Below are 120823 nucleotides of genomic sequence, written 5' to 3' on the forward strand. Positions count from 1 at the left end.
CCATACGAGACCTAGGGACTTTCGTCCAATGGGTATTTCGATATCTCATAAGCCGTGGAACGCGGTAAAAATCGCGTCGTTAGGTCATCGACGTCCCATCAATTCCTCCTCGTTCCCTCCTCGCAAAGTAGATACACCATATTGTGTTGCTGTTCCCGGTTCGCCTGTAATTACTAATTACAGGCCCCGACAGAAGTCACGGCTCCGGAAGCGAGCAGACCGCCGCGCCGCGACTCCCTCTCCCCTACCCGCCGTCTATCCACCGCTCCTTCCTCCACCTCGAACATTTAATATCCTCGGCAGGATTGTCTAATACAGCCGAGTCATTGATTGGCAGAAGACAGGGGAGCCGGTTGCCATGGCCAGCGAGCACCAGAAGCGTCTCAACGCGACGAAGATTAAATTTCCTGTATGATACGGCCATTCACGAATAACCAAGAAAAAATGAAGTACGGTCGCGGGGAGCTGGACAGCCAGCAGGGTAGAAAAAGATTTCCTCGCCGTTGTGCCACGGTTCACGCTGCTTTTCGTTCTGTTGAAGACAAGATTCGCTTTGATTTCCTTATGAAAAACAAGAGCAAAGGGTGGGAAGTCTATATCAGAGAGCGTTGAAATTTATAAAGAGGTGTCAGATGAAGTTGAGAAAATTACTTGGAGTCTAAGAAGGGTGGAGTTACTCAAGGAAATCTTAATTAATCTGACAATTTCAAAGCACTGCGACGAACTTACACAAGGCTTGTCTTTTTATGAAATTGTGGAGACTTCAAAGCTCCCCGACTTCGCTCAGTCACCTTTCCTCTTTTATCAAACTCCGAGTCGATCGAATCACTTTCCTCGAAATAAATCGTGAACAGCTTCTCGGCAACTCCTGGGAATAAAGCGCAGGAAAAAGTTACAATATCCTCGAGGGGATTCTTACAAAAGTCTCGCGATTGCTTTTATCTGATTCATGAGGAAAAAGTGTGCCTCCCATGGAACTATAGGAATAAAATGTTTTACAGGACTTTTTTCCTCCCGTCAGAGACTGCTGCAGCGAGAGTGGCTCGTATCGCATCGACACAGGGACGCGAACACACGTAACGCGAGGAGATCGATCGGTGAATAGCCGAGCAAAATGACTGAATGAATAACGGAGCAACGAGGAGCGTGAAGAAGATAATTGAATGAGAAACGCGAATTTTTCAGCGGAACGCGTTGCAGCGAGGATGGTTCGCGTCGATCAGCCGAGAGATGAAAGCACCAAGCCTCTGTCGACAGCGAGAACGCTCCTCTTTTTCTTACGCTCGATTCGGACCACTCGCGCGCATCAGTCTGTTCAATACGCTTCTAATACGAACCGAGAGGCTTTCCCGATACACCTTCTACGCGATTTATATAATATCGCTGTTCTGCATAGGCGGTTTTACTTTCTGTCTTATCCCCACCTCGTTACGCGATTTGTTATGATCGTTCCAGCTCGAATACTTTCGCCTTCAATGCTCAGAATGCAACAGACACCTCAAGGAATTATAACTAGAATTTACAGCTTTAAGAAACCCGCCTCAGAAAGTTCAAATGTTCTTGAAAGCTTCAAAAATTTGAGCTTCTTTCTATGTTTAAATCCTCTCTTACACTTTTCCATAATTCACTATCTAACTCAAGCTTACCACAAATCAGTGAATTTAACATGGGGGTCAGAAGATACACATGGTCCGATTTACATCTGCGACTAAGGAAATAAAGTAGAACAAATAGATAATAAAAGGGCGGTGCTGAATTACAGAAGTGGTTGGTGAAGTTTCACCAGAATCATACGGTGGAGACATCGATCTGGAACCTGTGCGTGTAGCATCGAGGAGGATCCCTGACAAGATCGGTGCAACATGCAGCCACGGTGTTTATACGATTCCAACCGAGAAAACGTATGTTGGAAACATTATCGACATTTTGCACAGGCGTGCTCACCGTGACCGCTCAAGCTAATGATCTCTGTCATTATTCGAACTACTAATTATCAGCGAGATTGATGGAACGCGCTGACTATTAAGTGGCGGTATGTGATACGTAGGAAGCCGGAGGGCCCCGTTAACGTAGAAATTAGAAACGGATGAAATACGGATCGTTAAAGTTCCAGACGTTTATTTCGGTTTGAATTGCAGTATGGTTCGATGGATGGTTCATCTTTCGTGTCTATGGTTTCTTACGCGATAGACTCAACCTCTTTTGGATCTAATCAATTATAACATTAGCACGACAAAACTGTTACAGAATACGAGAAGCTAGAATTTATTCCAAATTTATATCACACTTTCATCGCAGACAAAATTTAATTGCCCAGAATATTCTACGAGTACCTTGTTACGTTCGATTAGCATACGCGCCCCAAAGCAATGTTTGCTTCGGCACTTCTGAAGTTTGGAAACAACGAATTCGTATTTATAGATATTGCGACACTACTCTTAGGTAATATTTACAAACTACCTAAGAGTAGACTCTTGGAAGATTCTCAAGGGCTTCGCGACTGGTATATCAAAAGAACCTCATGAATTTCTTTCGAAGAAATAAGGAGAAAATTGTTAAATTACGGCGGTACTTCGTTCCGTTATGAACCAGTTCGTGGCTGGAAAGGGGCAAGAAATGATCACAATGGAGTGCGCTCTTTAGAACACGTTCGATCTCGAGCACCGAGTCCTGACGTAGATTGAGGAAGGCAAGCGAGAAAAAGGGACCGAAGTATTCACTTTTTTATCACGCACGTTTGCAACTCGATTGACTAATTTCAGGGTTCGATAGGTTGCCGATAGAAGCAGACGATGGCTCAGAGGCCGACTGGAAGCCAGGATAGATTGATTATCGGTCCAATTGAATGGCAATCGACGAGTTAACAAGCAACTATCGGGAACGTACTAATATACGCAACGTCTGTTACGTTCGTCTCAGAAGCGTGGAAGTCCGTCGGGTTCTTCCTCCCGATAATAATACATTCTCCGGTTTCTAGATGCGGCTCGACCTAGCCACGGCTCAAGGATAATCAATTTGTTACTTGCGTTACTGCGAACACCGCGTAAATATAGTCGATCCGTTACATCCTCTTCTCAATTAAACTTCTTCTTCAAACATACCAGCGATGTATGTCCGCGATTATATAAAAGTTCGCCATGCAAATTTCTAGCAATTTCAATGCCCTGCGATTTGCACATCATTCAATGGATCTTGGAAACAGAAAATTAAAAAATTTTTAATTTAATTCACGAAGACGAATATTAGACGCCACAGAAATTCATTTCAAGACTAACACGAGCAATTAACGCTAATTCTAATTGTTACCCCTTTCTCATAGTCTCTCCCCCTAATGAAGACACGATTGCTAAACGATCCGTAATCGTTTTACGAGATGAACGATAGTAAAATATACACTGTAGAGCGAGGTGACGTTCAGGATGAAAAATAATCGCGTGAGAACAGCGAGCATTATACGGTGGCGGTAGCAACAAGTTATCGACGTTGCAAGAAATCTAATTATGATTAGCTCGTCGCGGATAAAATATAATAATAACGGTTGACAGATACAGTAAACACAATTTTACGTTGGCACGGGGGAGAAAATAATTTGGTGCTTAATGAAAGATGAAATTTCAATTGCGGTTAATTACACAGGTCGAGGCAGGGAACGGGACGCTCCCTTCCTGCTCGGCTGAATAGAAAAGTGATGGCGATGACGGATTCGAGTTATGGTACAGTGGATCGCTAATTACTGCCTGGTGGATTACTTATCGCTGCCCCGTGAATCACCGTTATCGATGATATATGACGGCAAAAAAATGAACGAGCAGAGGCTAGACGCTGAGGAGAGCTACGAGAAAAGACTGATAATAGGCGCTCTGGTTGATAGACGGGTGATGACTGCGACTCGCGTTTGGTCATGCGGAGAACAGGAGAATGCACTTCTGCTTGCGTTCATTGCGAAGAGAAAGCTACAGTACGGAGAAGTCATGTGAAAAATAATCTACGACTAAACGTTACTATAATGCACGAGTAACTGTTATTAGTTGTTAAATTGAAGAGAATGAATTTGTAACCGTAGATCACAGGTAGCGAACAGATGCTAGGGGAAATAGAACTTAACGACGAAAGCCCTCTGGCAATGAATGGAGAAACTATCGTAGTAGTTATGTAAACTTGATGATTTTTTCAATTTATTAGCAGATCACTTTGTAAAATGATACTATTAGAGCCAGTACCATTAACTACGCCAGAATTTACGAATGTAAAAAAAAGACACTGAAATATCAAATCGAAGGAAGAAACATTAAATGTTCAAGATATTACTGAAGTGAAACAATTGAATAAATCATTTCTTACATTTATCGAAGCAACTTGAGGATTACGTTAAACCAAATTCAATATCTGTAAAATGGGACAATGAGACTGAAATGGCAATGGAAAATTTGTTCCATTGCGGTTTGCCGTTCACTCTTGTTCGGTGGAAGTGACTAACAGTAAGGTGTAGCCGATGAACGAAAGCGTGACAATATGCAGGGAGCTTAAGGAAAGACATTGCATTCTCAATCGATTCCCACAATGGCAACGACGTGTAACACGATAATGGAAATGGCTAGTTGGCAATTTTCAGCCGCGACCCTTTTTTCCTTGATCGCGTAGTTAATAAAGTAGTGAATTCGTTCGTGCATATCTACACAAGTTTATTCGTTCTACTGTGCTCTCAGTAGATATACTCAATAGATATCTATTATAAGAGTATACGTATATACGTATACTGTTTTTCAGTTGTCACGAATATCGCATGTGCGTCTAGTTTTTGCGACAGAGAGGCTACGGAATTGGCGGAATAGAGGGAAACTCTGATTACCTATTATTTGTTCAAGGTTACTGTGCCTGATAGTTTCATCCATATTTCCTGCCTAATAGGATCGTAAATGTTTTCAGTAATGTGATACTGTACTTAATATAAAGATCTCAATAATAAGTTGCAACATGACCTTCGAGGAATCTTCGTTGCAGAAGACCACTTTAAATCGACTGCAACTTATCTACCATGGGGAAAATAAATATGACGAGCGGTCGATTGTAATAACCATTTACATGCAAGATTATAAACTTGTAGCCATTTGCTTACACCTAACCGACATCTATGTCTATCTCTTTATGCATCTTCTTCAAGACCTTTTTCTTTCGTTGCACCTGCTATCTCTTCATGATCTAAAACGATCTTCTTATTCGACCAAATAGTATACACGTATACTTTTTGGCCATCTTCTAGTCATTTGTATGATTTACTATCAACACGTCATCTAACCACTTTTTGTCCCTCCCCACAGAACAGATGATTCCTCTAATGGCTCTTCTATCGTCTATCCCTGTGCTACGAGTTTAATAAGATTAGTAACTAGGACAAACAATAAAATCTAATAATATGAGAAGTAAACAACGCATTCAAACTCACCATCGACTTTTTTATCGGCGATGCCTTAGAAAAATACACCAGAATTGCGATCGAATGGTCGTGGCATTTGCAAAATGTGATCTTCGATTACACGAACCCACACCGAAGCACAAGATTCGACGAGTTTCCAGCGAGAAAATACGTCGAATGTAGTTACGCGGAATTTTAACGCGAACCGATTACATCTGAGGAAGATCCTCGTTAGGAACAGTTACCGACCACTGTATGTATACAGGAACATACTTTACAACCAAATATCGTAAGGCTTTATAGATCCTGCAAGTAATGGGATCACCGTAGAAAATATCTGGCGCATCTTTGACTCGTTCTCGCAGTTAGTACGATAATAATTACCCGGTAATTGGCTCCAAGAATCTCGTATCACTTAATGGCTAAAGAAACGAACGAAGAAAGCGACGCGCCTGTTCGTGGCTGGGCAAGCGCGTATTCATTAAGCGGAATCGTTAATAAAATCACGATAGTCTTTCACGATTTCGAAACGTTTTAATTTCGAAGGACTGCGCGAAGTTCGCTTAGGTTCTTTTTTAAACGGTGTGCTGCTGCCATCTCGCGAGGTGAAAGTTAGACCACAGGCGAGTATACAGGATAGACTGATCATTTAATGGGCTTTCATGTCTCATGTTCTGAAATACCGACTTCTCAGAAAATCCCTGGTTTTCGAGCGCTCTCTGCAATTTTTTTCGTGTGGATGTAGCAAACGCAGTCTTTTCATTACTGACGCTAGTAATGCTCGCAAACGAGAAAATATTCCTACCATATTACCCAATACACAAGAAGTTCTACTAAACAATCCTCCTTATTCATCCCTATAATTTCAAGTTATAATCGAAAATGCTAATTACAGAAAGTATATTGTTGCGTAAAACTTATAGAATATAAGTTTTACTTATAAGAATATAAATCGTAATACGATTTACGATGCAAATAATACAAAAATTGTAAAAAAATACATGCATCTGATCTATAATAAGGGAATATGACTTACGGTTTTCTAAGATATTTAAACGTTTCTGTGTCCGTAATATCAGAATATAATCTCTCTCCATAACCATCTTGCGAAACCCAGATTGAGATGTTCATTAACGTTCATACAAATCCAATTATCCCTGATCCATATACAACTATAAAAAATAGAACGAATTAATTAAAAAAATAATGTATAAACTACTTATATCATACAAGGAATAATAATATTTTTACCATATCTTTAGAGTGTCCAAAAACGCGACCGTATGACAAACAGCTTCGTAACTACCGCTCTTAAACACCGCTGAGTGGCGCTGCGTCTGGTATGCTCTTTTGGTTGGTAATACTGATGCTTTAATTCAGGCCGTGACGTTGGTCAAACTTCCGGTTGTGATCGCTCTTTCAATACGGCAAGATGGCTGATCAGGTACGTTTTCGGTGCTATCAGTATAAATATGTACAATTTGTTACGTTTAACTGCGTTATATAGTTAACCTGAGCATCGTCTATAATTATAATGTGACGCTTAATAATTGAGAAAATAATCAATTACTTTATAACATTATGGACAGGTTATATTCCATAGTGTTGACTCAGCACGTGGTTAAACCCGAGTAACAACTAATACTTATATTTACTAAGTACGATACGTTTCTGAAAATAATGTCTCGCACGGAAATGTTTGGTTTTGTTTACAGACTGAGCGTGCGTTTCAAAAACAACCCACGATCTTTCTTAACCGCAAGAAAGGTCTGGGCCCCAAACGAAGGAAGCCTATGAGATACAGCCGCAATGTCGGTCTTGGATTCAAAACACCTCGTGAAGTTCGCACTTTCTTACTTATGTGCAAATAATTTGAAAAAATATATGATTTGTAATTCAACTCTTCTAATTTTTAGGCTTTGGAAGGAACGTACATTGACAAAAAATGTCCATTCACTGGCAACATTTCTATCAGAGGACGCATTCTTACTGGTGTTGTGCAGAAGATGAAAATGCAACGAACAATTGTTATACGAAGGGATTATTTGCATTATATTAGAAAATATAATCGGTTTGAAAAACGGCATCGAAATATGAGTGTCCATCTAAGTCCTTGCTTTAGGTTAGTATTTAAAATTGTTTTACATAGTTTATAATTATTGATGATAATTATTGATGATATTGACGACGGTCTTCTGAAAAACTAATTGAAGTCATTTATTCGTCTTCTGAATGAAAATTTGAACATAATATTAATTCTGCAATGAGAAAACTGGTTAACTACTCTTAATTTTTTTACCATTGTTCGTTACAGGGATGTTGAGATTGGTGATGTGGTAACTATTGGAGAATGTAGACCACTCAGTAAAACAGTAAGATTCAATGTTTTAAAGGTGTCAAAGGGAACTGGATCAAAAAAGAGCTTCAAGAAGTTTTAACAAGCAACAAGCTATGGGTCAGTATCATGGAAAAAATAGCACAAAATCACAAAAATGTTTATATATTGCAAATGATGAAACTTAACGACGGTCTTCTGAAATATTTAGAGTGAACGATATTATCGTATTCTGAACGCGATCGATGTTTCTTCTAAATGTATTCATTAAATTAAAACTCGGAATTTCATTTATTTTCTAATTTATTGCAGGTAAATTTGGTATTCAATTAAAAAGTATGAAATACTGAATTGACATAAGTTACAAACAACATGAATTACCATCTTCATTTGTAACATACAACATGTAAAAATAAATAAAATGACAAAAAACGTTTCTATATATAGTTTCGTGTTTGATATTGCAATATCCTTGTCCTATCATTTTGTATAAATAATAAGTAAATATTAAAAGGTTTATTAAGTTAAGCATAACTTAGTGTTAAAAAATATATTTTTATAGATTTCAACAAGGAAAATAATTACTTTATCAAAAGCATATTTTATATAATTTTAAAGACTTCAATAAAACACTTATTGTCTCAGTTAAACTATAAAATACAACCATAAAGGAATATCCTTTTAGATTCGATGTTTCGTCGCATGCTTAAAGCAGTAACAGTATTATGATAATATAAAATATAAATTCATCACAAGCATTATAATATCGATGTACCTATCATTAGTATTATATATTATTATATATAAGAGAGCGATTAGGAATCGCTTGATATCACGTACGATTATAAAATTCTATTCTTAGGACTAGGAAACGAATATGTATATCTCTTAATGTGTCTGTACAAAATCCTTACAAGTAACTCAACTGCCAATGGGCACATCTTTGGCAATCTCCGCTTTACGTGCATAATAATTATGTAACTTTCAGTACAATTAAACTGAAGTTCAGTAGTATAATTTTACATATGCATTTGCAAGTTCTGTATATAACACTAGTTCGTTTATCAAAGAAATAATCACAAAGGCACTTTAATTTATGTATTGTACATTTAACATTAATTAATCTTTGCACTTTTGTAGTATTTAGTAAAAAATTGAAATATAAGAAAATATTTTTATATGTTTCATTAATAATCTTTTTAATACCAATACCAATAATGTAATGGCAAGTAGACAGAGATTCTTTACTCCTTTTTGTTTTTTTAAATAATTCTAATGATTAGTACTTGAATGATTTTTAAATGAAAATTCTGCTATATAAAGTATGTATATAATTGGACCTGCAAAACCTAACAAAAGGGAAAATCCAAGGAGTTGTGTCCAAGATAATCCACAGTCATCACCCGAACATTTAAATGTATCTGTTAAATGAGCACTGTTTGAGTTACTCTCCGTTGATGTAAGCAACAGATCACCTTCTGAATTAGGCAATTCTAAGAAATTACTACTGTTATATGAAGACAGAGGTTCACATACTGAATTTAATATGATCGCATTAATCTCTGCCTTTGGCAATTCTGTTACAATTGGATTTTTCATTATGTCTAACAATGGATCTTTTTGTATACTGGATGCCTCTTCATTAGTAGCTGGTATACTTACTTCACTTTGACTTTGTCCACTTTGTATCTGTTCTAAAGTTTCAGTTAGCAAAGAGAATGGTTGAACAGGTACTTTTATAAAACGTCTGGCATGTATTTCATTTTCTTTGTGAATTTTATTGATTCTCTTTAACTCTGATATCTAAAAACAGGAAGCATTGTTCATATCCATTGCAATTTATTCTTAATCTTATCTTCTTTTTTATTATTACCGTGCATCTGTACCGCAGTGCCAAGGCTTGCAAGGTATCCTCCGATTTGAGTGGAACATTTATCACCTCCACCTTACGTGGCAGTGATGCAGTCTTTGTACGTGGTTGTAGAGGGATGTTATCCTCACCTCCACTGTTCTCATCATCAGAGTATAACAAAACATAGTGTGGGGAACCTTCCCTCTGATTTCCACGTTGATAAACCATTTGTCTAGAACAAATTACCATAAATGTATTCATATATCATACACTTTAACTCATCTTTCAAAAGTATAACAGCACAATAATGTAATAAACTATGATCATATTCCACTGAAGACTAATCGCACTACTTGAAATAAAAAATTAACACGAATTATCAATTTCTTCAAATAATTCCACGTATGACATTGATTACGTGATCTGTCAAACGTCATTATAAGAATAATGAAAACTATCAATTACCTCGTACTTCGTCGTTCGTAAATCTTCTTTATTAATTTTTATCCCTTGTCATGCGTAATCACTTGAGAATAAATGACATCTCAGGATAAAATTAATTAAATATTGCGTATATTGTATATGAGACACAAGCTTTTTTCACTAACCATATGTATTGTGTCTATGTATTGTCGTGACAACGCGAGGTTAAGTTCACACTGCGAGTAGTAGGAGAAACTAGACTACGTTCTGAAAAATTTGTGTGAAAAAGTTTCCGATTGAATTGTCTGTCAAAATGATGCGCTATTCAGAAGAAGGTGAAACATTGAAAGACAAATCTAAATGCGCTAGTCTTCGAGCGAACTTAAAAATGTGCCTGCTACAAAGCAACTGTTGTAAAATTGTAAGTGATTATACCACACTCTTGCCACGTTATATCGCGATGTTTATAAATTCTCCCTAAACGTGATATACCATCTTTTATCGTTGTTTATATATATTGATATATCTTTGAATGGGCCCCTTTGATACGATGAATTCCATCGGTGATAACATGGTTATTTTGTTTCAGCAAAAGCTGACACCCAGAGAGTGCCTTAAGAAACGAGATGGAACTGTACCCGATGAGTGTTATGCATTACGTCAATCGTTTTATGAATGCAAGCATTCAATTGTAAGTATCATTTAATATAAATACATGAGCTTAATTATTCATCTATGCAACAACTACTGTTCCAGATTGATGCAAGACGAAGATTCAGAGGTCCCAAGGGCTACTAATGTTGTTTCAATCATCTAATTTTGTGTAAAATATTTCATTTAAGTCCTCTCTTATACACTGTATAGTGATCTCGGTTTCATCTGCCTTGTAAATAGAATTGCTCTTTAAAAATTAAATATGGAAAGTCATTGTTTCGTTACCCCATTAGAACGTGTGTAAGTGAAGGGTCTTCAGATTTTCTTAAAAAAGAAAGCACAATTCGGGTGACGTGATATTAGAAGTGATTTATTATTACTTAATCATATTCGTTGTACATATTATAATAAATCTATCATAATTGCGAAGTATCAATGTATCATACAATCGTGTCTTATCAGATGATACAACAGGATCCGTGATTGGATCTGGCGAGTAATTAATAACCCGATCGCAAAGTTACCCTGAAGAGGCGTACTCCTACGTGGAGCAAAAAAGTATTTTTCGTAAACAAACTTGTGCAGGCAAAGAATCGTTTAAGTTTGGCGCTTCTCCATGGACAGACCAATCACACTCATGTAATCTGAGTCACGCAGTTACGCGCAATTTCCGATGCGCTGAACCGCACACAGATGCGTGCGTCGCGTTCGCTTCGACACACGTGTGGGATCACAGTAAAATCGCGAGTTTTATTATTTCCTCCCGTCTTATACTTAAGAGCGTCTTGTTCCACGTTTTGTTTCAGCGAGTTACGAACTGACGTATCTGTAAGTATACGTCTTTTTATGGTTCCTTAAAAATCTATCATTACTGATCGCGCCTGCGCAATCATCCTAGCTATTGTCTGTATGCAACAAGCGTATATTGACTATACGTTTTAAACAGTTTTCGTGATTTTCATCTTTTTTTTCTTTGTACTACAATGCCAATTCACGCTACTCGTTCTTTTTCTCTAAGATTTCTACGGGCTTTCTAGAAGAAAAATTTGATTAAGCCTGCCCTGCATATTCCGACGGATCTATATGCTCCCAGGAAAAAGGCGGGAGACTTATTCGCTCCCTCTCGGCTCAACAATGTACAAGGTATGAATTCAAGAATTAAATAGCGATCGAGTCGATTCCCTTCTCTTTAATTATTGTGCGCCTTTCGAATTCTCAACGAATGAAGTCTAACACCACCTCTCATTACAATTCAATTAACCTCTCCTATCCTAAACGTGTCGCTATTTAAATTTCGAAGTCACAATTCGTTCGTTACAATTAGCATAATCGCTGTAGCTCTCAATCAAATCCCGCGAGTATCGATAATCCAAGTTAAGAGGATATGTAATATCAAATGTGTGAATGTAATTGATAAAAGATTACAGCGCTTCCGCGAGGCTCCTCAGTAGCCTCTGGAACCGTTCGCTTCCGGTTCCGCCTAAATGGATCTCGGAGAATAGCATTCCCAAGTGGTGTTCCATCGCTTCCTTCGTTGTGTGATATATACGGTAGTCGTTCGAATATCACAGTTTATCGAGTATATGATATGTAGTTAGTGATTTAATCGATAGTCGTCCGACAGTAGTAATAAAAGTCGTTTCGCGTGTCTATGTACATGCAGGGATACGAGTCGTCTCTCGGTTAGCGAGGACGCGTTTACGTTATCGCTTAAACTTCGGGTGTAATATGTAAAGTCGAAAAATACAAACTGGCCAGAGGCGCGCGGTAGCTAGTCGCGGGTGTGCAGCCCGAAGCGTACAGATTTTTCCGCGAGATTTCCCTAAAGCGTATACGAAAAAGATGATTTCATTACTCGTGTCCGTAACAGGAATCACAGTGGCTCCTTCGACTTCCGGTGGGCATCGAAGCCCTGCAGGGCCCGTTTCGCGAAATAGCACGGACACGTAGCGACTTCGGCAGCACGGGGGCTCGATAAAGTCGTGAACAGCGTGTTATGACACGTGAACTCGTAACACCGCGACATTGCGCGACATTACACGGCGGGTGTAAGAAAATACGTGACTTTATAAAACCAGAAATGATAAGACCTCGTGTCCGTGCAGACCGCCGTTCGCCTGGCAATATCGCTGGCTATCTTTACGACTGAGCGAAACGAGCCCTGAAAAAGGTTCTTTTCTTCCGCGTAATGTCTTTTTCTTGCGTATTCCAGTGGTGAACGCGGCCTTTCTAGGATATTACGATACTGTTAGATTCTTATTGACTAGAATATTGCGTATTAGTCGACGACTATGTAGTCGCTGTGTACATGGTCGTGGTTGTTTTTTCGACGTGAGCAAATGACCATTCTCCTCAGACGAAATTCATTCCTCGGTAAAAACTTCAAAGGGTGGCCCTGTCTTGTCGCTGTCGGGCCTCGCTAACGCGTCGTCAGCGTTTCTTGAGAAATCAGAAACACACCGAGGGTCGGTAGAGACCAGTGTATCCGCATAATCGAGCACGCAATGCTGGCAATAGTATGGCCGCCGCGGATAGATTGTCTTGCAGCTGCGAGCACTCGCAGATCAGTAGGTACATCTTGTCGCCCTGGGACATGGATTTGTGCAGCGTGATGCGTCTCAGGCCAACCGATTTCGGCAGATATCGGTATATCATGCGAGCACCTGCAAAACAAATCGATTCAATCTCTTATCGAGTGTCCTTACAGCTATTGAGAATTGAATATTGCTCTTTGATAGCTGGCTTTGCCGAGTTTATGCATTCGGGTTGACCTCTTTTCTTTACGAGTGGATTTACGTCAAAGCAATTTATATTCGAGGCGGATTAACAACTGAACGTTAAAAGGGGTTTAAGATAGTAAGATATCAAGCAGAAAGATGCATCAGGGAGGCTTTAAAGACAGTACAAGATTAATTTTTTTCAAATTAGTCACTCTACTACATTCCCAAATTAATAAGCAAATTACTGATCTCTCCTCTTTAACCTTCTCAGAAAAAAGGTGTGTCCAGTGACCTGGAAGCACCTTGGTTGCCTTCGCTCATCAATCTTTCTCCTTAATACCTCATTGTTCCCCTAGCATTAGCCCGAAAAGAAGTTGAATAGAGTACCGGTCCAATAAAGCCAGTTCTGTTCGAACTTGAGGCCATCATCACCCTCGAACACCTTGAAGATGGAAACGATATAGCCGGTGGACGGAATCGGTGGTCTGACACCAGGTGGTTCCAGAGGTGGCCTGGCTATAGTTGCTACCTCGTTGAACAGGTCGAGAGTGTGGCTGGCCGCGTATCGAAGGTCACGGGGGTCGAACTTCCTCAGGGCTGCGCATTGAACTTCGTTGTAAAAGTCCACGGGGTCCGTGTTCTGCTTGTTTATAAGGTAGTAGGCGATGAATGGGAAGTCCGCTGAAATTTGATGGTAAAAGGTGCACGATTAATCATTCCGTGCAATTCACAGCTACTGCTTTTCATAACTATTAGACTCTCGTCTTCTTAGCGAAACATCGACCCTAATTTATTACAAGCTTTATGAGCTTTAAAGCTGGCTCTGTCATCCCAAGTCTTCTTGAATCCTATTATTACTAATTTATTACGAGAAGACGAATTACCATTCTTTTCCATATTCGTGAGCAGAATGCTCTGAGAGGCGGATGGAGCTATTTCGGCTACCAATTCGGCCGCCGTGTCTCGTTGCAAAACCAGCGGACGGGAAACGGGTGATTCGACCAGAGGATCCAGCGCCTCGAGAGGCGTCATGAAATGGGCGAGGACACATTGTTTCGGATCCTCGACTTCTAGCACAGACAGAGGACTTCCTGGCCGCTTTTTGTCTGCAATGGGCGCGTGCTGGAATGAGTCGAAATAAAGCTGTTGGTTAAAAAGAAAAGAGACGATTAATTGATTGCTAACTCGACCCTCTGCTTTCGTTTGCTTTATTATTCATCAAGGATAGGCCTGGGAACCGCTGTCAATATTGGGAGTTCACCGTTAATTAAAGTTTGGACCGTTACTCGATACGCAGGCTGATTCGTTTAACTTCGTCGATTGAAGGCAAAATAAATACAGAAAATGCAGCTTTCAGGGAAAGAAAATTTATCAAGCTTCCCTTAAAGTTATTGCGCAGAGAAACTATGTTCGTCATTCACGTTATGCTAGTACGTCATTCATCGGTATCGTTTGTTGTGCTTCGCTACGGTGGCTACGCTTTTGTCTATTTTTAAGCATTTGAGGCCGGGCCAGCAAGGTCGACGTTGGTCGCGGTTACCGGGTCTCTAAGGCCAATAACTCGAGTATTCTGGTTTTAGCAGGTGCACTCCCGATTAACGTAGCTTCGTCTCCCTCGCTCTCAAAATTCATCCAATGAAAACATAGGTGATCGTCGGAGTAACGATGAGATTATTCCACGCAATACATCATTACCGCAAACATCGTTTCCCGATATGGCGTACTATTCCACTCTTGATCGCGATGAAAAACGACTGAAATTCGTCCAACAATTGATGGGAAAGTTTCTAAAGTTATAGGGACGTGGATCGTAAAACCCACATGTATTCCAGGATGCGAAAGGCATGTTTGCGAAGCTGGCTATTAAATGGCCGTAAGGAGCAAGCGAAATCACTATTTATTTCTCTCGAACCAATGATGTAGCGATGCTTTCTTTAGTCTACACTGAGAGATGGAACCTGCACGCGACACTATTACTGACGTCTCTCTCTCTAAACTGGGAATGAGTAATGAAACGCTGCGGTATTGAGAAATCGTCTAGAAAAATAGATTTTGTAGCAGAATTTGTCAGATGAACTGAATCTGTAGAAAATTCGTGACACTTACCGGAACTCCCGCAGGTAAGAAGCGTTCGAGAGACGCAAGAGGAATGATGAAACAATCTCGGTCCAAAGTGGCCAAAGAGATTGGTTCACCACGTGGAGGACTGTTTCCGGAAACCACGAGGGGCGTGTATGCACCGGATGCTCGATTGCCGCTGAAGGAGACCTATAAACACCATACAGTTTCTATAAATTAACACTGATAGACTAACAGACTCGATTTTCTCTCTGTTCTTAAAACAGAATATTTTACAATATTCTTCATGTAAAAATCCTCTAGCTCCTACACATTTCTCGAACATTTCAAATCAAGACGTGAAGCAATTCCTTCCACTTATACTCCGAAGAACACCTGATCAATGAGAAATGATCTGCTTGGTCAGCCAAACCCAGTAATCCTCCAGTAACTGAAACTATTGCCTGTGACCATTGATCCATTTGACGAACCGAAGCACCGCAGGCTGAAACACGTCTGTCGAGCCACTGTACTTGCCTACTGCTGATCGTAAACAGGGACGTTGCAGCACGGTCCCGTTTCCTCTTCTGTTTACCGTCGTTTCCTCCGTCGAACCTTGGCCGTGTCTGTTGCATTTTTAACAGCCGTGTATCCGCCGAATGGCACCCCCGAGTAACAAGTGAATTTTAAAGTCGACGCTGTCGTCCCGTGATCTAGGTTAACGCGGTTCCTTTCATTGTTGCAGCTTCAAGGGTGTTCCGAGGGTAGCGTGTCGTGATTTATGGCGACATGCGAATGCCTGTAACCGTTCTCTTGACATTTTGGTCCGGGCTGCACGATACAGCGTGACATTCTAGACGCCGCGCCGCGTCGTTCATGTGGCAAGCTTTTGGCTGTTACGGCTAGAGGTAAATGTGGAAAAAAACTAGGGGCAAAAAGACGTCGTGTCCTATTTGACGGCAATCTCAACTTAGAGTTGACTTTTTGAAAGGCGCGTCTATTTTTGAAAAGTACTGTTGTGTGTGACGGGTTGCATACTGCGTTCTTTTTCGCTCCTCGTTTCGAGCACTTTTGCATTCGTTTGTAAAGTAATTGTATGGTGAAACGCATCTTCCATACAAATTTTAAAAGGTTTAACAAATAATCCTTTTCCGGTGCATCCTGTGTTGATGCAAATTGCACTGCAACCGCTGGCCATAGTTTGCCCTTGGCGCTCGTAATGTGTGCGGACGCAGCTGTCGCATTAGCAGTAGGAATTGTCTGATTATAAAACTTTTAATTGCATGCAGATATCGAATGAATAAATATGAACCTCTGAATTATCGTACAGAAAATTTCCAAATATCGATAGGAAGCACGATTTCCAAAACATGAGGTGTTCCGCCTCGACGTCCAAAATAATTTCCATTCTAATGTCGTCTCCCCTTCTCATACTTTTCAGGATATCCTTTCGTTCCCCGTTCGCTATGCGAGCACGTTTCGTACGAGGGAAAAGAGACGTCGTCGTTCCTCACATATTTACATTCAGAGGGGAACCGGAAAGAGACGAAATGCAACACAGCCTCTATTCCTGCATGTCCTAACCTCCGTACTCGATCCTGCCGAAGCTGCTGTAAAAGTCGAGCTGACAGATGGTGAGTCGCTTTACGTTCTACGGTTAGGAGAACCTTTATCCGACAATTTCTAAATTCGCCCGAGTACGGCCGTAAAAGTTTAACACTGTTGCTCCGCGGGAATGTGCTGTGCATCGATGCTTCTCGCCCAATGCAGTTTGCTGTAATATGCGCTCTGGTGGAATAGGGTTTTTATTTCCGCCATAAATATCGGGGAAGACTTTATCACCATGTGATTACATTAGGTGGTAAATTGACCTGAAATAACATTCAGTTTTTGATTCTTTTATATGTAGCAGGTACCCCAAGCCATAAGGACTATTCTCCGTTAATTTCTTTATACTAAAAGAGAGTCTCCCAGGGTAATGTAACCATTACCAAATTTTGGCAAAGACAAGTTTTCCGATTAAAGTAAGAAGTGACTCGGTCCAAGTCAATGACCAAGGTAGCTGGTCGCCAGGTTGTTTCGGATGATCTACTCGGTCGTAGACAGTGCAGCGATCTAGCAAGGAATTTAGGATCAATTGGGGGGTCGGGAATGGGCACAATGAGCAGCGAATATCGAGCATAGTCGGCCGGCTCCCAGGAAATTTATGGCACGTCGCGAGATCCGCCTCGGCGCGCAATAAGATAGCAAGTTTGCGTGCCGGTCAGACTAGCTAGCGTAGGTGTAACTTTATGCGGTCCGTTCCGTGCACGACCACTCGTTTCCTCCATAATTCCGCCCTCCCGCCCGCCAAACTATCCCATGTTCGAAGATACTCGTCCTCCTGGCTACGTGTCCGCCTGTACGTGCATCCTGCCCTTAGGCGTCTACTACTCGCTGAAATATCGTCACGAGTGTCCGGCTGGCCGTGTTTCAGGTAGCCAGCCACTCGTCGATAGCGAGTTGCCTGCTCCCAGGGATGGGTTACAGCGTATAATTTGCCCAACAACTCTGGCTTACTCGCTCGACCTTTGAAAAAAACGAACCTCGTTTCTCCGTGGCCTCCAGCGAGCCACGCTTCCACCACGACAACCGTGCATCGTGTGTCCCTGATTCACCGCCGATATCTTTCCATCGATACGGCGGAAATGAGATTTGTCACGATTCGTGTGCGTTCGTTTTGTAAGGATTCGAGAGTCTCTGCTGAATATTTCACTGTTGAAGAATTGTTTCGATTTGATGAAACGTATCAGCCTTGCGTCGTTGATAGAGAACCTAGGTAACATGGGAGACATCGATCTTCGGACTTCTGACGCTGGGAGTCTAGTAGATGGAGCAGCTGCTGATTAAATTCAGTCCATATTCCTTAACTGACGACACCTGAGTCGAAATATCTGGTTTGAGGGTATGGTCGCATCAGGGTCGTCCGTCTTCTACATTGACCACATGCAGGGAGGAGATTAATTTCGCTCCTTGTCTTAGTAGACGTCTTGTAGACACTACAGGAGTCTAGATATGTATTTAAACAGATGTTTGCTGACGTTGCTGGGATTGTCTCGATGTATCAATTTCCTTAAATTCTAGAATAACTACAGAGGCTGCTACCTCTATCTCTCTCCGCGAAGTCTAATCTCTATCAAACTCAATCCAAGAAATGCATGTACGTACCTGTCGAGAGGCAGTAGGCGTCGGTGGTTCCGAGGGTTCCTTCTGTTGCTGTGCCTGTTTCCTCCTCGCCAAGCTGCCAGTCCCCGAGCCTTGCCCTGGCCCAGTGCCTCCTCCGCCGCCCCACTTGATCACATGAGGCCCAGAGTTCCTCCTGGGTGGCGGACCCAGTCGCTCGGTGGGTTCTTCTGGCGGCGAACCCAAGGCCCCGCCTGACGGTGGCGTGAGGAACAAATGAGTCCTGTACCCATAGCTCTGGTGCTCGTGATCGGCCATCGACGGGAAGTAGCCGAACTCTCTGCTGCGTCTGATCGGTCCACGCGTCGCGACGGCCGACTGGCCGGCGCTGCGCGTCACGCCGAACCGCGTCCCCGTGTACCCCAAAGCACCTGTCCCGTACGTACCGCCGAGGGCCGACCGACCCTCCAAACCACCTCCTCCTCCTCCACCACCACCGACTCCCTTCTCGCCGCTGAAGTTCTTGCGGAACATAAGATTCATGACTATGACTGTGCTGTCCGCGTCTCACCGTCACGAGTGTTATATTGTACGGTTGTTTCTTTGTTTTCGAGGTTTGCCTTTTTTTGGGCGATGTACAGAGCGGGTGGGACAAGCAACGACCAACGGTGGTGGTGGTGGTGCACGACGATCACGAAAGCGTCCCTATGCGTGTCTCTTTCCCTTAGTCCGCGATCTCCTATGTTTCTTTTCGCTAATGCACTAGTGGTTTCACGAGAGCCTAATTCGGGTCTGGTCAACGGTCCTGTGCGATGGTGCTGAGTCTTTGGACGGGCCAACGAACCCCACCGCTCGAGCCTCATTCGCGAACGAATGGTAACTGTTGCACTTGCGATCAATACCCTTTTGTCACATACTTTGCGGGGGAACGGGGGCGAACTTCTTCGAGAACGTGCGTGCTAGAGCGTCAATCAAAGGCAAGATACCACGGTGGTGTTAATGAGTGCTCTTAACGTAGGATCTCCTGGCACACTCGCGTGAGTCATTCGATTATTGTTAGGGTGTTCGTTTATTAACGTGCGCGGCAAGGGTCAAGGTTTCGTTAGAGAATTTAGAGTAGTTTCGTCGTTTATTGTCGCGACGTGTTACAACTGTCACCCTATCCCAGCGGAAACTTTCGAAAGGGGAATTTTGACGAGCGTTTCCCTATTTCTGTATCCTGCATCCCGTAAACTTTTGTCTCAAAGAAATTACTCCAGTAATGGCAACGTCTCCCTGCGATTCCTTACGTTTCCTTCAACGCACAAGTTTTGTGCCTGGAAGAAACGCAATTACGCCGTCTATGTTTACGCGCGTCTCGACTCTTGTTTAATTCAAACCGAAGAACCCTGGCCTGTTTCCTGTAAGTAGTTTCTCATCCCCTTTTGCCCTCGGCACAGGAAAATACGACTCTGGAAAGGACGCCCTTTAATTTTATATCTCTTCGTCGCGTATCGGAAAAAACTTGGACAATTTCCTCGTGCACATTCATCGCGAGTACGCTTCAAGTTTTATCGTAGCAGACTCTAGCGTGGAGGCGATATAGCCACGCTCAATTTAGCTCGCCAGAGGCTTCAAGGTCCAGAATTATAATTGCAACCAGACCAGGCGAACGAGAAATGATGGATCGCGTGGCACGCGGGAATCACGGATCACTATCTCTGTCTGTCGTTGCTGTCATTGTCGATACTGTGACCGAGTGATAGGGCTAATACGCGTCAGCGTTGAGCTCAAGGACAAGTGTACCTTGTTTTTCGAGGCAGCTAATTTTGTATTCTTCCCTTTTCAAGCGGCTTTTTGTCTGAGAAAGTATTCATGGTAGAAGTCCCAAACTTTTATGCATTATTTACAGTGAATGTGAAAATTATGCAAGGTTCATTTTTCTGGAAGCCAGGATCAGTTTCCAGCAAACCAAAAGAGTCGATACTAGCGAAGTTAGCTGCAATATTGCAGTATCGAACTTTTATCGAGCATATATTTTTCGCAAAACCCATCGAGAAACATGTTCAAACCATCTACAAGTTTAAGTTACTCTTTTTTAATGCTGGTACTTGTTTCGCGATACTTTGGCTTGGCGAGATCTTTTAGTTTATTCTAGTTAAATCCTTTATGTAATATCGAGACGATATCACGCTTTTACCGCGAATCGAGGATTAAACGAGCGTGACGAACCATGGATTGGTTCAGAAGGAACGCGATACCTAGCTTCCTCGTCAGAGAAGACTGTTCGGTCGACCCAGCGACGCTAACTTTAATAGTCGAGACTCTCGATTGATCTGCCGCAGCCACAAGGACTGTCTTGTCACGATAGCGTTCGGTGTTCGCGGCGCAGCTAGAGAAACGCAAACAGACCTCCCGCATTCAGCCATTATCGTTTGCGCTAGGTCCACAATTGAACCCGAATCTAAAGAAAACCAAGTTTTTCTTGTTCTTTCAACGTTTTCCATAGCCACGATTAGTAGTCCATTTACTTGAAAATCCTAAGAAATTGCAAATAAAGCTAGAAAATATTCTACAAGAAAAACATGAGAGAAGAACTTGAATGAAGAACAAACACTCTATACCTCTAAGACGATTGATTTGCTACCTACAGCGTTTTTGCAAACATAGTCGCGAGTTCTCTTTACCTTGAATTTCCCGAGAAAAGAAGAATAATCAATTTCCGATCGCCCTCGTATTTCTTTTCTACAAAAAATCCATCTTCTTACTCCTCCCAAGGGAGACATCTTCCTATAGCCTACACAACAGAAGGAAGATCGCTGAGGAGCATCGTAATGCAAGTGCAATAAACAATGTCGAAGGAAAGTAGATTCACGTGGGCAAAGTGAAACACTGCTTCAAAGAAGTCGAGAAAAGATAGAAAAAAAGAAATCGTAATTGTGAGAAATTCGTCGCATCTCTAACTTCCCTATCACAGTACCTTACAACTATATCTTTTAAATACTCTTCAAAGACTCTATCATAATACAGGATATGCTAACGAGCAAAAATCAGAGACAGTGTCCTTTTTCCTCGAAGTTCGATAAGTTTCCAGCTGGTTTGCGGTGAACTGGCTACCGCCTAGCATTTCGTGTTCTGACACTTAACTGGGGGCGCGTGCACGGCAGTAGTCGTGCTTCGTCCTGATTTGCGAGGCAAAACCTCGTCGCAAGGAGTCGTTAGGCGACTTCCAAGCTGGAAGCTCAACTGCAAGAAACGCGATGTTCTCCATCAGTCGAATCGCCGCGGGACGCTGCTTTCGTTCGTCAATCGCCAGGAAGCACCGGGTCTTACGCATACACGCTGGACTGTCACAAGGGTAGCAAGCAGAAAGCAACGAGCAGGTGAACATTGAATTAATTAGTTAATCCTCTCGTCTAGTCCGCCTTTGAAATACAGCGAAGCTGAAAAAAGTCGCAATCGTAGCGAGGTTCGCCAATCGATACCGTGAACTCGGCTGTTATCGACAACACAACAGTCTGTCAGTGGAACAGGGATCGTCAGCCGGCTAGAGGACAGCGTGGGTCGACGGGTGTTCAGGATCCGCGGAGGGACGTCGAACGAAATTGTACACATAGAGGTCCTCGAGCGAAGCACCGTTCTATACCACAAGTCACACCACAATTCACAAAACGGACAAGGAACATTGATGGAGCAAGACACAGTCGCGAATGGAGTGATCGCGCTTGACAGTGAATGAACTGGAGGGTTGTGCGTGTCCTGGTACCTGCTGAGAGTCTTCTGTCTGGGGCGCACAGTGGGAACGGAAAAGAGCGTGCAGCTCGCGTCGCGTCGGCCGAAGGAGACACACGGATCGCGAGAGGCTCACACGTGTTCCGCTATGCGCTAGATCGATACACGCTGTCTGAAATATTCACTGGCCTGATGTGTGTCGCTATCGTCAAGGCCGCGGCCAGCCTCGTTATCTTCGACCCTGCGACCACACCGTGATTCTCTTCCTCGCGAGCTTCGCGGCCGGAAGCTCGATCGGATGCGATCGATCGATCCCGCCCAGGCTACACGTGTCCTCGACGGCTGACTAAGCGAAAGTGAGGGTTGCGAGCCACGCGACCGCTTTGCACTGAGTCTACACGAGGCGTCGCGACGCTGACCAGGCCCCCGCTCACCGCGGCCTCGGCCCGCCCCCGATCGCCTCACCTGCCCACCACCTCACGGCCTCTGCTACGAATTCGTGCATTTCGAGAACGAGACGTCGCGACGCAACGCGACGCAACGCGACGCGACGCGCTGTACTGCTTGGAACGCGGAGTGCGAATAGACAAGTGGTTGCAAAGCTTTAAGGTCGAGGGATGACTCGATTGGCTCGCGGGGGATCGCTGATCGAACCGCGGCGCTCCTTTCGAGCGACTGACAGTGACCCGCGTGCACGAGGCGTCGCGACGCATGCCAGGTCCGTGAATGCCTGGGGTGCCTGGCGGCGCGAAAAAGTGTCGCGGGCCTGTTGCGTGAGGGTTTTGGTACTTCCTCTTTTGATTGGGAAACTCGAGGGAACTGGAGGGATAAAAGAACGTGGCGAAAACGTAAGAAATTTAAGATGGAATTTTCGTTCTTCTCTTGATCTTATTTGGAATTGGAGTATACGAGGAACAGGACACCTTCGTCCTGGTGCATTAATCTACCTTTCTGACAGTGAATGTGATAATTCACTTAAGGCAGACATTGATTAATGCAGCTGCGACGTGAGACAAACATTGCGGTTGTTATTCATTCAGATGGCCACTTGCCATCGGGTGTAAAAATTCCCATCGTTTCAAAACTACACATCCAGCGACAGGAGAATAACTTAAAAGAGACGATGGTTTTTTAAACTCCTAAGAATAATTCTCTAGAACGCTTCTACACTGCCAGCTCGAGTAACTCTCCTCCGTGAATATTATTGGAGCCTGTTTCTCATCGTTGAGAAAACAGAAAAATTCCACAAAGGAGTACTTTTCCATTATCCCAGTTCTGAAGATAGTGATAACGAATCTATAAATTTCAAGGTAAGACGACGGAGTTTCCTAAATGGAGGAACTTTCATGAGAATGCAAATTTCTTTTCGGATGGAAGAGGAAGCCCAGAGCTATGGTTTCGTTAAGTTGGTTCTCACTACAGTACACTCCGAAATTCGATGCTTTGTATTTTAACGCCCTTAAGCTTTACACGTTCGAGTGGCACGATTATCGGTCGTGAAAAATTGCAGTTGTTAACGTGGAACTTCGTTCCGAACGGCGACCGTATTTCACTGGAAGCTGAGGGCGTGAAAAATAGCTGCCACTCTAAGATTTACGTAACTTATTACTCTTATTGGTTCCTTATAATCTTGGACAAGTGGAGAAAGAAGGATAGCAAAATATTTGTCTTAGGAGATCGTTCTATAATCCTGTCGCGCGCAGTTGGGGGTGTTCTTTAAAATAAAATTTCCGTGTATTACACTGTTATGAAAAGAATCCATTAAGCTGTCTTATAAAATTTACCAGAAAAAAATAAAAATAATCATGGAATATATTTTTCAAGCATCCCACAATACAATAGAAAGTAATCTAAAGATTCTTTTCGCAAAAAGTTTTTCAGTAGTCATTATTAACCATATTTATCACAGCAAGGTTCAGCTAGAGAAATGTCCGTCGAAATTTACAACGACGGACCGTCACCATAATTCAGGTCGTTGCGTCGAACAGAGAACCAACCGCGAATGGAAATAAAAAGCTCGTTGTCGATGCTCTCGCCGACGATCTCACGCCAAAATTCACGCCCACGAACATTTTTGGCAGCGACGAATTCTTTCGCATCTTTGTTCACGGGTCACCAAGCATCGATAGGAGAGACGGAGCAAGGGAAACGAAACGTCGAAAGAAATTGGTCGTCGTTTCTTCTGTCGCGAAGACCTCGTGAACCCGTCGCCAACTTGGCACGACTTTTTCCTTTGATAAAACGTGACGAATGGAGTCTAGATGGCTTTTAATTTATATACCTTCGAGTTCGGTGATATATGGGTTCGAGAGAGAGGCTGGTATCTATTGTGAATTGAATGGTCTTGAGTTGTGTGGCAATAATTGCTCCAGAAAGTTGTTCCGTAAAATATTCTTCTGTTTTATGTCCCAACTTTTCGCAATCAGCCACATCTCGAAGGAAAATAAATTTGGCCTGTATAAGTAAAGACGAAAGAGGAAAATCTCAGTCGCCGTTTGATTAGTTCCATTCACCGTCTAGCAGTAGCACCCTCCCGTCCGAGAAGTTTCTGTCCGCGCTACTTGGCTGACTAGCGGGCATATTCTACTGCGAGGCTCTAACGAGCGACGTCCTTATTCGTAAGCAATAAAACAGCCTTGAACACGTCTAGGCTGTTTCGCGAGCCCGTCGGTTTTTACGTCTTCGCTGCGATCGTTCGTTTGACTTCCAACAAAACTTTCCAATTAGCTTGTTTGCAGAAGTCGCCGACAGACACGGCCCTTTTTTCCGAAAGTAAAAAGGACGCTCGAGATGGAGATAGAATAACGAGCAGACGGTTTTCTCGTAGTAAAAGAAAACCGACCAGCTTATCCACGACGTATTATTTACAACGACGATACAACGGGCGGATTTATTCTTGGCATTCGTCTCGAGACTAAAGTTATCGTACGTATTTAATGACGATCTGGCGGTACGACAAAACTATGAATACTTCAAGGTGGCCACGGCGTGAACGAGCAAGCCATGGCGTAAGTTTAACGCAAAAATTACTGGGAAGCATCGATCTTGCAATGTCACGGTGATCAATGGACCTTCATTTGCAATGGGGGTGAGTTATGGTTGAAATCTCTCTGTTAATCCCCTTAATGCCTCGTATTTTCCATTTGAAAACGCTTCCCATTGTCCTAGATGGTTCTTTCTGTAGATTATACATGGCCCCATGTATTTAAAATTAATTCTCAAAGGGAGCAGAACTTTGTCGTACCTCTAGTATATGTATTTCAAACGTTTGATGTTTCAATATCTTCCTCTCTCAAAGTGGAATTCCTCTTCGGTTCTAAATATTTCCTCTAAAATAATGAAATTTCGCCCGTACAGTGCACTTTGCCTGCAGCAGAAGCTTGAACGTGTCGCGGGCAAATTCGCGGTGCAGGAAATTTCACGGTAAGCTCCTCTCAAGTGACTCGAAAATACCGACTAGGGAGCGTTTTAAAGGAAAACGTAACGACTTCCTGGTAATCGCAGCGAGCATCCGAGTTTCAGCTAAGGCGACCGCGCAAAAGTAGAACGGGAGCGTTAAACTTGAACTCGGGAGTTCAAGTACGCGGTTGAAACGTGTTTATCGCTCGTTGATTTCGTCACGAGAGACCAGTGACCGCCTTAAAGAGGTCACTGAACCTTCCGCTTCCTGTTTCCCTCGGTTTTCCCACATTGAAATTTCTATTATTCCTGGAGGCCATTTTCCGGGTCATTCATCTGCGTGTATAAATTAATATAAAGATGAAACCTGCATACGAGTCTTCTTTAAAGAAAGAATCACCATCAATTTCTGAGTTCCACGCAGAGCAATTTTGTGCTAGAAGCAAGCTTATTTTTATTGAATTGTATCGTGCGGAAATGCAAACGTGGGAAGCTAACCTTAGCACATGTAAATCACAATTTACGCTACGTGCAGACCAATACGGTGCCCTGTTGCGCAATTTCCACGAAGTTCAAGTATTCATTGATTTCCCAATGCACGGAGACCTCGAGTTCGCACACGCCACCGCATATGTAATAGGGAAATACAGCCACGCACGATGCAGGTGGACAAACTAAACTAGAGAACCAAGAACATTAAACACAAAAGCTTAAATTTCTGTAAGGGAATTTCAATGAGTATACGCCAGAACAGTCATCTTCGCTGTGTAAAGAACACCTTTCACAAGCATTTACTGTACGATGCACCACGATAAGATAGGAAAATCCTGCAGCCAATATTAGTGGCGTGATTTCACGCGAAGAATCGCTTCATATTCTTCCTACGCGAAGGGAAATGAGTGTAGGAGATTGCGTCTTACCAGCACTAGTATATTCTACTTCTGAGTGAAAGCGTAACATTCTGACATTGGTGGCCAAACTTTGGCGTGATAGAAGTCATGTTTCGCCTATCAGAAATATCACTATTTATGGACTGAAAAATTGTCGATCTTTTAGCTGCTGTAACACTACGAAAAAAAATCGCACAGTAATGAGCTTGAGCTCATTTTAAAGGTCAAAGTCTCTACTTAAAATGTGCTGAAAAGCACCTTATGAAAGAGTTAGATAAAACATCCAAAAGATCTAAAAACTTCAACTACATAAGCTCTAAACAGCCGTGTCACAGTTTATCAAAAATTCCAAATCCTACTTAACGCCTCGTTAACCAATTTCCTGGAGTACCGAAGTACATTACAAGTCCACCTACAAAGTCAAGTACGCGTAAAATCGTTTGACACGCTTAACACTCCAGTCATGCAAGCTTCTTTGGCGATCTTTGCGATGTAGTCCCGATCAAGTGGGTGGCACAGCGTAAAGGAACGAGCAGCCGACACGGAAAATTCGAATTGTTTTTAGCCAGAAGTAGAGGCGCAGACCGAATCGATATCAACGGTGGGTGCTCGAGGAAATAACGCCAATGAATTGTGCGTCACTGCGTGCCACCGGATCACCAGACCACGCGGAAACGCTTAAAGGGGAAAAATTATAATGCAAATATATCTGCGGCCTATCTGCATTCCGTGGCTGGCGGTACGCGAGTGGCCTTCGAGCGAACTTACCACCGACACGCGTCGCCTCGCAATTACATTCTATTTTCAGTCGCAACCGAGCCTGGCCCAGCCCCTTCGAACTATACACGGGTCTACAAATGACTTTTCGATTTTTCTTTACGACGTTGTTATCGACAGACGGACAGAGCACTAGGGAGCAATTGAATTTGGACATGTCTTCGTTACTATCCTCTTAAGAACCGTCTATAGTTCTTGCTTCGAGGTTAAGCAATAATTTCCAGCAGCTGGTTGATTCACAAGCAAAGATACGGCCAAGTTTCCCGCCCAGGGAACGTAAACTTCGCGAAAAGAACGAAAGCGAAGATCCACCGCCGTTTTAGTGGCAGTTACGGTTCAACAAGTAGTACTAAAACTGCTGAATGCTTGACGCGGAGTGGCGAGGGAATTTATAGTATGGAATTTTCGTAGTTAAATATTGCATTCCCAACGAGTTACAGTTGTGACTTACGCTTTAGCCAATTATTTCGATAGCATTATTCCTCGTTTGTAGCACTTTCCACCCTGTGAATAAGAGAGATGACGTATGATGAAACATATCGAAGTGCTGGAGGCATTGGAGCGCTGCTTTCGAGCTCTGCGGTTTGCAAATTTTCTTACATTTCTAGTAAAAATATTCTACGATCTTTTGGGGCGAATTTTTTGAAGGATTGCTCTCTGGAAAATGCTTTTCTAGCTTCAGAAGCTTCATTAGACTAAGTAGCATTTGCTGCTCGGTTCCTTTTATTTCTGAGACATTAAAATATTCACAAAGTAGTGGCTGCCTAAGCTCCCCAATTCTTCAAAGGTTCCGACAGCCTCGACTCTCTATTGAAGCGGGTTTCTAGCGCTCCCGGTCAAGAGTATAGTATTTTTGGCAAGAAAATGTGAGCAACGCTATACATTGTATGTAAACACGATAACAGATCTATAGCCAGAGCTGTTAACCCCGATATTAGTCAAACACATTGGCTGGCTTTGGCCCTCCAACTTGTGTATCGCGTCAAAAATACCTGTTCCACAATCCTACAACGAAAACAAAAACAGCTACATTTTCTCGAGAAATTATGCATACCCTAAGACGATTTATCGTCACGCTCCACTCACGTAGATTCAGTAAATTCTGACGTTACGTATGGATGGGACATGACAAGTGGTTCGACTCAACCAGGGGTTGAAGTCACGTGTAAAAATAAATCGAGTGTATGGAGTAAAATCGTATTATGCAAATCTCCTTCCCTGTGAGAATAAAAATCGAATGCAATGGAATCCCTTGTTTCACGCAGTCGTATCTTTTCCCTTTCTATCTGTGGCCATTCATCCACTCATTGGATACCTGTGCTGGAAAGGATTAATTATAATAGTCGAGCGGCTCGCTACGATGGCTGTAGTCAAGACCGTGACGATTTCTTTTTCCACTGGACATCGATTACTTATTCTGCTCGATGAAATCGAGGGCCGTCGATGTTGCGTGATATCGAGTGCCGTTTTCTGCCTTTCACTGGCCGCTCGCGACAATTATGGGATCTCAAATCTAGGAGAATTGCAGCGGGAGAAGAAAAGGTGATTCTAAAAAGGGGAGAGAAACCCGATTCTTCTGCAATGAGGTCAGTATCTACAACAAAAACCTATCTGATCACGTGCTACGTGGATCTTCTTTATTGCGCAACATGCAAACGTCTGTGAAGCAAACACACGACGCGACAATTCGTTTAATCTATCCGAACATAATCCACTTACGCGCACATTTATCGATATACTTCAATATCTTCGTTACTTCTCTTTTCCCAGGAGTATAATTATCAGAATTCGTTGATGTATTAACCAACCATCGGGTAAACAATTTCGATGGAGCGTGAAAAGCGGGTTTGCTTACTCTTCTTAATAATTATTCGATTTCACGTCATGTGGAGATCAAATACATTTATTCTGCTGGAAAATGTATCATCGGTTCTTTAAAAAGTCATTGAAAAACCGTATTCCCATGGAATGCTGCGAATCACAATTCCACTGTTCCTGTTTCACGGATCTTGGAGCGTTAGATACAGTTTATTTCCGCAGTTTGTCGAAGACGAATCATTGGAAACGAGGAACAATTCCGTTGTCGAACGCCTCGACTGAAGTTGAATAGTTTTATCTGTGCTCGATAGCTCAGTGAAGCTTGAACGACAAATAGTTCGCTCACTTCGCGAACGTAATATTGGAAAAGCTTCCCCCGTCGAAGAGACAGGGTCCTTAATTAAATAGTTCGCACGTAACACCGACTACCACAGGATTTTAATGCTGTTTCCGTCGTTTGTTCGCCGCAGAAACACGGCGCAAACCTTATCGCGGGGTAAACGAGGCGGCAATTTTACTGCGTCGGTTATGATAAAAAGAACAACAGGCAATTAGCCTCGGACGATTAAAAAGAGCTTTCCTGTTCAATTTTACAGCTTCTCATTAACTTTCTTCCTTTGTGTGCTCTCCCGTGTTCTTATTACAATTTCGTGCCTTTGAGAAGGAGAATGTTTTTGAAGGATCTCCTCGTAAATTTTTAATCAGTGATTCTGGAACGAAAAATTTATGATAGTTCACCGAATATTTCTGCCGCGAAAGCTTTATCACTGGTGCTTCCTATTTTAGCCCATTCCCCCTGAAAAATTCCTCGAAATGTTGTTCAAATCTCGAGCAATCTTTTATTTGCTCGACGCGTCCATCGATCGTGGGATTCAGCGATAAAGCGGATCGACGTGACCGTCCTTGTCGCGTTAAGTAACCAGCCGAAAAAGCCGATATTTGCAGAAGTTGGTTCCGAGCCGCTTTTCATTCGTCATGCTTTTGGTTACGTCTCTGTCGCGAGCCGTCGGAAATTGCAATTAATCCGGGAACACATGGAACCACTGCACTAGCAACCGCCTCTCTGCATAATAAAATAGACGTTGAATGATACATGAAGCGATGTGGTACCGTCCCAGCGAATCATTACAAATCGCTCTAGCTGAGTATGTTTAATCTCCGCAGCAAATTTGCTGACCTGGCAATTTCAAAATATGTCCTTTCTTCCATTCTTATCATTATTAATGGACCTTGGAACCCCTGTTTCAGTTTTCAAAAATGCAATTTTTCATATTTTTAAGAATTCAAATTTTCAAATTTTTAAATTTTTAAATTTTCAAATTTTCAAATTTTTAAATTTTCAAATTTTCAAATTTTCAAATTTTTAAATTTTCAAACTTTCAAATTTTCAAATTTTCACACCTTTCAGGTGCAAAGTATAGGTATATCGATTTGCATCATCAAAATGAACCATTTCCCTGAAACTAGTTCATCAGAACCGACTATTTGTTTGAAAGCAGAATGGTTCAGGAAACTGAGAACGAGTGTATAGCTCCTGTTTACGCGGCTCACCACGCTGTGGTTGAACGCGCCTCCCCAATTATTAGCCGAATTGAGAGATCGAGGATTGCAAACGGTTCTTGGTTATGCAAATCCTCGCTGCAACATTATCTAACACTCGTCTAGAATAACAACAGGAAACGGTGATGCGTGGGGATGCCAAGCTCATCATGCAAATAGTTTAATTCTCCCAGGGGACGTAAAGCTCAGGGGGTTACTAACGCAGTTCTCTCCAGATTATAAAAGCCTGCGAGCTTAACAAGATAAATATCCCATGTATCAACTGATTCATGAGTTAATCAGATATAGAATAGGATTTTAAACAAAATGTATTTCTTATATTGTTTCTCACTGTGTACTTAAATGAATGATTCTATCTAAATATCTATTCTCTAGAAATCACCTCAGACGTTTCAATTAACCTTTATCGCGCGTCATTTCTGTCCTATGTTCCCCAAACTCGAGAGAGGAAAGGCATAAACGGGATATTGAACCGCGATAAAAGCTTCCATGAACGCTGAGACTCACCCCCGTCCCTTCTCTTCCCAGCACCATCGTAGACACCATAAATTCTGATTCGACACAAAGCTCATTCATCATACTAGTTTACTATACGTATTTTGGCGTGCACGTCGTCACTAGGCTCAGTACTAACGGTCAAGTCGCTTCGGGAACTGCGTTCAAAGTTTGCAGAAATTTGCGCGGCCGATGCTTCGACTCCCGCAGGAATTACGGCGATGGATCACGAGCAGCAGAGGGTTATTGTTTTGTCGCTATAATTAATCTCCAAGCGTAATTAAACGCTTGCAGCGGCGTTAGTATTTGTCACCCTCAGCGGTGACGGGCTGTCATGGGTAAACGTACATGCGAACGCAATTTCCATATTTCTGGGGGTTTCAAGATTATTGGACTAATTAACTCGAGAGGTGAGATTAGAATAAAGAGAAAGTTTGTGTTCAGAGAATATTCTAATTATTTTGCAGCATAAAATACTGTACTGTTTGTAGTTGGCAATCCTTCCAGCTGTGGAACGACCATCTCACCCCTCTAGTTAAGGGGTTGAAGAAAAATTATACAGTGGAAGATGTATGCTAGCACTGGCGAGTGGGCAAACTTCTCTCGCCGGTTTAATTAGGAAACTTCACTTATTCAGATGAGTCGTGCGTAAGGTAGAAGCTGTTGCATAAGTATGCCTTAAAAGGGAACAACAATTTAATAAATATTGATGGCGGAAATAATCCCTAGTATAATCACATAATTTATGTCTGTCATAAATATCGCCCGTGATGCACTTTAGTGGCAAATAAAATATTATTCTGGAATGGGCCGATTTACGAAGACATTATACAGCTGAGCTCTTGTATGATACCGCGAGCATTATGATTGCAATTCTAAAAATGGTGCAAAGATCGACTTAGTTTCTTTAAAATTTTCTGTATTATATTCTACTATTAGTTCTATTTTATGCTTCTGCTCCCTCTTTCATCCCCTTTTCTCCGCTTAATTTACCGAATGGAAGATAGCAAGAAAGTCTATCCAATAAACGAATCTATCCAATTAGAAATCGTAGCGACTCTCGCAGCCGGGAAAAAGGCACCGTTTCCTCCAATGGTTCGAAGAGAAACTTATTTATCGCCCTGCTTTTATTAACTCGGACGATATTTAGATGCAAAGTAACGCGAGAATTCTACGACAAAAGTCTCCCGCTCCGATTCGACTGGGTGAAACTTTCGGCCCCGCTATAGAAACCCAATTTCCTTTAGTACGAAGTACGTCCCTCAACTTTTAGGGATCGACGAGAAATCTTATAGAATACGCGCTCACCCTCCCTCTGTTTGCATTCCGATGGCAAATAACGAATAAGTGGAACAGCAATCATAAGATACCTATAGAGTGACTTCCAAAGTCACCCTCAGCCTTCCTCGCATTTTGTACCTCAGTGTATAATGCTTCTACAATTTTATTTACTTGGCAACTTTTAATAGAACTTCCTTCTTCTATTTCTTTAATCGCCAGTATACTACACACGTACTACATTCTATACTTCAAATTGTAAAGTTTCCTAATTAATCTCCTGCAGACAGGGTATAACCAAAAAGAGTTGCTTCAAAATTCTATTCAAATATTTCGGTTCTGAACTTTAGAACAACTTCTGCGTGCAAATATGCTTTATAAAATAAAAGCTGGAAATAATACCTACAGTACCCACCAAAAGTTTGGCATCGCTTCTCGAATGAAGGGAATTAATACCAAAGTTTTGATCTACAGGTAAAACATAAGGCCCTTTGAAACACTAAAAAACAATCTAACTACAGACAGCCTCAAACATCTTACCATACAACTTTCACTGAAAGCACACGATAAAAATCGAGAAAATGTAAACTCACCAGTGTCGTAGAGCGGGCAGGGCATGTAGGCATATCTCTGTTCAGGATGCACGACGGACCTGTTCCTCTGTCCGCTGGTCATGGTCGCGAATTTGGTCACGTATTGCAGGAACTTGTCATAGAAGAGAAGAAAGGTCGTTCGGATTATCGTCGAGGTGGTATCGTAGACGGAGAGGCTCTCAGACTGCGTCAGGTCGTCGAACGTCACTGAGGCAGGACGATTATCCAGAGTTGACCAGTTGCGACTGCATCCTTCGATAGTGAACCACGTCGAGACGCATTGGTTGCCGAGCCTCCTCGCAAATTAACCAATTAAGGATGGCCCGTGCTGTTTCCGTGCCAATTAGGCACCGCTCTCCTCGAGAACCGGCTCGCGCGCGCGCGCGCACCTCTCTGTGGACGTCGTCGCTTAATTAGCACCGAAATAACTGTCTTCCTCCCCTTCGCGAACCTTGGTGGCTTTCCTTCGGCCCGGCGCGAGATCACTTTTTGTAAGACACACGGGGACGCATAAGCAAGGGCACTTCACCTTCTCTGGCAACTATTTCTGGGGACACCTGAGGGAATCTCGCGCGTCGACTGTTGCCTCGATTTTTGTTTCAAGCAAATTTGCATTTATCCGCGACGAAAAATTATGGAGAGCGTCTTGAGGTAAATGTTTCAATAGATGACCATATTCCAGTATCTAAATACTAATGTCAATTTTATTTAGTTTTAAGCTTAAATTCTAATGTATCCAATCAAAAATAAAAAACAGTATATTCAGCTACTGGGATGCAAGTCAAGTGTTAAGACGCTTAAGTGTACTGGGACATATACCCTAGTTATTTATGGTTCCATTTTATGTGATAGCAAATGGTTGCAACGCCCCCTACAAATTATCGGAAAGCAGTGGCACAGACATGATATCCCGATTAAGGTGCTGAAATACGTGATCTGGATAGAGAACATGAGCTCGAGTCAAAGCGCATCTGCCACTGAACCGGAAGAGTTTAAATCCTCCTCGTGCAAGACCCTACGGTATCCCTTGATTTGATTCCATTGCGGAAGTTCGCGAGAACACAGAGATTACCAACAGTCCTCTACAATGAAGTTGGTTAATAGATCGCAAACCTATTAGCAACTCTGATCCTTCTCCATGCCAGTCTCTCTGTCTCCAACTTCTAATCCTCGAACGAAAAGTAATCAATGATAAATGCTCATTTTGAACATCTGACGATTCAGCAGACAGAGAAATGACGAAAATCGAAAAAAGGGGAATACACGTAGATCGCTACTCATTAAACAAAATTGCAAAATTCCAACAACTGACTCTACAGTATGCCCAAGCGTCGCGTGCAACAGTCGATGAGTTTTTCCTCAGATCTTCCCGCAGCGATACGCGAGACCCCCAATTACCACCTGGCTCCACGTGCACTCGATCCATGCATGTAGCGGGAAATAATCGACAAAAAAGGAAGTCGTGAGTCTAGATGTCGCGGTCGTAAAAGTCGCCAGGTCATCGAGGAAATCAGCGTGTCGACACGGCTTATCGGAAACGGAAGCAATAAGCAACCGTGGTAAATTGCTGGTGTCGATTTTACGGCCTACACCGCCAACAGCCAGCCCTCTCACACATCCGTGTGGTGCTCGATTCGAGTGGCTCCTCTCAGAAGCAGTGCTCTCGAGGCGATTCCGCGGCTTTATCGACGTCGATCTCTGTCAACCGCGGCCGTCGCGCCGAGATTGCCGGTGATCTCGACGTTCCACCCCCGCCCCTGCGCGGCCGCAGCTGCACGCAGCGACAATGCCGGCTAATGACGTCGGTAAAATGGAAAAGTGTGTTAATTACGCTGTTGCCCCTGCGAGCCCCAATAGATTCGAGGGGGAAGAGTTAACCCATTAACCCTGCACTCGTGGGACACGCTCGGCTGAACATTAATGGCGCATTCTACTCCGCCAGACGCGAATGCCACACAATGGACTCGTCGTTCATCCGAGGTGTGAATATCGAGCGATGATACTCCGCGAACCCTTTGTCTCGGTACCCTTTCAGGCTCCTTTCCCTCGAGAAAAACCAAGATGAAGAACCGAGAGCACAGGGCTAGCCAGAATCCGCCACGCTGTCGAGCAGCTGTTGTTCTTTGAACGCCTGCCGATTACGTTCTAAGTCAGTGGCGTTTATCGCGGCGTAAATAAGGCAGGAAGTCGTGCACGCGTTCCCCGAGCGTGACAATTTTACGAGCGACGTAAATTACGGAGCTAGTGGAAAAACGTCAGTGTTACCGACAACCGTTCTGATTCAATTCTGTATCGACGATTTACGTTTTTTTGTCTTTTTTCTTTTTCATGGAAAACATGGGCGGCATGAACCGCGAGACGATAGATATCAGCTTTCGATTTAAAAAGAATGGGACATGTAGGCCATGCATTTTTTCGAGGAGATTTCGTTCTTGACAAGATCGGGTTTGAAGACACGTGCTGAGCTTGGAACGCAAGCCTCGCACGTACTTTCAAAGTCAATTTACTTGGGTGCGCGATAGAAATTTGGTCTACGTTGTCAAAACTTCTTTCTATGTAGAACATCGTGTTATCTTAAATTACCGAGATACTCTTCCTGTACTTGTGGAGAAGGAGAAATGTAGTGGAACAAAAACATCTGGTTAAGAAGAATGCAGAGTGGATTAAGGTGGATTATAAGGAAACATTTTAATCAGCTTAATACCCAAGAAAAAGACCTAAAATGTGGAGCTAGAGATACTTGGTTATTGTCCTCGAAGGACGCTGAAAAGCCCATAATGGAACCCTTTGTGGAGGGTAATAGACCTCAGCCGATTTGATTCCATTCGAATCCACCTGGTTCGTTGCACTTTCATTTCACCCTACGATACCCATTTATTTCGATATTTATAACATCAAAAGATATAATAGACTCTTCGACGATTTTTCGTGAAACATGAGTAAACGGCTGGTATATCAGTCATCAGACACAGACAGGGATTTTTCAAGCCTTGTTCCCCTCCGTTGAGTCTTGTTCGGAAGTTCCTCGGCGGAAATGGAGTTCACGCGTCTGAATCCTCGCGAATATCACCATGGAGACCTCGTAAAAGTTGCATCACAGGCTACCACCCCCTTAAGTCTGCCTAAGCTACTTATGGTTTTGTAGCCTTCGATCTATGACTGGGAAATTTCTTGAAAAATCATTCTGCATCATCGTGCAGGAAGTCTGAAGTTAGAATCCTTGTCACGTGGATGGGGGAGGTAGTGATTTTTTAGTTTTTCTTTTTCTCTATTTTTTTATTTGAATGGGAACACGTAAATAAATGAATACGAGAGTATTCGAAACGTTGAGAGTTAGGAGGATAGGGGATGATCCGTGAGATATTTTCAAGAAAATCCTCTTTGCTGTGAGTTGTATCATGTAGGACCTACTTTTCAGGAATAGTTATGAAAGAACTTCAAAAATGATTTAGAGATGTGTTGGTAGGATGAAGCAAACTGGTCAGGAATTTGTCCTTTGGTGTGATTAAGTGTATCTCTTTTGTCTCGGTTTCTATTTAGGAGAATTTTAATATAAAGTTTAAACAGATTATGCAGTGGAATAGGAATGTGCTTGACTTCTGTGAAACGAGTGAGTCGTCCTTTTGTTCAAGATAATTGTAGGATCAACTACTCAAGAGAAACTAGCAGTACCTCGTGTACTTCCATATACTGCTGGTGACATGTATGAAAGCTGTGGGATCAAGAGCAAAAGTAAAATTCCAGTGTATCTCTGAATTCTCAAATAATCGTATAAAAAGTAAAGTTCCCTCACAGAGCACATAAAAAAAGAAACCTTCCTCCTTCACGCATTAAGAAACCCCCAGCCACAAATTCCAAGGAAAAAGTGGTAAACACAATCTCCCCATCAACAGTCGTCCACCTCAGAACAAACATTCTCGTCTCTCTCTTTCGTACATCCATAGGCACTCGAGTGAATGGCTGGTGCACGCGGTGGACCGTTCCTCGCCTATCGTTAAACGCGTCCAATAAGAGTGCGCCCTACGAGCCCTTTCCACCCTCCCCTCGGACGGTGCATCCTTTCTACCTTTGCCACGACGACGTCCGTCACTCGCCACGTGGATCCCCGTGACGGGCTCTCGCTCGCCGACAGCCCTCTCTCTCTCCCTCTCTTGCCCTCGTCGCTCCTGACGCGGGCTCCTTGCCGTGTGTCCTGCGACAGGGTCGTGGTGGACGAGCACCGCCACCAGACGAGCAGGTTCACGCGCGTGTCGTGCGAACGCGAGCCACGAGGCGAACTGTACGGTACACGAGCCGACACTCGACTGGACCGCGTCGCGGTGAAATGGAGAAAGCCAGAAACGGAGCGAGAGAAACGGAAGGAAGGGCCGAGCGTAGGGGCGGAAGGGGAGGCGAGACGACGGCGTGGAAAAGGGAGACGGTGGCAGAAAAGGACGGGGTGGAAGAGGGATCAGACTGGAAAGGGGTAAGAAGAACGACGGGAGCGGGGGTGGGAACGGGAGGGAGAAAGAGAAAGCGTGGGCCAGGGGGAGAGAGAGGGAGGATGCTGCGGATACGGAGCAGAGAGTCGCTCGGTCTTCGTCTGGCTTCGCCGCAGCGCGTCGCGGCGCATTTCATCCCCCTTTCGAGCCCCGAGCGACCCACCACCCTCCTCGCCAGTCCCTTCGCCCCTCTCGCGCCACCACGAAACCCCCTACACTAACCCCCGGTTCCATGTCGCAATGTATCTGCAGTCGGAAGCAGAGACCCCGGTGCCTTCGAGACACCGCCGCGAAAGCCGGTTCTCTCTTCCACCTTTCTTCATCCCTTCCACCCTTTGTCTTCCCGCCTGGCCCTTCTTCGCCCTTTCGTCTGCGCCGCCTTGTTGGGCATGCCTTTACCCCTTTAAGACAGAAGAGTCTGTCTTCGGTCAAAGTGCAACCTGCCTGCAGGAAAAAAGGGAGCCGCTTACATGAAGAGTTTCAAGGACATTGAGGGAGGGGAGGAGGAGACAATTTGGATTAGGTAATTGTCTTATAGGTTTTCGAAAGGGGCAATTGTCTTCGGAGCTGATAATGAACGTGGATGATGCTGGATTGAGGCTTGGGGTAATAATTGGTTATCTTCTTGGAAAGGGTATCCCTCGAGAGGTAATTGGGTGATTTAGACAGTACTTTAGATGATTGGGTTCTCTGTGATTTGGAATATGAAGCTTTTAAGCAAATAACAGTGGAGATCTCCAAGTGTCAAATGTAGTACCTACTTTATTTGACTAGTTTCATCGATGGCTTCAAAGCTAATCTACCCCAGAATCACTAATTCCTCTACTGTCACGATGACAAAGTCCCTCGAGGAGCAAATTCAAATGAAAGAAAACAGTGTACCCTTTTTAAGAGCTGTTGCGAGCCAAATCAGAAGCTGTATCTGCAGTAAAAAAATGATTCTTAGCCGCCACGAAGGAGCACTCGAAAAAGAGGGTCAGGCAGAGTGGCGGCGGAGTTTAAGCAACTGAGAGTATTCCAGAAAAAATTTCGCGTTGCCGGACCATTGCTTTCCATCGGTCTTGAAAGACTTTACATAAAAAACAGTATCTCCTATCGATCCCATCACCCAAGGCAACCAGATATCTGAAAAACGTGTAAAGAACTCGTTCACGGGATGCAATTAGTTTTTCCTCCGCGGATGCAAGAAGAGAAATCTTCCTTCTCGTTTAAAGGAAAAAGCAGGCAACGCGAAAGAAGCATCCATAGAGCAAAATTACTTCAATCTCCGCCAGATTCTGTAGAATTCTATGGTTTAACCGTGCGAAAGGCATTTTTTTCAATTATCTTCTTGAGTCTGGAAGCAATAGCACTGGCAGCGGAAGGGTGAGGGAAGGAGATGTGGGAGCAATTTAGACAAGGGGCTGAGGCAAGTAACAGCCGTAAAAGGGAATTGCAGGCGTTCGGTATTTATGACTTTGCTCATTGCACGGCCCTCCTTCGAAGTCGCCATCTTCTCGCGTCTTTTCCCTCGCGCTACCCTTGCCCGGGCATAAATTATTGCCATTCGTTAAACACGCTCCATTTTTCGTTGACCTTCTTCTTTGAACTCCAACTCTTTTTTGACCACGGATACTGCGACACTGTGGCTTTGAAGTACATCATACGTGCGCCCCGAGTGCCACCTTGGGCGATCGAGTTTGGAGGGGTGATAGACAGAGTTCCTCAAGCGTCTGATGAATTGACTAGTTAAGTTTTGGGAATACCAAATTTTTTAAAGGATTCTGTGTCAATTTTTTATCGTTGTCAGCTGTCTCATTGTTTTTTCTAAAGTATTTTTCTGTAAAAAATCATTTTTGTTAGAGATCTCAATGCTTAACCACAATGTCTGCGAAACATTGAAAGACTTCTGCAAACGAATGCAGTTTATTCTCCTAATGCTGGTAACAGCTTTGCTGTAAAAAATCTGGGTCCATTCTTTCTTCTTTCTCTCTTGAAGACTCTACGACCTAAGCTACTGAAGATACAGTGGCTGAAAGAGATATAGTAGAACGAAGGTGGTGACACAATAGAGTGTCGAGAGTCAGGAGAACGAGAACGCATGCTACACGACTTTTTCTGAATCCTAACACTAGTGCACCACGTTTCTTTTTATCCACCACACATGGAATTTAAATATTCGGAAGTTAACTATTAGCGAAACATTGAAAAGCTTCAAAGAATATGCCTCGTGCTTTCTGAATCTTCAGCAATTCTTAGAAGAACCCAGGTCACGAAAGGTTCAAGCATCTCATTCTTTTCGCTCCTCTTCTTGCTAGAGTCCAAAAAACTTAAGGCAGAACTTCTAAATATGTAAGACCTCTAAATGCATATCCTTCGGAAAATCGATTCTAGCAGGTCCAGAACGAGCCACGTATCTTCAACACCTCCGTTTACCAACGAGACATCGAAACACCTCTCGAAAAAAATTTAGTTTACACCCCTGAAGCTTGCAGCAGCTATAACTGCGAGAAGCTAGGGTGATGAGAGCTTCAAGCATCTCGTTCTTCCTTCCTCCACTTCTCTCGACGTCTCCAAAATGCTCGAAACTGTCGAGAACACTGCAGCGATTCTAGAAACACAATTCCCTGCGGTGTACATTTAACAAAATGCAACACGGGACCGTAAATAGAGCTGCGTCGGGAAAGTAATACATTCTGAAGTAACCAGCCGGTTGTTATTGGCAATGAAATATAAGAAGGCGTAGCCAATTAAATAACCAAGCGTTTCAATGATCACATAGTACACGGGCGGCGGCAATTGGCTCGCCGATAAATAATTTATAACTAATTTATGAACTGTCGCGTTCCGTCGAGGATAGGAGTGGCAGGATCGAAAAGAAAGACGCAGTAAACTCGCGCGAGAAAATCCGTTTCTGATCTTAATATTTCCAACCGTGCTGCCTCCATTTACATATCTGACGGCGTAGTCGCTAATCGTTTGTCTCTCTATTATCCATGGGCACAAAATGTTGAACATCCAAGGATCCTCTTCCCCTTGGAGATCAAATATTTCAGGTGCTCAGCCTTTCAACGCCTTAAGATTAACGCAACTACAGCTACTGTTATCCTAAGCTTATCCTTTCTGGCACATCTCGTTTAATATCCTTCGTTTAAGCTTTGTTCTGACCGCGTACAAAAGTGTTACATAAAATGGATGTGGGGACTAACGATTGGCACGTTTTTTTACAGACTGCACCACGTTTTCGATGCGGTCCATTACGCCTGTCGTAAACTGCATCGTCACTGCGTCGACTTTTCGTTCGCGGTTGATGCAATCAAAATGCGTGAAACGCATTGCTGCGAAGAATGAGCTAAGTGCGCGATGCTTGCTCGCATGAAGTATCAGATTCTACTTTTATCGTTCTGTTTTAGTATCCTTGGTAGTGGCTGCATTCTAGATGCGGATGTGTTTTATGGTAAACGCGATATTTTTTATGAGAGTAAATTCGAGCTAATGCTGTAAAATATTTCTCTTGTATAAGACTTTGCCCCGTTGAGAAAGTTGAGTCCAAAGATTCAATCTTCAGCTCAATTTTCCTTAACAAGACAATGTTTCACATAGAAGCAGAATCATCCCCAAGTATTCTACTCTGCAAGAATTCGCGAACGAAAGGTGCACGCGTGAAGAAACGTGAAGCAGACCGAGGATTCAAAATGGACCACGTCGAACGTCCATCTTGCTTCAAGGACGATCACTTCTAAAAAATACTAGAATAGATAATTAATTAGGAACAGTAGGAACGGATTTCATTTTTGAGCAAGTCCTTACGTCTAAGGGGAACCTGCATTCAATGGCACAAGGCCGAACAACAGGATAATAGTTAATTAGCGCTATAAATAGCTCTGCACCGATACGGGTGCACGGTCTATTGAGATTACGTGTACTCATTTATGCAAGTACATACGCCTTTAACGCTCGGTCCTGGGCTTATCTATAGTAGAAACACATTGCACAAAGTGTCCCGGAAGGTAACACCATTCGGACTCGCTTCTAGGACACCTTGCGCCATTGACGATGACTATTAATCACGCGTCAAACTGTATAAAAGGAGAATAGTATAAATAATGGAGTGTTGGTAGAGAACTAGAGTATACGATTGACTGTATGGCAGTTCGCCGGCACGCAATTATAGCAAAAATATATCGATGGTAATATTCTGGCTCTTGGTCCTTAACTATAACTCGCGTGTACAAGAGATAATATAGTCTGCTCTAAGTAATTTCCTAACAACTGACTCCTTATCAATCTGTCAGCTGGGCTTCCCATTTGACAAACTCTGAATTAAAAATCTCAATATATTGCTCGTAAAACATTCGCATAAAATTTCCATCGTTCCACGATCAAACACTCCGCGTCGACTAACTCGTCGAGGGAGTCATAAGGCACTTCGTCGGTTCATAAAAAAAATTCCCGTTAAACAAAGCACATGCGATTGAAAAGTGGTCCAGAGCATAGCGTCACGTGAACAAGGACCCGGGATCCTGAATCCCTGTTCCAGCGAAACGTCGAAGACTCGACTGTTCTCCAAGGCTTTGGTCGATACGTGTCCTTCAGCCGTGGACGATGTCCTTTGGATAATCGCTGTTAGCTTCGAAGCAGGGCTTATTGCACTCGGATAATCGGTGGACACCTCTAGAATCGAGACGATCGCGTCTCTTCTGTTCGTCGATCACACGTAGATCCCGTCGCCGCGGAGCGGACTGATTATCGATTCGAGCGCTCGCTATAAATTATTATGCATCGGTATGTACAAACACACTTCGCCTCGCGGCAAACGGAATAGACTTCAGTCTACGATGCGTACGCCTCGACGACCACTGATCAGGACTTGGAGGGATCCTCGCTCGAGTTATCGCTGCTTTTCCTCGTCTCCCACACGCTGATCCTCTTCAAAGGGTAGCAGATCACAGCCGAGAGGAAGATCAAGCTACCGGAGAGGTAGAACGAGGCGTCGTAGCTCCCGGTGGCGTCCATGAAGATACCTAAACGAGGATTAGATACTTGTCAAGGACTATAAAACGAAACGCGGGCTACTTATAAATAGATGAAGACTCTCTCCACTGTTTTTCACGAAACGTCGGCGAAATTTCTCCTCTCGTTTAGATTAGATAACCCCCAAGCGTCTCTTTTTATCTGCTGTTTTGACAGCCGTCTAGGCAATATTTCATGCAGATCCTATCTCCCGCGATAAATCAAACAGCTTGGGCAATCATAATGTTATGCATCCGGGTAATACTCACCTCCTCTCTTGCGCAGATATACTTCAAATCTAATTGTCGATCGATACCGAACTTATCTCGATTTATCAAGGTCTGCACAATCGTATCTCTCGCACGGTACGCCGAAACAATTTCGCGCCTGTACTTGCTGATTTAACAAATGGTTCGTGCTCTTCTTTTCATTTAATTTGCATCTACTTCCAGTTTCAAGAGATTCACAGTATCAAAAATTGAAGCAAGAACGCGTGTTCTGTGACTTCAGAAGGTTTATCATAGCAAAATACGATTGTGCGACACCCTACTCTGCGAAGTGATCGATATTGTCTAATCACCTGCGACAGGTGCGCCTATGGTAGCCGCCACGCCTTGAAACAGAAGGAGTAGACCAAACGCGTTGGTCAATTTCTCCAGTCCCAATAGGTCTACCACCAGGATCGATCTCAATGAGGCGAAGACAGCTGCAGAGAAATCTCAGAGTTAGCAAAGGTCGCTCTTCAATCTTCGCGGATAAAAGGTGAATCGTTGTTTACTCACATATACTGAGACCGAAGCTGGCAGCGTAGAAGAACTGGTAGCCCTGCGCGAGCGACAGGCCAGAGAATATATTCAATAGTCCAGCAGCGCTGATGAAGATGTTGTTAACAACCAAAGCATTAACACCCGGCAAGCTGGTCGCCAAGCCGCAGACGACACGACCCACTGTGTTTCCGATGCCGATCACCGAGACGAGGAACATGGCTGTGGAGGGCTCGATCCCTGCTAACTTTGCTCGATCTGTGACAATAAAGTAACAGCTGGTGGTTTAAGTGATTCCTTTTCTGCTTCGAGGCTTCTAGTTATAGTTGGTAGAAGTCACGTTGAGTTACAGTATCTAAGATTTCTTTCCTTGAACTGAGATATCGTTGAAATTAGATTCGTTGACTATTGCAGGTTGCTAGGGACTAGTACAGAGTGGTTCAAAAGTTGAAAATTCGAACTCTGTTTTTGAAACGCCCTGTAGGCTACACAAAATTATTTCTACTCCCCTCAGAGTTACCAAAAACGAGTAAAAAGCATGTATCATAACTTCTATCCATTTACTTCTCAAGGTATGGTATTTTGGTGCAGTCTATAGATCCGAAGAAGTGAATCGTCATCGCTTTAGCTTTTATAAAGTCTGATACGGTACCTGGGACATACATGAAGGGTGTATAGAAGCCCATCATAGTGAGGCCACCAGAGATGGCCAGTATCAGGAAAGAAGGGCTTTTCAAGAGGCTCAGATCAAGCATGGTCGTGAGGATACGCCGCACGCTTTCCGGGCAAATGTAACAGCTTCCGCTCTCCTCCTCGGCGACGTCGGTAGCCGTCGGCAAACGCGTGACCGACATATGATAGCCCACGGACGATTGCTACGGGAATCACGTCCAATAACTCGATCGTTTTCAATTTCACAAAGTACAGGGACGTGATTATTAGGTTTATTGGAAAGTTCGCTACTTCTGTCATTACAGCCCACTGAAGAGTATCGAAGATCAAAGTCCACTAATTCTATTTCCATCGTCCTAATTCGAAGTTCTAAGAAACTTCAGTGGAAGATTACAAAAAGGCTCGAAGATTTAGACCATTTACTAATTTTCAAAAGAAAAAAAAGGAAGAATGACAGAACTTCCCAACAGACCTAATACTCCGACTAAGCTTCCAATAACGAAACTTCTCTCGTGGCTGAATAATGTCCTCAAGGGGAACATATTTTGCGGACTAATTTGTAAGTGTCTTTCAGCTTGAAAGAAAGATTGTTCGTCACATTTCTTACCTGCGATCTGTAATGGGGCAGCCTGTTCAGCGAGCCTCCATAGAAGATGTCGTCTCTGTAAAACGGTCTTTGAGGATCCTTGCTGAACGGATTCCGCCTGTTGCCCCCTTTCAACGACTTCTGGCTGGATTCCGAGTCCGCGCGAAGTCGCCTCCCACTAATCGTGTGCCGGCGAATCTGCCAACCATTTCCCCTACTTACTTAACTAGGATAAACTGTTATTACCGTTAAATGAATCCTGCTGGCACGGGACGATCGTAAACGCAACATATCGTGTCCGCAAAATATCTGCTTTTCATCGTTATGCGACTTTGCCGATTAGTGGGACCATTAACTTCTCTAACTATAGTCAGTGTTTAATGATCCCTCCAATGAGTTCAACTCGATTGAGGGATGGTACCATTTTTATGTGGTAGCTCAGCCTTCTAGAGAAGGTTCTCCAGATTATTAGACTATACTAGATGCAAAGAATAATTGAGGAAATTTTCTAGACCTCGCGTTTCACATTATTTAGGGCAGGATTTCTCAACCTTTTTTTAAGGGACCACCTCTATGGCCCCTTCCCCCTGTTTTCCTATCCTAATTTTTTTCTGTCCCTATTTTCTCCTCTTACCTTTTCTTCACATGGTAAACAGAGTTAGGTATTGAGACCTCTAGGGTACCATATCGCTCTCAGTTGAGAAACCCTAATTTAGAGATTCTATTATATCTAAATAAAAGACTCTATCACTGAATATGTAAATAGAAGAGCCAGGTGCCTATGTCAATTTAGTACTCACCGTGGGCACTTTGCCGTTCAGTCTTTCCACATCCCCACCCAAAAGATTATTTTCCTCCTCGGCACTTTTTTCGTCCATTGTTACTTCCAAGTCAGGGTAGATCGGGACAGAGAGTCTTTTCTCAGAGCTGCTTAGCTTTCTCTCCAAGGTTCGCAGCTCCACGGGGTCCTTGTGAAGCGAGTGCAGAGACTTGGAGGCGCTGGAAACAACAAGTTTCTAAGATCAGTCCTTCCGTCTCATGGACCGACTTAGGACTCGTCCTCTCGTTCGAACTTTCGTTTGAACTCCTCCCCTTACGTGTACGACGCAGGACGACTTATCTTCTCCCAAAGAACGCATGATCGCGACTCGGAATTTCTTGCTTAATGTCGCGAAAAGCGGGAACATGAAATCGTACTCCCGATAAGTACAGAGTTGAAAGTTAGATGGATAACGTGGGTATAAGTTTCTGAATTTTCGATATTATACTCGATCCCTTGGAAATGACCAAATTAAAAATTCGGTAATACTTGTGTTATTTGTCGATGAGGATTTGCTAAGCAGAAATTGGACTGTCTAATAGAGTTTAGAGACTCTGAAGACTTTAGGTCGAAGGGATAGTTATTAACAATTCCTGTAGTGTGAAACAGGTTATTACTTGACTATGTTGGGGTTGCTGCCTAAGAGCTCAGCTGCCGTGGGGTATTCCGTGTTGTTGTTTGTGCCGAAGAAACCACTTCTGCCAGGCTGTACACAGTGAAGAGACGCTGTGGACACTCCCTTTGCCATCAAGCTGCTCTTCACCTCTAAGCCCGCATTTTCTGGGGTGGACTTCACCTTAATCCTCGTTGGCTTCAGCGGTCGGAACATCGCGCCAAAAATGACACAATTCAGCAACATTCCTACAAAAAGGAGAAACTCCCTGAACTCAAGCACTCGGTCATTCTTTCTTACCTAAAATAATCCAACCGAGAAAACTAATAAAAACCTGAAGTCTAGTATTTTCGCAAGCATTAAATTCATTAGACCACAATCGATTACCTGCTTGAAACAGCAGAGCACCCCTCCATCCGAATTGCTTGACAAGAACATCGGAAATTGGCGCGAGCAAGAAAGCGCCAATCCCAGAGCCGCACACGGCGATTCCCGTGGCCAAGGCTCTCCATCTTTCGAAGTAAAATCCTGTAGTTATCACAGCTGGTACGTAAATCAAGCCTGCCCCGATACCTCCTGGCAATCCAACACACAAAAACTATGTGAAACGAGGAGAAACTATAAGGGAAGAGGAGTGTAATTTTTTGCCGATCAAAGCGATAAAGTAAGTTTACGAATGTGGCGTCCAATTGACCAGCTTGCGATCGTTTGGGCGCTAAAATTGCCTCGAAACGAGTTCAGTGGTTCCTCGAACGGAATTCTGATCAATCGTGGAATGGGGATAGTTTCGCGAGTGTCACGTATTGTAGGAGGAAAACATCGTTGGGCGAAATGGAACAACTTGATGGAATGAAAAGAAACTTTCCCACCGAGGCAGTTGTAGCTCCTGGTAAGAATATAATATGTTCGAGGGAGGGCGAAAACTTACCCAATACGCCGAAAGAGATGTAAAGGAACTCGATGGAAGTGCTGAAGTACGAGAGAACGAAAGCGCCGCAACTTATGACGCTTCCCAAGATCGCTACCAGCCGGAAGCCGTACCTGTTGGCCAACGCTGACACGAATGGACCTGTGTTTAAGATAGAGGTGTGAAACAATGAAAGAGACATTGCTTGAAGACAAGATAGTAAAGTCAAGAAATTTGAGAATGAGTACATTACTTCAACATTACTTCGGTGACTTATAAATGGATGATAGATTTAAGAAATAATGAAAAATGTTATGCTGAAAACGGTCAGAACTTTACATGATGGAAGTTATGATTAAATTTATACAATTACGTCTGGGATAAGACTTGGGTTCGATATTTTTTCAAGATATCTAAAACTGAGCTACGTCTAAGCACTGTCTAGATTGGTTTCAGTTTAGACTATTAATTATGTTAGTTATATAACAACACTAACGTCGTTGAAGTCACTTCATCCTTAACATTTGACTTCTTTCCTCGAATTCTGTTCTGACTGCTTTAATCAGGACATAGCATTCTGCAAGATCGTCCTCAGCCTGCTTCGAAGCTGTTTACTGCCCCTCTAATGGAATACCCGCCTGAAAACTGTCCAAGTATCACAAAAAGATTTACGTTTTCTTGTCACTGACCGGCCATAAGGTAAAATCCCGACTGCAGCGAGCCAACCAGCGCGACCCTGGCCTTGGACACTCCGAACGCTTCAGAGATGTCGTTCAGGAACACTCCGAAACTGAAGATGATGCCATCCACGAAGAGGTTGCACATGAAGGAAGCAGCGACGATCACCCAACCCCATCCTCCGTCTGGCGGCACCACCATCTCGACTTCGATGCTCTGTCAACAAGTTTCCCCAACATTCTCACGAGAAAACTCGAAACGAATTCGCAGACCGATCTCAGATTTGGCTCATGTTTTCGTTCAATTAGGCAGTATAATTAGAAATTGAACGTCAATTATTCAGTGAGGCAGCTGAAAAGCTTTGAAAGTGGATGGAAAATTCGTTTTCGGGTGATGGAGAAATTCAGTCGGCGAATTACATGGTCAGTGACGTTTCAACATCGACGCCCGTGGAAATTCACAAGATACTTAAGATCAAGGCTACACAGAAAGTCGGCAACTAGCGTTACTTTCGCGTTTCGGTGGGCGCGTGACCCAAAACTCCGACGAGTTATCAAACAGTCGGGACAAGCGACGCTGATACCGTTCTCTCGACAAAAAGTCCGCGCATAAATTACAACGACTGTGTATTTTTAGTCTCTTGCAATAATATCGTTGGGCAATGTCGGTAATCTGTTCACGACGCGACAAAAGTTCGACGTGCCTGTATTTCGCAAGTTTTCGCCCTGTTCGATCGCCAATAAAAAGCCTTTGATCTCCCGTCGCTGGAAAACAGGCCTGCCGCTGTGAAAACAGTTGCAGCTTGACAATAGCTCGATTGTACCTTTTCCAAATTCAAAGCAATGCCGAAGGTTCTATAGCAAGCCTATAGTTCAATGGTAGATGAAACCATAAAACTTTTTTTAAATTTCCCACACCCCAGAATCTTTCTAACAAAGCATCAATTTCTGAATAACAATTCTACTCTATTTCAAGTCTCAATATCTATACAATAATTACTTCATCCACCCACGCGATTTCTCCAGCACAGTTTCCATCCAGAAGACCTCTCAGCTGTATCAGAGATCCATAGCAATGAATCATACGTTTCCAGGCTGACTAACAAAAGCTGCGAAATACGGGCTGGTACGACAATTACGCATCAAGCTATTATGTAGCAAATAGAGCAATCTGTCGCGATATCGAGCCGTGTAGCGAACAGAGAGCTCGTCAGTAGCTGGAACATGTACCGATAGCATTGCCACTGGTCTGCATGATCGATCAACCCTAGAGGGCACACGTTCCCGACTCCTACCTCATTATTGTTATCCTGAACGTCTTCAAGCGGCAGCTCCTCGTTCTTACAAGCGCCTCCGTTCTGCTGCACCGGCTTGACGACTTGCTCGTCAGCTTTGTTCCCCAGCGTCGCCATCGTCGTCCACGGTTGACTGAAACGAGTCGAATCGGTGCAGTTCCAGTTAAAAAGGTTTACCATAAAAGTAGCAGGGGGAGAGATCGATGACGATGCAAAACAAGTGGAACAGGAGAAGAACTTCGAAAATCAGTCGGTTCGCGCGGTAAACCGTATCGTGCTCTCTATCTCTGCCTGCAGTTTAATTATGTTTGTTTGCAACGTGTTCGATATGTTCGACACGTCATGTGAGGCGTGCAGCGTAAACACGTGGATTACTACACTTATAAATCACACACGTGCACGCGCCTTTGAGCGGGAAAGGAACGCCTTCTTTACCGTTCAGCCTGGCCTCGAATTTTCACCCTTCTCGCGTTGGACAGGAAGACAGATGTTAGTGGTTTTCTTAATTCTTCAAAAATTACAGTAATTAATTATGGATTGTGTAATAAAACAGCGATATGATAGAAGGGGAAAGCTGTAAGGTGTAACCAAGTTGGACCATAATTTCTTCTCAGACTGCTTCCCTCTTCTCCGAGTGAAACGAACCATGTAATAGCATCGATGCAATTTTACCGCGACAAATAAGGATATCTACGACGATCGAATCGTTTCGTCGCGCCTCGTTTTGCGAACGTCGGTGAACGTTACCTGATCACTGAACAGATCGCTTCTCTCAATGGGGAGATACTCAATGGAAATCGGCTTACGTCTGTTTGATTGTAGAACCAGCTCCACCGCTTCGATTTCCAAAGTAAACACAAAAGTCTTTTCAGCGTTTCCCAGGATCGGCCACCGATGTAACGCAGATCGATTCCGAGCGCGACGAACCTCTGCTCGAAACTGTGCCGTGTCTACACGAATCACAGATATTATAGCGAGTTTCGCGGGGTCCCTCGGAGACGTTGGACCAGTAAACGGGCTGCGATATCGGGGAGAAAATGACGCTGTGATAAAAGTTGACGGCTAGTCAGAATCTCGGACAAATGGTATCAAAGAAAATAACGTTTGAATCACGTCTCTGGAGTCCAAACAACCTATCGCACTTCAAACAGAGCTGCCAGGATCGAATCACTGTCGAAGACTCTTGCGCAGATAACAGACTCTCCTCGCTTTTTATTCTTGCGTTTCGATTATCAGCCGAGGCTCCGAGAGAAACCGTGGGCTCAATGCGTAAAGTTGCAAGTTAGCCGCTTTGATCAATCAATTGCGACACTTTGTTGGAACGACGCGGATCATCTTAATGCAGGGCGCAGCAAGGTTCGACGCGCGTCGAAGAGGCCCCACTAACAGAAGGATTTACGCAGTTGAAGAGGGGACGAAAATTGGTCCTGGGAGAATTTCTCCCAGCTGATTAAGACCAGCAGAAGCAAAGGAGCAGCAATCAGCCGGTTAAACCGGCACACGAACCAACCATCGACCTGATACTTCTCGTCACGTGCCGATTGTTCGCCAAGCTCGGCCGACCTTGACCTTTCTCAGTGCCATTGGCCAGTCGTACGTGAATTAACTGTACACGATCTTTATATGAGACTTGGGATATGCAACTAACGTGTATGAAACTTTAGTATAGATAATAATTATAATTACTCGATGTTGTTACCATAAGCTACTAGCTCTAAAATTCTTCAAATCATCACACACGAAGATTACAACTTCTATCCTAGTAAGAAATGTCCAATAGGAAGTGTCCAATAGTTGTTACATACCGTTTCCTGTACCCGAGCAATGCAAGCCCGACAGAAGTATGCAGCGATTCCGTACAGCAAAGCGATCGGCCGAAAACTGGTCTGGCAGGGGCCTCCTTGTCAATGAAATACCGAACGGCTATCCGGAGGTGCGATTACAGACAATGCAAAGAGCGAAGACTGTGTTGTCCTAACAGCGAGCTACTTTGTATCTGACGTTCTGTAAATCGTCGATAAGATACGACCTATGTTAACAAAGCAATTTCGTGCCATTTACATATCAAGACCTGGCGAAAAACACAGAGAATGTGCATTTTGTTTACCCCACAGCCACATCCGCATTCCCGTGACATCTGCGAATCATCAGCTGGTTGATATCGCCTTCGAAGCAAACTCAGGAGACCAAATTTGGGCTTCCACAGTGAACAATATTTTCTCTGGGGATTATCACGACCAACAGCGCTTCCTAAATTCACCGACAATGCTTTTTATCTCGTCGAAGGGGAATTATCAACGGACTCGAGAGTCAGCCCGCCAGCCGAGGTGCTTCTCGAACTCGAGGTCACTTAATCCTCGAACCGACGGACACGTCGACCAGAGGAGGCTCGCTCTAATCAAATTGGAGCCTCGCGTGATCTACTCGATGTCATCCACCAATTTTCTAGTCTCTCGATACTAATCCTAGTTCGCTGTCGTAGCGAAACGTACTTCTACCTTGGTGAGGCCCAGAGTAATCTTCTGATAGGACCGACGCCCCTTTTCAAGATCGTTCAGAGCAAGGTCGTTTTGACTATAAATACGCGCTTGAATTGTCACGCGGGTAATTGGACACGATCTACCCGAAGATGTCGATATGACGAGATAATGTCCCAGGTCACCGCCACGTGTAGCCGTGCAGCTGTTCGACGCGAAAAAACACTGTATTGCTGGTTCCAGGGAAGCGATACTGTGCAAACAGGACTGTGTAAACTTCACTGATTACCGATAACTGATGCTCTCTTATTTTCAGTCAGCCATTTCTCTTCGTGCCATCGTTTCCACAGAGCATTTAAATCATCCGAACGCCGAGTTATCAAACATCAGATGGGACCGACTAGCTCGGCTCACAGAGAGAATTCGTTTACTGAACCCTCGTCGATCGGAGCTGTGTGACTTGGAACGATCAGAACACCTGGTTTTGTACAAGTAAACCTCTCCAAAGCGATAATTTGCGCACTAATTGATAACCGTCTGAGTGCTATGTGACATGGGGGGGAAGTCGCAACGCCTGCCATCGTGAGAAAGGCGTGAAATATCAGTAAAAAATCTTTGCGATTACATATGTAGTGATTTCTAAAAAGCTGAAAGAAATAATTGGTAAAAATAGTTATCTGGGTGAAGAGAACGTTAAAGGCGTATTCCTTCCGGAATGAGTTCGGTCATCTAGCATAGATAGCTCTAATTTAAACAGCAGGCTTTTGACGAGGATAGAGCTACGGCTGAGAAAAGTTTCATCATCCTATGGTATTATTTTCAGAATCTCGAATTAGACTTCAGGTGCAAGCACCAGGCGAGGTGAATGAAAGCTTCACGTCAGTAAAATATGTTAGTAAAAAAAAAGAGAAATCTACCTAATGCTCTATCTAAATGACTAGTAAACTATTATATCATCTGGCTCTAGTCAGAGTATACAACTTGTACATTGACCCCGAGTTAAGCCAAGCTAAGGTAATGTCAATGTTATGGCGGAAATAGTGTAGCGAGGTCACTGTGGCTTCACAGAATGAATAGTAAATTTTACGAGTATATTGTGGACTTCTGACTTTGCCCCATCAATCAGAGATTAAAAGCTGAATGAAAGAAACTCGAAAAGATTCGACTGAAATCCACGTGAATCAAGAGAACCATTTAGTAAACATAGAATATTTTTGACTGATGCAAGGGAGCCCTCTGAAATACCGGAGTAAGTAACAGTATGTCGAGGAGAAACCGGCAAAGACATCCTCTCGAAATAATTCCCCTGGGTCCCATGACGCGTCCGAGAATAGATGGTCACCTAATAATAGCGATATAAAAAGGAGTCCATGAGTGAAATTCGTAAGTCGAAATATCGGCGCGGACTCTAGTTAATCGGTGCTCTAAAAACCAGGAACACCAATTATTGGTCGGAAAAACGACGAGACAGCTATTATCTTGTTGCAGCTGGAAACAATACAGTGGCCCGTTTGCTCGAGAATTCATTTCTGGCTCGATACCAAACGTGTAAGTCCTCTCCTTCTTCTGGCTCGATAACGAGAGACGATAATGAAATGGGGAGAACTCGACCAGCGCGAAACCGTCGCCTGTCGAACATCGTTCTGTCGCTGTTCCATAAGAAATTATTGTGACTATAACAATAAGGGAGCGTCTGTTTGAGAACACCCCCTACTTCTACTTTTTATTTGCATGCAGCTTGTAGTAGCTTCTAATTACGTCTGTTCTTATCATCCGATGCGCTATTGTTTATCTTCCTTGGAATAATGCTTCCAGGAAAATGTCTAGAACTTTTCCAATGGCTGGACATGCAGGATTTATTGCTCGTTCCCCAGTTTGTCTTGTTGTTTAACCTAGATAAAAGACGCCGCTGGAAACAGTAGCCATCAGTCTGTTATCGAGGCATTACTTTACAGATAGTAGCAATTACATGTCCGCGAAAATATCTCAACAATAGTTTTAACTATTTCCTTTGTTCAAACTGTAGTAGCTAAAATGGCGGCCTTAAGAGAACAAAGCATTTTTAGTAATTTAGGGGAAAAATCTGTAGAAATATTTGATTTAGGAAAAAATGATATTTCTTATTGTTATCGTTTATGATTAAGAGACACTAGAATCTCTCGAAGAGCGGTTCTGCAATGCTCATGATGGCATTCATCGCGTCTTCCTGGAAACGCCGCGGAAACAAATTACTTGTTCTGATGGCGGGAAAGAAGCCCTCGTTAAGGATCACTCGTTGAATTCGATTTAGCCAGCGTATTGAGTTTAATTGGAAAATTGTCAGGTTTTCAATTGAATTTTCATGCAACGTTCGCTTAATTGATGGCGACGCCGCCGCGACAGAGCAACCGGAAGGCTCGATGGCTCTTCCTCCCAAAGGCGCGCTAATCAACTTGCTGACATCTGTAGGAACAAACCGGGTATCCATTCTGAAGAGATCCCCTGTCGACGAGCACTACTGTTACGCATTATCAACGACGAAATTATTACTTGAAATATCGCTCGACTCCTTTCGCTTTTTATCTCGCTCTTTCGACACTTGAGACAACAAATCCAGTGGAAAGTTATATCTCGAGGAATAAATATTGAAATGAACTAGATTTCTTGGCTTTGATACCATGTTGGACAGGATGATGTTCAACCGATAAATAATGACAAATGCCAATATTTGCGTGTCTCCACGTAACGTTCGATAATACATGAATATTACTGAAGACAAGCCAACGATTTTATCTGTCTGCAGGAATTTCGTAAATACTTAACGAACGAATCATTCAATCGTCACTAGTGGTCGCTTAATTATCTTTATCGTAGCTAAGTACCTAGAGAGGCAAACATTCGAGTGGTAATTATCGAACCTTGTACAAAGGAAACTTTTCGACCTTACACTTTTAAAATTGATCGTCTCGCGATAAGCAGATTCTCCACGACTCTTTATAACGCAATCAATGATACGACTCCCCCTTATATTACTTGTTTGTCGAATCCATTTCGAAAATTCCAGGTGCTTATCGTGTTGTTTCGAACTAGACAAATGGTCGTGTAATTAGGGGATCAATATATGTTTTTCCAAAAGGTAAGTTGATCTAGCCAATATTGAAAATACCGAAGACTTTACCAAATCAGTGATTTCGTAGACTCGATAACACCGATAATAGGGTAGATATTCTGATAATGTACAGCTCACGTACACGGAAACTCTTCGAATTTGTCGAGTCCATTGATTCACACGAACGATCGTAAATTACATCAAAATGTTAAATAATTGGCATCGATAGCGATATCAGTAACAGTGCGTATTTCGAAATTTGATAAATTGCAATACCTGATAAACGTGAATTTGCAGATATGATAGCCAATGCCTCAGAATATTTGAGAACATATTCGATACTACGGGAAACTGATAAAAACTTAAGTACGTAAAATGAAACCTCGGCAAGGCCTATTCAAAGCTCGTGCACCTAATTTCACATGCATCGATCTCCCTTCTAATTCATGGACATTCCATCATGCAAGTTATCTACGAGATCTGCATGAATCGAAAGCTTATTTTCATAATCTCCTCGCAATTGTGAGTTTCGAAGCTACGTGTAATCACGTGAAACGTATAACACTTGTTTTCCTGAGTGGCACTCGACTTTAACGAAACGAACCTTGACTATCAGATCGATCGATAATTCAGTACACGTTGAACTCGTAATTTAGATCGCAATCTATCGGTTGACAAGTACGCCACGTCTACTCAGCCCAGTAAGTACGACAAATCTACGAGGCTGATCGATCTACCAAAATCATCGAACTGATACAAATAACGTCGAGATTCCAGCTGATACTCCAGACCCTACGATTCTCGATCCATCGATTTCTCTACCAAACTAGGTCAAGACGGATCGATCAGATCGCAAAGTCGCGAACAGAGGAGCGGCACGAGGCGCGAGCAACGTGGCCCTTATTGAAATCCCCTTGTCGTTCTCGAAGAACTTATTAGGGCGAATTCGCGGCCCACGGTTCCCATTCACTCGCTGAATCGTGGACGTGAATGACGGCGCAATTAAGACGTACAATCGTCCGTACCTAGGGATCGTCGCTGACGAGGCGATATTCGAGGAAAGCCAGACCACGAGCCCAGGGGCCAAAGTTCGAGGGAACTTATCTGTAGATTCTCTCCGCATTTATTTACCAACATTCGCACGATCGCTTACCAGAATCGAGAGTGTTTTTCAATAACAGTTGTAATCAGGCGAGGCCACTCGCCCGCCACCCTTTCTACCCTCTCAGTCCCTTTATTCAAAACAGTTCATCCAGGTCAGGAGAGAGTGAAAGGTCCGTAAGCCTGTTTACCATATTCAGCCGCGATTCCCTCATATTTTGAATTTCAATTTCGGCACCAGACAGGGACAGAAATATTGGAAAACAAGTTCGGCCTCTGTCAAGGATCAAAGCCAGTTCTCGAATGTTTGCAATGACACTATCATCGAACGTCTGTCATAGACAAAGAGCTTAAGATGAAATCTTGTTTCTGCGTCGAGTTTGCCATCGCCTCGATCGTTACGAGGCGAGGACGCAGACAGCAATTATTGTACAGTTTTCCAGCGTGCTTGTGGGAAGAAAAAGCCTACGGCGGATAGCGGCTCGATTGACTTTCAAATTTTCACGGAAATCGAACGGTCTCCAGCCACGTCGCGTTCCGATCGAATGGAGCAGATTCGTGAGGAAGAGCGGGGACGCGGCGTGTGCCACGACTGGCCTACCAGATGGCAAGGTCGATTTCATCGAAAAGCTGTATTATAGGCTCGACATGAATATTCTCAACGAACAGTGAAACGTGGCGAACCTCTCCTTATGGACATCTCAGAAAGCTCAGAGGTAGAAAACAGCGTCCTTACCACTTGCAACAATAGAAACATACAAAAAGCGTCATTAACTAACCAGACCCAAAGTTCCTCCTCCTCAGTTGATTGTAAGAAGCGCAACTCGATTTCACGCGAAATCGATGTGAAGTGCATCCTCGTGGCAGCAGGAACGCATAAAAATCGCGCACGTGTGAACGACCACGTGCAAAGGGAAGCGGCGCGGCACGCATGCGCAGGCTCCGAGGCGGGAAGTGTGCAAGAAACGTTCGTGCGATGTGAAAGACTCCAGGGCACGTATCCGTGTTTCACGCTGAGCCCGTGTTTCGTGTGAACCCGTGCACGCACGCGTGAAAGCAAACACGCATGATAAGACGCGCGGAGGAAAGTACGCGCACGCAGAGAAGACGGGAGCTCGTGACAGGAAACGCGGTGAGTTAGACTCGATACGTTAAAGTCGGCTGATTACCTTTCTTCGTGAAGCCACTCTCACCGACTGCCGAAATTCCAGGGAAGCGGGCACGAGGGAGACAGGCCGTGGCGGAACGCGCGCGTGTCCGTGGCCGCGTGGCGCGCGTATACATACATACTAAGCGGACCGCGCGATCTGCCCGAGCGGGAGCCGCGCGATCAGCGTGTCCCGTCGTCGTCGGCTTCCATCGGTCACCGATAACGACCGAATGCCAGATTGGTCCGCCTCGAGACGAGGAACATCGTCCCTCAGCACGCCTTTCTGCTCGCGGTTTTACTACCGCCTCTACTCGCGGATCGGTCAGAGGGACTCTGGGAGCGGGGAAAGCTGCGAAAGTGCGAGGTATAGAATGTTTCATAAAACAGAGGGTGATCCTCTGGCTTAGGGATTCGAAGAGAGCGGTATCACAAATATCGCCAATCTGTCGATAGGTCCCATTTTCAGTTAAGAAACACAGAGGTGCGTTATGGACCTCTTAAGTCACAATAAACTTCCTCCTGCGATGCTTTCACGGCAGCACTGTCCCTGAGTCCCCTAGCAAAGGGATTAGCCTCTATAAGACAATGAACATTGCGATCTGTTGACATCGACCATTATTTCGGAGAAGGTCCAATTTTTCTCGGATATCACTGACTCACACCTATTCGAACTTGGATCGTTTGCGCATGGAAAGGACTTTCCTTCTGCGAATCGGACCGAGTCGTCGTGAGAAACATTAAGAAAGTGCACACGGCTTACACGGTCGTGCCGCGCGAAGCGAGTTCCGTCGATGGTCGATAAGAAGTCCAGAGGCGACTGTCCGATAACCCGTTTCAGCGGGAGATTGTGGTGGGCGCCGAGCGGGCCACTCGAGCAACCCGTTTTCGACGTCCCGACAACCGAGGCGTGGTGATAGTGGGCTCTCGCAATGACGTAACACAGTGGAGAGAAAAGATTTATCATGGAAGTGGTAGCTAGACAGGTGGGAACTGATAACTGCTCGTTACCGCAACCAGTGGTTACAAGCGTCCTTGCCCCTTCCTTGGTTTCAATAGCGAATCGGGAACATGCTTGTTACAGCACGTTGATCGATCGAGAAAGCATTGATCGAATATGTGACCGATCTTCAACGCATCAAGGCTTCTATATTCGAATCGAGAATTCAGCACTCTGCTCTGATGAGCGCTCGAGTTTCATCTGTTTTCGAAGTGGATGGGAATTTGCCGATTAGAGGTCATGCGATAAAACTAGTTGGAGTAAATCACTGAAGCGAATCCCGGTCCATTACTCCCGCGTTAAAGGGCGGCGTGTCGTGCCACGCTCGACTACACGTGCACGGAACGCGACGTCGCGTCGCGTGGCGCGAACTCGTGTTGCGCAGAAACGCATGCCAGCTCTCTTTTGAGTTCATTCACTTCAACTTCGCCTAACAATACTTTTCCCTCGTTTCAGCGATGGTGGAACACGTTTCCCTCGATGTTCTCCCGGTCTAGGTGTCTGCTGGCACGATAACTTCGCGGTGAATACTAATCGCCCGTTAACAATAGCCTGTAGATAAGCGTCGCGTACAGGAATTTGTCTGCCCTTCTAAATAATCCTTTCTTTACCGATCATTGGTCATTTCACGAGATCTAAAATGCACAATCACCGCAGGCTACCACAATGAAAACTCTGTCACAGAAAGAACGATATAAATATACACATTCACGTGTTGGGCCTTCCCCATGAATGGTGGACCAAATCCCGAACTGCACTCACGTGTGTGTCATGATCGTCGGTCAGCGAACCACGAACTGCAGGGTTTTTCACTCTGGGCAGCTTGACGTTGTCCTCTTCGCCCGAGGAAAAAGTGAGCCGGACGAGGAGAGAGCCATAAAGTCGAACGAAAGCTTGAATCGCGAGACGAAGAAAAAATACGGAAGACGAGCGAAAGAGGTGTAAAGGATGCTGAAGGATGGGCGACGATGCCCACGGTAGACTGTTGGAAAAGCGCGAGGAGCTGCTGTGGTAAAACGACAGTAAACGTCCGACGAGCCACTTGCAATTCTCGCGCAATAGAATGGAGGTGGTGTTATTCCGAACCTCCGTTCGGTTTCTTGCCCCTCCTGTTGCACTTGATGGCGCTTGAACGAAAGTGTGAGTTTACTTAAGGTAGGTCGCGCCAAGAATATACGCCTATCGCGCGACGGACTTCTGCTTGTTCCGAGACCGAGGGAGATAGAAAAGGGAACGAACCCTCAAGGGAAAGACGCGAAACGGTACTGCGAGTTCACGAGACCTGGGAAAACATTGTCCGAGAAGTGGGAAGAGACGTGGAAAGATTTTTCGCAGAGTGGTCCAGTGTCTCGTGACACAAGCCTTCGGATTTTTGGGTGTGCTCCGCCTTTCACTCCTATAGCAGTGACTATCCTTGATACTTTTACCACATTTGCGTTATACAGGGTGATTATTCTCAAGGTGAAACCGACGACGATGCAGTTTCGACGAAAGTGTCTTTTTTTTTTTTTACTAAAATCTGCATTTTGGATTTCTACAATTGAGAGCTCCAATCGAAAACAAAGATCCACAGTGTTATCAATTTAGGAGGTAAGAAGTTGAAGAAGACATTATCTTTACGGGGAAAAGGATATTATAAATTAGAGTACTGCCTATAGCAAAGAGAAAAATAATCACTTAGTTTCAAAAATGAATTAATGATACCTCTTTTTCGCTAAACTCTTTAATTAAGTGGAAATTCAGGCTTTAAGAATGCTTGCATAGACCACGTTATATGAATCATCCTGTAGATCTGAATTTGAGCACTTTGTTCTCAAGTTGAACATGTGGCGAGTGTACACGGATATAAATTAATACTCTACTTTTGTTTTTCCATTTTCTTTTTGTTATTCGTGTGAATTTGAAGGCCAGAATAAGAATACTTTTGATCTTGAGCTACGTCAAGTAAGATCGTAATAAACGCGATCATTGCAAACACGTTATTCGACCTCTGGCATATGAGGATGTAGATCAAACGTGTAAATGCGTATCAAAGTTCATAAAAGTATCACAATTGGTATGCAACGATATAGATAAAGAATAAAAACGGTAAATAAAGAGAGTTCAAAGTATAATCGTAAAAAGTAATAATAGTCGGTCAGTAACCGATATTTAGCAATAATGCAAACTGGTTGGGGTATCATAATGTTTTATTGCTAATAATTTCTTGCGTACTCGTAACTTACATGTAGCGAGACAGTTGTCAACATATAAGAACGGTTGCAAAGAGATCGAAGAGAACGATCGAAAAAATGAAGATGACGCACGTGACGGATAACTTTGTCGATCGAAAAATACTCGTGCCTCGTATCGTAGGAACGTGGGGAGTGTTGTCAGTCGTAGATAAATAAACAAGCCAACGCAAAGTTTTAGTAATAAAAATTCATAATTCCTCTTCAATTTCAATAAACGTCACCTAATACATTTCTCCATCTTTGTACCATATAGCATAATATATATATACCTCACTTTTCTTCTCATTTTCTTTTGTTTAACATATGCACAAGATCATGTCGTGCGCACGTGTGCATGTATGAGTGTGTGTGTGTATATAAGTATTTCAAAACGTTCATACGCATGTATGCCTTGTATTATGCACACATGATAACAGACAGCAAACACGGGCCTCATGTATATATTTCTTCTAATCCATGTCCCGCCTGTTTTCCAATCATACATACATATGAAAAAACATGCGCATGCGAAATGCCACATGAACACGCGCGTCGATATTATTTATATATTCTATATATAATGTGTGTAGGTGTGTATAACTGCAGGACTCGTCGCGGCACGCGTGCACACGTACACACTTCCGGTTGAGTAGTAGCATGTATACATTATCATATTTGATTCAAACCACAAGAAACACAGTCTCCTGCACAACGATCATTTACGAATAAAAATAAGTGTTGTAATAGTTGTACTAATTTAATATACTGTAATAGTAATAATAGTGGTAATAGTGATAGCGGGTAGCAGCTATAATAATAGCACTGTTGGTATTATCCTTATCGATTGCAACAGTTCTTTCTTGTTTCATCCTTCTCTCTGTTTGTGCCACATCCGAATCGTAGTTGCATACCGATAATTGATCAGTGTAGCCATTACCGATAATTATTATATACAATGTACATACAAGTGTAACACTTGTATCGTATGCCGTTTAACAAGATTTACAATCAACTCCGACTCGTTTCTCTTCGTTATCTATGTAATGTATATATAGGTATATAAGTATATAAATGTTTGTATAGAGAAATACATACATTTATATATTTATATGAATCATAGGCATGTATGCATTTGTAAACAAAAGTACTGTATAATTGAAATAATGTTCATTCTCTATTCGCGACACAGTCAGTAATTAATTAAGTTACTTACATGATACGAGTGACATGAGAAAATCGTTATGTTCTCGCCGGGCGTTCTAGCGGTGAACACCTTTAACTAATCGAAAATTAGTTTGTGTTAATTAATGTGCTTTCGAGCTTTTCTTTCTTGTACACATATATATTTATATATATCTTCGCGACAGTCACTTCTGTGAACTAAATGATTAATTTACACAAACTAGCTGTGTCAGACGTTTTCTTTTCTTTTCTTTTCTTTTATACATTCAACAAAATAATCGTTCTAGCTGAATTATTAATATATTAATAAGTCTCTATCTAACAGCTCTTTAATGGTTTCATTGATAAATATATTAATACAGAGAGGACCTGCTTGATAACGAGATCCCGAAAACAGAAATCATTCTATTTCGCCTAATTTCGAAATTCATTATACGCTACTTTACAATTGTCTATATATTATTTACAATTTTTTCCGCAACAGCGAATTACCTATCTCTGTACGTAATTCTCATAATCCACATACCGTTTTTTTACTCTTTCATCTTCCGACTATATAATATATATATATATATATATATACATTTGTTGTGTATGCAAGAAAAATATCTCTCTGAATGTTAATCGATTGGAATTGTAGTCTTTGGATTGCGACCAAAAATAGATTTAAATAACAAGTGTTATAGGTGGGGTAGTGTCGGTTAAGGATGGTCGATCGTGAAAGACATTGGCCGCGCTTACTCGTAAAACTCTACAGAGTCAAATGCGATGCTAACATAAATAATACCCGAAATACAAAATACAGAATAGGTAAATGTCCTTTCGTTGTTTCCAATACGTAAAAATTGCACCTCACAAATATAAGCAATTAAGTTACCCTTAATAGTACTTACGACAGAGGGGAGAAAACAGAGAGCCAGTCATCGCAATGAAGATTGACCATCCTTACTCTAAATCATAATATTCGTATCACCTATGATGAAGATTAATCTATCCTTTTTCAAGATATTCGATATGCAAGTGCAAAAGCATTTTTTTCCACTTTTCAACATTTTTTTTTCAATATACTGATTAATCTATACTGATTAAGTTAATAAATTCTTCTATCTATTATCTACTATTGACATAGGCAAATGAAGTCTTACACCTGATGGCATTTTTCACTTTGTATATATACATACATGTGTATATATAAATATTAGTCTCATAAAAAAAATTAGATACAATTGCAAAATTCTAAGTACGTTAAAAATACCATCAGGTTATACTCATTAATTTGTGCTTTATCCGTTAAAACTGTATAACGAAGAAGTACCTTTTCTCAGACCTTCTCAAAAGCAGCAGCCCTATCACAGTGTGGCTCGGAGGTGAAGGCGATATTTCTCTCTCTCGCTCTCGCTCTCGCTCTCACTCTCACACTCTCTCGTTCGCTCGCTCTCTCTTTCTCTCTCTCTCTCTCTCTCTCTTCTTAAGCGAAGCAGACTTTATAAAACAGATTCTATTTGTTTAATTTCTTTCTCCGGTGGTTCTTGTGGTGATGGCGCTGTTTCTACAATTTCTGGAATATCTTCCTCGTTCTCTTCCTCGATATCTTCATCGATTGGAGTCAATGTATCTAATATCACAGGCTGAGTCTGTAACAGGTTTTAATTTTATTGTTACAAATATTAGTTGCATAACAGAGATATCAAACATCTTCGGATGCTTACCTGCGGTTTTGTGCACCGTTTCATTGCTGGAGCCATGAAACTGGTGACGGTGCTCATAAAGAAGAAAAATCCTGCCATAAAGAATGGGATGCTATAGCTTTGTGTTGCGTCATAAACGGCACCAGCCAAAGGCGAGCCAACAATGGCAGCGGCTCCTCTGAATAAAATTAAAAGGCCGAATGCATTCGTTAATTTGTCTAAACCCAGGAGGTCTACTAGAATGATTGATGTCAAAGAAATGTATCCAGCTGAAATGTTAAAAAATAAAAAATATTAAAACTTGGAAGTCTTTAATAAAACTGTTCTGTTAAACTGGATACTCACAAATAGCTATACCAAAGAAAATACTCATAACAATATAAGCAGCGTAAGAATGGCAAAACGGAGTTGCAGCTACAGCAACTGTTGATATAATTAAACAGATATTATTCAGTAGTAAGGAGTCCACTTGAGGAAAGTCTGCAACGTATCCACAAGCTACACGACCCACAGTATTAGTGATACCAATTATGGACAGCAAGAATGAAGCAGAATTGCTTTCGATTCCCTAGAGATTGTTTAGAAATATATTATATGAAACACTATTTGATAAACAAAAGACACATTTTAATATTTAACTTACATCTAAAACCGCAGCATCTACTAAATATACGAAAGGAACATATAATCCAGCCATTCCAAAAACGTTACTGATTCCAATTAGGAGAAATACTGGGTCTTTTAATAGAGATACATCCATCATGGTTGCTAAAGCTTCTTTGAATGATTCGGGTAACACGCAACAAGGGAATAGTGGTTCTAAAATATTTATAGTTTTTTAGTTAGAAATTTGTGAATCGTTTCATATTTTCGTATGGAGTACTACTTACGTTCAGATGCCCTCTCAACGTCGGTATCTTTAACATCCCCTCGAACAGATTTTGGTAGAGAGACAACACTTTGACGATAATTCGCAATTGACTTTTGACTCTGAAACTCTGGCAAATTAACTACACTTCCGGTGTAAAAAATGTCTTTTCTCGACAAAGGCCGAATAATCTGTGGTTTATCCTTTGGAATACTAGATTTGCTAGTTGTAAACGTAATACTTTCGCCATCCTATAAACATATATATCAGGTATTATAGACACTTAACAGTTATATGTTCGCAGTTATAAATCACAATAAAAGTTCTTACATCCATATCCGCATTATTAGTCCGCGAGCCCATAACGCTGCTCGTAGAAAGTCGTAAGTGCAAACTTTTTCTAATATCGCCATTCGAATTTAACGTTGTTCTAGAATTCTTAATCGCGCTAAGACTTGGCTTGTACCTCTCACCAGTACTAGTTTTTCGAATTCTATCGAAGAAAGGTACAGATCCATTCTTAGGTAAACCTTGAACATGAGTTGTGAAAGCAGGTTGTGAAGCATTTCTAGGCATTACTGGCTTGAATTCGCTTTCAGACTTTTCCGCTGTATCTTTCGAATCTTTGGTATCGTCAATATTTTTTCTACTTTTTGACTTGGTGGGAATATTTTTCAAATCCATACTGCCGCTATTACTAGTCGCCCCGCTCGAAGAGTGTTCTTGCACTTTCACTTCTGATATAGTGGGGAGGGTCGGTACCGTCGGAACTGGTGTTAAAGGAGTTCCTTTAATATTATGAGTATTGAATAAAGTATATTTGAGAATATTTTACTTCAATTTCTTTTCAATGTTTCTTTAACTGAAAATTAAGATATTCTTACCAGGCACTAGTTGGTCTAAATTGAAACTGGAGTGTACACCAGGATCAATATTAATAGGCATCTTCATTCTCTTTTCCATGGATCCATCAGGCAATTGAACCATGAAGTAAGAACCTCCAATACTCCCACGCTCCATTTGAAACCGTTTTTCTTCTGCCATTCTTTGTAACAACGGTTTAACAGAAGATGGCTTTGGATACTCTAATGGCCTCATCAATGCACCAAACACCTGAAATTCGCCTAACATTACTATCAAACTTACAATGATTTCACGATTAATTACTTACAGCACAGTTTAAAATAAGGCCAGCAAGAATTAAATTTGCTCCTTTCCAACTATACGCTTCTAATAACATTGTTGCTAATGGTGCAAAGGTAAATGTGCCAAATCCTGAACCACATACAGCAATACCAGTAGCTAGAGATCTTTTGGTTTCAAAATAATAACCTACGCAAACTACTGCTGGTAAATATATTAGACCAAATCCAATTCCTGGAAAAAATCGTACAATTAAGTATGGAATGTTAACAATAATTGAAAATATTGTATACTGTAATGTGAAATATTTGTCGTACCTCCCATGACACCATAAGTCAGCATAAGCATATTTACACTGGTTGAAAATGTTGAAAGTACAAATGCTGCTGCACCTAAAAAACTTCCTGCCATACATACTGCCCTACATCCATATTTATTAGTTAAAGCACTGACAACAGGTCCTAAAAGTAAATATTATTATTTACATTGAAATTGTAATATAGTAGACCTTATTTCACAAAAACTTACCAGCACTAAGGTACATGCCAGATAACAATGAACCAACCCATGCAGTTTTGCCTTTTCCTTCTTCAAAATATGTAACAAATTCTCCCAGAAAAACACCAAACGTATAGGCAATACCGTCCACTATCATGTTACACATGAATGAAGCAAATACCACCACCCAACCATAGCCACCATCAGGTGGTGGTGGTATGTCATGGTATTCGCACAATGATCCCCCTTCATCCTCTGGAGATGCTTCATCACCCCCTACATCTGTACTGGTTAGTCTTGCATGTTCTTCCACAGAATATTCACTTTCCGTCTGTAATGAAGCAAAAATATTTCTCTTTGAAATTAGTTATTCACATCAGAGATATAAAGTAAAAGAATCCTCTAAAGCATCATAATCATAGTTAGCATGTAATGAATGCAACCTAAGTTGTTTTTAGTAAAACAGTTGAACGAATGTTTTTTAAGGTCTATTGCATTGTAACTTTGATATTTGTGTTTGCCTTGAATAAAGAAGTGGCAGTTCACCTTGAGTGTTGCAAGAAGGAGCATCCATTTACGCATACACCAATACATAAAGACAGACCTACATCATGGGTATCTATACCTTTCATGGGATTGATTGATTAGGAACTATTGGAGACTCAAAGGAATTTGAGAAGTAAAAAAAGAGCATTTCAAAGCAGTAAAAGTTGTATAAAACTGTAGGACGATAAATATTATATTACGACGCACGCAGTTCCGGAAGATGTCTTCCTAAGCGAAATGCGAGAACGAACGGTCGTACGATAAGATGATCTCATAACGCAAACGTGAGCATAGATAGTGTATATGGCTACCGTGACTTAACCGGTCCCTAAGGCTACGTTTATTCAAGGTAAAGCAGTGTTTCCACTGAATCTAATAAAGAGGAAACGATATCGACCATGCGATACACTCGTGCTTAACAAAGCGCTCCACCTTTCCTATCTAGATTTTTGAAATTACAAAACACCAATAATAAAACTCGATCGTTTTGCTTGTTCTGTGATTCGAACAAGCCCAACATACCTCGAAAAGGGAAAATTCTGGGGAATTATTTCGCAGACATTTCGGGCGAATAGAGGAGTCCCGATCAATGACCTCGAGGAGGCGACACATTAACGAATCGAAACGGTAGCAGTGGGCAACGCGTGTATACAAGTGTACCGGATGGATCTGGTAGTGACTTAGCCGAATGCAAGGAAGGTCAGCCCGATCAGCTGATCCACTGTCATTAGGAATCGGCAAGGCATGCGCCACCTAACGTCAAGGCGAAGGAACCTCGGGTAGAAAAAGAGAGAGCATTGTTTTCGACCTTGTTTCCGTGACGGTCGGTGTCGCGAATTGCGAATTCGCGACGGATGTGAATGCATGGATGCATAGCCGCGAATGCGCACGTATGCGCACTCGCCGCGGCTCGGTGCACGTTTCGTGCGTCGTCACTCCCACAAAAGCGTAAATTACGTTCGGACTGTCAAGGCTAAGTCACGTGTCGTCCCCAAACGAGCGAAGGGCCGAGGCGAATGAGATCACTCGAGAACGAAAGTCGAGGGGGCGCGTACACGGCATACGCAGGCGAATGCAGGCGAATGCAGGCGAATGCAGGCGAACCCAGGCAGACGCACGCGGTTTAGCAAAAGAACAGAGACAGAGAATCCACAGGAACGTACCGTGCTGATCTTGCGCACGCGACGCGAGCCGTACTGGCTGTACTGCGACTTGTTGAGCGACACACGCGACATTCTACGATCGCCTTAATGTCACACACCGCTCCTTTCCGTCGTGTCCGGCCACCACGCACACGTCGTGCAAGAGTTCTATTTTCGTGTGAAGTAGTGCGCGCAGCTGCGCGCCGTCTACGCGTTCCTTCCTCCTGGTCGCTTGCGATAGCTTTGCTACCGCCACTTCTGCGCGCTTTAAACTCCCCCTGGCTGCCAGGAGCAGAGCAGTATCACTCGTCGAAATCTGCTGCCATGTCCTCGCGTTTCGCACTCGACCGCCGTGCGTCAGCCTCTGTCGCCCCTCTGTCGACGATGCGACGGAGCAACGAGGAGAACGGGAGAACAGCACACCGAACGGTTACAGGCTGCAGCGAACGAACGCAGCGAGCGTCGCGACACGGGCCACGATGCACATAGAGCGTCTCGGCTCAGGTCTTCGACGAGGTCCAGCGGCCAGACACTCGATGCACGCGAACGAAGCGACACTGCACACCTCCTCGCGAAACAATACGACACGCGCGAATTGTCATGACAACTCTGCCGGAGGGAGAAGGCTTGCCCGTTCGCGAATACGCGTGTTTATAGCTGCCGCGCGTACCACTGCTCGCTAAGGAGATTCTATTTATACGCGAATACGCGTCGACTGCGCTTTCTTCTCTCGCGAGCTTCCTCGAACCGAGCTACTCTCTTCACTGTACTTCGCGGCCGAGGCTCTTTTTCCTCTGTCACTGTGTCCCGACGATTTTTCATCGACGGAAGCGACCAGGTGATATTGATAGGAGGCGAATCATTGATATGGTTATGGAGCACGGATGGTCTTTTTATTTCACGATTTATTCTTGGATGCACTCGAAACACGCGAACGGCTCAGGCTGAATAGTACAATCCTTAGCGAGTTTTCAGTTTGGAAGAACAAAAGAATTCCACGGCACGAAAGAGCTCGAGGCCCTCGGTGAAGCGGCACTGATCGCCTGTGCGCGAAAAGTTAACCTATAAATGCGAAGCGTCGCACACGCGTCCCCACCCTGTCACAATTACGTGGCGCGATACTAGACTACTACGATATACATGTACGAACCATCCATCATCGGCTATGACTCCAAAAGAGGATTTCGACTTTTCAAAGTTTTTTCTTCTGTGAAATGTGGGCGTTAAAGCACTCGTTTAATGCTTAACTATTTATACTGAAAAGATATAAATATTTTTGTTTTTCCCATTTAGGCAAATGAGCTGCTCATATGTCGAATCGAATACAACGATTACGTAGGAATTCGAGAACGACGTTATTGACTTATTGGTTAACGGTCGAATTTTGAGAGTTGCATGTTACCAAACGCGGTAAGTTTTGATACAAAGTGATTCGCTTAAAATGATTTGCGTCCTTACGAAAGTTGGTTACATAAACGAAAGCTATAAGGTATTAAGTAGCTGGGACAATGATGTAAACAGTCGTGTATACCTTCCCGCCGACATCGCGTTTCCTTTCGTTAAATAAAACGACTGGTAAAACCTATACATTCTGAAACCTGAAATTCACCGAAAGCCAATAAAAATAAGACGTGATTATCATCGTTCACACACTTCGTAACCATAAAACGGTCTCGAAACTAGAATCTAATCCCCAACGAATTAAAACAGCAAATACTAAACCCGCGATCGTTGAATTATCTCGTACCGTGCAAAAAACATTGGCGCGTCTTTAATGGCTCAGGCGATAGTCTTAGCAGAAAAATTCGCAATAATCGTCCATATGAGGAGATAAACAGCAACGTGTAATATCGCCGATAAATCGAAAATTAAATAATGAGGTAAGTGGGAACAAGAACCGGTGGTTCGGCTCGAGTCGAAAATTCGGAGTGGGCGAAGAAAGGAGAACGAAAATAAGCGGGCTCCCGTGACATTGTGCAGTACCGCGCAATGCCAAAAACCTCATAACATTCGCGTCGATTCGACGACGGATCGATCGCATTACTTCAAGGGTTACTTCTCCCTTTACAGGAGTACATAATGCGTGCGACGTGACTCAATGCTGCTCGGCTCTGCGTCCATCGAGGATGATTCACGTCGACCGGCGTAGTAGGACGAGATCCGCGAGTTATTTACTAACGAAACAACACAAACAGCTCGATTCGAACTTACGTTCAACGTGTCGATGCGTTGTTCCGCGTAAGCCATTCGTTCTACCGGTCAATCTTGCGCAGAAACGCCTCGAAAACGAACACAGCAGGGAGCCTACCTCTTCACCACCGAATGCAGTTTATGCAATTTTTAGAATATAGTCGGTCGGTTTTGTGCCGTTACCTCACTATTCAAATATTTGGCTGGCAACGCTCGTACTTCACGAAGAAAGTGACAGTTGCCGCCGTTATGACGAGCCGTCGTTAATGACTGTCTTCGAGATATCACGTCCAAGATCGAACGGCCGAATAGTCGAACGAGAAATATCGTGCATCTTTAGACTCGTTATGATTCTATCGTAGCGTGACACCGATTCACTAATAATCGTAAGCTCGTGCTTGCACTACTGGGAAATTGATGTTACACGCGAACCTAGGTTATCAAAATATTGTGATATCGAGAGGACCGACGGTACACGAAATTCTAGTTAATCGATAGCTATCTGGCACTCGTGTGTTTATCGAAAATTACTAAACAATCGAGTTACTAAGGGGTAGCGAGGCGAGGTAGAGGGAGGAGCAAGTAATTATCCTGAACACGATCTCGAGTTGTTGAACAGAAGTAGAGATATACGAAGGTTTAGAAAATACGTGGTAAAGAAACTAGTGCTCCAGAAGATTAGACGAAATTTAATGCGTGACCCACATAGACAAATGCGAGACTTCGTGAAGTAGCAATCCAAGAACAAAGGATAGAAAATGACTGAATGTATTCGCGACACAAAAGTACCTAGATTGAAAAGACTGTAACGGTGCAAACACTTGAAAAGAATTAGTACACGATAAAAGGGATAGGTAGCGACAGAAGAGAATAGTAGGACTGTTCGATCACGTGGGAACTCAGTGTGCGCTGCAACGCGTTCCATGATGCTCGTGTGTCGGACGTCGCTTATGAATTAATTAGATAACAACCAGCGGCAATTAAAGTCGAAGGCACGAACGCCGCACCATCTGCTTCTCATCGCCGCGGAAAAATTAGCGACGAAGCCACGCAAACGGTACCACTAGACCCGAGCCAATTCGCAATAATTAACAAAACGCTGTTTACTTCTCGTCCAGAGATCTCGAAACTCGAGTAACAGAGCTTCTCCAAGATAACTCCAGAGAATGAATAGATTCGAGACGAGTTGATAAAGCAACGTTCTACTCTGTATTTTAACAGGGAAAAGTTGTACGAGACTTGCAGTAACCGGCGAACATCTGGTTCCTCGTATTCTCGGAAAAGTTAACAGTGACGTCTTGAAATGAGTCAGAAAATACCGCCTCGCGATGTTTTCCTGAATCGCTATTGTTTACGTCGGCGTCGTTAGCCTCTTCTGTGCTCTTGTTGCCCCAGTTTGCTTAGGACCGCGAGATACTAGGGAGCTGCGATAAACGATGCAGTCAGAAAGGAAGAGCAACGTTCCCGCAGTTTCGATGAATCACAGTCCCACAATGTTTGCATATTCGTTCTAATTAGCATAGTCTTACTGAACCCTCGTATCGACAATATTTTCGTGAATACGAATTCGTAACTTCTTCGTACATTTTTACGAAAATTGAAAATAATCGAACTGTTGTAATTGGGCGATTACCAGAAGCTTGAGAAATCGATAAATCGTTGATACTGCAACCTAATCAATTTGGAGGAATTATGGGCATCAACGATTCCTAATCGCGACGATTAAGTCCGTATTCTGTAGCTAATCCTCTATATCATTAAAAATCGAAAGTCGATTCCATTTATTACATGTTTTCATTTCGTCCAGAAAAGTTTCCTGCTCGAGACTTGTATGTTTCGTACAGAAAATCGAAGCACGTTATTGAATTGATACGAACTGAGTGGTCCTTCGGAAAAGTAATTGAAATCGTATCGACGGACACGTATTCGTGTTTACGTGCTTCAACGTTGGCTGACCAAATACCTCGGGGATAAGGGGAATACTTGACATCGATATAGAACGATAACAAATTCAACAAACACTTAAAAGATAAGGCGTTCGCGAGCAATAAAGTACATTCTTAAACCGTTATTCGGTACGAATTCATTACGAATTGCGAAGCGACACGTGATGCCGTCTACAATGAAAATGGGTACTGAAGGGGGACGACTCCACCTAGTATTTATGCAACAGGATATTTGTGCGCGAAATCTGCCCTCTACGTTGCTATTGGTAACTATAAGGACGACCAAGCGTAATAACCTTCCCATAAATTTTCTCATCGTCAGTGATCGAATCACGTAGAAGCTACTCTCCCTCAAGTAGATTACGTATAAGCCCCAGACTTCGCCGGTTAAATTTGAGGTACCTTGTTAAGGGTGACAACTGCGTTGAGAATATATTGCGTACGATTCCTCAAAACGAAAAATTCCGTAACACGCGCTTTTAATGTGAAAACACGCCCACCCAATGGTCGTCGCCGTTTTGCTACCGATACGAGTCGAATTCGTGCTAACTCGTGAAATTGTGTCAGACCACGTGGTGGATCGTGCTGTATCGGCTTTTCTCTAAATCGAAAACGGTCGAGTTTACGAGGGTTATAAAGTGATCGAGTTGCTAAGAAGTTGCTCGTAACACAGTGTATCGTGCGAGAGATCGAATTGTATCGATTACATCGACTTGAATCGTAAGAGAGTGACATTGGTGTAACGGATAGAAAACATGAAGAACGAAACGATAGAGACTCTGTTGCCACGGCAGAAGTGAAGTATTGTTTTACGTACCTTGTTCTTAGGCGACATCGCGCGATAGCAACGTTTGACGGGAACGTTCTATCTGAATGAAGATGGAATACACCCTCTTGTGATGAGTGAGTGAGCGAATGAGAGGGAAAGAAAGAGAGATGGCGGGACTTGCGCCACCTGAGTGGACACCGTCCAGCCACGGTACCAGAGACAAGCGATACGAAAATGCGCGCTGCTCAACCACCGGCTGACTTATCGCATCGCGAACGCGTAGTCCATCCGATTCCCCACTCTATGGAATCTCCATCTCGCTCCGAGTCCCCTCTGGTGTCCTATCGAGTCTCGCTTTATGCCCTCCCTCTGCTTCCCTACCGATTTCCCTCTCTGCACCAGCCTCTCTTTTCCTCTCTTTTCCTCTCTTTTCGTTATGCACCAGGCCCATGTTAACCGTCCCCATTCCGTCGCTACAGATTTCCACGCAACGACATTAGTCATGATGCCGCACGGTCACACAAACGAACAAAGCGATCTATCGATAGGTACAAAGTTCTAGCCGCGTGCCTCCCGATATCCCGAGTATGCGCAAGATATCGCGGTCGGATGAAGATCTTGCCGGCCACTGAGGCCGATGATTCTCAAAGTGCCGCGATACGGGGGAACAATACTGCGATAGAATAGAAGAAGAAAATCGCGTGACACGAATACCGATCTGCGCGAACAAATTCATACAGATTTTTCTTCGAGACTCGATAGAAGAAACGGAGGTCTCTTAATGAGACGAGGTTTATCCGATATCCAGGATCACGTGGGAATGTTTCGATATCGTAACTGCAAAGATCAGGCTCTGAGCTATGCAAAGAGTTAAACTGTTTTTTACATGTATATTGTTATTTTTATTTCAGGATTTACTTCTTGAGACTCGTTTCTTAGACTCTGCACATTCCAATCATAAACGCGCTTTATAAGCCACACATTCGAGGGCATTTCGTCACGGAAGGGGCTTTAGTGCAGATGCGCGAATCGTCTATGTTTTATGACGAAAATAGAGTGCCAAATCATTGCGTTCGGTTCTCCCACTTTGCGCGTGGGAAACGCAAACTTACTTCAGCCGATAATTCTACGCTTATACAGTAGCGGCATTGTGTGCATTCAAAGCGAGCTCATTCTCTAATAGTCGGCAAATCGGTGTAGATAGTTAAAAAAAAAAAACAAAACCAGGAAGCAAAGAAGTAACTAATGCTTGCGTGTAAGACAAGGCTAAAGCTACCCTGGAGGGACTTACGATGTTATTGGCCGTTGGTTTCGGATTGATTTGCAGGCCATCGTCATCAACGATCTGCCCCCCGATTTGTTCGTGGCTGCTGGCGGGGCCCATCTCGGCGCCACGGCGCCCACTCGAAACTCGGTTGTCACTGGGTTGAACCGATCGAGACACCTACAGTTACGCGACCCCGGTGTCCGCGTCCACCGACGGACGAGGAACGACGCGAGATCTTAGCGAAGCACCAGCCGGATGGCACCTCGTTCGGGCGGTCCGGTGCGCGCCCTCTCGACTCCTTTATAAGCCCTCCATCGGCGCTGGATGGAATCCTGGAAGTAGCAGCTGCTTGGCGACAGCTCCTTCCGGGCGTTTCCGCGTCCCCTCAGTCCATCGGCGTCCCGCAGCGCGCAAGGGCCTTCCGAAACCGATCTTCCTCGCGGCCCAAGGACTCGTTCGTCGCCGCGCTCGTCAGACGTCGATCATACGTCACCGGTCGTCTCTCCTCAGGGTCGTGCCTCACGACCAGCTCGTCGAAGCTGCGACACGACCGCCACCACTGCCACCAGATTCGAATCGTTCGGAACTTCGGCCACGACCGCGACGAGGAGGACGTCGGTCGTGTCCTGCACAGCCGAGTTCGCGGGGATTCGATCCGCTGAGCAGCAACGAACCGCGATGGCCTGTTCGATTAGGAGAAAACCGTCGCGATCGCGGGTGCAGATCGCGCGTTTAGCGCGTTTCGCGAGACTCGGTTACGAAAGTAGACGTGAAAATCCCGTTGGAATGAATTTTCTCGCAGACGATCCCGCCGCGGGTGGGTAGCGCCGCGGCGCCCCGGGATCAATAAAACGACCGCCCGGCCGTCGCCTTTCCTAGGTCCTGCCTGCCTGCCTGCCGTGATCTCCCGTTTGCGCGACGCCGGACGTCGCGACGCGTACTCCCCGCCCTCCCTCTCCCCCCTCCCCCAGACGTCCGACGCCAACTACGTCACGGAGCAGGCGCGATTCCGCGTCGCGCACGCCCCCACGCGGACTTTCCCCACGAGTGTGCGCAGCTCGATTATCGACGCGATAGTGAGTCGGTATTATCATGCGTCTATATACGTATTGCTCCTCTCTACCTGCTATACTATCTCTTTTTCTCTCTCTCTCCCTCTCTCCCTATCCTTCGTTCACGCCTTTCTCTGTTCCCCTTTATGCGGGAGAATGAAACGAGATAACTTGTGTAGATTATTCACTCCTGTTCTTGTCAATGGCTTGCTTTTTTTTTGTGATCGATGGAAGTATGGTGATGCGTATTGATAATGAAAGGTTTTTGTAATGTGGGTGATGTTTGGTTTAATGGGAAGAGGTGAGGGAAAGATAAGACAAAGGAATTATTAGTTATACTTCTATGCTGCCTACTTGGTACGGTTGAGGTACTAAATTTGAAAATGTGAGACTAAGTTAGAGTGAGGTTTTTATTTTAATATGTAATCGGTTTTTAAACGTTGTCATGGAGATTGTTAGAGGACCGAGTTTTTCGAGATTGTTGATTATTTGATCGATTGTGCGAGTCACTGTACCTTTCACCTTCGATTTCCGTTATTCCATTATAGCCATTGAATCGACTTGGAACCTGTGACCTTTTATCGTAATTAATATTTTGCACCAAAGAAAGATGCTATTTTTATAGGGATTGAGTTTCTTTTAGTATACATAGCCTCTGACTTTGAAATATTAAAATACAGTGATAGAAATATGTATCTATTGATTTATATCGATGGAACTTGCGAAATTGTATATTGTAATATTCTCTTGTTTTCAAGTTCTAATATTTAGGTCTCAATAAATTCCGGCTTATCGAAAGGTGTAAACTTATTACTGCAGAGTAGTTGCATAGCATGTGCAAATGTTTTCGCTAGGGTTGCGACTCTGAGGCGAAATACCGCAGTGTTCGTTGTTATGGCGGATACCGCAACCTTCAAACACGAAGGCCACCGATCCTCGACGAATACAACTAGTCTAGCATGTTGGTAATCGTGTCTATTGCATTATATGGACACACTTTGCGTATCAATTACAAGACGAAAAGAATCAAATAATTTCTATCAGACTTCTTTCAACTTTTGCACAATTTATATATAGAACTCTGTATGGATATTCAAGAGAATTGACGATCGTTCAAAGAAATTTCATATAGCCTTTCTGATTCATTTCTTCCTGTAGAATCCCAAGTTAAAAAAAGCTTCGCGTTAGTTTATTGTTACGAATCTACGTCACTAGAGGAGATACACACATTTCAGTTTAATTGGTTAGAAAATATTTGTGCGTCAAATTATGTACGTTTCGCTACATATAACTGTATGCATAATCGATTTCGTGTTATTCCGTACGCTATTCCACACAATTGCTCTTATTTTATAGCTGCATAAGGCAGATCGATATTCGACAGTTTTCGGACTAGTCACGAACATGTTCCCAAGGATATCTTAATGTTTGACATCGACGCAACTCGTTACCGTTTAAGTAAAAACATCGGATTAAACCGTTTGGAATATTAATTTTATTATCGCCATTTCGCCGAGAACGTAAATTAAACAATCACGTCAATGAATTTTTTTTATTGACAATGTTAGGTTACGCGACACGTTTAACTCACAATCAGCGCAAATAGCTGAAGTGTAATCGTTTAATTTTGGCTTATATATTTCCGCGACTCTCTCAAGTGTTTAACAATTTGTTTCGCGAGAGTACTCATCTCGTTTTTATTCGAGGCAGCGATGTCCTCTATCTTGGCCATCGGCAGAGTCGTGATCAAGTCCTGAATGTATCTGGGATTGGTTAAATCATACGTGATCGAGTGCAGCACGCGTAGGCAAAGTAATTGTATTTTGTCTGGCAATGAATTGTTCTCTAGATAATAATTCAGAACGTCTCCTACTCGTGACTCGAACAGGTGCTGCAAACCGGTTTTATTCACACTGACATTATAAAATATCATGAGCATCAGTCTACAAAGGACAGAATAAAATTAGAAACAAAGAGAACTCGATCATCTCTGTAGTCGAAGTAAAATTGCTTAGCTTCTCAAGGCCAATTTTTCGGCTAAACAAATTGCTGCGTTTCAAAGCGGACAAGGGGAGGAGAAAACAAATACAGTAGTGAGGTGGTCGAATTGCACGTAACTCGAATAACCTTGAGCAGCCAACTATTTCCTGTTTTGATAGATCATTACACCATTTCAGTATTTAAAGAATTTATACGTAGTCTGCTTAAAAGTGAAATTACTTTTTCAAGGAAAGATAACCCTGTGATAAGGGCATTGTGGGTACCAGCTTTACCATTTTTTCTACAAAACTCCTACCATTTGGATTAGTAATTAAAAATTCGCGCCCTTCTGCACTCGCCGAGATGTTTGTTACGATTCCTAGTAGACCAATTAAAAACTGGTATTCGACGTTACTGGTAGGAGGAAATGCATTCCGATAAGTATTTATAAAAGCGACGAAAGTTCCAGCCGTCAGTGACAAAAGCTCACCGATTTTGTCCTGAAACTATAAGGACAGAGTTATTATGAAATTTAAAAAAAAAGTGTATACTCACTCCAGATAGCCAGACGTCGACGATTTCAGGAAATCTGGACGCACGCCAAGTTAGATTCCCCAAAACTGCTCCCAAAGTTGAGCAGTAGGTACTCTGATTTAAAGTCTAAACAAAAAATTGTACAATGCAATAGCATAATAAATTTGAATAAAAAATTGAATATTTATATCCTAAAAATTACTTGTTCTTTTAAATATTGTATCTCTTCTTGCGCCTTTTTATATGCCTCTATTTGTTGTTGCAACTGGATACGCAGTTGTTTACATTCGAGTTCTAGAATTGCAATTTGTTTCTTCTCTCCTACGATACAAAGAAAATACAAAAAATTGAAAAGAAAGTGACGTAATAAACTAAAACATGTATACACTGACCTTCATTATTCACTTGATCAGTAAAAGACTTTGGTAACGAATTCATAAGTTCTTGTATTTTATTGCTTTCTTCTAGCTTCAATTTTTCTAAATTAAAATCTAATCCCGATTCGGCAAGAGCCTGTGAAATGTCTTTTATAAAATTATAGAGCTTAGCCTTGACAATATTTAATGTATTCTCTATAGAAATCTAAAAAAAAAATATTTGATACGATCGCATTACGCGGAAATGAATTTCCTTCGGCGTCATATCCGGTCGATGTTCATATCGAACAAACCACAGATCGGAGAATCAGTAATGTTGACTTTAAACATTGAAGCACAGTGAAAATACTCATTAACAGTATGTAAATTTTACACAATTACCAAAAATTGTTCTTCGTCCCCCAGATTTGTTTCATTCGCTTGCGCAATTGCATCCATGTCTATTCAATTGAATTTTGCGCGAGTACCGGCAATCGTAATGCAGGCAAATGCTTCCGGTGCAACAGCACTCTTTCGGAAACTTCAGACTGTATTTGTGACCACACGCTACTTGGAAATGCAAGTATTTTCATTTATGAAAAAATTAAGTTCATCCTGTAATCATTTTTTTTTTCAATATTTAATGGGAAAGTAAATGAAGTAAAAACAAATTATTGTCATTTTATTAAATATTTAAACAAACGTAATCATAGCCTATACGCACCCAATCGAGAACGAAATTGGCGGGAAGCATATCAATGTAATATCTTTATATATAAAATTTTTTTTATTCATTATATATTTATTTAATAATCTTTTAGTATGCTTGGAATGTTATATTTAGGGAACGCTTAGATGCGACATTTTTTTTTTTTGCGAATGCATCATAACGTTTGCAGAATATGCAATTATCTAGCGTGGTCAGTATTTTGTACATCTTGGAACGCACGTAGCGGGTACGCGTCTTCTTCGTGTTATGATGCAAAAAAAAGCGTTAATTATAACCTCACGATTAGAAGCCCTCTTATTTTTAAACCAGACGGAGTCTTGTTACAAGATATTACTGTTGCTGAAGTAAAAATACGCGTAAGTTGCATAAACGAATTAATTGATACTTACTTACGTTACAATTTAATTCATAATACTCTTCTTTGAGGGACGCTATTCGAGTAGAACTTTGTATAACATTTAATTTAGTTTTAAATACGAATTGTACGAAGGTACTACGTAACAATATTTTTTCTACAAATGAATTACATAAATGAATACATGAATTAGAACTTTTTTTAATAAAATAAACGCGTTTCAGTATGGTTGGTGCATTAACTGTTATGTAACGTTTTTTATTTCTTAAAGGTCAGTAACGGTGTTTTAACATAACGATGAAATTTTCTGAAGGAGATAATATACTTGCCAAACATCCAGACTTTAATGAATATTATAAGGGTAAAATATTAAGTATGAGAGGTGAACGATATAAAGTGCAATTCGAAACAGGCAACGAATTTATGATTCATTCTGCTGATGTTAAGGTATACTGTAATATTTAAACTATTCTAATTCATCATTATGATCATTGTTTTTCTAAACCTTAAAATTTAAAATCATAGGCATGTAGACCATCCCGAAGTACAACAAGACTAGGCACTAGAGGCAGAAAAAGTCCCCGAAGTTCACCTAGTAGGAGGTCTCCACGTATACGATCTCCTGCGAGATCTCCATCTACTGGCAAAAAGAGCTCAATGCGGGGTAGATACGCAAAGGTTTCTTTGCCTCGAATAGAAATAGCTAGTGGTAAGTATAACTCCTTATAAATTATGTTGAAACATATTTAAACAAATTATGTTGATAATTTATGTTGAAACATACTTCTGTGTACAACATATAGATACACTTAGTGAAAAACATATTATTAACACTGAAAGTACAAATGATGACTTCATTGATGCTGTATCTCTTCAATCTCGATTAAAAGAGGGTGGAACAGTCACACGTAGGACAACAAGATTATTGTCTGGTGCACTAAAACCTGAATTAGAACACAAGATGGTCATAACCAGAAATATTAATAGAGCTGTATCACTTCCGCTAGAAAGGAAAAGTCAGTTGCATGATCTTGGTATCGATACAAAAGAAAGGGGGCAGTCTGTACAAAAAGATCATGTAATGTTTTTTACTCATTGATTATCTAGTACTCTACTATCTCTACATTAACTAACATTTCCTTTCAGAATCTGTTAAAAACCACGAATTACGAAGAAGAGATAAAAACAGATTCACAAGTAACAGAAAAACGAATGAAAGAAATAAACATAATTAATCAGCCACAGGAATGGGGAGGATGGTTTGGTACTTTACTTCTTATATTTCTGACACCTTTAATTGCGATAGTACCGCAATTAATGTGTACGCAAGATCAGTGTAAATTTGAGTACCCTCAGATACCTACAGATTTACATTCGTTGATAAGTCTAAAGATATTTTCTATATATTTGGGATTTTTCTTATTTGTGGCTATTGTTTCAATGATACCAATTGGAAAGAAAGTCGATGGACCGCAAAGTAGAATTGGGAGATTGCAATATCGTTTAAATGGTAACTTTTATTAATGTTTTTAGTTATTGATTATTTTGGATAGCATTATTATACATTTTATTCCTTTTCTTTTAGGATTTTTATGTGCTCTTTTATCGCTGATTATATTTGTTACGTGTGTATATAAAGAATTCGAAATCACTGATATCATTGTAGAAAATTATGTACAGTTTTCAATCAGCGGTTGGATTCTTGGTGTAATCTTGTCATTAATGTTATTTATAAAGGCGGGCAAAGCCCCAGTAGCAAATCTGAACATACATGGATCCACTAATAGTCGAATCTACAATTTTTGGCAAGGACGGGAAATAAATCCACGAATTGGCCCTTTGGATATTAAAATGAATCTATTTCGTACAGCCATGATAGCTATTGTAATCATTTTTTAAAAAGCATTGTTTTTTTTTTTATAACAAAGTGAATGACATGAAACTCATGCAGTTTTATCTCAATTTTAGATTCTGATAAATTTGTCTATTGTGGTTAAAGCAGTCGAAGAAGCAGAAAGTTACAGTCTAGAACACCTGAATATTGATGTGGTATTAGCTGCTATATTACAAATAATTTATTCAATGGATTCACTTTTCTTTGAATCAGCGATTTTGACGACTTTCGAAATAATGTACGAAGGAACTGGATACATGTTATGTACTGGTTACATGTTATTTCCGTTTCTACCAACTCTAACAACTAAATACATCTTGTACAACAAGTAAGTGATAAAACCTAGTAGGAATAGCCTTGCTTGTAGAGCAAATATAAATGAAACTACTTTTTTCAGGACACAGTTCAACTATTTGCTTGCTATTCCTGTATTCTTCTTTATAATTGGATATTTATTGTTCAGGATTAGCAACTCACAAAAAAATGAATTCAGAAAGAATCCTTTGTCCCCATCGCTATCTCGTAAGTATAAAATTACGTTAATTTGTGTTCTATAATTAATAGAGAAGTTTAAGATCAATTTATGATGTTGATTTATAGATTTACAAACTATTCCCACGGATCGCGGAAAGAAGCTTATAGTATCTGGATTATGGGGATTCGTGAGACACCCAAATTACTTGGGTGATATAATCATGTGGTGGTCAATATCGTCTATAAGTTTGGCGTGTGATATTCTACCCTATTATTATACTATTATGTGTACAGGTTTGTTAATACATAGGGCAATGAGAGATAATGAACGCTGCAAAATGCGTTACGGTTTCGCGTGGGAACAGTATACATCGCGTGTAAAATATATGCTTTTATATCGTATATTTTAGATCAGTGTATTATGTATACAATATTAATAAGTTATTTTTAAGTACTAAAGATGATTATAAAGTTTTACTTTTAAAGCTCTACATTGCTCATTGTTTTATAGAATGACATTTTAATCATAAAAATATTTTAAATATATATTTAGACATATATTTACATATACGTATATGTAAGTTCAAAGATTTAAACGTAGGGTCCAAGTTAAGGAAACATAAAACCAAAAAGTATGAACATGACATTTAATGATAAACTTGCACGTACAATTGATCTTTCAAAATTATTGTCCCAGTAAAAGTATTATTTTAAAATAAAGTAAGAATTATTTGTACTCAGAGTGTCTTAGAATTTTTCAATTATACTTATGCAATTTCATCGAAAAATTCTGGGATGCTCAACATGTCTGATTTGATAAGATAATTATAAATTAAGACAATTGTTAATATAAAATATTTCTAGTGTATAAAAAAATATATAAATATCCATGGTAAAGATATTAGTAAACATTTTTATACTTTTGTATAGATATGTATAATTGATAACTGACAAATAAATAATTTTTTTAGTAGTTCTGTGGTTTTAATTTTAAAAAAATATATTTTTGAAAAACGACAATTTTAGTGCATTTTTCAATAATCAAACGAATGTGTGGGATGTTTAGTAATGTTCTGTCATTCGTCATTCCATTCCGGTATTGGCCGGTAATGGAGTAGCATGACAGAGCAGTAAGAGGAGTGTGTTGTGATCGTTCTATGATAATTTTGATTGATTTTATTAACAAACAATGGTGAGCTTTTTTGGTGAAGTGGTATTCCCAGTTTCACGAGCATTCTGGGATGAGGACGATGAAAATGCATTAAATAGACAGCCAACTGATCAAATGTAAGTTCTGTTTTCCGTCAATATAACCTTTCGCAGTAACATGTTAAAAAATGTCCTATAAAATGCTTCTAAAAATAATTTTTTAACGTTGTTCTTTCCAGTGAATATTCTTTTCGATGGCTTAAAGAAAAACCAGATCAAATTAGCATGTTAATTGTAGTTGAGGGTGAAATGTTAATTGGTAATACGCATGTACATGCTCACATGTACTTTCGCCGGTTCTAATGTTGCATTCCTTAATTGTTAATATTAGGTTGATGTTATAGGTTTCTCCAAAGAATGTCTATGCCAGAATTCGGAAGAAGTGTGTGTCGTAGAAGATGAAAAGCAAACAAAAATATGCATAATGTATCAAGTTAATGATGAAGCATACCTGTGTCTTATATCTCCACGTTTTGATGTGAAATTTTCGGGTAAACTCATCGATAAGGTATTTTCAATGTACTTATATATCTGTAAGATAATTAATAATCGTCTGCTCAAAATATATTTTACATTCTTTTTACTAGATGTCTCATGTTTTATCAATTGCAAAAAGAACAGTTTGCTTAACATGTCAACATGTATCACAATTTAAAAGTAAAGACACTCCAACAGTACCATCTTTCTTAAGAATGTTGTTCACAAAAAATGGAGAAAATGCTTGTTGTTTAAAGGAACCTTTATTAGAACAACCAAATATTATCTATGGTGTCACAGCAGGAGGTCAGTGCTCGAATAACATAACAAATTTTTGAAGATATAAAGTTTAATAGCATATTTGTCTTTTCCTTACAGTTTTATCATATGCAGAGTTTATGGAGTCATCTTCTGTTTTATACATTTTATATACAGACAACTTTGTAGTGGATTCATTATCCACAGAACCTCTTACAAAATTATTTACATCAATGAATTTTACAATGCACGATGTTACATTTACTGGAAAAAATTTGTATAATAAAGGCAACCTTTATATGTAAAATTATGATTAATATGCATTCAAATCATATTTGAAATGGAAACATGCAGACATTAATGATACAAAAGCATTATAATTAAACATTAATTGCAAACCTTACATATTTACAATATTTACAATAATTCAGTATTAGATTCCTGATACTATCTTTAATTATAATGATGTAACATACATCGGCTAATATTACATTTTTGGTCTCGTAAGTTTCCATGTGTTAAGGTTGCGGAGGATAATATGTGCGTGGAGCAGGTGCCGGAGGTACTGGATTAGTTGGAGGAAAGTATGAGGCATTAGTAGGATAAGGATATGGTTGAAATGGTGGCTGAGTTGTTGTGGGAGCGGGCGGTGTAGGTCTGATAGCGGCGGATGAACCAATGTGATGCATAGGCGGAACGATATGATTCATTGTGTTTACAGGAGGAGGCGGTACCGAAACATTTGCTGGCGGAAATGCTGGTGGATAATTGGTATTATTAGGGGCGAATCCAGGAGCTGGATACGTTGGAAAGTGCGGTGGCACCTCCATTGGTTTTATTGCATCTGTGGTATCCGTAGTCGGGCATCCATTTGCAGAAACTGCAGTTACTTCTACTTTGGTGGATTTACCGGGTGTGACTGCAACGTAACGTTAATATATGATTAGTTAATGATTTTTGCCAGAACAGTATAGTTAAAGAGTTGATTCTAACTAAAAAAAAAGAACTATTGAAACAAAACATCCTAAAAGTTAATTATCCCCAATTCCACACTATAACCCACGACTGAGGAAACATCGTATTTCAGTTTGCAGTTGGATACCGTTTGGTGTGGTCGATGCCGATTCGGTAGGAGGTGCTGTTATAGTTCTGTCCCTGCATGGTTCGTTGGATGGTGTCATTGGTGGTGAGTCTGGTGGTTTTGTATTGTTAGCTTGTGAATACAAATCTAATACTTGGTGACATATATCTATAAAAGAATGAAGGATAAGTAAACGTCAGACATACGTATTTATGTGTGGTCTATATCCACAGAGCAGTATAAAGTGTGAAACCTTCTAAAAGATCCATGGTAACGTCTTCCACAAACATATCCCACCAACGTAGGTGCTTTGGTTGTCTTCCATTCCAGTCTACTACCTCAAATTTACTAAGTTTTCCTGCCAGGTACATAAGAGCAACAGCTATAATCTCTGGTTCCCATTGTAAAGATAACGTTGTGCACAAACTGTAAAAGAATATTTGAATTTAAACAGCAATTGAAACCATTTGCAAATCATATTATATAATATATACCTATCATTAACGAATGTCCAAGCCATTTGAACCATTTTCTGTAATTTATTTTTATCACCTGGAACATATAAGATATTTTCATCACATTCTTTTAAGTACAATATCAATTAAGATAATAGAATTTGAAGTTAATTACCTTTGAGGCATTTTGCATACTTTAATAAATAACTATATGGATGTTCAACTTGTAAATCAAACTTTATAGTTTGTAACAAGATTCTTTCTAATGTCATGACTTCTTCCTGCAAGTCAAAGAAATTTATACATATAATATTAACATTTTAATAATATGAGACATATTTTTAACAATTTACCTTAGGATCTTCACCAAATGTCATAAACTTCTGTTCATTCAACAAAGTTTTTGCAGTCTTAATGATATCTTTACATTTTTTTGGAGTTTCTTCTACTTTGCCTGCTAAGAATAAACAACAGCAAGCAGTCACCTAAACAATAATAAAAACTTTAGTCTTATTCACTATATTAGAAATGTATAAAGACAAAAACACACTTACATATCTTGGAAAGTTCTTGAATGAATGGAACATGTAAAATCTGTGGAAGTAGACAACACCAGTTGCCATTGTATTGTATCCTAAATCCATTTTTGTCCCAGTATCAATTATAAAACGTGCTCCTTCTTTTCTGTATCTGCATTCTGTTTCGTAGTCTATTCCATCTTGAATCGATGGTGTATTCCTCAGCTCTTTCTTTTCGTAATACCAACATGGCATTTTTCTGTTTCTGAAAAGCAATTTATATAGCACAGGAGTTTATGTGTATACAAATGTGTACCAAAAAAATTATGTCAAACAAAATTTCAGTAAAGCACAAAGTAGAAAAATATTAAAAAACTAAACATATTTGCAACCTAGTACAAAAGTAAAATTAGTTAATATTAAGATTGTGCATATGAAGCAGGTTAAAATAATAACAGTTCTTTTCTGACACGTACTTAAATAATTCTTTATAAAATATATCACAGAGTTTATTTCAGTTAGAAAATATAATGTAACACTTCACGGTTCCAATAGTTAAAAATATGTATGTATTTGTTGAGAACAACAAAACACTTCCCACTATAAAGCGTTAATCAAAACTGATCGAAACGTATACTGCATGAACTTAGCTGCCATTGTGCCATTGTAGATTATTAATTCTATGAGACATCGTTAGATGGCATCAAGAGTTTTATACTATTAATTCCTACAAGTAGCGCTGTAATCTTATTCTAAACTGATTTAATACGCGTTAACTCCCGCGTCAGGAGTCGTTACAATCTATTTCTATTATTAGTTCTATGGAGGCACGACGATACAAGTCTACTGTTACATATTTCGTGATCAACTTATCACTTGTTGGATCATTGGATGTTAAGTTCATGGAGTTCATGCAAACGCGTCTTATTATAAGTAGTATTGTAGTATAGAATTTTAACAAGTAAAGTGTTTCTCCGTGTAGCAGTATTTCTTTCTGTCTTCTACTGCGTTTAATTATGAGCATAATCAGGCACTATTCGTTCGGCTAGTTATAAAAATACTTTCCTAAAGTAAACGACGCGTTTTAAGTTTCTTTTAAACAGAGAACATAGTAAGAAACAAAATTGAAAATTTTCTTGTATTATACTTTATTTTCATCGTTCCAAATTCATTAATTTTTTCTAAAGTATTTCTACTCTCGTTAAATTTCATTGACTGGATTTGTGGTTCATTTTTTCTTTTTTACTTGTTGATAATTCGATCGATAAGTTACACGCAAAGGTGACTTATTGTATACTTGATTGTTGTAAAAGAACGAAAGTTTGATACAACGCGATACTTGCTCACAATTTCCGACTAACACTTTGCGCGTCATAACACCACGTCTTACGTATACATAGGTCTAATAAATTAATAAGAACATGTATATATTCTCAGTTTTGTTTATTTTTCATTAAATTTATTGTAAAGCAGCCATTTCGCTTGGCTTTGTTTAAGGTCACAAAGCAGGTGCTTCCGGTCCGTATCAGAAATCTGGTTTAAACAACTCTGGTTAAAGGCTTCCTCTGTAGTTTCGGTATCGATAAGTTAAACACAGTTAAATGTTAATTTATGACGACCGCGTACGCGGGAATATTTTACGAAAACGTTTACACCTTCGCAAACGATAACGCGATACCGAGTATAATGCCGTTGGCGAATCTGACGGTCCCTTGGTCCGATCAACATGTAAACGAGAAGGTAATTTCTTTCTGCAGTTGTTAAAACAGTCATTTAATTATGAAAGGACTCGTCTGTAATACGTGAAAGTGGGATTTGTTACTGAAAGTTCGTCTGTTACAATGAACCTGATTCTTCAGCAAGCTATAGATATCCTTCCAGCAGAGTGTCAGGAGGAAACAATGAGCCAAGGAAATGTGGTTGAACCACGTTCCAATGAGTGCTCAGAGTCTCATGAAATTGAAGTTCTCGAAGTAGTAAGGGATGGTCATGAAAAAGCAGACCCATCTCAATTCGAGCTCCTTAAAGTTCTTGGCCAAGGTTCTTTTGGAAAGGTATTGAAGTCTCCTATCATTTGAAAAAATGTGAAGTATACAACAGTACTTTGCAAAGAACTTTTATATTGCGTAGGTACTCTTAGTGAGAAAGGTTGTTGGCAAAGATAGTGGAACATTGTATGCCATGAAAGTTTTGAAGAAAGCTACATTGAAAGGTATTTATTTAATCAAGTGGATGAGGGTAGCTCTGAAAGGTTTGATAATAATATATAATATTGATTTGCAATATAAAATGTAGAAGCAGTATCCGTTAGAATTTTCAGAGCAATTCTCAGAATAAAAATCATTTTCTTTTTTTTAAAGTGGTCTAATTTTGTAATGTTTTATCTTAGTTCGGGACAGAGTTAGAACAAAAATGGAAAGAAATATATTAGTGGATGTTGAGCATCCATTTATAGTTAGACTTCATTATGCATTCCAAACAGAAGGCAAGCTCTATTTAATCTTAGACTTTCTAAGAGGTGGTGATCTATTTTCAAGATTAGCTAAAGAGGTAATATTTATTTGTAATTAATAATAACATTCTCATAAACAGTGTGATTCACATTTATGATTATTGTTATAGGTAATGTTTACAGAAGATGATGTAAAGTTTTATTTAGCTGAACTTGCTCTTGCACTTGGTCACATACATAAACTTGGAATCATTTATAGAGATCTTAAACCAGAAAAGTTCGTATTGTATCACTTGTACATAATTTAAGTATGATCAAACTATATAAATTTATGAGGTTCTTTTCATTTAGTATTTTGCTTGATACTGAAGGCCACATAGCTTTAACTGACTTTGGTCTAAGTAAACAGCCTGTAGATGATCATAAGACATATTCATTTTGTGGTACTGTAGAATATATGGCACCTGAAATTGTGAATAGAAAAGGCCATTCATTTGCTGCTGATTGGTGGAGTTTTGGTGTTCTCTTGGTTAGTTTCATCAATGAAGGGTACTATCTTTGCTTTCTACAAATGCTGAAACTTAAATCTTCAATTTTCAGTTTGAAATGCTGACTGGAGTTCTTCCATTCCAAGGTGCAAATAGTAAAGAAACAATGACACAAATATTAAAAGCAAAACTCTGTATGCCACATAAGATTTCACCAGAAGCACAGGCCCTTCTGAGAGTACTCTTTAAGAGAAACCCTGCAAATAGACTCGGATCTGGTAATAACTTATGCCGTTTTTTAAATTAAAAGATTGTATTACACTCTAGCTAATTTATAATCATTTTATTGCCATCTTAGGCGGAGTAGAAGAAATCAAAAGCCACGTATTCTTTGCGACAATCGATTGGGATGCTCTTTATAGAAAAGAGGTGAAACCTCCCTTTAAGCCAGCTGTTAGTGAAGACGATGATGCATTTTATTTTGATAGTGAATTTACGTGTAAAACGCCTAAAGGTAATCATTTTCATAATGAATAGCGTAAATGAATAAATGTAAGAAGTATAAAATATTTTTAGATTCTCCCGGGGTACCACCAAGTGCCAATGCTCATGAATTGTTTCGTGGCTTTAGCTTTGTCGCACCGTGCCTTCTTGAGGATCATGGTAAACTTCCAGAATACAAAAACTGTGATAGCCTAACCGCAGCTTTTCCAACATATGTGAGTCCAGTATCCGTGTCTGATGAGTATGAGTTCAAACAAGAAATTGGTAAAGGAAGTTACAGTGTAGTCTATTTAGCTGTTCATAAGGCGACTAAAACGGAGTATGCTATAAAGGTAATTATAATTCGTTTGATTGAAGTCTATTTAGTATCGATCGATAGTCATTTACTTTATTACAGGTAATTGATAAGTCGAGAAGAGATCCAACAGAAGAAATAGAAATTCTACTACGGTATGGAAGACACCCTCATATTGTAACTTTAAGAGCTGTCCACGAGGACGATAAACGAGCTTATTTGATATTAGAATTATTACGAGGTGGAGAACTACTCGACCGTCTATTGCAAAGGCGTAATCTCACAGAGAGAGAAGCTGCTGAAGTAATGTACACTATCGTAAATGTTGTTCATTATCTACACGAAAATGGGGTAATTATTAATCGCGAATTGAACACTATTATTTCATATACAATCGATTAATCAAAATTTGTTTTCCGTGTATGTTAGGTTGTTCATAGAGACTTGAAACCATCAAATATATTATATTCGAAACCAGGGGCTGATCCATCAACGCTTTGTTTATGTGACCTTGGTTTTGCGAAACAATTGAGAGCTGAAAATGGTTTATTAATGACACCTTGCTATACCGCTAACTTTGTTGCCCCTGAAGTACTAAAACGTCAAGGATATGATGCTGCATGCGACATTTGGTCACTTGGTGTTTTATTATACATCATGTTAGCTGGGTAATTAAAGAACCATTATTATTTGAAGCTTAAAGATTAATTGATACTAATGAATATCCTTTTTTGACATTTTAGGTACACACCATTTCGCAATAGTCCTGGCGATAGTGCGACCGATATATTAGATCGCATTGGACCTGGATACGTTGACACTGAAAGTGGTATCTGGTGTCAAATTTCAAACGAAGCTAAGGAGTTAGTGAAGAGAATGTTACACGTTGATCCTAATCGAAGGCCTACTGCAGTTGCCATTTTAAAATATCCATGGATTGCTAATCGGCATCGTCTTCCACAGAAAGTATTACCGCATGGTTCTAGGGATCCTCATAGCCTCAAAGTATGTTATATTCTACATGTATTTGCAATCTATAAAACATATGGAGTGTATTGACGATGCCAATATTGTGTGAAAAATATTTCTAGAGGGCAGTAGCAGAAGCGTATAGAGCAATGTCTAGTAGTCCGAGATCGCCTCACATTGGCCCTGTTGTTATGTCAGAACTTGCTCGTCGACGAACACAAGCTAAACCATCTGGACCTACTGAAGTTTAAGCTAAAGTTTCTATTCTCTTATAGTTATTCTAAAATTTGTCAAGTGTGAGTGAGTATCTTATGTTGGTGAACATAATGTGATATTTATTTGTATATGTTAAATACTTTTTTTATGTTAAATACTTATGCATATGTTTATACATGTATGCGTTTGCCATATTGAGATTTACAATACTCTAATCTTAGCAACCAAAACATAGTAATTTAAAATCAAATATATATGTATATTATATATACTGTAAATTTTTAATTATTCTTTAGTTATATTTTTACTTTACGGGCTGCGTATACATATGTATATGTAAGAAAGACTATATTTTGTCAATATAAATCTACTATTTCTTGTGCAATGTTCAAATGTAGCTAGTACGTTCTAATTTTTCAAGAATGCCGTTTGCTGATATAACGGAACACAAAATCGAATCACAAAATCGAATCACAAAATCGAATCACAAAATCATCTCTATTCTGGTTAAAACTCATGTATGTGCATAGAATAGAAAAAAATACGTATTTAAATTCATATTTTCGACAAATCTAATAAATTAAATCTATAATCTGTATTGTACGTGATCATTATTCAACTATTACAAGTGATACAAATTACATGTGAAAAATATACTGAAATATACCAAATAAAGCGCGAAAATAATATAAATACACTCTACTTTTCGATCAGTACTTTGTTAAATAAATTAATAATTCTAATGAAATAGTTTTATTCGACGAATTGTATCATATTTGATTAAGAGCAAATAAGAAATCAGCTATCGAATTTCAAGACATGAGTAATGTTTGTACATAAACCTGTTTATGTAATTGTTTACGTAAGATATGATATTAATCTTTCCTCGAAGTTTGTAGTGCTTGTTCCTCACTAATACAAAAGTCGATTGTGTTTGTTATTATGTTACGCGGATATACTATCTTCTTTGGAGAAAAACTTCAGGCAACGATATTTGGTAATTTAATAAACACACCTTTACAAACCTTTCAAATTCCTTTTGCTACGTAACTAAGATTAATCTAGTTCCGGTTCAATAAAAAACACAATTTTTTAACCAAGTCCAACTCTACATCAATAGTGTAATACAAAATAAATTGAATTAGATTTGAATTATTATTTAATAATAATAAACATTGAAAATATTGAAACATTGTATTTTTAGTTCCCAGTGCTTTTTTATAATTGGAGATAATTCATGTTCGTAACATCGGATATACAAAATATTCTTAATTCATAATTTGGCGGTAAAAAGCGCATGCGCGCTTTATTAAACGAAAACGTGGTAGCTGTAGCTGCATGTTCTTTCTTTTGCTCGCGATCTCCGATTTTCTGTATAGAAATTTTCATCGTAAGTCACAGTAATTTTCGTTACCCTTCGATTTTAATTTCCTGCAAAGGTGAGATATTTTCCAATATTTTAAAAACTTTTGTTTCGTTTAAAGAAACGAAGAGAAATGTGACAGGGTGGTTGTGGCATCACTATACCTAAGCAAACTCAGTTTTACGAATGACGATATGTTTTCCGTGATTGTGTTCAGCATATATTGTGCAAGCATAAGGTGTTCTTTTATTGGAATTGTAAGAGATGAATCATTGAAACGATTTCTTAGTGAATCAGTCCAATATGGGTAATATTTTCCTCTCACTATCTACCATTCGCTTGAAAGAATCTGTAGAATTGTTGGTATGTTTTGCTCTGAGAAATCAATATTTTGAAGACCCTGCACTTTAAGTTTGTTTCGTGGCCTATAAGAATCATTTACATCTTAGGAAAACATCTTAGCGGAAATGTAGCGAGAATGGTGGCGTCTGTAGAATCTTCGTTTGATATTACGCGCCTATTTTTGTGCTAATTTTTGTGCAATTCTGATATTTCCGGCGTTTTCGATCAGCTGTTCTTCAGCCCTTCATTGTCACCCTTATTTTCTTAACGTTTAGTAGTACGGTTATGGAGTTAGCTAAAGTATCGGATCGCAGCACATTTTTTCGAAATTTGAACAATACATTATCCTGTACTTGCACATTTTCTTCTGATTTAGAAAATTAATCATATTATAACGCATCGTTTGTGAATATTTTCGTTTCTTCTAATACCTAAGAGGTTTTAAATAACGTGATATTATTCCCACAAACATGGTATCATTTTTGTGCTTTAGAACAATAACAATGGGTATGAATCAATTCAATTATGCTACATCACAATTTATGTCTTCTTTTATTTCTGTGATGATATATTTAAGAATAACTGTATGGCTTCTGACCGTGTCAATTGTTTGTAGGTGCCTTTAATATGCTTCAGAAAGGTCCACGACCTTTAGTTTTATGTGGTCCATCTGGAAGTGGAAAAAGTACCTTTATAAAGAAGCTTTTTGAGGAATTCCCAGATAAATTTGGGTTTTCTGTTTCTCATACAACAAGAAACCCTAGACCAGGCGAGGAAGATGGGAAACATTATTATTTCACTACTAAAGAGAAAATGCAGAAACAAATAGAACAGGGTGAATTCCTAGAAACTGCTACTTTTACTGGAAATTTGTATGGGACTAGGTAATGCAGCAACCTTATTGGAGTATAACAAATCATTAATCATAGTAATGATTCATCATAAGCTGCCCTTGTATATTTTCAGTAAACAAGCTGTAGAAGACGTTCAAAAGGCAGGAAGAGTTTGTGTGCTTGACATTGACATACAAGGCATGAAACAAATAAAGCAGAGTTCTCTGGAACCTTTGTACGTGTTCGTGAAGCCACCATCCATGGATGAATTAGAAGCAAGATTACGGAAGAGGAATACAGAAACAGAAGATTCTTTGAAACAGAGATTGTCTATTGCTAAAACAGAAATAGAATACGGTATGTATTCATGTTTAATAATATTGAGTAATATACAATTTTTTAACACTTAATGAGCAACTAATATCTGTTTTAGGGGAGAAGCCTGGTAATTTTGACTTGGTAATTGAAAATGATAATTTCTCAAAGGCGTATGAAAAATTACGGGATTTCATACTCTCTAACTGGGAAAAAGATTCTAAAACAGGTTTGTTAAAAAACTTAAAAATATTCATGCATGTTATACATTTATTACTGAATAAAATTAACATCTGTATTGTGTATTGCAGAAACCTAAATGGATAATTTGGATTTCTGAAGATGTACATTTATTTCGTGTTATATTATGATTATTTTTATATATCATCGTTTTATAGTAGTGGAAATTATTGCATAATGAGGTGTATGAAAAGCCCGTGTCCAGAAGTTGAATTGCTAGGATCAAGAATTATTTAGGCAGATAATTTTATACAACAGTAAGTTGATTTTAATATTAAAGACTAAACATATGCAGGATGTATTAAAGTTTTCACGCACGTAGTAATGTTATCAAAATTTGATTGACAATGCTTAAAATTTTAACATACACGAAATGGAGATAACACATATACATACAATTTTGAGTAAAACTGAATAGGAAGATAAGAGAGTTTAGAATCTGAATGTAGTTAATTTTAGGTCAGTACTTAATAATGATAGGCATATGCCTACATAATGTAGTTGATTAAGTTATATTTCCAATTTAATTTACAGTTACATATTGTATGAATCTTCATGATTAGGAGACATAATACAATTTTTTTTATATAATTACGAGCAGTCAATTTGTAAGAATTTAATGTAAATTTTCTGTTAGTTTAGGAGATGAATTTTTTAATGTTTAGTTGGAATATATATTTTTTTAAATAGCAGAGCATTTTTCCATTTCTTTCAAAATTTTCATACAATACGCTTGTTGAATATTTCGGAGAGAAAGATTTATTTTTACATTTGCAAAATGACTGAGAAAAGGTCAAATAGTAAATTATACATACCTTCAAAGAAGGTCCCAATTTATTAAATAATCTTGAAAGGGTTAAGTGTGATATATAATGAACACAGAGTTGAACATGTAAAGATGTATATGACAGGTTGCAAATGTAAGAATCTAGAACTGTTACTACCTGTTTGCACGATAAAAAGGATGTTTCAAACTGTGTGAACACGTAACTATTTTAAAAATCTCAGTGTTCTACATTAATTTTTCTACTATTTAAACAACTGTGAAAGAGGGAAGGTTTTACAATTTACATGTATAGTTGAAGATTTTTATATCGTTTAATTTACAGTAAATAGGCTTTTTTGCATGCTGTATAAGTACATGGTAGCTTTTGAGTCATTTGATTCTTGGTAGTATACCTATTGCAAGAGCGTGAAATGATTTTATATCGGTGATATCTTACTGAATGTGTGCGGAGGACACTCAATTAGTGTCAAAGACAGAACTTAAGAACAGATTGGATATCTAAAAAAAAGATAATTGGAGAACTAAATGTAATATCCTAGATATAGCTAACTGAGACTATTCACCAAACAAAGTTGTGTTCCAATAGAGTAGGTTACTTATAAAATACTTGTCGTTTTGTCCTTGAACTTGCCTTCATATCAGAAGTCATACATTTATTTACAATATTCAGAATCAATTCATCATATTTAGGTTTCATTGATGAGAAAGAAAGTCATTGCATAGACATTCCTGTGAGAACATTCGCTTTCAGTTAGAGGCATTACATGTTATTTATTTATTACAAACATTTAGAGAAAATCATGTCCAAACCATTAAAAAATATTCTCATATTTTCGTACAAATAATCAACATTTCAATGTTCTTCGTCTCACTATCATTTCGCGTTTCCATATATCGTCGCGTGTCCACGTTGTTCACATCATCTAACATTCTCATCGTTTCATCACATGAAACTCACCACGTTGTTGCTTCCACGATCGCGAAAGACTAAGGATATTTTCTTATGCATAGTTAATTGTTAATACGTGTATAGTATAGTCGTATGTGATAATACAATGCGATATTTAAATACAAGAATCGTAGTAATATATGTACACGTTGTTATAGAAAATTATATTATTGTTGTAGTGTACTATATTGAATAAATATTTGAAATGGTATACACCACTGTTATCCTCAAGAAAAACTAATGAAACTCCTGTGTTCCTCGTCATTAACTCAACTCAAATTCACTTACCAGCTATCTTCCACGGAAATCGAAAATTTTATTCATCTACAACTAATGGTGTTTAGAATAGTCGCGTTTCGGCCATTCCCCATGGTGATGACGAGTTTTATGCTTGGGCACCTCGCTCACTTCAATGGACGTCACCTTCACGTCCTTGCTCTCCTCCTTCTTCATTTCCTCTCGAATCAGATTATCCCCATAGTTTCTAGGCTCTTTTTCTTTCACTTCAGACACGCTCTGAGCCTTGTTCTGCACAGTCGTGCTCGGTTTCCTCGAAAAGATATAATTAATCACTTGAGGACGTGGTGCAAAAATATCCTCTGGAAGATAAGGCTCCACGACTGATCCTATGTTCGATTGATCTGTCCCTTTCAGCAAAGGCACGTTTGGCACACTTGCTTCTCTGACTCTAACTACTTCCTGATCATTTGTCAGATGGTCTTGATATGGAATTGATCCTAAAGCTCTCAAAGAATCCCTGTTGGCAAGATCACGTGCAGTCAATCTCCTTATCGCATCGGGTGGCCTTTGATCGGTCAAATCTGAAGGTTCCACGAGAACCTGCTCGTACATTTGACGGCTTAAATCACGTCCTTCTTTAGATGGATCAGGTAAACTGGGTCCAAATCCTCGAATCGACTGTCCTACTCTGTATCCTGGTTCAGGGACCACCATTTGTCTTTGATACAAGGAATCTTGATAATTAGTACGGTCCAAGTAATTCTCGAGGGCATTCCAGTTCTCCAGATCTTTGGAGATCGCTCTTCTGGCTAAGTTCGAGATCTCTTTTATGTCTAATGGCTGCGTGTTGGCTTGTGGAGGTAGACGATCGTTTTGCACATTCTGCAACAGATTTTCCGCTCGATTTTGGTAACTGTTGCGGCGAATAGCATCCTCTGAGAATGTCAGACGCTGGGAAGGCACTTGATAGGTCTTTTCCAGGACAGCCCCTCGGTCGAAGAAACGTTTCTCTTGGTAATTACTTCGTGCCTCCTCGTTAGTGTCTGGATAATAGGCTTCGTAGAATACAGGTCCTCTGTCGAGATCGTAGCTTTCGTAACTGGGGAAAGAAGCAAGATTAAGCCCTAATTTGAGTTATGGTTGACTTTAATTGAATTTGCTCAATGCTGTTGGACCTTGTCTGATTTTTTATTGAATTGTAACATATGAGATATTTTCTTAGAAGTTTTGCTGTCCTGTTACCTATTCTTCTCCACCCTTGACAATGTAAGTACGATTACAAGAATGAAATTTCGTCACGTTCACCCTAGTGTCATTTATCTTTCACTGACTGCTACTTCCCCAGCCCTTGAAACAATTTCCTACCAGGGTCTAGCTCTCCTAATAAGAGGCTTTAGGGAACGTCTCCCTGGAATTCAAAGAACCCTAGAATTTTTTACAAGAGGAGCTCCAAGCTTCATAAATAATTGAAGAAAATTTCTTCACTAATATAATCAATATTTTGATTACAAAAAACACTTTATATGTTACAACTCGATATTGGCTCTCTTGGGTAAACACTCATGTTTTTTCTATCGTTTAAAAACAGGAAAAAAACAACAAACATATAGGTACGTACCGATGAATATCGTGATTCCACGCGAATACGGATGATACTCCTGCCAAAGAAAGTGTTATTAATCAAGTAGCTTTTATCGATGATGCAAAACTTTGCAAAAATGAGAGCAATTAAGGTGAATGCATATGGAAATGATACTCGAACGAATTACGGTTTTATTGGATTAAAATATATAAGCAGTTTCATTTATGATTTATCTCGTTTATAGGAGGAAAACAGTAAATATTATTATCAGTTTATTGTAGACGTGGTACACATAATATTTTTTATGAAATAATCAATTTCTCCATTCTAATAATTATGATGAATCCATCTACTATTTATTTCAACACTAATCTTAAAATTCCCTTCATTCTTCACTCTTCGAAGAGCAAGTAAATTGTAAGAAAGAATAAGAGGTGCGTACGTACCTATTAAAATTGTTGTCGCTATCAAGAGCAGATGCTCTTTAACTTTAAGAGCCATGATCCTATCTCGGAGCAACGACAAGCGACTGAGCTTCGTGTCGAGGGACGTGTGCGCGTATTTTCAGATACCCCTAAAATAAACCACCATTTCCTTCGAGCTTCGCTGACTAACGATCCCGTAGAAAGCTCCGCTGGAAAATTCGCGGTATTCACCGTGAATCCATCTCGATCGTGCAGAATACATTAATTAACACAATCGAGAACCTTTTATGCAAATACTCGCACTACTTTTTTTTTTCGTACTCACATTCGCTAATTTTATATTCTTTTACCTCGATGTTTTGTACCTCATATTTTATATTTTTTATTCGAATTGAGAAACAAGGATGAAATTAATTTCGTCTCATTTAAGATGATTAAAGTCTAAAAATACGCTATTCAGCTCACTTGAGAATAATAGAGGTTTAACATTATTATATTTATTTTATGCTTATTCATTTCGTGATTTTATTATGCTCCACCCATTTCTTTCTTTCCAGCGAATTAATCTGCACAATACAAATCAAATTTATCTAGCCTGTGAGCGTGAAACAGTTTCACGAGTGGATGCGCGCTGAACACGTGGAAAATTGTTTAAACAAACGACCTCTGTACAACGTGAAATCACGGCATTAGAGGATGAACAATTGATTGACACCTATTTCGACACGAGGTATGTTCAACTTCCGATATTTGTACATAAACTAGTAGTAGTAGTAGTAGACAAAATTTAAGTGAAATAGATTCCACAAAATAAAAATAAGTAAAAGTTGAGGATAATTCTGAATATAAAGTTTGTCTTCTAAAATGAAGAAAACTGAAAAAAGCGAACTTGATCATTTTTGATTCTGAAAGATTCATAGGATAATGGAAAGGCATTATAAACTTGGCTTAAGCTTTGAAAAGAGGTTTATAAAAAAAGTTTGACACAGATTCCAATTTCCCAGTGAGCCATTTAATAGTTAATGAAAGCCAGTTCAAAGGACATGTGTCCGAAACTGAAAACCTGTGAGTGTGCCCTCCGAAATGCAAATACTAAGAGCGCTTTAGGAAAATAGGCAATCGCACCCTGTTTACTCGCTCCTTATTTATTCGGGATTCACGAAACAATTCGGCTCTATCGCGTTCGATCAAAACTTACTGCCGGTTCATCTCCCAAGCTTTTATTCACTCTGCCCTTCTTTGTTATTTTTCTTCTTTTTTTGAGGATTTGAGCGAACCAGTTGCATAGTTAGCCCTAAATTGCCGAGGGTCTGATACATAGGAGACGATAAAATTTGTTTACTTGTCCAGCGGTGTTAATAACTCTTTTCTATGAAAATGAGATGAAACCACTTAATGATGACATGGTGGTTATCGTGGTCACCACATTTCCTGCTGTATAGATATGTAGCGAAATTGAAACTCTATTTTGGGATAGTGGGGAATTGATGCATTAGGAGGATAATAATACACTTTTGATTAGAACATTAATTACAATTTATTGACATTATAAATATTAGTCTTGTTCTACTGGTTAAATGGAGTACACAAGTTTTAAAATGTGATGTGATTCAAAAATTATGTTCTGAAATTATTTCTGCACTACTAAAGGATTTGAGCCTTAACGCAACTGTTGAATACATGTTAGACGTCCAGAGTCGCATCGAAGGTAACTAATTACTCTTCTAGAAGTAGCCCATGGCTTGTAATTAGAATCGAAATTCTTAAGAGCGTCGCAGACGGACGCATGTGGAAATTATTAATTAACCCGAGGATGGAAGCAGAAATGAGAGTTTTCCATGAGAGCGCTTCAACTTCAAACGCTGGTTAATTTAATCAGAAACTGCCATGGCCTGTCTAAAGTAGAACATACATGTGAAATCAGTACTGTAAAATGAATTAAGGTTACAAGGGTCGCTTTGAAAGTGAAAACTAATGACCGTGTGGCTTGCCACAGAAACTCTTTGCAAATTCAGAATCAGAGTTCGAAGGTTGAAGACGCAAAGGCAACGCAAAAGCAATAAAGTGGCGAGAGTCAGAAGCCATGAAAACAAAAATAGGAGGTCGCAGAGGGAAAACATTGTTAGAATTGAAAAGGTGATTTATTAGGTAGCAAAGGACAGTTCAGCTGCACGCACTTGAAGGTCAAGTACAGAAAGTCTTAATATATTAAGGGTCGAGGCAGAAAAGGTACAAGAAGGATGTCTACGTAATTGGTGGAAACATCTAAAACAGTCTTCTATTTATATAATAACTTGTCAGGAGCTTGACGCTAAAGGCCTGTGATTGTGACGGGAACGTTTGCTCGGGGTAAATACAAGAAAAACGATCGTAATTCTTCCCCCTCCTTTGGGGGTTGTTCAAGTGAAAGTTAAGCAGTCATGGCTACGCATCAGTCAGACGTGAGTCGACCTTGCCACGGAAATCATTATTGTCCTCCTAAAAACAAAGTGTCGCAATGAGTGATACATCTTCAATACTCAGCTGACTGGAATCAGTAGTAATCTTCTAGTTGCAAAAGTTCAACAAATTCTCCAGTGTGTGGGCGTCGATAGTGTAAAAATTGTGCCTAGTATCTTAAATAATTTAACTAATATAGTAAATGTAAAGAAGTTCGTCAGACACATTTGCAATTTAAAATAACTGAAAAGCCTATTATTTGTTCAACACTTTCTAAAATTGTATTTTTTAGAATTTTTTAATTGTAAGTGCAGTTTATATTTTTTTCTCCTTATTTCTTTACTCTTGTCGTCCCCAAAGATCGTCAGCAGTTTGCATGTATTTGTTTTTCGTAACAGGACCGTTCTATTTTCGCGACGTTTGTTCTTCTCTGCGAGTTTCGGCAAGGTAAATTGTTATTTCTGCGCCACGAGCAGTTTCATTCCCGCCCACGACGCTTAATAACCGCGTTGACCGGTGTTATCGTTATCGACCGGTTAATTTCGTTCAGCGGCGCATTGATTCAGGGACGAATCTGTTATCGTGCCTAGGGTCGGCGAATTCTCTTTTGTCTTACTCTTCGCTATAGAAAATAATATTGGTGAAAAATATAGAAAATTTTTTGACGAAGCGAAAAGCTAATATTATACTGGAGTAGCGACTGTACTACGCGTTTTAACTCCTTATTTTTTTACTTTATAAAATAACATCGAATGAATAAATTACAGTAAAAAAGAATATCGTATAATATTGTTAGTCAGGAATTTTAGAGTAATTAAAACATTTTTCATGTATGAACGAAAAGAAGAATTTATGAACAAGTCGACTTGATTTTCAGCCAGCTTTGTTATATATTTCACGGTTATTAAAAAAACATTTTGGTGGCACACGAAAATACTTCGTACAAAATTTCTAATGAGGAGGAGTTAAAAAATATCTACAGAGATGACACACTTGACAATCTGCTTAGTGTTCTATATCACAATACTGTCAAAGCCTTCCACGCCTCTAAGGAACATCTCAGCCTACAGTGCATTAAAGTGGACCATTGAAGCTACGCGCCCCACACCTTTGACTAATCATCAGGGCCAGACTTTAAAGCTAATGCTGACTTTTATTAACGAATCTCCTGAATTTCGTCCACTGACACTCTCCATAGTACTACCAGAGTTTCAATCAGGCCTGGTCGACTTTTTGCTGAGGTACATCACTGAAAACTCAATCGAGACTTATATAAGTTCCAAGGATCTGTCCCTGAAGGATATTTGGAAGGATCGGATACTCACTTGGACCTTCGTTATTGACGATGTTCATACTCTGAACATTTTCATCTATTGGCAACAAAAACTATGGAAGACTTGCAATCAATATCTGATCGTCTTCACGAAGAAGGGGGTAACTGTACCTTGGAGGAATATTTTTCAGCAATTATGGACAAAGTACAGAGTCTACAGAGTCGTGGTCCTCTCGGTCCAGGACAATTTTCGCTGCCTGATAAGGTATATGCCGTTCGATGGAAGTCAGAATGACTTTGGAAGCGTCCACAAACTGTGTTTCAAGACTAATGGAATTAGAAAGTCCAGGTCTCTACAAGATTTCTATGGAACTGATAATTTTAAGCGATTCGAGGATGTTGATAAGGTTCTTCTTCTGGAAAAAGGTGTAGACCTCTTTGAAAATTTTCAGAACCTCAATAATTATCCTGTGAATATAAATGTCTTCGAGTCTCTCTTTATGAACGTTTCTTACGACAGCCAGAAAACACTGAAGCTAGCCAAAGTGGACGCAAACGTGGTGTATGCTTTGGAGAAGGCCATGAAAGCGAAGTTTCACATAAAAGCTATGCGAAAGCCTGATTTCAGGCGCTACGATCCGTTCGACCTATCTCTGAGGGATATCGAAAGTGGGAACGCCGAGATGGTTGTCACTGGTTTCTTTGTGAAGACTTACGACAAGCACCATGAGTTCCAGTTCACGTGCGCCGTTTATGAAGACAGACTGTGCTTCCTCTCGCCTGATTCTGGCTTGGTTCCCAAGGCCTACATGCCTTTTCTTCCATTCGAGAAAAATTTGTGGGTTCTTCTTATAGTATACAACATTTTGATCACATCGTTGTGGTGTTTCTTGAAGTATAGTAGTCAATTATTGCGATACCAACCAAAAAAGTTATCAAGGGATTCTGAGAGCAAAAGTCAAGGAAATATGCAGAAATATAGCCTTTTAAATCAACTGGAAATTAGTCACCAAGTGTGTAGAAGAAATACTAGCCTCTCTTCAACAATGTTAACTCGTAAACCAGGACCACCAGAAATCCCACAGTACCTCCAAAGACTTTTCTACTTCCTCGAGGTGTTTTGCTACCCCTTCGAAACTGGAGACAGCCCATCAGAAAAAGCTCTGCTCATTGGCACTCTTTTCTTCGGTCTGATAGTGAATGGCCTGTACCAGAGTTGCTTGGTATCCAGCCTGAGCAAACCCTTTCACTATCCCCAGCTGCACACAGTAGAAGATGTGTTAGACTCTGGCAAACAGTTGATTACCAAATACGCGAACCTGAAGAGCGTCTTTTTAGATGAATCTCCGCTGGACAGGAAATTGAGCCAGAAGATCCAGTTGATAAACTCGAGTAAACGCACCAAGGATATGGTAGCTTTCGAGGATAAGATCGCTATATCGAGATATTTTTCCATGGTTCTGGGAGCTACCTCGTATTACGACAAAGAGGGTAATTCTTTATTGTGGGTGGTCGACGAGTGTCCCATGATGTATCGTGTCTCATACGTATTGCAATCCCAATCACCTTATAGAGAAAGGGTGAATTTTATTCTACTGAGATTGAGAGAGGCTGGGCTCTTCACCTTTTGGTTCCAGAATATGACCTACACCCTGAAGATCGTCGATATGAGACGAAAATTAAAAGCAGAGAAGAGAACGATCAAGCTCACTCTGGACCATTATTCCCTCACCTTTTTGTTGCTCTTCGGTGGCTTGTTTGGATCTACACTGGTTTTCTTTGGCGAGCTGTACGTTATGAGAAAAGCGAGGAGTAAAAGCAGCGCAGGGCAGAGGAGAAGAAGCACATTTCCCGGCAGAGGATTCGAATCGACGCAGCCAGCGCTTGGTATCCAGCTGTAAAGGATACTATGTTTGCCCCAAAATAAGATATTCGATCGTCGTCATAAAAAATTGTACGCAATTTTGTTCTTGCATCGTTGTTCCTCGATCTCAGAGATACAGAGGTAAGTGGAAACGCTGTTCTTTTCCTAAAAGTAGTTCTGCCTGTGAAAGTTCGTAGCTATTTCGTTACTTTGTTCTTTTTCGATTGGCTTCGCTATGGTCACCCTCGTTTCCTGAGTTTGTGAAGGCAGCAGCTGTTTATCGGGTTCATCGATGTCGATCTTTTATTCTGTTATCAAGAGGAAGGGTCAGCCTTCTTTTTATCGCTGGAAGACACACGATTAGCTTCATTATTAATATCAGTGCCTTTTATCGTTGGGAAGAACAGTTTCCTGGTTCGATCAGTAGTGAATGATTAAGAAAGAAATCCCCTGGGATAGGGCAAGTTGCGGTTTCAGCGAATCAAGAAAAGCTTTTATCGGGATGGGATTCGATAATGGAATCGTTAATTGACAATCTCATTGTACAGAGGTTTTTTAAGCGATGTGTGTATCTTTATCGGCTCATGTACTGAAGATTAAACAAATTTTTTGTTTAAGGTCTGGGTTAAGTCATAATTTTCACATTTTCGTAGTATATTTTTTTTAGTAAATTTTATTATTCTAACAAAAGTCAGTTGACTCGTTTAATTAATAGAAAGTACGAAACTTGTTTAACGATCGAGGACACAGAGCTTTTATGTCGCTGAAAATCGTGGGATGTAGCGAAAGCTGAGTGATAGGCTTGTATAAAATTGCTCGACGATTCGAGGCACGTACTTCATTTCTTCGCAGCTGATGCTCCAGCTAAATACGATTAAGTTGTACCTGTCGGTGGTACGAAAATGTTCTTCTATCACTCTTTCTCTTGCTGCTGTTCGAAACAGTCGAATCGCAGACCGTTAGAATAAATCAATGCGCTCGATAAGACCCCTGAAATCCTCTTTTCCCGCGGAAGTTTGTTTGAACACTTTGTGGTCGAATTTATTGGAAATATCAACAGAAATAGCTATCGATATTTTTTTCACAGTTCTATTGGACTAGTGTAAGTGAAATTGCCATCATGAAAAAGCTTGAAGCAGTGATTGAAAGCAGAGAAATTGGAAACTATGCTTTAACTACTAAAAATGGAACGTTTATTGTCCCAAGCATGTACACACGATTTTTCATTTTTGTAGGGTAACATGTTATAACATTCTACGTGTAGCTTAAAATTAAGTTTTCGCTACTTCGTCATTTTCTTATTCTTATTTTCGCTATCGTCGCTTCCTTTACGAAGAATCAAAGGATAACGCGCAATCGTATACCTATATGTATCTAAGAGGCAATAGATATCTCTGACGACATAGAAATATCCTTCCCTGTTTCAGAGCTCTCCTCGATATTCAGATCATGTTTTCGCCTAAAGGCATTCCTGTCTTGTCTTTTTCGTCTAAATTGCGCGGAAATACTCGACGAGGAAATATTCGGCTTTTATTGTCCTTTTGACTACTCAACGGTCCGTTATTTCTCGTTCGGGAAATATTCTGTGTAACAACATACATAATACATCGAGATACTGACGTCTCTAGAAGCTCAAATTTCCATGAAAGTCAATGTTTGACTCACTAAATTATTTATTTAATTAGGAACTGTGTTGATGTTTCGATACGATGCTTTCATATCTGAATAATATTACGAATTTTTTGTTGCAGCAAGGTAATTTAATATTCCGCGAGCTTTTTTATTTGCTTAAAAATACTGTGTGTGAACAAACAATGGAGTCTAGAAATTCCACTAATATTTTACGTTGCGTATGTTTTATACCAGAGAAATTACAGTGCATTCAAAGGCAAATAACTCATGCTTGTTAAAGGTAATACTCAATGAAGTAGAATGAGACGTGTACTAGTCGGACGCATAATTTTGATCCTCTTCGTGATTTCTGCGGTAATACCATGAACTGTGATGGAAAACAATTTTCATAGCGTAATAAAGCCAGGGTTACAATGCTGCTCTAAAATGTTACTAGCGTCCTGGACGAAATTACATGGCCATAAAGCAACAGTGGTTTCGATCATCTACACCGAATGATGAAACATGATCGAGGGTGCTTGACCCAGTTTCCCTTGTGGTCATCGCTTCCTCTAGTTACTGCCACTTCTCTGACATAAAAATTAATCGAACTCTATTGGAACCTTAGTATCAATTTCATTTCAGTTCTGAAATTTGGATCCCTTTCAAGAGAAACGTCTCGTTTCACTTAATAAGGACTATCAAACATTACTTTGCCTGCACTCATAAATAAACACAATTGCACTCGCTGCTAAACCAGCATGAAGAATCGCAAAAGGGATAACTAGGTGTCTCATCGTGATCCTCCTGTGCGTTGTTGACTCTTTGTCATGATAGATTCGCTTCTTTGACCGATACATGCCTTGGTACCATTTATCGTAGAAGCCACCATTGTTTAACTTGCCAAGGATGTTGTTTATTCGACCATGGAACGGCGATCCTGCAACAGTGTTTGCATTCCCACATTGGGTACTATACTTAGAGAGAGGTGAACTGAATCAGGCGAGGTTTATCGTCGCTGCTGGCCTCTTGATACTGACCCTTCGTTATTACGTTAGCGAGGATATAATCCTTTGGACACTCCTTAACGATGTGTAACTTCTGAATTTGGTGGTCGTCGTACTTCAAGGGTAATGTCGAGAGTCGATGAAGGAACCCAGCGTCTTTCGTCACGAACAATCTTCTGTGAATTTCTGAGTCGTTGGCGTACTGCATTCTCATGTGCAGACGTTTGATTAAAGGGGAAGTTGAATCTGTCAGCGCGTCGTCTATGATGTCCCGTGAATTAGTTAATATCGTCAGTCCTTTGAACAAAGGCAGAACTAATTCAATCAACGTGGAAGTGAAACATAAGAAGTGAAGGTACTGTTAGTTTTAGGCGACAGACAAAGTGTTAAAGTGCGAAGCTCTTACCACTCTCTTCGAGCTGCTCCAAAGTGTCGATGTCGTCGTAGTACATTCTCTTGCTGAAGGTAGACGCCAGCTGGGACGTGAAGACCCCATTCAGTATGAGACTCAAACACAAACTGCACATCAAAAACAACCTCTCTGGAAACCAGGGCTGACTTCGCTCAAAGGGTTGCACCAATTGCAGAACCACTCTCGTCAGGTATTTGCCCAGCGACATCAAGCAGAACAAAAAGATTCGCTTGAATCGCTTTGAATACCGCTCCCTCTCTCCACTGTTTCCTCTGAAAGTCAATGGGTGAACCTAACCTCAGTTTTGTTCCTCTAACGCGTACAGTAAATGAGATGAAAGGGAAATTTGGAAAGTACAATTTGTAAATGGAATATCTCCATTACTTAGGAGGTACTATTCCATTCACTAATTGCTGCTTTGACCAGAGTACATACTGAAATAGATACCCATCTGTGCGGCCGCATTGTTTCTTTGCTGCGAGTTTTGGGGTGACATCCAGTTTGATACAATTCTGATTAACCAAAGAGCATGGATCATCAGAATGTGCCGCGCAGAACCATTGCCTTATATTTTCGCGGACCTCATCCAACACCCATGGTGTTTTTTCATCCTCTTCCCTCAGTTTTCCCTTTAAAGTCGTGTAGATCATGGCTATCACAAAGTGGCTGGTTAGGATGAGCATCCAGGCGCCTCCACTGAAAGTCTTGACTATGACTAGATAGTCTGGCACAGGTGGAGCCTTTGGGACCATGACGCAGAGTTTATCACTAGTGATTGCTGCTGTGAACTCTATCTGCCTGGACAGGTAGTCCTTCACGAAGAATTGATTAAAAGAGACGTCTGTAAACTCGTACACTAAATCACCTAGAGTCCCATAGAAGACTCCATTGTCCTCCCAGCCGTGTCTGTCTTTGGCTGTCGTTAGAATTGGCGTGACGTTCATCATCCTGCAGACCTCTTCGAGGTATTTATAATCTAGGCCTCCATATTGGCCATTCTGCAGAGTCATCGTGGACGTTTTGAAGATCGAGATCTTCAAAGGATGTCTATCGAAGCTCCTTCGTTCATTCTCTTCAAAGAAGTCTGAAATATCTGTCTCATTCGGCTGATTGACCATCAAGAAATTATCCTTGTTAGCTCTGACGCACAACCAATCACAGCTGCTGTTGTATAAGTACTGGACGTGGGAACCAGCGTACCGAAAGGGATCATATCGAATCGCTTTGCCACCAGCGAACAGCATTAGCTTGTAGACTCTTCTGAATTTCCAAAGCTTCTCGAATGCCCACTTACAGAATCGTTCGCCATCGAATGAGTCGAATGACAGTTTGCCTCTGTCTTGAAGAATGTATACGTTCTCTGGCTGCCAGAAGGAGATCAAATGGGGCGAGCTAAGGGTGTCTCTGAGGTGATCGACGTCAGAGTATAGCAGCAACACGCAACCTCCCGCCTCGATCGCCTGGTAATCACGATCCGAGTGCATGTTCTTGAGGGACATTAAGTGCTTGAGTGTGACCAACTTGGTGGAGACGTTGTAACTGTGGAAGAGGCCTCGAGGAATGTAGAATGCTTCTTCCGGCTTGTAGTCGTCGAATACCACCGTCAGCATCCTCGTGTAACTCGTGTTGGCCCACTTCTCCAGGAAAGGATAGACATTGGAGTAGCTGTCCGAGAGATTGGGGGCAGGAAGCTCGCAGCCGACTTGGAGGAAGGTGATCAGCGTTAGCAAGAATGTTAGGAGCGTCGTAGACATCTTATACGATCGTTGTGGACTCTTTTTTCTTTCACTCTGCGAACAAAACGAGAGCAGCTACTCAAAGACTGTAATATCGGTTTTTGTTAAAGTGTTGCTTCTTTGATGTACAAGATGGTTTCATATTTCTGGGTCTTCTAATTATTTTAAAGAAAAGAAGGATTAGCTGGTTCATCTTGGAAGTACATGGGATCGTCAAGGTGTTGAACTGAAGATTGGAAAGACGACAGATGATCCCTTGATTCGATGAAGCAGTGCTCCTGACGAGCTAATTCGGTTGACCTAATAAAATTCCCTATAGAAAGAGTGATATCAGCTAGCTTAGCGTTGTCAATCGAATCAAAAGCTGCTGGTCGTCAACAAGATTTAGAAGTTTACAATTTTCTACTTTCTACAGAGACTAATTGTAAGTTCGTCAAAATTAGTCAAAAACGTGATATTCTAGTATCCTCTTAAATATTCTTCTCGTATATAATTATCCTCAATGACGTGATTAATAAGTTCGATTGAAATTCTCTGATTTAAGTCTATAATTTACCGTCCGAAATTTCTCGTTGCTCGTTTCGGAACGCGCTTAGAGATACGACCTATTTCGCTCAGTTTAATACCGCGAATTACTTATGTCGTAATATTTACTTTGATGCTCAACGAGAGGTAGTTAATTTTGTGATTCTAGTGCATTTCTCAAAGTGAAATTTCGTAGCTATTGATTTAAGGGAATTAAAAACATTTCCTATTCCATCATACGATTCTTCATATCTCCGTGTACCTCGATGTTTGGTCAGACGTTCAGTATCGCCTTTTTCTTAGGTTAACCACAACTGGACACGTTTCAGCACTTTGTTAAGATCAGGATTTATGGGATACAGCATTCGCGTATTTTATTTTGCAGCGGACGACGGCAGCGAAACGCATTAAGGAAAAAGCTCATTTCCGTCGAACCCCTTTTTATAGTTTTTCGCGTCGTTTTATTGCGTTTCGTGAACTCGGGCTCGCGAAGGAACAGAAACAGAAACATTCTGGCTGCAGTCGATCTAACCGAAAAAAATGGATGAATAAATTTAATCTCTGAAATGTTACCAAAATAATAACTATGTTAATTTAAGACCATTTGGATAGAAGAAACAAAACGATAACGAAACATATTGTTGAGTAAATCGATTCTGTTGGTCTAATTAACGTCGCCACAATTGCAACGTCAGAATTTAGATCACAAAAGACTTCCGCGAAGTCCAGCGCGCGTTCTCGTTAATTATTATTAATTTCCAAGACACGCTGGCAAGAACTTGTCACACGTAAACTCACAAAATTGGGTGCAGCAATTTCAATGAACAACATTAACAATTCAGCAGTGGCTGATTATCGTACCCAGCAACAATTCTGCCTCGCGGTTAATTGACAGTGGCATTCGAATGAAACTTCGTAGGGGACGCTCAGTCGATCGCTTCGAAAATTATTTAACGATCTTCAATCAATGCCTCCCTCTGAGGTTTATTATAAATGAATGCTTCTATCTCTTTCTGTATTCATTTCCACAAAATTGCATTACTGCAGATCATCTGGAGGCTGTGCTTTTGCAATTAATAACGCAATTAATGAGACTATTAATAACGAGCGTTGCAACTCTACCAGTCTCCTCTTTCTTGCATGCGTTGGCGAAGCCAGATGCTTTGTCAAGATCAGGATATACAGTAACTTGTTCGGCTTGCACACTTTTTACACGTATCCTACCCTTTCAGAGCGTATCGCGTTTCCCAGATAAAGCTGAATTTTTTCTTCTTTTCCTCGCACCTCTCTCAGGATCCAACGTGGATTCGTTTGCCCTCTAAAGCGTCGGTGTCAGTTCCCTGGATTAGGTTCACGTGTGATTTGTCCCTTGCGGTGACATCGATAAGAGAGAAGTAGATTTTTAGGTTTTCGAGAGAAGGCTTTCGCTCTATGGAATGATATTGGATCAAGAAGTATAGAAAATACCAAGTCAAATTGGATGATGTTCTGAAGATCAGCTACGAATGCTTGAAATAATATAAAACAGTACAAACAGGGGTGGAATTTGCGTAAAGATAGGGATGGTGAATAGAACGAGATGCAAAGTCAACTGCTTGTACTTGAGTTCCTTGAGCCGAATGTGAGAAGGCGTAGGAGTACCGTCGTTCAAAAGAATTCACCGTGTGTCGTTGAATATTCACAAGAGCTTGATTAAATCCCTCCTTGTGTTATTCACAAATAAGGTTTCCCCTTATTCACCGAAGCAGCTGCTGTTTTGCATTCAGATCGTCTAGGAGAACGTTTGTTTGTTCGGTATCGACGTTCTCGCAACTTCTTCAGACTAAATCACGTATTGTTTCTGCCTGTTGTCGTCTGGCTACGCGTCAGACAGACTCATTCAATCCCTCGGCTTATTGGAAATTAGTGATGCTGGGTCCAGAAGAGTCTTTTCAAATATTCCCCTGCAGAAGGGTGTTTCTTTAGTATGCATCATTTTCTTGATACCAGAATTTAATTGCATATATTGTTAAAATGATAGATATCGTGAATAGTATTTCTCAGGAGATTGCTCATGGAATTAGCGTACACAAAAAGTTAGTAAAATTTGCTTCAAAGATTATTTTCTTTTCAACTAATTTTAATATGTACAGAGGTAGTATTTCTCAGTTTTGAGAGAGGATGAATGCATAAGTTTCTTCGTGGGGGGTATCTCATAAATATTACTGAACTAAATGATTTTGGTCTTCATTAATGGAATATTGTGATATATCACAAACTCCAAGGAAGCCTAGATGGCACGAGGTTGCAACATCAGTTCATTAAGTGTCTTTGAAGAACATAAAGTTTCAATATTCACATTATTACGTTCCCTGCGCTCGCCAGAGGCTGTTCTAGAGAATATTGTTTCAAGAGGGTCGGAAGACCTCTGAGTTTAATACTACATAAAGGAAATGATAAAAAATACAACTTCGGCAAATGTATGTGAACTTCATACCCTGGGGAGACAGAAGAAGCAATCTTGGCTCTGTTTTAATAATAAAATAATTGTCCAATTCTATCTACTGACGAAAAGACTTTCAATAGTCATACCATATGCCAAATAATAAAAACTTTCTGGAAAGCATCCAAGGTTCAGGACTCCCAAGACGCATTAAATTTTCTCTCACCTGTTATCGAAAACCTTCTGTGACAGGAAAATTTCATTTGTCAATACTTGCAGTCAATAACACCCTCTCGAGTCATCATTAAAAATCAACTGCTTCTACTTTCTTCAACGAAACGATTCACACAATTCCTGACCACGACATAGCTGTCGCGCACACACTCGAGAATCGTAGAAAGACGAGAAACCACGAGGATTTATTGTTTCTGGTCTATTGTGTCAGCCACAAATACTTCGATCGATTTCACACCGTTTTTCCCTTCAGCGAGCTTGCACCACGATGTGAGAACCTTTGGCAAGGATATCGGGAAAGGTGAAAAACTTACAGTGTCTTTCTGCACCACCGTGAACAAGCTCTTGAGGCTATTTGTTATTCAAGACCGTCGTATCGACGCGACATGGAAAAGGAACAAAAAGAAACGCTGACGCGACTGGATGTGTCTCGGGGTTGAACTTCGTCGTGACACTGAAACTTGGATGCGAAAGTTGAACGGAACGCTAGTTGGGCTCCAGAATCTGATAAGTGGGTATTAAAGAGTGCCTAGTATCGTCAAGATCTACTGTCTTTGCCCTCGCGTGTTTCGAGTATTTTAAATGGGATTTGGGGGATACATTTCATGCGATGATAAGCGAGGGTTTCTATAATTTATGTTACATTTGATGGCACCGTGGGTAAATGATAACCCACAACTCGAGGACGATTAATCGACGAATCAGCAGTCATATTTCAACATTCTAGAAGTGTATGTTGAACGCTGGTATGAATCATTTTGAGGTGGGGGTGGGTGAATTATTTTGATTCTGTTTATGTATTGTAGGAATCATACACAATTCCATGTGAAAGCCAACAAGTGGAAATAACGTTTATGAATTGTAGATAAGAACGTTATGGTTAATATTGAACTTTTAATTAACTCTTTTTGTCAAGCACGCGAATGTGACACATACGCGAGGAGGTAGGCGAGTTTGTTCCAGGAATTGGAACATAAAAATTGAAATAAGAAAGATGTTAAATTTTAAAAACTTTGAAAATACATTTCGCTATGTGTCAGCTATAATTCGATACTTGGTGTAGTTCGCTGGTGCCTGATTAAAACTGGTTTATACTACTGCGCGTCGAGTAAATATCGATTGGTACTAGTTGTGGCATTTGGAGGAGCGTCGCGAAGATCCACGAAAACAGGAGAATAAGTTGTATCCATTACGCGTGTTAATTTTCTTGATTGTATAACTTTTAGTTGCACATTCTCTAAAGTAAATTTGCGGCAACGCGATAGCTTCCGTAACTTTGGTGTTTACTTTCCCAGAGGGAACTCCGATTGACTCCGGAAGGGCAGTGGTGCGCTCTTGTTCGGAGGTTTAGTTGCTTGCCATTTATCGTATCAGTTTTTCAGACATCGGAACAAACTTTCCACTGAAAGTTCAGGGTCACCTTTCTTCTGTAATTATTCTTTCATATTTTCCTCATTATTACGAAGTACGAACAGCTCCATCTCTATTTCGAAAGTTTCCAAATAGATCTATTTGCGCTGAAGTCTACTTTTGCTCTCGAAGTGAATTTTTTGCACGCTCTTTCAAGCTGAGGAGCGAAACTCCGTTCTTCACGTTCCTTTAGCTCTCAGATGAAGTTCACGGAAAGATTCTGATGAGCTTCAGAAGAAAGAAAAGATGTTTAACTTTTAACACCTTCAAGGAGTGAACGCTAAGCCACTAGAAAGTCCCCATCGATGAAAAGTACGGCCACACGAAAATACATCATGTTGGGGCATTAGAGAGAAATTCCGGGTTTCCTATTCGCTCTCCGGATACGAATACCTTTTAACTTAATGAAGACTCTCCTGGTGACGAGTTTTCCGCTGGAACTGCACTCCCGCTCGAAATTCCATTGTGGCTGATTGTCGTAACCTGACAACGAAACTATGCGTGTCTGTGAAAAAGAAAAGTAAGGAAAATCTCGATCGTCTAACTTCGTTTCGTACCATGTACTTATTTATTTGCCTTGATTTCCTTCTCTGCGAATCTCTTTTACTTCCTAACTTCAGATTTAACAATTTGTACGTGTAATTTTATGTGCTTTCTCTTTCATAAAAATTCTACAATTTTATATTAAAATCTCTGTTAATGGTTCGCAATTTCAACTACTTTTACAGGAATATTTTCTCTAGTTTTATGGCCTGGAATCAGGGTTAATGAGGTGACGGCGGGTATTTCGTTTCAGCAAAAACTGTTCAGCCAGTTTTCGACTCGTTTCGTGGAAATCCTCTTATTCGAATTGTGTAGGAGTTTCGAAACACAACTTGACACACAACATGCTTACTTAGTTACAGAAACTTCCGATAGTTTCCATCGGTTGCAGAACTGATCCGTAATTGGCAGTTCGCCGAAGGTGACGACCGAGCTTCTTACCGAGTTCCACAGTCCTTATACAGGAAAAGAATTAATCAGTTGTATCGTGCACGTGAACACGAATTTTCCATTAAACTTGAAGGGATTGTGTCGTCAGACAACAATGCTGGTACCCTGGATTTCGAGTTGTCTCGAAAAAGTTGACTTTGAGACAGATATAGGTCTAGGATTTACAAAAAGAGTTGTCATTTAGGATTTATGTAATAAAACTATCAGGAATGGAGTCTCTGAAAAATAGACAAAAAGCTTGTGAAACGAATAACGACACAATTAATTGAATTTGTGTTTTGTCATAGTTTGCTTGTTAGCAGTGTTTGGATGGCCGGCAATTAGGCTATGGTCGAACAATCTTTATTTAATTAGTCACAGGTGGATTATTTTAACCCTTTGTTACTGTAACTAAATTTTAATTAAAATTGTGGGCTGTATGGAGAGGCGAGTTTGCGTGACTCTATTTTTCATGTTAAACCATATTATACTGCGCCTTTTAGACAATTGTGTTGAAGTAAGTTTAATTACTAAACTCTCTGGGACATAAATTTAATTACTATGCAATTTTATTTGTAATTCTCGACTTTGGTGGCTACAAATGGCTCCAATGTGGGAATCCAATTCCTCCCAGCGACAGTCGAAAATAATTTTTCTCTCGATATTCTTCGCCACTCGCATCCTCCTTGCCACGAATATTAAGAAGATCCCAGAACCAGTGGGAGTAAACTTTGTCGACGATTCCAGACGACCGTTCCCCAAAAGCGATTCGCTGCTATATGAAACGTTTTTATTTCGATCTCTCGACTAGCAGGCGACATCGCGACTATCGAACGACAGGCATTCTACCGAACCAGAGGGTGAACGCACGGGGAATGATTTTTCCTCGCTGTAACAGCGCCCACTTTGAAACGAAGGCAAATCTTTTTCGAGTCACGTCCACAGCCCCACGACGCGACGTAGGGACACTACTCGTTTGAGGGGGGAGATTTTTTTGTTTAATCCAACCCAGACAGTATTTAATCAATTTTTTGCTGCCATTTATTTACTTCACTGTTTTTTCAAGCCGCCCCTCGATTCAGCTAGAATATCACGAACAAACAGAGGAATTTGCCAAAGAGTAGGAATGACGCGCAGATTATCGAATTCACTCGTCCAGCATTAGAGGGTGGTATTTTTTCACAAAGAGAATTTTTTAATTATCACGTTTCGCGAATGTCCTATTTTGGAAGACATTTCTAAAAAGTAGAAAAACATTATTGAGAGTGTTCATGGATTCTTGACATTTTCTATTCAACCTGATTAATGAAATATGTACTATGTTAGGAAACTTCGGTTAAACAATTTACTGTCAGTTCAATATAACTTTCCTCGCATAGTGTTCTACTTGCCTAATGTTCGATGGAAGACTTCGCAATTATTTACTAGAGAAGTCGGTAATTAAGTCGGTTCCTTCACGAATTTGCTGGTAAACTCCTCTTTAAAGTTGGAACAAAAACTTCCTCAGTAATTAATTCCTTTTGATTGTTCGTTAATAGAGCTAATGATTTAATCGTTCACGATTCTTCCAATCGATAATCACAGTAGAAGCTTCGACGAGAGTCCCTTATTCCATCGAATACAATGCAGTGCGTAATTTATCCTGTGATAATTCATAATCCTGTGCTACCACGATTTCCTCTGCTATCGCGTCTCGCTGCATGATTACAGGACGGGATCGAGCAGTCTGTTGATTGGAATTTGATCGCAAAAGAGGACACGGTTTAGAATTAGCTGTTAATTTACAGCGCGACGAGAGTCAATTTCCATGCTTAATTATATCTTACTTGCTCAAACATAAATTGACTATTGAAATACGAAGTTATTGATAGAAAACTGAATTTTCATTCTGTGCTAGCGAAGTTCGAAAGGTTTATTATCGAAATGACTATCATTAAAAGGGATGAATTATACTTATGCGTATGTTTGATACAACATGTATCAACTTGGTTTTACCAAGGCTTTAAAACGTCGGGCATGAGCGTAGAAATGTCACAGTCAGAGAGAACCGAGAAAAGAAGTAAATCAAATGTCATTTCATATTTGAGATGGAGGACCTTTTAGAAGGTTTCGTTACTTTTTGCCAACTCTACAGGACTTTCTTTTATCAGCACTGCAGTGTCAAAAGGGGCTGATGGATGTTTGGTACAATAACATACTACACTCTTACAATTTTTTCGTCGAATTGTTCTTTTTCAATTGTAGCTTTTTTGTGCCTTCATTGAATACACGTACTTAAAGTTAAAAGGAGTTTAAATTAGTCTCTAGACGTTCAAAGTCTTCAAGATTTCAGTTTTAGATAGACTAAAGTGCAATCCATTTAAAGATCTCGAATCTAAAAAACCTCAGGAGTATAATTCAGACCTATTACGGAGTCGATAATTGAAAATATGATCGGTGTAGTTGAGGTAATAGCTTCAATTAGTTGAGATTAGTGGGAGGGTCCAACAATTACAGCAATCTATAACAAGATATTGTCAACAACGATATTATGTAACACAAGGTTCAAGCGCGACCCATGCGTGGTCCCATTTATCATGATTATAGGATTTTCGATGAAAAACATCAAGTCCCAACGGGATTCGGAAGGGGGATCTCGTCCGTCATAAGCAGCACGTTACCCGTTAGCCTTTCCCATTTTTCTAGCTTTTCCTTGCATGGATTTATGGTTTTTCTATATGGAATTCCACCTCTCATATTGACTGTCGCACACACCCTTCTTTATGATATGGTATTGAAGGGTTATATCCATTTTTTGCTAGGAATAAGTTATATTTTTTTATAATCTGACCCTAAAAAGATTTCGAGGGAATCTGAATTAATCATATTGTGTTAATATTACGAACGTTCCATTCAATTTTTCATTATTTTTTTTTATTTTCATTCTATGTTTTACGTGAAACTTCACTGGACAATCGAAATAAAAGCCAGCAGGAGAGCCAGATGAAATTCTACCCCTGTTTCATTTAAAAGCTGTGAATAATAAGGGTCAAGAATTCTGGCTTAAAATTTCCAACCCTGAAACACTATTTTCCTTTCAAAATTACTCCTGATCCATTCTTTCAAATAATCTCGCAGTAAAATATCCAATAAAATCAAGCTCAACCCAACCTAATCCAAACTTGTCTTATCTTGACTCATTTGATTTGCTATATCCTCCCCTAAAAGGCTAAACAATCCTCAGTCAACCCCCAAAATTCCTAATGTAACAACCCACATATAAAACCCCCAACCTCCCTCCAATCATGCCCATCTTTCGTTCCTCTCCAAACATCCCTACTATATCCTTTTACCTAAGTAAACTACCTGATGCTTCCTATTGGCATAGATCCCACCCTCGAAAATTCCTTTGCCACCCAGAGAAGTCATTGAAACGAAACGTGTCTGTGTAAGCGTATCAATCACCGCGAGGTATATTGCTTGGCAGAACAAAGGACGTTCCCTCAATGGGTGCCCCTCAAAGGCTCTCTAATTGCGAGTGTAAATGTTGCGCGAAGCAATGGTATCGCGCAGGCTCCTTCCCGCGAGCGAGGCAGGACATAGGGGGAGGAAGCAAAGGATCCTCGTGAATTTTCACCAGTTACCCCGTGACCATCAAACCGTGCTCGACACGCGTGTACCACTCGGTCGGCGTGGTGGTTCGTGGCGAGCCTCTGCTAACCTGTTGCCCACAGACATTATCAAACTTTGTGTTTGTTGGTTCTGACGCCTTGTCAATGTGATTTCCTAGCGTTCGTTCGCGGTTCGTTGGAACTTTATGGGGATTGGAAACGCGATGGGGCGAATTATTGAAAGTGGTGTTAAATAGATCGGGGTGAGAGTGCTACTGAATTTTATTTTTCTTGGTAAAAGTGACTTTTGTTATAGTATATGTTGAATGAAATTTTTAATCAGTGCTGCCGCGTGTATCGATCGGCGATCTTTTAGTAGAAATTTTATAAATAAGCGTAGCAGAAGTTTTGTACACATTTGATACGTTTGGGTACTAAGGGCGTTTATTTTTTGATAATGAAATCCTTCAAGTTTCAAGTTATTTCTACGTTTCACGTTTTGAGGGATATCACTTTTGTCTAGTATAACTGAACTTGAGATACATAAGAGAATGTTATATTACTGTATTGGCTGGGATGTTCGCTGTTCCTTTGTTGTACCTCGCGAAAAAGACCTGTTGCTTGGCAATTCGTTAGTGAACGATTGGTAGAAAACATCGGGAATTCGCGAAATTATTGTGATTTGAACGGGAGTTTCGGGTCTCTTGACACGACATTGTGTGCGACCAAGTATCGAGACAAATGGTGTTTCCGTTGGGAACCTTCCATTTGTGAAGGCTTCAGTCAGTGAATTACTGTCAAATTACTTCTCTCCAGTGACTGCAGTTTCTGTTGTCCGAGTTCCAGAAAAGGGGAAGAGAACGAGTTCACTAATACAGTGAGTATTTTATTGCATAGTTTTATCAACTTTTTTTTAAAGGGCAGATACAAATTTGAAATATTTGGAATGTCTAAAAATTTCGCCCTTTGAAAGCTATCACATTCCAGCGAACATCCACTATTAACTCTTTTTTACCCCACGTAGCTATGTAGCTACATATCAATCGCAATCAAAATTTTATTTAAGTCCTTTATTTGTTAATTCTCGAAAATAACAACGAATGGAATAACGATTGGAATATTTTTAAAATGTTAGAATATTTTTGTGAACCACATATTTGACAGGCAGTGCTAAAAATAATAATATTTCTTTATAATGGCTGAATAATTTGGGGAAAAAGCGTTAATAATATCCCGACGCGTATAACTTTCGCTTCTGTCTCATTAATAATGCATTCTTTCCTCGACTGTGTCCTTGTTCCGTCGTCCCGTTATCGGTTACCTTACCTTATCACAGAGAAATTAGCTTAACCCTGGAAATTGATGAATGCGCGCCTCGGGAGTGTCGCGGAACTTATTTAATTTCAGAAATGATTCATCTCCTCTAAAGACAATAAAGCCGTCAGCAATAAAAATAATATCTCGTCCGATGAGGGTATTACTGTTGCTCGTTTCGAGACAGCACCAAGCGAAATAAATCGTCCCATCGATATCCATTAATGTCACCCGCGATACGACCACGAAAACTGCTTTTTTGAGCAACTCTTATAGTTCTCTGATAGGTACTCAAAATTTTCACTATCCACGATCTAATTTACTAACTGAACCGAATAAAACGATTTCAGAGAGCTTTCAGAGATTCGAATGTTTATCGTATTTCAAATCCATCCAAGTGACTAAAAGCTTTGCGACAAGCTTTTATGAAAACTTAGAACCTACGAGGTATTTCATAATCCGAAGGATTTCGTAAAGTCCTGATGCTTTGCATAATCTGGAATCTTCGTTTTCGCTGTGTTTCTTTGCTTGTCTTATAATGATGCGACAGATTAAGTTTTTGCATGATACAACTGGCAACTTCTTCGTACAGGTTGTTGCAGAAGGATGGGCTGTTTTCAGATGTGAGACTAAAACATAGTTTTCTATAAATATTGTAATCCTTTCAGAGTTGTATTAGTATGTTAATTACTGCTTTAATATGAGTGGCGAATTTCGGCTATCTTTAGAAACAGATCTTTGGAGATCTTTGGAGATCTTACATTATTTTTTTATGCTAAAGTTACGCCCATGCTTGTTGATATACCTTATATCACCTTGGAATCTGTTGACAAAGTTTCAGTTCATTTGTATGCAAAGAAGAGTTTTTCATCAATTTTTTTCTACTTTTTCTTCTGGGTAATCTTTGCTTAGATCCATGGAATGTCCCGCGACGTGAGTCGGTCTCGAATATAAAATAATCTCTCTAATTAAAAGTCCAAATTTTGCCACATTTTAACGAAAATATTTTTTTTTTGAACCCTACAGTTTTTTAGGCCTCTACGCCATTTTTTTCATGCACGTCAATAATTCCCCGAACAGTTTCTCTTAAATTTAGTAACACAGCAGCCAAAAGTTAAGAAACAAATAGAAACCTAAGCAATACAAATGGATCTAGGCAGAATACAGGATCCCAATTCAATCAGTCTCCCTTTCAGCATCGATGCTCTTTGAAATCAAGTATTTTACATTTCATATAAAATCCAATATACCCACTCGTTTGGCTTCTACGCAGAGCGCACGTTTTTTCAATATATCGTCAAACATTCTCTAATAGCGAAAGTATACACTTATAAAGTTTCTTCTTCAAAGTTCAGAAGACTGAAATTTATATTTCAGGAACGGTTCTATTAAAAACTTTTACCCCTTGTTATCAGTAGTTCACAACTTTTTTGGAGTATTGCGAAATACACTGAAGCAAGCGAAAAATATAAGAGAGTGGAATATTTCTCAACGAACGTACATCATGTAGCTAGCAATCGTCCACATAATCGACCCAGAGATGTATTCCACCGCCTCGTTTATATGATCGTATGCCTACAATAGTTGAGAGCTCTTCACACGAGGGAACGTTGTAAATGACGAAGACCATGCCAAAGAATGCAACCTAGAATGACAGCAATTTGCATCGGGGAATTTAAGTGCATGGCTTATAAAAGCATCTAGATGGCTCGCAATTTTGCGTCTCAAATCGATCGTCAGATCCTAACGTTTCTCGATATCCACGAATCATCCGCCCTCGCATTTGTCAGCCCTCTCTGTGATTCCATCCATTGTTGCTTGAAATCTGAGAAATATTTCGCTTTGTCGACTCTACCTTTCTGAACACTTTGCCCCCGTTTCGTAACTCGATGTAACATGAGGTACTTCATAATAGGTCACTTGATGGTTAGATCGTACGTATTTTGAAAAATGTGCATATTGTGAAGAAGGTTCGTGGAAAGATTGTGAGGCTTCTGTCATAATTGAATGAAAAATGATGCTTGTTACACACGTGAATTTTTCATTAATTGTACATAAAATCGTGCAGTGTCCAGTAATTTGATTTTTGTAGGCCAAGGAAGAGAGTGAGAATATTTTGCTAATAGAGCTGCTAGAAATTCGCGAAAACTCGAAATAGAACTAGGGTTTTAAGTATGTTCATTGAATAAAACAAAAGGCTCTTCTTTGTCGTACCTTTCGTTGTGTTTTCTTTCCGAGTACTTCCGTTCTTTTCTTCTAAATTCCACCTGCCACAGAGAGGATTTGTCGAGTTGTTTGCGTCGGGGACATCCCTGCGTAGGATATGGTATTTTCCTTAAAGTAATCTCTCGTAGAGGTACAGAATATTTACATATCCTTCATGACATCACAGCATTATGAATAATTTGCATTAAATCTATCTATAGAGAAATGCAGTCTGTAATTCGGCAGATTCTACGGAAGTTCTGTACTAGATTATGCAGCTGCTGTATATCTATGTTGATCGTCGCCAGTAGGATCCACTTTTTTCACATATTTCTCAGTCAATCCGTAGGGATTTCAGAAACACTCCATCCTCAAACAAGTTTAATTCGAGTTTACCACGTAAAACAAACTTGAAATTAAAGGCAACGTATTTTAGTCACCGGATTTTCCATTTTGAAGGTAAAAGTTTTTAAACGCTTCGCGGTTTTATGGCTCCCTGAAAACGTAGTTCATGTAGGTGACCACCGACACCTGTGGTTCCTGTTGGATTTTAAAGCCAGCCAGAGTTATTGATTAAGAAAATTGCAGTATTTTTTGGCGAACTTCGTCACAGCTGTACACTAACTCTAACAGATTTCTTAGTGTATCTATTTATCTTCTCCATTTCAAACTTTTTCAATTATTAATTTTTCATCATCGTAAAAGAATTATACTTACTCTAAGTTCATATAGGCACAAGAAGGATTAGTATCGTTGACATTATCAGCAACAGTCTCGTTCCCATGATTGAGTCTTCGTTCGTATTGCTCCAACGATAAAAACTTCCAGATCACTAAGCCAGACTCTTCTTCCGTGGGCGTCATATTTTTTCTTGGAAAGAAATTATTTTCTAAAATTATTCTTTTACGTCACGGGGGATGATTTCCCATAATGGCTGTAAAGTCGAAGAAAACAGGCGTGTTTACGACGAAAGGAAGTAGATTGTGAAATCGAGCGGGAAATCCTGGTTCGTGTGCCATAGTGTGCAACACATGGGGATCGTATGAATGGTTTATGGAGGAAATTCAAGGGGATTGTTGCGACAGACGCATTGTCGCGAGACTCGGTTAAATTATGGCCGTTGGCAACCAAAGCAATAGTGAGGCGTTACGGTGCTCGGTACAGCGGCTGTATCTGGATTGAGGTGTTCGACGATGACCGATCGACCATGTACATTCATTTTACAC

General features: G+C 40.7%; 16 protein-coding genes and 1 long non-coding RNA gene across 27 annotated transcripts; 8 read left to right on the forward strand and 9 right to left on the reverse strand.

Moving 5' to 3' along the window:
* The first annotated feature begins 6800 nt into the window (after positions 1-6800).
* Rps11 (ribosomal protein S11) lies at positions 6801-8190 on the forward strand. Its single transcript, XM_076377557.1, has 5 exons — positions 6801-6857; positions 7129-7254; positions 7330-7535; positions 7728-7868; positions 8061-8190. Exons 1-4 carry the CDS (start codon positions 6846-6848, stop codon positions 7849-7851), a joined length of 468 nt encoding a protein of 155 aa, XP_076233672.1. The 5' UTR covers positions 6801-6845; the 3' UTR covers positions 7852-7868; positions 8061-8190.
* Positions 8191-8902: 712 nt separating this feature from the next.
* Positions 8903-10202, reverse strand: LOC143179984 (lysM and putative peptidoglycan-binding domain-containing protein 3). The gene is made up of 3 exons (XM_076379468.1): positions 10066-10202; positions 9622-9832; positions 8903-9551 (listed from the first exon to the last, which is right to left on the reverse strand). The coding sequence occupies exons 2-3, from the start codon at positions 9826-9828 to the stop codon at positions 9021-9023; spliced, it is 738 nt and encodes a 245-aa protein (XP_076235583.1). The 5' UTR covers positions 9829-9832; positions 10066-10202; the 3' UTR covers positions 8903-9020.
* Positions 10200-11114, forward strand: LOC143179985 (cytochrome c oxidase assembly factor 5). Its single transcript, XM_076379469.1, has 3 exons — positions 10200-10444; positions 10613-10714; positions 10780-11114. Exons 1-3 carry the CDS (start codon positions 10337-10339, stop codon positions 10819-10821), a joined length of 252 nt encoding a protein of 83 aa, XP_076235584.1. The 5' UTR covers positions 10200-10336; the 3' UTR covers positions 10822-11114.
* A 1002-nt stretch (positions 11115-12116) lies between these two features.
* On the reverse strand, positions 12117-19160 carry LOC143179983 (uncharacterized). Of its 2 annotated transcripts, none has more exons than XM_076379467.1 (5): positions 18663-19160; positions 15504-15665; positions 14282-14519; positions 13785-14078; positions 12117-13340 (listed from the first exon to the last, which is right to left on the reverse strand). In XM_076379467.1, the coding sequence occupies exons 1-5, from the start codon at positions 19158-19160 to the stop codon at positions 13126-13128; spliced, it is 1407 nt and encodes a 468-aa protein (XP_076235582.1). In that variant the 3' UTR covers positions 12117-13125. The 2 variants fall into 2 exon arrangements, with proteins under 2 accessions (XP_076235582.1, XP_076235581.1); XM_076379466.1 differs by having other exon boundaries at positions 14282-14540.
* Positions 19161-19162: 2 nt separating this feature from the next.
* Positions 19163-22833, reverse strand: LOC143179547 (uncharacterized). Its single transcript, XM_076378844.1, has 4 exons — positions 22763-22833; positions 22554-22674; positions 22363-22500; positions 19163-19576 (listed from the first exon to the last, which is right to left on the reverse strand). The coding sequence occupies exons 1-4, from the start codon at positions 22831-22833 to the stop codon at positions 19163-19165; spliced, it is 744 nt and encodes a 247-aa protein (XP_076234959.1).
* A 19358-nt stretch (positions 22834-42191) lies between these two features.
* On the reverse strand, positions 42192-50647 carry LOC143179548 (uncharacterized). Its single transcript, XM_076378845.1, has 21 exons — positions 50632-50647; positions 50558-50588; positions 50333-50514; positions 50233-50280; positions 50048-50187; positions 49693-50007; positions 49521-49635; positions 49381-49453; positions 49214-49324; positions 49123-49182; positions 48946-49078; positions 47663-47867; positions 46995-47135; positions 46454-46642; positions 46071-46314; positions 45434-45632; positions 44655-44831; positions 44028-44250; positions 43394-43633; positions 43192-43317; positions 42192-42622 (listed from the first exon to the last, which is right to left on the reverse strand). Exons 1-21 carry the CDS (start codon positions 50645-50647, stop codon positions 42462-42464), a joined length of 3129 nt encoding a protein of 1042 aa, XP_076234960.1. The 3' UTR covers positions 42192-42461.
* Positions 50648-62606: 11959 nt separating this feature from the next.
* LOC143179910 (monocarboxylate transporter 9) lies at positions 62607-73585 on the reverse strand. 5 transcript variants are annotated; one of them, XM_076379345.1, is made up of 11 exons: positions 73235-73585; positions 65381-65681; positions 65170-65313; positions 64881-65086; positions 64594-64822; positions 64040-64479; positions 63732-63960; positions 63485-63660; positions 63187-63409; positions 62863-63110; positions 62607-62787 (listed from the first exon to the last, which is right to left on the reverse strand). In XM_076379345.1, the coding sequence occupies exons 1-11, from the start codon at positions 73325-73327 to the stop codon at positions 62638-62640; spliced, it is 2439 nt and encodes an 812-aa protein (XP_076235460.1). In that variant the 5' UTR covers positions 73328-73585; the 3' UTR covers positions 62607-62637. The 5 variants fall into 5 exon arrangements, with proteins under 5 accessions (XP_076235460.1, XP_076235458.1, XP_076235462.1 ...); XM_076379343.1 differs by having other exon boundaries at positions 64040-64497; XM_076379347.1 differs by lacking the exon at positions 73235-73585 and adding an exon at positions 71992-72128 and having other exon boundaries at positions 64040-64497.
* A 2297-nt stretch (positions 73586-75882) lies between these two features.
* LOC143179203 (heat shock factor 2-binding protein) lies at positions 75883-77591 on the reverse strand. The gene is made up of 6 exons (XM_076378312.1): positions 77535-77591; positions 77169-77358; positions 76979-77094; positions 76798-76902; positions 76483-76748; positions 75883-76205 (listed from the first exon to the last, which is right to left on the reverse strand). Exons 1-6 carry the CDS (start codon positions 77589-77591, stop codon positions 75884-75886), a joined length of 1056 nt encoding a protein of 351 aa, XP_076234427.1. The 3' UTR covers position 75883.
* A 501-nt stretch (positions 77592-78092) lies between these two features.
* On the forward strand, positions 78093-81552 carry Lbr (lamin B receptor). The gene is made up of 9 exons (XM_076377947.1): positions 78093-78218; positions 78489-78664; positions 78743-78926; positions 79021-79295; positions 79364-79727; positions 79803-80101; positions 80186-80439; positions 80509-80633; positions 80712-81552. The coding sequence occupies exons 2-9, from the start codon at positions 78515-78517 to the stop codon at positions 80993-80995; spliced, it is 1935 nt and encodes a 644-aa protein (XP_076234062.1). The 5' UTR covers positions 78093-78218; positions 78489-78514; the 3' UTR covers positions 80996-81552.
* Positions 81553-81697: 145 nt separating this feature from the next.
* Psmg1 (Proteasome assembly chaperone 1) lies at positions 81698-82834 on the forward strand. Its single transcript, XM_076379364.1, has 5 exons — positions 81698-81872; positions 81974-82053; positions 82139-82302; positions 82382-82577; positions 82650-82834. Exons 1-5 carry the CDS (start codon positions 81775-81777, stop codon positions 82832-82834), a joined length of 723 nt encoding a protein of 240 aa, XP_076235479.1. The 5' UTR covers positions 81698-81774.
* Positions 82603-85210, reverse strand: Cyck (cyclin K). 2 transcript variants are annotated; one of them, XM_076379362.1, is made up of 8 exons: positions 85060-85210; positions 84620-84848; positions 84419-84550; positions 84241-84346; positions 84105-84162; positions 83864-84036; positions 83632-83778; positions 82603-83448 (listed from the first exon to the last, which is right to left on the reverse strand). In XM_076379362.1, the coding sequence occupies exons 2-8, from the start codon at positions 84836-84838 to the stop codon at positions 83048-83050; spliced, it is 1236 nt and encodes a 411-aa protein (XP_076235477.1). In that variant the 5' UTR covers positions 84839-84848; positions 85060-85210; the 3' UTR covers positions 82603-83047. The 2 variants fall into 2 exon arrangements, with proteins under 2 accessions (XP_076235477.1, XP_076235478.1); XM_076379363.1 differs by having other exon boundaries at positions 84620-84842; positions 85060-85159.
* A 150-nt stretch (positions 85211-85360) lies between these two features.
* Positions 85361-86214, forward strand: LOC143179923 (uncharacterized). The gene is made up of 2 exons (XR_013002045.1): positions 85361-85516; positions 86081-86214. It is a non-coding gene; the product is annotated as an uncharacterized LOC143179923 (long non-coding RNA).
* On the forward strand, positions 85910-90697 carry LOC143179918 (ribosomal protein S6 kinase 2 beta). The gene is made up of 13 exons (XM_076379360.1): positions 85910-86323; positions 86443-86637; positions 86714-86795; positions 86973-87133; positions 87206-87312; positions 87387-87564; positions 87636-87801; positions 87882-88037; positions 88100-88359; positions 88425-88673; positions 88752-88990; positions 89066-89327; positions 89414-90697. Exons 1-13 carry the CDS (start codon positions 86195-86197, stop codon positions 89540-89542), a joined length of 2313 nt encoding a protein of 770 aa, XP_076235475.1. The 5' UTR covers positions 85910-86194; the 3' UTR covers positions 89543-90697.
* On the forward strand, positions 89468-93292 carry LOC143179921 (guanylate kinase). 5 transcript variants are annotated; one of them, XM_076379368.1, is made up of 5 exons: positions 89468-89591; positions 91829-92096; positions 92179-92402; positions 92479-92589; positions 92672-93292. In XM_076379368.1, exons 2-5 carry the CDS (start codon positions 91840-91842, stop codon positions 92677-92679), a joined length of 600 nt encoding a protein of 199 aa, XP_076235483.1. In that variant the 5' UTR covers positions 89468-89591; positions 91829-91839; the 3' UTR covers positions 92680-93292. The 5 variants fall into 5 exon arrangements, with proteins under 5 accessions (XP_076235483.1, XP_076235482.1, XP_076235481.1 ...); XM_076379367.1 differs by lacking the exon at positions 89468-89591 and adding an exon at positions 90837-90946; XM_076379366.1 differs by lacking the exon at positions 89468-89591 and adding an exon at positions 90995-91177.
* A 387-nt stretch (positions 93293-93679) lies between these two features.
* LOC143179550 (uncharacterized) lies at positions 93680-96659 on the reverse strand. Its single transcript, XM_076378846.1, has 3 exons — positions 96605-96659; positions 96195-96234; positions 93680-95675 (listed from the first exon to the last, which is right to left on the reverse strand). The coding sequence occupies exons 1-3, from the start codon at positions 96657-96659 to the stop codon at positions 94667-94669; spliced, it is 1104 nt and encodes a 367-aa protein (XP_076234961.1). The 3' UTR covers positions 93680-94666.
* Positions 96660-100006: 3347 nt separating this feature from the next.
* On the forward strand, positions 100007-103122 carry LOC143179551 (uncharacterized). Its single transcript, XM_076378847.1, has 8 exons — positions 100007-100613; positions 100722-102192; positions 102291-102300; positions 102357-102573; positions 102619-102727; positions 102778-102811; positions 102875-102931; positions 103012-103122. The coding sequence occupies exons 1-8, from the start codon at positions 100007-100009 to the stop codon at positions 103120-103122; spliced, it is 2616 nt and encodes an 871-aa protein (XP_076234962.1).
* Positions 103123-103271: 149 nt separating this feature from the next.
* LOC143179552 (uncharacterized) lies at positions 103272-106943 on the reverse strand. The gene is made up of 4 exons (XM_076378848.1): positions 105574-106943; positions 105184-105443; positions 104811-105074; positions 103272-104710 (listed from the first exon to the last, which is right to left on the reverse strand). The coding sequence occupies exons 1-4, from the start codon at positions 106941-106943 to the stop codon at positions 104472-104474; spliced, it is 2133 nt and encodes a 710-aa protein (XP_076234963.1). The 3' UTR covers positions 103272-104471.
* Positions 106944-120823: the final 13880 nt, after the last annotated feature.

Source organism: Calliopsis andreniformis, chromosome 5 (genome assembly GCF_051401765.1).
Source record: "Calliopsis andreniformis isolate RMS-2024a chromosome 5, iyCalAndr_principal, whole genome shotgun sequence".
Lineage (NCBI taxonomy): Eukaryota > Metazoa > Arthropoda > Insecta > Hymenoptera > Andrenidae > Calliopsis > Calliopsis andreniformis.

What these genes read in the sequence shown, in the direction of transcription:
- Rps11 (XM_076377557.1), top strand. An exon ending in GATTCAAAACACCTCGTGAA is followed by an intron (nt 7,255 to 7,329) that starts GTTCGCACTTTC and finishes TCTAATTTTTAG; the next exon opens with GCTTTGGAAGGAACGTACAT. An exon ending in CATCTAAGTCCTTGCTTTAG is followed by an intron (nt 7,536 to 7,727) that starts GTTAGTATTTAA and finishes TGTTCGTTACAG; the next exon opens with GGATGTTGAGATTGGTGATG.
- LOC143179984 (XM_076379468.1), bottom strand. Translation starts at nt 9,828, where the DNA reads ATGGTTTATCAACGTGGAAATCAGAGGGAAGGTTCCCCACACTATGTT. An exon ending in CACTGCGGTACAGATGCACG is followed by an intron (nt 9,552 to 9,621) that starts GTAATAATAAAA and finishes TCCTGTTTTTAG; the next exon opens with ATATCAGAGTTAAAGAGAAT.
- LOC143179985 (XM_076379469.1), top strand. Translation starts at nt 10,337, where the DNA reads ATGATGCGCTATTCAGAAGAAGGTGAAACATTGAAAGACAAATCTAAA. An exon ending in AAAGCAACTGTTGTAAAATT is followed by an intron (nt 10,445 to 10,612) that starts GTAAGTGATTAT and finishes ATTTTGTTTCAG; the next exon opens with CAAAAGCTGACACCCAGAGA. An exon ending in ATGAATGCAAGCATTCAATT is followed by an intron (nt 10,715 to 10,779) that starts GTAAGTATCATT and finishes CTACTGTTCCAG; the next exon opens with ATTGATGCAAGACGAAGATT.
- LOC143179983 (XM_076379466.1), bottom strand. Translation starts at nt 19,160, where the DNA reads ATGAATCTTATGTTCCGCAAGAACTTCAGCGGCGAGAAGGGAGTCGGT. An exon ending in TCTTACCTGCGGGAGTTCCG is followed by an intron (nt 14,541 to 15,503) that starts GTAAGTGTCACG and finishes TTTAACCAACAG; the next exon opens with CTTTATTTCGACTCATTCCA. An exon ending in GAACTGGCTTTATTGGACCG is followed by an intron (nt 13,341 to 13,784) that starts GTACTCTATTCA and finishes TTTGTTTTGCAG; the next exon opens with GTGCTCGCATGATATACCGA.
- LOC143179547 (XM_076378844.1), bottom strand. Translation starts at nt 22,833, where the DNA reads ATGCACGAATTCGTAGCAGAGGCCGTGAGGTGGTGGGCAGGTGAGGCG. An exon ending in GGGGGCGGGCCGAGGCCGCG is followed by an intron (nt 22,675 to 22,762) that starts GTGAGCGGGGGC and finishes ACTTTCGCTTAG; the next exon opens with TCAGCCGTCGAGGACACGTG. An exon ending in AGACAGAAGACTCTCAGCAG is followed by an intron (nt 19,577 to 22,362) that starts GTACCAGGACAC and finishes TTGACGCTCTAG; the next exon opens with CACGCACGTTCTCGAAGAAG.
- LOC143179548 (XM_076378845.1), bottom strand. An exon ending in CAACTTGGTTACACCTTACA is followed by an intron (nt 49,454 to 49,520) that starts GCTTTCCCCTTC and finishes TAATTTTTGAAG; the next exon opens with AATTAAGAAAACCACTAACA. An exon ending in CATAGGCGCACCTGTCGCAG is followed by an intron (nt 42,623 to 43,191) that starts GTGATTAGACAA and finishes ATCCTCGTTTAG; the next exon opens with GTATCTTCATGGACGCCACC.
- LOC143179910 (XM_076379343.1), bottom strand. Translation starts at nt 73,327, where the DNA reads ATGGGCCCCGCCAGCAGCCACGAACAAATCGGGGGGCAGATCGTTGAT. An exon ending in GCCTTATTTTAAACTGTGCT is followed by an intron (nt 64,823 to 64,880) that starts GTAAGTAATTAA and finishes GGCGAATTTCAG; the next exon opens with GTGTTTGGTGCATTGATGAG. An exon ending in AACGGTGCACAAAACCGCAG is followed by an intron (nt 62,788 to 62,862) that starts GTAAGCATCCGA and finishes AACCTGTTACAG; the next exon opens with ACTCAGCCTGTGATATTAGA.
- LOC143179203 (XM_076378312.1), bottom strand. Translation starts at nt 77,591, where the DNA reads ATGGATGCAATTGCGCAAGCGAATGAAACAAATCTGGGGGACGAAGAA. An exon ending in TACAATATTTAAAAGAACAA is followed by an intron (nt 76,903 to 76,978) that starts GTAATTTTTAGG and finishes TTTTTTGTTTAG; the next exon opens with ACTTTAAATCAGAGTACCTA. An exon ending in TCGACGTCTGGCTATCTGGA is followed by an intron (nt 76,749 to 76,797) that starts GTGAGTATACAC and finishes CTGTCCTTATAG; the next exon opens with TTTCAGGACAAAATCGGTGA.
- Lbr (XM_076377947.1), top strand. Translation starts at nt 78,515, where the DNA reads ATGAAATTTTCTGAAGGAGATAATATACTTGCCAAACATCCAGACTTT. An exon ending in TCGAATAGAAATAGCTAGTG is followed by an intron (nt 78,927 to 79,020) that starts GTAAGTATAACT and finishes TACAACATATAG; the next exon opens with ATACACTTAGTGAAAAACAT. An exon ending in ATTGCAATATCGTTTAAATG is followed by an intron (nt 79,728 to 79,802) that starts GTAACTTTTATT and finishes CTTTTCTTTTAG; the next exon opens with GATTTTTATGTGCTCTTTTA.
- Psmg1 (XM_076379364.1), top strand. Translation starts at nt 81,775, where the DNA reads ATGGTGAGCTTTTTTGGTGAAGTGGTATTCCCAGTTTCACGAGCATTC. An exon ending in TGAGGGTGAAATGTTAATTG is followed by an intron (nt 82,054 to 82,138) that starts GTAATACGCATG and finishes TTGATGTTATAG; the next exon opens with GTTTCTCCAAAGAATGTCTA. An exon ending in CTATGGTGTCACAGCAGGAG is followed by an intron (nt 82,578 to 82,649) that starts GTCAGTGCTCGA and finishes TTTTCCTTACAG; the next exon opens with TTTTATCATATGCAGAGTTT.
- Cyck (XM_076379362.1), bottom strand. Translation starts at nt 84,838, where the DNA reads ATGCCATGTTGGTATTACGAAAAGAAAGAGCTGAGGAATACACCATCG. An exon ending in CATTTGGTGAAGATCCTAAG is followed by an intron (nt 84,347 to 84,418) that starts GTAAATTGTTAA and finishes TTTGACTTGCAG; the next exon opens with GAAGAAGTCATGACATTAGA. An exon ending in GTATGCAAAATGCCTCAAAG is followed by an intron (nt 84,163 to 84,240) that starts GTAATTAACTTC and finishes TATATGTTCCAG; the next exon opens with GTGATAAAAATAAATTACAG.
- LOC143179918 (XM_076379360.1), top strand. Translation starts at nt 86,195, where the DNA reads ATGACGACCGCGTACGCGGGAATATTTTACGAAAACGTTTACACCTTC. An exon ending in GGAGTTTTGGTGTTCTCTTG is followed by an intron (nt 87,565 to 87,635) that starts GTTAGTTTCATC and finishes TTCAATTTTCAG; the next exon opens with TTTGAAATGCTGACTGGAGT. An exon ending in GGGATCCTCATAGCCTCAAA is followed by an intron (nt 89,328 to 89,413) that starts GTATGTTATATT and finishes AAATATTTCTAG; the next exon opens with AGGGCAGTAGCAGAAGCGTA.
- LOC143179921 (XM_076379365.1), top strand. Translation starts at nt 91,683, where the DNA reads ATGGTATCATTTTTGTGCTTTAGAACAATAACAATGG. An exon ending in CTTTAGAACAATAACAATGG is followed by an intron (nt 91,720 to 91,828) that starts GTATGAATCAAT and finishes AATTGTTTGTAG; the next exon opens with GTGCCTTTAATATGCTTCAG. An exon ending in GGAAATTTGTATGGGACTAG is followed by an intron (nt 92,097 to 92,178) that starts GTAATGCAGCAA and finishes GTATATTTTCAG; the next exon opens with TAAACAAGCTGTAGAAGACG.
- LOC143179550 (XM_076378846.1), bottom strand. Translation starts at nt 96,659, where the DNA reads ATGGCTCTTAAAGTTAAAGAGCATCTGCTCTTGATAGCGACAACAATT. An exon ending in AGCGACAACAATTTTAATAG is followed by an intron (nt 96,235 to 96,604) that starts GTACGTACGCAC and finishes TTTCTTTGGCAG; the next exon opens with GAGTATCATCCGTATTCGCG. An exon ending in TGGAATCACGATATTCATCG is followed by an intron (nt 95,676 to 96,194) that starts GTACGTACCTAT and finishes TTCTTTCCCCAG; the next exon opens with TTACGAAAGCTACGATCTCG.
- LOC143179551 (XM_076378847.1), top strand. Translation starts at nt 100,007, where the DNA reads ATGACACACTTGACAATCTGCTTAGTGTTCTATATCACAATACTGTCA. An exon ending in TTGGGAAGAACAGTTTCCTG is followed by an intron (nt 102,574 to 102,618) that starts GTTCGATCAGTA and finishes CCCCTGGGATAG; the next exon opens with GGCAAGTTGCGGTTTCAGCG. An exon ending in ATAATTTTCACATTTTCGTA is followed by an intron (nt 102,812 to 102,874) that starts GTATATTTTTTT and finishes TTTAATTAATAG; the next exon opens with AAAGTACGAAACTTGTTTAA.
- LOC143179552 (XM_076378848.1), bottom strand. Translation starts at nt 106,943, where the DNA reads ATGTCTACGACGCTCCTAACATTCTTGCTAACGCTGATCACCTTCCTC. An exon ending in GGAGCAGCTCGAAGAGAGTG is followed by an intron (nt 105,075 to 105,183) that starts GTAAGAGCTTCG and finishes CTTTGTTCAAAG; the next exon opens with GACTGACGATATTAACTAAT. An exon ending in CGCTAACGTAATAACGAAGG is followed by an intron (nt 104,711 to 104,810) that starts GTCAGTATCAAG and finishes ACACTGTTGCAG; the next exon opens with GATCGCCGTTCCATGGTCGA.